This window comes from Lathyrus oleraceus, chromosome 6, assembly GCF_024323335.1.
Source record: "Lathyrus oleraceus cultivar Zhongwan6 chromosome 6, CAAS_Psat_ZW6_1.0, whole genome shotgun sequence".
In the NCBI taxonomy this organism is placed as follows: Eukaryota; Viridiplantae; Streptophyta; class Magnoliopsida; order Fabales; family Fabaceae; genus Lathyrus; species Lathyrus oleraceus.
In genome coordinates this window covers 21,621,281-21,765,459 of record NC_066584.1, presented here as the reverse complement: position 1 = coordinate 21,765,459, position 144,179 = coordinate 21,621,281, and the positions used below count along the sequence as shown (strand labels likewise).

The window sequence follows — 144,179 nt, the reverse complement described above, 5'->3', positions numbered from 1 at the left end:
AAGGTCTGGAAATATTTGCAAATACGACCTTAGTTCCTTGAAATTTTATTTTCTATGATGAATGTTATGATGCGCATGTATGCATGAATGCAACAATCACACACAAGGGATCACGCACAAGGCAAACACAAACAAAGGTAAAGGGATGAATCAAGTTATCATCAAGATCAATCATCCATTTTTGTGGATTATGGTTTTCACCTTATCAACACCCAAATTCCATTGATATTGACGATAACTGATCGAATCAACCGAGAATCAAAGGGTTTATTGTGAGTCACGAGCGTGGAGTCAGGTTAAGAACCATCTTAAAGGAGTGTACTAAGGATAAAAACATGTAGATCATGTTCAAAAAAGTTCCCATAGTCGTGATCCCATCTATCGGATGCTATAGGTTAGAATGAATGACTCATCAACCCATAGTATTCTCAAGAGAAACTCGTTTGAGTGTAGTATCGCGTAACAACTATTATCAAGTATACACTTGAACAGTCTCTGTACTACGTCCTAAATAGGCCAAGTTGGATTAAATGTTTTACGGTCCTTAGCTTCTCTGACTCCCGGGTCAGAAAAAGTAATGTATATCCACGACTTACTCGTGTGACATCAGTGATTCCAAAGGGGTCTTCACTGAGTAGATGGATCCCAACCCAACTCGTTAAGGACTACTCCACACGAGTCGAACATAACTATACCATCCTCATATCTTAATTGCACTCAAGTTCGGGTTAGAACTTATCTCACCATACAGAGATCACCAAGCATAACAGACAGAAAGTATCACACATATAATATATACAAATATGAAAACATCAATAATCAACAAATAAAATACACATAAAAAGTAGGCTAAACCCACTGAGGACTACTTTCCAGCAGAGTCACCATTTTTTTTCTGTAGCGATAAATTCATGACCACTGAGCTATTGGTTAGCTCAACGTCAATAAAACCAGAGTCGCCACCATACTTTTATTGTTTCCAAAGGAAAAGGGAAAAAATACAAACAAAACCCAAAGATAAGAAGTTTTCAAATCAAAACTAATAAAATGTCAGAGATTACAAGTAATGGGGTTGGTTACACAGAGGGAAGGTATTAGCACCCAAATTGTCCTAGGTACTCCTAGGGAGCCCTTTTTCTGTGTAAGTGTTTTAGTTGAAAAAAGATGTTTGCTAAAAAAAATAGAATGAGGGGATAATAAACGAATTCATTATTTACAATTTTGTATTTGACAAGACCTTCGGTCATATGCCTACGTACCAACATAAAAATGAGGGATCAAAACCTCGTAGTTCATGGTAAAAATTTCAAAGATGGGTGGATTGATTTTAATAAAAGCTTAAAGATCTTTTGTTATCAATTGGAGAATACTCAACCAAACATCCACCGATAATGAGGGCTTTACAACATTTAAGAAGGAGGGCTCCAACTTTAAGAATGGGGGCTCCAAATTGGATTCAATCAACAAGTATGCCACTAACCCCTAATAAATGGAAAGTATTACAATCAATATATCATGGAATGGGAGAATTATATATCAACCAAATATAACTCAAATCTAAATGCTCTCTTTTGAAAAAGTTTAAAAGTAAAAGGCATAAAGTGGCCAAAATTATTAGATGAGGTCATTAGTTCTTTTTGTCTTTTTTAAAATAAGGTCAATATGATTAAGTTTATTCACAAGTTTGATTAAGAAAATATTTTGAAAATCAATGGCATAAGGCCAAGGTTTATACTTGTTAAAACAAGTCTAAGTTGAAAAGCACATGAAAATAAATTTTAAAAATAAGAGAGAGGTTTTGAAATTAAAGGAGGAGGAGGAGATGAAGGGACTATCCTAGACAAGATTTAAAAGTTTAGAGTTGAAAAGATCAAATAAATGGGAAGCATCCACAAGAGAAGCGTGTCAGATAGAAACCCATTTCCTTTGGATTGTTAAGCAGGCAAAAGAGCATAATCATCTAAGTAATTAATAAGAAGACCAATGGTATCAAATAAAGACAACCAAACATCCAAGTAATCACTCCAAAAGCAAGTAGTCTTAAATGTCTTTTAGATGTATCAGATGAAAGGTCCCTTGAAACATACTCACAGAGACAAGCATCAAATGATAACAATAAGATCAAAATAACAATTCAGACAAAAGAGAATGAATATAATAGATAAACCAAAGGATTCTCTCAAGGCTTATATCAGATGAATAACATTGGCCAAGAAATGGTCTCAAATTAATGGCATTGGCCAAGTCCTTCCATAGCTCAGGGACGTTGTCTACTCTAAGTCCAAGGATCCAAACCAAGTCACAGATAGAGGTCCAACAGTCCACCAATGTATTTTTTAGGTTTTTTTATTAAGTATTTTAAGGTCCCAATACCACAAACAAAACAAAATCACAAACACAAAATATATCACAAGCACAAATATGGCTCAAGTGAACAAAGTGAAAATGACTGAAACATAAACAAATTTCATGAATGTAAATGACAATGAATGATAAAGTGCAGGAATTTAAATTGCATTAAAGTAAATGACATTAAAAATAAAGTCAATGCAAAGAAATGTTAGTTAATGTTAGTGGAAGAAGAAATTGTTTAAGTCATTTTTTGGAGAACACTCGACCATTTACTCATAAGCATGAATATATGAACCTATACATCATTCATGAGAAGGGATTCAACTTGGATGAAATCAACAAGTATGCCAATAGCTCTCACAAATGGAAAAGAGGTAAAATCTTCACACAATACCATGAGGAATGGGAGACTTACAATCTCACTTACAAAAATGTTATGCCTTTTTGGACAAATTTAGCGCTATGTTAAGTAATTGTAATTGGACTTATGTAGAAGTCACAACTATCTGAGATCGGACAAAAATAATATTGGTGTTAATGCATGCTAGAGACAAGGTATCAAGACCAAGCTCCTAAAGCATACCACAAAAAAAAAGAGAGGATAAACCTATATCAATCAAGCTCATGTTGATTCATCTGACACAAGGTCATTGATGAATCAATTAGCATTTTGATCTATGAGAAATCATTGGAAAATGAGAGATTGGGGAAGAAATGAGATGAAGATGAGAAGATGAAGTGAAAAGGAAACCCCAAATTGATTAAGGGATGAACCTCACTTGATCAATACCATCCATTCATTTTGAGGGATGAAGTTCAAACTTCATCAACCCCCTAAATTCAATGGTATTGATCAAATTAAAGTCCAATTCAACTAAGATCAAGGCCAAATAGAAGTTGAGTCAACACAAGGTCAAAGTAAAAGCTCAACAAAATATTAAAGCAATTAAACAATTTAAATCCAAATTTTAAATGAAGAAAAATACATTTTAAAAGGGGGAAAACCTCAAATTCCTTCAAATCACCAAAGAAATGGCCAAGGGATTTATCATAGGTCAAACAAGGTCAAAGGACCATTGACTAATTTTTTTTGGTATTTTTTGAAAGTCAGAAGTATTTAAAATTAATTAAAAACAAGTAAAAAATCACAAAATTCACTACAAATATCAAACTCAATCCAAAAATTAACTTTAATTCAGAAATGGGAAGAGGGAATTATTTGTGAAATTTTGGTGAAAGTCCCATATTTTTTGAATTAAAATTGAAATTATAGTGAATTAAATGAGAAACTGATATTTAAAAAATTAAATTGGAAGATTAATTAAATCAGAAAAACAAGGGCCATTAGATCTCCCTCATTAATTGAGGTGGCAAATCTGATGGCCAACCGTGCTATCCACCATAGTCCACAGTCAACGCGCATGCATAAGTGGTAATCACAACCAAGGGATGAGATTAGAACGTGGCAAATGGATCAAATGATCTGGACATTGTCAGCACACCACCGGAGCCCTAGCTCGGGCCATATTCTACGGCAAGGTCACCGGACTGGTCAGGATCAAAGTGTCACCAAAATAAATGGATCATACACTATTTTGAAGAGAAAATCGCGAGGATTCTAAATATGACCTCCAATTTTTCCAACTCTCACTCTATAATGAGAAATATGGAGTTGAAAATTGAGGTTCCAAAACTGAGTTGCTTGGATTCAACCTCAAAGCAACACAATATCAATGCCTACATTGGTAGGACTTCAGCCAACCACAAACCAAGCAAAAATATTAAGAAATGAATGAAAATTGAAGAGTCAAAATTTGTGAAAATTCACCTTCAAGTAGTGACTTTAAAGCTGGATCTTGATGCAATTTCACCTGGCCTTACTTCCTCTTGTTTGCAGGAGATGATTAAGATCAAAAGGGTTGTGAATCCTTGGAGTTCTAGTTCACAAACATAAGTTGAACTAGAAGATCGATTTCAATAAAATCCTTAAAGTATTCTTTCAATGGTGGCTATGGGATTGCTGTACAGAGCTTAGGCAATGGTCCTCCTCGAATTTGAGGCAATGGAGTTCAATTTATAGGCAATGCAATATGATTTCTGCACCTTTCAAATTTGAATCCAAAAATAGTAATTGATGTGCATAGGTGCATGGTCATGTGTTGAAGCCAAAATGATCATGTAATCCACTCCAAATTCGTGCACAAAAGATGATGGGATCATAACATGGAACCATGCAAAGTAGTTTAACATTTGAGTTCAAAAGTTGCCAAATTAGGCCATACAAAGAAACTATGCGCAACCCCTTCAATTCTTGTCCAACTGGAATGATCTTAGACTCTTTGGAAATCTATCATCATGGGGAAAAACTTCAATGTTAGGACTTTTTCCACTTGAATCTTGGAATATGATGAATTTTGGCCTTGAAGTAGGAGGAATCAAACATACTTGAAAATTTTCTAAGTTAAAAGTCAAAGGACCTCATTTTTCCATTTTTAATAACTTTGTATATGAGCTTCAAATGACTTTGGCTCCTTCTTAAACATTGCATATATTTCAATTATCTTAAATTTGGTCACAAATTTGACACCATTTGGATCTAGCATGATAGAGTTATGGATTTTAGAAGTTGAGGAAAATTGTTTGTTCAATGATGAGGACCCAAATGCACATATAATGTTTCCTCATGTAACATGCCCTTTAAAGTGGAATTTGACCTTTCTAAAAGAATAAAAGTTGAAGAATACATCTTTAATTTAATCATGCAACTTGGATAATATTCATATCATAAAAATTGTGGAAGTTATGGTTCTTGGAAGTTGACCTTCTATCTAGGGCACAGACAAAATGACCTATAACCTTTCACCATAAAACATGAATTTCCAAGAAAAATTAGCTCTTGGTACCAACATTAAAGTTGTTTTCAATGTCACAAAGTGTAACTTTTCTCTTGTAATCATTTTCATATGACAAAAATTGTAGGAGATAGGGTCTAGGGAACCCTAGATTTGACTATTTGACTTTTCTGGTCAACCTCCTTGAACCAAATTGCAAACTTGAAGTTCCTTGCTCTTAGAGGCTCATGGAGGATCATATATGCTTATGATGATGTAAAATAGAGTATCCCCTTGATGTATTTGGCCAAATGTTGAAGAAACTTGTTGAGGAAGGCACACAAGATACCCAAATGAATTAGGATTTCCTGGACAAACAAGCTTCAAACTCTTGATGAATTCTTGATCAAAATGTAGAATAAAGAGCACGGGGAACCATATATGATGCTTTTAACCAATGTGGACCTTTTATAACTTGATCCCTTGCATTGAGAGTCTCAAACCCTAGTTGTGAGATTGATGAGGCACAGGTGGATACACACACCACCTACAAAAGAAACAAAGTTAGACTAGACATATTTTTGGTATTTTGGTTAGTAAACAAAGAAAATAAAGTATGATACAATCACAAAATGCTTGGTGATCTCTCCCAATGCAAACCCAATGAATGATAGGTGAGGAGGATACCAATGTATGATCCCAATGCAAATGCCAAGTTATGAGATGGCATGAGGGATCTTAGGGGTCAAAATTGGGGTCTTAGACCATCTTATTTACGGTGTAAAGGAAGTAAAAAATGATGTGTGGGCCTAAGGTGTAATTTTCTCCTTGATGGATGAGATTGACTATATTGAGCAAGTTTATAGTGACAAGCAAAAATTGTTGCAAAAAGTGTGAGTCAACATCTAGTTAAGAAAGAAATAATTATGTTCTCGATAATTTTTCTTAAACCTTTTTTCTCATTGTAAGTAGCAACAATGATTCAAGTCCGTTATTTGATTATTTTCATAATGTTTGATCTTGTTGAGTCAAACATTAAAATATATTTACACATATAATTATTATATTAACTACCCATTCTTCCTAAAGTTGGACAAGCTAATATCACAATGATCAGATAGTAAGGACAAATTAAATCAAGAAGAGAAATACCTTTAGAAAACACCGTGACCATAATGGAATCAATTAAAATCTCGTTCGCATGAAAATAAAGTTGAAAGAGAAAAGTAACATCTTTATTGATATTCTAAAACATATTTGTTTTGAAAAGTTGATATGTCATGGATTATAAACTTACCAATGTGATTCGTTTGATTGAGGAATTCTTCCAAGCCTAACTAAGTACATGACATAGGAATCAGTTTGGGGTAAGAAAATTTGCGAACACGAAGGTCCAAAGGACACTCTTCCTTATGCATAAGTATTGTAGAGAATGGTTGGAAGAAAGGAAAAAGTATAACCCTTATTACTCTTTCGATAATTGGAAAATATAGTCTGTTAACACAAGTGACACCAGAAAGTTAGGCAATCAAAGTCGGCAAAAAAGAGTGTGGTTTCTATTAACAAAATGTTGAAATCTTACTTTGTTGTGATAAAAAAGTACAGAAAAACAAATGGAAAAAGAAAGCAAATTTATCATCGTGCGTGATATTTGATGACAGTGATACATGAGTGAGACGAGACCCATAAGTGATATGGTGATACTTGTGACTATGTAAAATATGCTAAATGATTTAAAAATAGTGTTCAACTAAAGTTGAAGAAACCATATCAGGCCACAAGCATTTTTTTTATAGTTTTGTATATTTTTTTTACCATCTCATTTGTGGTGTAAAAGAAGTCAACAATGATGTATTGACCTAAGATCTAATTTTCTCTTTGATGGATGAGATTGACCATATTGAGCATGTTTATAGTGAAGCAAAAAGTGTGAGCCGACAGCCGACAGCTAGTTAAGAAATAAATAATCATGTTCTCGATGTAGCGGGGTATTCGTTACCATTAAAGATATTGACTAAATCCAAGGTAAATCATACAAGTCGAGTCGCCACCGCACTTCTATTTATCCAAAGGAATGGTTAGAAAGCGAACAAAAACCTAAAAGTTTTATCGAATCAAAAATTAGTAAAAATGTCAGAGAACTGGGTAAGGGGGTTGGTTATGCAATGGGAAGGTATTAGGCACCCAAAGCATCCTAGGTACTCCTAGGGAGCCCTTTTCACATTTGTTGCAAAGGTTGTTGTTTTTTTTGTTGAAAATTTATTTGTGCAAACATGATTGAAGGGATGAGAAAATCGTGTATGTTTATCTAATGTACTACTTACTAAAAGAAGGGTCAAAAGAAAATGACTCGCACGGACGTCGCATCCACTGCATACGTATCTCATCTGAATCTGAGAATCAGAGTCTTCGTAGCTCGGCTACCTATGGGTTAAAGAGGAGTGTGCTCGCTAAGACATCGCGTCTTATGCCTACGTATCTCATTTGGGATGAAAATTAGAGCAAAACGTAGTTCGACCACCTATGGGGTAAGGGTTGTGTTTTGGGGTGAACGACGTTACTACGCAATCTACCGGATGCTCGACCTTTGGAGACTTACTCGCCTGTAGTAGAAGGAGATAACGTGTTCTTAGGAGAAGAAAAATCAATGAGTTTGGGGTGTTTAGGGACGCTCATGCAAAAAGGCAGTCCTAGATGAAGGAACCGCGTTACCTTAAATGACATGCCACGAGAGGCTATACGAAACCTAAGAAATCGGTAACATGCGGGAAAAGTAAAGGGATCGAGAGATCTACCATACGGATAAAGATTCGAAGTAACAGCAATTAGATAAATAAGAAACCCAAAGACTCTTCCAAGCTAAACACCATCAAAGAAAGTGAGTCAGTACAGGTAATCGGAATAGACCTCCAGGTGGTACCCCACAAATAAAGTGGAACACCAAGCAAGCTATCCCTGCAAGAGTATGTGAGCCCTCACAAAACAAAACTCAACAAACAGGTTAGAGAAACAAGATAGGGTAATCAAGAGTTTCCCCCAAATCAAAATGTAACCACATGAATCATGCCATTAAAATTCACAAAAAGCAACCAAGGGTAGGAGGCATAAACCTCTTGTCAAACACATGCATCAAAAGGGTATCCAATTCACCCATAATACCTCATACATTTAGAGCATTCAAATTAAAAGCATAAAGTAATTGGAATAAGGAAAACCTGACTAGAGAGATCGAATGAAATTGAATTGCCCGATTGGGTTTGCAAAGCACTCTTAGGGTTTATATGAGAGGGAATTGGTTCTTTGCCGATGAGTTCCCTTCAGTCTCTGGAGGTTGCTCTGAACTTTGTTAGCTCTTATCTCACTATCTTTTTCCTGCCAGGGTAATAGGACTAGAATTGTCTTTTGTTTCACTGAAACTCTGAATTTATAACCTGATTTTTGCGGACCTGTGGGCTCAAATGAGAGAGGCCCAAGTCCAAAATTTTTCTGTTATATTTTATTTATTTATTTATTCTTTTTTTCGTTTTTTTTAAACACGTGGGCTTCGCCTAGCGAGCATGACAGTTCAAGAAATTCCTTTGAGCGTAGGTGATTCTGGTGGCTTTTCTTGGGACTCGCTAGGCGACCCATTCTGCTCGCCTAGCGAGTATGACAGCTCATGAACAAACTTTTGCTCCTTCAAGATTAACATTTTGACTAACGAATAGACCCCATTTGAACCTGTTGGAAGTATCTCAAGCCATTCCCTTGTGTTGACTGATTATCTAAATAGAACCCACAAAGTGTCTTGGATGATACTCGAGCTTCAAACAAAAGATGTTAGTGACACATTTTTGTGCTTTTGGTTAGTAAACAAAAGTAAGAGAAACAATGATGTATAATTCAAGCATGCTTGGTGATCTCAAACCAATCACAAGGAGTCCCACCCAAAGGCAAAGGGAACCAAGATGCTAAAGATCTTTAAGGCAATGCAAATGCAATATTATGATGCCATGAGGGATCTTAGGGTCAAATTTGGGGTCTTACAGATGCCCCTATTTAAGGTCATTCTAGCCGGAGAAGTGAAGGTTAAAATCTTCGTCTCGACGGGGTAGAATGGGCTTAAATAATAACAAAGAGACACATTTTGGTCCCTAAGAGACCTCATGATGCAAATGTAGGTATGAAAAATGGTAGAACTCTGTGGAGATATGTGTCCACAAAAGCAAAGAAAACAGAAGCCACTGATAATCCATATGAGCAATTCACTCCATGGGACCAAGACCCTGGGAACTCTCCTGGGGATAGAAAAGGGATAAAAATGCAGGAGCAGGTCACGACTCAAAGCGTGGGGAACAGAACTCCAAAGGGAAAAGATCCAATGGAAAGACTCAAGCTGACTCGAACATGTATTAGGGAATATGCCAATACAGCAAAAAACTATCCACAGCGGATACTTCGGATAAAATCTGGATGAAAACAATCCACTAAGGGACTTCGCTGGGGATGTCCACAAGGACACTCCTGGGGAAGCAGCGGGACGAGGTATTACCGGTTACTGGGTAATAAGCTCAAGGAGACATGTGATCTGAACGCCAGGTATGAGGGTGAGAGATACAACATGCTCAGGAAGAGATGAATATCCAAGACCGGTATAAGGGTGAGAGATATCAAAACTTCAAAATGTCTGAGGAAAACCTAAAAGGTATACTTCAACTCAGGGATTCTGGCCCCACAGGGGACAAAAAGTTATAATAGGGAGCAGAGAGGAAGGAACACCAGGGATACCGGTTACTGGGCATATAATAGGTGACCAACCAAGGCGTGAATTGGGGAATATTCCCAAAACACTCATCATCCAAAAGAGGGCTAAAAGCAAACTCGATTACAGAATGGATATTCGACTCCACAAAGGGGATACGAATCTTACTCAACTAGGGAAGAACAAAAGGCTTCAGACCCGAGAGTGCATGAGATATACTATCTATTACCGTCAGAACATAGATAATATACTCACATGGACGATTATCCACAACCGGTTACTGGGTTAATAAAGGATAAATCGACCGAAAAGAAAAGGCATCGGGATACCGAAACTAGGTATATAATGATGACCAATTCAGGGGAGAAACAATTGTTACCAACAACAACAAGGTAGACGAGAGATGACCCGCTGGGGATAAATTATATAATCAGGGCAATTATCCAAACAGATGAGGGGATATCATCACCGAATATTGGATGAAGATAACTGTCACCAATTAAAGATGAGCAAAAATAGTTACTCTGCAAAAAGGGAAGAAATAGGGTTTACAACTACCGGGATGAGGGTAGAGAAACACAGACTCCGTCGGGGATAATAATTACTAATTATTGAGCAATTATTCATTTACCACGGGGAAACAGGAAAATAGTCTCAAGAGACCGATCTAGGATCAAACTAGATAGGCACACCAAATCAAGACTTGTCCCGGTGAGGATATAACTCAATGGGGAAAACCATCCCAGTATATGTGTTAGGAAGGAACAAAAACAATCAACATCCACGAGGATATAACCCGGTGGGGAATATGGAAGAAAGGATAGACGCTTTCTGCCTATGGAGCTGACTCTATATGGAGAGATCAGACACACCCGTCTGCTCGGGGAAGTATATCACCAAATAGCAGGAGACAACAAACAACGATATATGGCAAAGAATGCAACATGAATATCTGAATGTTATAATTATACATGTATGTGCATGGTTTATGTATGATGTATGTTGACAAACAGACATATTTAACACAACCAGGTCCAGGAATCAACCACCCGGTACTACATCTCAAGAGAGAAAGCCAAGTTCACCGGAGAGTATCCAATCTGCTGAGGATCAGAGATACCAGGAAGCAAAGAACTCTGCAGGGGATGAATAATCAATCATTCCAGCTGGGGACGAGGGTTATCACAGACAAGGTCCACCACACCAACAACTCTACTGGGGAATCTATCCGAGGAGATAAAGGATTTGTCGGGATCAACCACCAAATACCGCTCTTGCCTAAAGAGATCCAAGCTGCTGAGGAAGAAAGATTGCTACTCTGCTGAAGGGAAGAGAGGTGACTCTCAACAAGCAATCCACTTGGTAGGATAAACCACAAGGGGTTCCGAAGGGAGGAGATACAGTCATGCCAGGAATATGGACAAAAATCTTACCCTGTTGGAGATCGTACCACCCTTGGGAGAGCACTGAGGATCTTCTAAGTATCCTTTCGTCATTGTGAATGTTCACTTTGTTTAAAACAATGATATTTTCTTAATCAAAACATGCAAAACATTTGTTGAATAGAAACAGATAAGAATGCCAATAACTGGATAAGAAGGCTCAAATTTATTTGATAGAATGGTAGTCTGCGAATGGCAAGACTCCATAGATCTTTACAAATTTGAAATTGGTGATATATATTGGAAAAGGGCTACATTGAACATAATGACCATTTCTCCACCAATTCTGAATCCGATGTATTTAAAGCTTTGGTTGATAATGAGCAAGAATCTCTAACGAACGACAGTTGTAGAACAAAGTCTTGTCAGGATGCAGTTACTTGCCAAATCCCTAATTTTTGCCTAGATTTCCCCAGGATGAGGTACTCAATCTAGCGGGATACATATATCATTATTATATATTTTTTGTGTCTCTAACTTTTGCCTGGATCGCCCTTTCGGGTTTTCAATCCACCGAGACGCTCATTTTTGCCTAAGCCGCCCTTTCGGGTTTTCAACTTAGCGAGCTATTTAGTTTTTATTTTTTTAGGCGAAGTATTTCTTGACTGCATCTGAATTCACAGGACGAGTGAAATCCTCCTCATCCATAGTTGTAAGTATTAAAGCACCGCCTGAAAAGGCTCTCTTAACAACATACGGACCCTCGTAGTTCGGAGTGCACTTGCCCCTGGAATCGGGCGCGAAAGACAAAACTTTCTCGAGCACAAGGTCACCTTCTCGGAACACACGAGGCTTGACCTTCTTATCAAAAGCTTTCTTCATCCTCTGCTGATATAACTGACCGTGGCACATTGCAGTCAATCTCTTTTCTTCTATCAAGTTCAGCTGGTTATAACGACTCTGAACCAATTCAGCATCAGTCAACTTGGCCTCCATCAAGACTCTCATTGATGGGATCTCCACCTCTACTGGGAGTACCGCCTCCATGCCATAAAGAGGAGAGAAAGGGGTTGCCCCTGTTGAAGTGCGGACAGATGTACGATAGCCATGCAAAGCGAATGGCAACATCTCATGCCAACCTTTGTACGTAACAACCATCTTCTGGATAATTTTCTTGATATTCTTGTTAGCAGCTTCAACAGCCCCATTCATCTTGGGTCTGTAAGGAGAAGAGTTATGATGCGTGATCTTGAACTCACTACACAATTCTTTCATCATCTTGTTATTCAAGTTAGATCCATTATCAGTAATGATCTTATCTGGAACACCATATCGGCATATGAGTTGATTCTTGATAAACTTCACGACCACCTGCCTGGTCACATTTGCATACGACACCGCTTCAACCCACTTGGTGAAGTAATCAATTACTACGAGAATAAATCTGTGTCCATTGGACGCTTTCGGCTCTATCATGCCAATCATGTCAATTCCCCACATGGAGAAAGGCCATGGTGATGAGATCACATTCAAAAGTGTCGGGGGAATATGAATCTTATCAGCATAAATCTGACACTTGTGGCATTTCTTCGCAAATTTGCAGTAGTCAGACTCCATTGTCAGCCAATAGTAGCCTGCTCTCAACATCTTTCTAGCCATGACATGTCCATTAGAATGAGTACCAAATGAACCCTCATGGACCTCAGTCATCAACAGGTCTGCTTCGTGTCTATCCACGCATCTGAGCAGAACCATGTCAAAATTTCTTTTGTAAAGCACTTCGCCATTGAGGTAGAAACTGCCTGACAATCTCCTCAAAGTCTTCCTATCTTTTATAGATGCCCCAGGCGGGTAAATCTGGCTCTGAAGGAAACACTTTATATCATAATACCACGGCTTATCATCTTTTACTTCTTCTACTGCAAATACATGAGCTGGTCTGTCCAAGCGCATCACGGTGATATTGGGGACTTCATTCCACAATTTAACCACAATCATTGAAGCAAACGTAGCAAGAGCATCTGCCATCCGATTCTCATCTCGAGAAATATGATGGAAATCAACCTCAGTAAAGAACGTTGAAATCCTCCTCGCATAATCTCTATATGGAATGAGGCTAAGCTGATTCGTTTCCCATTCACCCTTAATCTGATTAACAACGAGGGCCGAATCACCATATACATCAAGATGCTTGATCCTTAGATCAATACATTCCTCCAATCCTATAATACAGGCCTCATACTCAGCCATATTATTCGTGCATTTGAAAGTTAGCCTTGCTGTAAAAGGAATATGCGCGTCCTGAGGAGTAATAATCACGGCCCCAATACCATTTCCATACTGATTTACAGCACCATCAAACACCATACTCCATCTGGAACCAGGCTCTGGCCCTCCATAAAGTGTAGGCTCATCGCAATCCTTTACTTTCAAATACAGAATTTCCTCATCCGGGAAGTCATACTGAACTGACTCATAATCTTCAATAGGCTGATGTGCCAAATGGTCAGCCAAGATACTACCTTTAATAGCCTTCTGAGCTCGATACTCAATATCATACTCAGATAACAACATCTGCCAACGGGCAATTCTCCCTGTTAAAGCAGGCTTCTCAAAGATGTACTTGATTGGATCCATTATGGATATCAACCAAGTTGTATGATTTATCATATACTGGCGTAAGCGCTTAGCAACCCAAGCCAAAGCACAACATGTCTTTTCAAGCAATGAGTATCGAGACTCATAATCAGTGAACTTCTAACTCAAGTAATAGATAACATACTCCTTCTTCCCTGATTCATCTTGCTGACCAAGGACACAACCCATAGAATCTTCAAGAACAGTCAGATACATGATCAAAGGTCTTCCCTCTACAGGCGGAGACAGAATTGGAGGCTCAGACAGATATTCTTTAATACTGTCGAAAGCTTTCTGGCAATCCTCGGTCCAATCATGGGACTGATCTTTCCGGAGGAGCTTGAATATAGGCGCACATTATGGCAGTCATGTGGGATATGAATCTGGAGATATAATTCAAGCGGCCAAGAAAACCTCGGACTTGCTTCTCAGTTTTGGGCGCAGGCATCTCTTGTATTATTTTGACCTTTGCAGGATCAACCTCAATACCTCTTTCACTAACAATGAAGCCCAATAACTTGCCAGAACGGACTCCAAATGTACACTTGTTGGGACTCAGACGAAGCTTATATTTCCTCAAACGCTGGAAAAGCTTCAACAAATACTCTACATGTTCAACTTCCGTTCTTGACATAGCAATCATATCGTCAACATATACCTCAATCTCCTTGTGCATCATATCATGAAACAAGGTGGTCATAGCTCGTTGATACGTGGCTCCGGCGTTCTTCAAACTGAAGGGCATCACTCGATAACAGAATGTTCCCCAGGGTGTGATGAATGTTGTCTTCTCCATATCCTCGGGTGCCATTTTAATCTGATTATATCCGGAAAATCCATCCATAAACGAGAAGACTTTGAATTTAGCTGTATTGTCTACCAACATATCAAAATGTGGTAGAGGAAAATCATCTTTCGGACTAGCTTTATTCAAGTCTCTATAGTCCACACACATCCGGACTTTTCCATCTTTCTTAGGCACGGGCACAATATTGGCCACCCATTGAGGATATATAGAAGTAACCAGGAACCCCGCATCAATTTACTTTTGAACTTCCTCTTTGATCTTCACTGCCATATCAGGATGAGTTCTTATGAGTTTCTGCTTCACAGGCACGCACTCAGGTTTTAGAGGTAGGAAATGTTGCACAATATCAGTATCTAGACCATGCATGTCTTCATATGACCAGGCAAAGACGTCAACATATTCTCGTAGCAACTTAATCAACCCCTTCTTAACAGATTCTTCCAGAAGTGCCCCAATCTTTACCTCTCGCACACAATCTTCAGACCCCAAGTTGACTGTTTCCAGATTCTCAAGATGCGGCTGAATGATCTTCTCTTCATGCTCAATTAGCCGGGTGATCTCATCAGGAATCTCTTCAACATCATCTTCCTCTGCCTCAAATACAGGGAATTCAAAATTGGGAGATGGTGTCGGGTCATTATGTTCAATGGGTTTAGAAATCAACCTGCATAATTATTTTGGATATGAAAAGATTTAGAATTCAAATAAGGCAAATCATTATGCAGATGAAAAGATTGATTTTATTCCATTTTGAGGTTTTATGTGATCACCAATTTCATGCAAAAACAAAAAGGGAAAATAAATGGGAAAAACAAACATTTAACATGAATTTATTGAATGAAAATATCATTGTATTTATGTTGCCAACAATGTTATCACTCCTCCTTTTGGCATGGGAGAAGGGTTTTTAAACAAAGTGATCATTACGTTGACTTATGGACAACTGTTGGAATATCCATAGCGACCCAATTGTTGCAGACCCCTCAAGGGATGATGAAATTGCCAGAATCCTCTGTATCTTCTTCTAAAACGGCAACAGCCTCCTCATCTAGACCAGTGTGGATGAAACCTCCACTCTTGAATAACCCTTGCTTGTTGAAAGTACCAGAAGAAAAACCTATGCCAGCCCGGGACTCGTTGTCTTCTAACTCAATCATTTTTCCTAAACCAGTGGTTGCACCACGCTCAATGGCCAGCTTTGCATCTTTGTAGGAAGCAAATGAATGAGCTCTTTTCTCAATAGGCTCAACAATAGATAAAGCTTGGAAAGGAGTTCCAATTTCAACCTCAGCATCTATATAAGAAAAAGAAGACAAATGGCTAACCAGGAGAGCCCTTTCTCCCCCTACCACCACCAGCTTCTTGTTTTTCACGAATTTCAATTTCTGGTGTAGGGTGGACGTCACGGCGCCTGCCTCGTGAATCCATGGTCTGCCTCTTGCTCTAAATGATCCATCAGTCTTGAAATGTTGGCTCTAGTGTAGTACCGGTGAGTCAGCTTGTCTTCAAAATAAAAGAAGGACATAGAGTTAGACCACAGGGCAAGGGACCGGAAATAAAACCTGCTTATGCATATGATGCATGCAATGCTTGTGCATATGATTTTGTTTTTTTATTTCAAAGGAACTTTAGAGTTTTATTTGCAAATTTTGGAAATATTAAGCATTTTATCACATATGGAAATATCTCATCAAATAATATCAGGGAAAATAAGTGCAGCATCGTCAATCATATACAAGAGAAAAGGAAAATAATCGTCTTATGGATCCCTAGAAACAATCATCTAAAGCTCGGGACACAAGAAGATAAGATGCGCGAAGCCTTTTCACCTCCCTTTCGTAGGCTGCCTCCATATCGGCCTTCTCTTTGGCGAGTCGATCATACCTCCTCTTCCAGAACTTAGAAGACTGAGGAAGTAGAGAAGTCCATACATCATCAGGGTCATCAATAACCTGATGCTCAAGAAACTCAATCAACGCATCCTTCTCCTTAATCTGCTGAAGCAACTCTTCACGTTCACGGATCCAGGCACGTGAACGGTCTTCGTCTCTCAACTCCTCTACTCCTTGATTAGGGAGGGTTGAAGGCCCAACCATAATTATAGGTGTAGGTCTAGGATACTCGTAAGGCATGAGGTACTTAGACGCCCTCTTCCTAACCCAAACAGTGTAAGGCTCCAAAGCGATGCAATTCTTAGGACCCAACTCTTTCCTTCCTTTCCTATGAATCTTGCGCCAAGAGCGGACCATCCTAGCTTTCAAGCCTTGGGGATATTTACCATCCTGAAAGAATACACCCTCTAATAAAATGTTATTGGGTTTATCCTTTAGGGGGAACCCAAGCTGCCGACGTGCCAAAATAGGATTGTAGTTAATCCCACTACATGTACCAAGAAGAGGTACATTGGAAAATTCACCACAAGAGTCAATAATCTGCACACCATCATACACACGGTTATACCAAGAGATATCATCATTAGTGAGAGAGATAAGTCTCGTGGACCACCGTAGACATTCCTTGTTCTCCTTGAAAGCGACCGTCTGAGGTAAGTGAGAAATAAACCACTTATACAACAGAGGCAAACAACACACAATGACGCCACCACCCTTTGCATTCCTCATATGCAAAGAGAAGTAGGTATTGCCCAACAGAGTCGGAACGGGATTAAGAGTAGAGAAGATCCTAATAGCGTTCACATCCACAAACTTGTCGATGTTGGGGAATAACACTAACCCATAGATGAGAAGTACAAATATGGTTTCAAATGCATCCTCACTCATGGCCTTCCCATACATAGTAGCTTGAGCAATGAGGAACTCAGAAGGGAGACCTTGAATTCCACCTTTGGTAGTCATATGAGCCCCAACGAGAGATTCATCTATGTGTAACATGTCAGCTATCTCTTGAGAAGTAGGAATACTCTCCAAGCCACTGAACGACAACTGGTCTAGAATAGGTATACCCACAAGGTAAGCATACTCCTCAAGGGTAGGCAAAAGCTAGAAATCCGAAAACGTGAAGCAACGGTACAAGGGATCATAAAACTTCACCAATACACTCACCAATCCTTCATCCACCTGAGTAGTCAGAAGAGGAAGAAGCTTCCCAAAACGAGCTTTGAAACCCAAAGGATCTAATACATAGGATGTCAGATTCCTTAACTCTTTCAAATCTGGTTGCCTGAAGCTGTACTTCTTTGTATTCCTTCTTTGTCTTTCCATGTCTGAAAATTTTGCAAATAAACCTCTTAAGTTCCTTGAAAATTTTCTTATTATTTTGATGATATGAATGCAAATGGGTGCATGAATGCATGAATGCAACAATCACACTCAAGGATCAAGAAAAACACACCAAACAAAGGTCATGGGATGGATCATGTTATCCTTAATATCAACCATCCATTTTGGTGGATTATGGTTTACACCTTATCAACACCCAAGTTCCATTGATATTAAGGATTCATGAACAGATCAACCATGAATCAAGGGTTTGTTGTAAGTCACGAGCATGGAGTTAGGTTAAGAACCACCCAAAAGGGAGTGTACTAGGGTTTAAACCTGCCAAACATGTTCTACAAGAGGTTCCCATAGTCATCATCCCATCTTTCGGATATTATTGGAGAAACGACTACTTGTATTCCGAAAATATTCTCAAGAGAGATTCTTATGAGTGTAGTATCGCATAACAATCGTATCAAATCTTACACTTGAATGACTTTCGCACTACATCCTAAGAATAGGCCAAGATGGGCTTGGTAAACTAAGGTCCTTGGCTTCTAAGGTCTATATTGGAAAGAGTAATGTCTAACCACAACTTACTTGTGTGACATTATTGATCCCAACATAACCTCCACCAAGTGAATGGACTTGCAAGTCAACTTGCTAAGGAATAACTCCACACAAGTCGACAAGACTATGTCATTCTCCTATCCTAAGTGCACTCGAGTCCGGGTATAGAACTCATCTCACAAGGATCACCAAGCATACAAGGAATTAATATTCAAACAATTCAATCATTACATATAATACAGTAATCCCAAATTGCACAAAAATATGTCACAAAAAAAAATACAATACAATAAATATGAAAAGTAGGCAAAACCCACTAGGATATTTCGATCCCCAGCAGAGTCGCCATTTTTCTGTAGCGGGGTATTCGTCACCATTATAGATATTGACTAAATCCAAGGTAAATCATACAAGTCGAGTCGCCACCACACTTCTATTTATCACAAGGAATGGTTAGAAAGCGAACAAAAACCTAAAAGTTTTATCGAATCAAAAACTAGTAAAAATGTCATAGATCTGGGTAAGGGGGTTGGTTATGCAATGGGAAGGTATTAGGCACCCAAAGCATCCTAGGTACTCCTATGGAGCCCTTTTCACATTTGTTGCAAAGGTTGTTGTTTTTTTTTTGAAAATTTATTTGTGCAAACATGATTGAAGGGATGAGAAAAGCGTGTATGTTTATCTAATGTACTACTTACTAAAAGAAGGGTCAAAAGAAAATGACTCGCACGGACGTCGCATCCACTGCATACGTATCTCATTTGAATCTGAGAATCAGAGTCTTCGTAGCTCGGCTACCTATGGGTTAAAGAGGAGTGTGCTCGCTAAGACATCGCGTCTTATGCCTACGTATCTCATCTAGGATGAAAATCAGAGCAAAACGTAGTTCGACCACCTATGGGGTAAGGGTTGTGTTTTGGGGTGAACGACGTTACTACGCAATCTACCGGATGCTCGACCTTTGGAGACTTACTCGCCTGTAGTAGAAGGAGATAACGTGTTCTTATGAGAAGAAAAATCAATGAGTTTGGGGTGTTTAGGGATGCTCATGCAAAAAGGCAGTCCTAGATGAAGGAACCGCGTTACCTTAAATGACATGCCACGAGAGGCTATACGAAACCTAAGAAATCGGTAACATGCGGGAAAAGTAAAGGGATCGAGAGATCTACCGTACGGATAAAGATACGAAGTAACAACAATTAGATAAATAAGAAACTCAAAGACTCTTCCAAGCTAAACACCATCAAAGAAAGTGAGTCAATACAGGTAATCGAAATAGACCTCCAGGTGGTACCCCACAAATAAAGTGGAACACCAAGCAAGCTATCCCTGCAAGAGTATGTGAGCCCTTACAAAACAAAACTCAACAAACATGTTAGAGAAACAAGATAGGGTAATCAAGAGTTGCCCCCAAATCAAAATGTAACCACATGAATCATGCCATTAAAATTCACAAAAAGCTCACAAAAAGCAACCAAGGGTAGGAGGCCTAAACCTCTTGTCAAACACATGCATCAAAAGGGTATCCAATTCACCCATAATACCTCATACATTTAGAGCATTCAAATTAAAAGCATAAAGTAATGGGAATAAGGCAAACCTGACTGGAGAGATCGAATGAAATTGAATTGCCCGGTTGGGTTTGCAAAGCACTCTTAGGGTTTATATGAGAGGGAATTGGTTCTTTGCCGATGAGTTCCCTTCAGTCTCTGGAGATTGCTCTGAACTCTGTTAGCTCTTCTCTCACTATCTTTTTCCTGCCAGGGTAATAGGAATAAAATTGTCTTTTGTTTCAATGAAACTCTGAATTTATAACCTGATTTTTGTGGACCTGTGGGCTCAAATGAGAGAGGCCCAAGTCCAAAAATTGTCTGTTATATTTTATTTATTTATTTTTTCGTTCTTTTTTTTAACACGTGGGCTTCGCCTAGCGAGCATGACAGTTCAAGAAATTCCTCTGAGCGTAGGTGATTCTGGTGGCTTTTCTTGGGACTCGCTAGGCGATCCATTCTGCTCGCCTAGCGAGCATGACAACTCATGAACAAACTTTTGCTCCTTCAAGATTAACGTTTTGACTGACGAATAGACCCCATTTGAACCTGTTCGAAGTATCTCAAGCCATTCCCTTGTGTTGACTAATTATCTAAATAGAACCCACAAAGTGTCTTGGATGATACTCGAGCTTCAAACAAAAGATGTTAGTGACACATTTTTGTGCTTTTGGTTAGTAAACAAAAGTAAGAGAAACAATGATGTATAATTCAAGCATGCTTGGTGATCTCAAACCAATCACAAGGAGTCCCATCCAAAGGCAAAGGGAACTAAGATGCTAAAGATCTTTGAGGCAATGCAAATGCAATGTTATGATGCCATGAGGGATCTTAGGGTCAAAATTGGGGTCTTACACTCAATAAAAATCTACCTTTCCTCTCATTGTAAGTGGCGAAAAATAGAGAAACCATTGAAATGTATCTCTTATACATGTGAATCACATTGTTCGACTCTATCGAGTCAATCCTCATAGACAACTATTGCATTATACTGAGACATCCTCACTATATGTATTTTTTTATTATAAATAAAGTGTTATAAGAAGACTTCACAGCAAGAACTCTTCACCGGCAAAGGAAGAATACTAATGTTTATACCCTTGAGAGACATCCCAAGACCAAAGTAAGGCCAAAGGAAAGATGCAATAAGAAACTTAGTTTTGAAAGGAACGAGAATGATTACCTAATTCAACAAGTTAACATTGGTCAACATCTTATTGTCAAATAGAGTAACATTAAAGAAAATGAGACTTTATGAGTCTGAGAGAGAGAGAGAGGAAAATTAAAGTTTAAAGACAATCTTTATATAATTTACATTTAAAAGTGTCAATGATGCATCTAATAGTCTCTAAGTTTCCACAAAATAGACAATCATTACACTATTAAAACATATGGCTAAAAAGACGCGATATTTGATGAGATTCATAACACGTGGAATACATATAAATAAAATATTGACAAGCGCTATAAGTTTGACAAGAATCATAAATTTCAACAAAATGTGTGACAATCAATCACATCGGATCATTAAAAAAATTAGAGAATATTGACAAGCGACATAAATTTGACAACTATACACGGACAAATACAAAGTTAGGTCATTTCATAGTGTTTTTTTTTCTTCTGAAGCTAGTTCAATAAAAATAATTGCCACAAACATCATATGTAATAATGACATCTGCTTAGTATAATTCATCTTAAATAATAACTATCACAAGAAAACAAAAGTTGAAAAGTCGAATATTCAATCCTTGTTTGATTTGGTTTTGTAAAATTGTTTTTTAATTTTTAAATTTTGAAAATTATAAAATTTGTTTGATAGTCTAGTTTTACAAAACTGGTTTTGAAAATTATTCTTTATTTGAGAGTTTTAAAAATTAAAAAATTAAAATAGATTTTGGAGGTTTTTGGTTTTCATTTTTAATTTTGGAAGAGAAAAAAAAAGGAAAATGATATTAATGACAAATTTATGATATTTGTTCAATTTTAAAAAAATAGATTATAAACTTTTTTTTCATTTATTTTTTTAAGTTTATTTATAAAATAGTTTTTAAAAATTAAAAATTAAAACTCATTTGAGCCCTTAATTTTTTAAATATATTTATAAACTATAAACGTATTCAAGCTTCCAAAAACTTTAAACATGTCTTTCATATCTTTTAATTTCGTCTCGACATTTCAATTTTAATCTTTCTCATTTGTTTAATTTTAATTCTAAATTTTAATTGCAAATCTTTTTTACTTTCTACATTTTATTTCACACTACTTAAGATACTTTATTTTCGAGTAAATTTAAGTTCAATATTCTTTTCAAATTTAAATTATTTACTCTAAATTAAAAACCACCTTTCTTACACATACATTGAGCTAACTTTACATTATCCTTTAAAAAACATTACCAAATTCTATATTAGTTAAAAATAGAATACATAATATAGAGTGACATCCCTCATCTTATATGTCGGTTTTTAAATCGATTTTGTAGGAATAAATTATGTTAAACTCTAACTCTATAATTGTACCACAAAACTATCGATTTGGGGCACTCACCATTTATATGTGCACCAAGGTCAATAGTGTTGGCCGCAAGGAGTGTATTGGAAAAACCAAGTCCACATATCAATAGTTTGGTCATCCAACCGTTTATACTCACACACCAAGCACAATAGTGTTGGATGTGAGAGACTGTTGATATGTCTGCAAGTATACAAAAATATTGGTTATAGTATAAAAAAATGTTAAATCCACGTAGACCAATATCAACTACCGTTATCTATCGCCACTTTGTGTATCTAAGGCAATGAAAATATATTTTTGTTTGCAAAAGAGAAAAAATAAATTGTTTTTGTAATTAATAAGAATAGGAGACCCGAATGTGATTCACGTGTACCTATTGGGCTCGTTAACTTTTGTTTTATAATTATAACAGGAGAATATTTTCTTGCACAAAAGAATTAAATTAAAGGTGTATCCCACTTTCGTGTGCAAGACATCGAATTTCGACTCTATAATCTATTCAACCGATTTCGCAAATGCGTATTACAGTTTCAAAATCCTTTTTGAAAAATTAATTAATTTTTACTTGAAAAGTTATATTTAAGTAGAACTTTTAATATAAAGGTTCCGTCAGCTTTCAAGTATTCATGATCGTATTTTAAAATTATAGACACTCGCTTTCGTGTTTCAGTTTATAAATTTAAAATAGCTTTTTGAAAAGTTATAATTCTTAAATTAATTGAAAAAGCGCTTTCACTGTATTTTAAAATCAATTTTCAAATTTTCCACAGACATACAACTTCTCCTCTTTCAAGGAGAAATTGGTATATGCATTGTTTCAGCTTTCATTCTAAACTTTTATCACTAAAACTAGAAAATTCAGATTTAAAAATAATTTCTGTTATTTTTATAAATGTTACTACTTAACGGAGCACCGTCGGTACGACAACCCTTATATTTCAGACTCAACAAATTTAGTCTGACATGTTAAAATTGCTAAATTTACAATATTTAATTATAAAGTTGCTATAATAATACTAAAATATAGCTTTCGTAATGAAGAATAAATTATGATTAAAATAAGAATATGCTCCATACAACGGCTTTATCCGATACAGAATATAAACAAATGAACGTTGATAATAAAATTCCGGCATGATTAATATTAAGTAGCAGCTAAAATGTTGCAGAGAAATTAATTCCAAGCTCTAAACTTAACTTTAAAAGATGCAATATTTCTCAATGTGACACAATAACTGTTTTACAATCAATGTTTTTTAAAATAAATAAATTATGATTCTCACAATAAGCTTTTATGTCAAACTATCCTAAAAATGACTATTTATAATGTCAAATAAGTGTTGCTAATTGATAAAAACATGCACAAGTAGTGGAGATAATGGAGGAAACAACAACTGAACTCCTTAAAACAGGCGAAAAAACTGGGTCGACCCAGCATGACAAAGGTCATGCTGGTGATGACCCAACATTTCACGAGGCTGAGACCCATGACGAGCGTAATGAGGCTGACGACCAATCTGACATGCTTTTGAACTTAACTGACAGTCGTCATGACCCTGATGACCAGCCTGTCATGCTTCTTAAGTGCATTTTCCTTCCTTTTTATTGACTTTTAAATGACGGAATGACCACCTGGAGGGGTGATAACCGTTATGGCTCTGCAGATGTTGTCATGACAGCGGGGTGCTTATATTTTTCTTCTGTTTTCGTTGTTTTTCACTATTTCTTTACACAAAAGCTTCCATTAAAAATTACCTAAAACATGAACATAATACCAGTATAACACTACAAAATTCTATAAAATCAAGAACAAAATGCACGCGAGTCAAGTCAAAAACACGATACACTTCTAAATTATCAATTGTATTGAAAAACACTCAAGTCCCTCATTCATTAAAGATGGAGTCCTTAAAATGTTTATATAGATTGACACCTTTTATCGTACAAACCAATTTTCAAACTGATTTTATAAGAATGAGTTTAATCAAATTCTAATTTTATAATAATTCATGTATTTGATATAACTTAATTGGAAACATGTGTAGTTGTTTTTACTGTATAAATATTAATCTCTTGCTATAGAAACTTTATATGATGGAGTATTATTCTCAATTTTAGAGGTGTTTATTTCTTTGGGAATAAATCTAATTTATTTCATGAGTTTAATAAGTATGTCAATGTAAGATTTTTTATATGGTTAATCTTATCATTTATGTTTATTTTTTTAGTAGATATGATAAAGAGTTTTGTTATACTTTTATTTAGTTTAAGAAATTAGTTGTTTTGTTATCTAATTCTATATTAGTTTTTGCAGTTGTGTTTCTAGAATATTTAATTTTAAAAAAGAACATTTTGAATTTATCTAATAATATTATAATTAATTGATGGGATAAAAATATTTAATACCATATTATATATTTAAAAAATTGTTATAAATTTAATATTGTTTTGGTTAATTGATATGCATTGATGTTGTAAAAATATTTTTATTCATACATTCTGTAAAATCATATCACAATATAATTTTTTATGGGTCTGAATTAAAAAAGAAATTTAATAAAAATACGTTAATCTGACACGTTGAATATTATTAAAAAATTGACTTTTATCTTAACTATTTTTAAAGTAATACAAATAATGTAAATCTTTTTATATTTATAATGTATATTAATTAATCTTTTAAAAAATGTCTATAAATGTCTGTTTCTTTATAGTTTTTGATGGTACAACCAAGGAAACTTGAAAAAATCGATGAAGAATTAAAGACTATTCTCACACACATAATCACTATTCCATATTGGAAAAAAAATAGATAATAGGTAAATGACATCCACTGCTGTAAGGCTTTTGATTATATTCATTATCACTATAGAAGATTGTATACACTATTGGAATTTGGCATCTATGTGTTTTTGTTTGTTTATATATATATATATATATATATATATATATATATATATATATATATATATATATATATATATATATATATATATATATATATATATATATATATATATATATATATATATGATTTAATGGTGATGCGCTGACAGTGTAAAATAGTTTTACACTATCATTCAATAAAAATATATCATTTATTTTAAAATTTTCAGTCTGATTTGACGGGATGTATGATCGTCATTGATTAATAGTGTAAAATAAATTTACACGATCAGTGCATCACCATTTTTCTTATATATATATATATATATATATATATATATATATATATATATATATATATATATATATATATATATATATATATATAAAAGTAATTTTATATTCTCCATTATATATAAATTAAATCTCTTCATTTATTCCTTTACATATATTCTTGTATTACATTTCTAGTACGGTGCATTGCAAATGATTGATTTTCATAATAATCCTTTGTCAATTTATTATATATTTATCCAAAACTCATTGGAAAACAAATGACAATTTTTCATTTTTGTATTAGAAATCCTATATTGAATAAAAGACACTTCAAGGATTGTTTGAACAATAATAGACCCAATAAATAAATAAATAAATAATATAAAAACTCATTATCACCAATAAAAAATGATAAATAGTTGGGACAAAGAGAGAGAGGAAAGGGACAGAGAGAGGGGAAATTGAATAAAATTAAATTGAAAGGTAAATGAAATTGATTTCCTTATTAAAAAATTGTAATTTTTCAATTATCGTCCACTTCTTATTTATATTTTTTATACCGAAGTGTTAATAACTAGATTTAAAAGAAAAAGTGAAAGTCCAATCATCATATTATTATACTAAAAGAATCAACATAACTATGAAATTTCACATAAATTTAAAATAAAGAATTAAATATAATAATAATAATAATAACTTTTTCTTTTATGAATTAAAGATTACAGAATATCTCCATTTTTATATATTATGTAAATAAAAGATTCTTTTTAATAACATAATAAATATACTTTTTTATAACATTCAATCATATCTTATCACATTGTTATGATATGTCACATTATACTAACAATCATCTAATAATTAGAATGTATTTTTTTTAAATAAGAAAACTTAATAATTACAATGCAATAATGTATAATTTATAAAAAAAATATTATAGTGATATATTTGTAAAAGATCAGGAAGGGGGAGCTTTGCAGCTTCAAGAAAGGGTGACGATCATGTGTCGTCCTTCAGGAGGTATCGCCTCGTTCTAATGTCTTCCGCTCGTTTAGATAGGAAAAGTATGAGAAAAAACAATTTTTAGGTAGAGAGAAGTCAGTATCAATATCTGGTCCACGACTCTCTATGAAATATGGATTCAACGGTCCATCATTAATTGAGTTAGCAATGATCCTTCCCAAAGAAACTTTAGGCTCAAAGACCTCAATAAATACTACTCCCTAATGAAAGAGGACAAATGATAACTTGCATAGAATACCATAAGCACTACACTAATATATGGAATCTCTCACCTCATGTGAAAAATGTCCTCTAAAACCACTCTAACATCACCATACAAGACTTCTCATTGTCGTGGGTCAATCCTAACCATCTTAAATTGTTATAAACCTACTAAAATTTATGAGTATCACATACCCTTATAAAGATACCATGAACACTTGTACTTCTTGACTTAATACATAAAGTATTATTTTGATAACTCAGATTCAAATTAGTTTTTGCAAGTTATACAAAATATTTAAATCTTATAAAAAGATTAATTACTAATAATTAAATTGAATTCATATTTTTCTTCCTCCTTGTATACTAGAGTCAAAATATATAATGTTTGGGTTTGTAAAATTAATTTTGAGATAATCGATTATATAAAATTGAGTCTCGTTAATATTGAGTTGAAAATAAGTGATTTATGTTTAGATAAACTCATGCAAAACTAAATTAAAAACAACTTCTAGTGTAAAAATCACGTCTATATTCAAAAATTAAAGATTCTAATTTTAAGTAAAATTAATTCAAAAAATATAATTAATTCAATTTAAGAGCAACCAAACATGTCAAAAATCAACTCTATATGTTCCGAGTCAACTCTAAATGCTTCAATCATTAAAACAAACATACACTTATAACATGAATGGTTTGATGTTTTATTTGACATTCTCGTGTTCCAATACAATATTCACGATATTTTAAGAAGTTGCAAGTATATATTTTTTTTTGCCTATACACACACGTATAAAGATTATTCAACACGAAAACAAACAATTACTAAATATATGTTTATATGACATTTTTTATATTAAACACACACCTGCAACAATATTTTGATAATGATGATGTGTTATCACACAAAAGCTAAATATAGTGTTGGGTCATCAATTCTTGAGGGTCATCACGAGATAGTCTTTTTATATTGGGGTATTTTTTATAAGCAACACACCTTATAAAAGATACACAATATATTCACCAAAAACTTTAAGAAAAAAAGGTGGATGAGTTCTTTCACTTGTATATGTTCAAGTCTCCACTTTTCGAATCAACGCGGGACTTCCCCACATTTTGTTTCTCAACACTCTCCATCAAATGTAAGTTTATCCAAAATATTTTTTCTCAAGCGGAAGCTCTTTCGTCCACATACACTTGTATCGTTCTTAACACTTTTTTTAACGGGACACTTTTCCCACCACCACCATGTGAGGAGGACTTTCGATACAAGGGAGTTGATCCTTCACTCGAATCAGACTTTGATACCAATGTTGGATTATCAATTCTTGGGGATCATCAAGAGGGGACATTTTTACATTGAGGTCTTTCTTTATGAGCAACACATCTTTTGAGAGACACACCACATATTCACCAAAAATCTTAAGGATGATGGGAGTATGAGCTCTCTCGCTTATAAATGCTAAAGTATTCGTTTTTTTAATAAATGTGAGACTTCCCCGCACTTTGTTTATCAACCTTTCCAACTCATTTTTGTTTTTCTCAACATGTAGTACTATTTAACAAACATACTTACATATTATATTATTATTTAACAAATTGATTGAATCACTTATTGGATGAATATATTGATGAACTATGAATATATGAATAGAATAGTAAATGAATTCTATAATTGTATTATTGCGGATGAACAATTACAAAGAAATAACGACAAAATGAAAATAACAAATTGATAGTGGAAAACTCCCCTAATCAAGATGGTGATCCTTAATCCTAACAGAATACATATATACCTTATTTCCTCTCTTTCTTTCCTATTTTATAGTCACAAACTTAGATAATTATTCTCTCTCTTCCTTCTCTTCCTTCCCTATTTTACATTAACAAACTCATATAATTATAATAACAAATTCATCAGATAATTATTCACTCTCCCCCTTACCCATTTTATAGTAACAAGTCACGTACCATTCTACCAACCACATTTCTATCAACTCCCACCTCCATAGAAACAAACTTGTCCTCAAGTCCAAAATCAGGAAACTTACCTCACAGAAAGTCATTCTCTTCCCATGTTACAACGTTAATAGACTTATTCCATTGGATTAAACTCTAGTGAACTACAATACCTTCCTTCATAGTGATCCTTGAGTCCAACACATTGTTTTGATACACATATGCAACTTCTGTAACCTCTAATTCTCTAGGTAATTTCCATTGTCCTTGTAGCAACACTACTCTCTCCTTATGCCAGAACTGCATAGTTAAGGCCGTCCAGTCCATCACCATCCGACTTAGTGTTGACAACCAAGACACTCCCAGGACCACATATAGACCTCCCAACTCAAGAATCATAACATCCATAATCGCCACACACGATCCCAGGTTAATTATGACCCCTTTACACACTCTCAATGACCTTATGTCCATCGCCCAACTTGATGTTCCTAGTAGCAATAGGAGTGACTTATAGACCTAGCAACTGAGTGCAAAAGTGAAGGAAAGAACAAATATGAGAGGATTCAAATCTATCAACTAACAACTCAACAAGTATTAAAATTATTCCGATACATAAAAAAAACATTCATTGTTTGAGAATCGAAACAATATGTAAATTATATATCACACAAAAATAATTCATTGTTTGAGAATCGAATCAATATATAGTTTAAATATCACATCTACACTCTTCAATTTAACAATATTAATCTTTTAAAAAATAAAGTCAGGACGATTCCCACACTTAAAAAATAAATTACTTCATAGATAAAGTAGTCAATGAATTTGAAGTTGATGAAATATAATCATATTAAAAGTTGAATGAATTTGAAGTTGATGAAATATAATCATATTAAAAGTTGAACTCATGTTTTTAGGATGATATCTAATAATAATTAAAACTCATTTTCTTTAATTTCATGAGTTGCATAAAAATATCAAAGATATAGTATAAAACAATAATGTAACATAACCATATATCATAACTAGTTACACTAGTTAGTGAGAGTGTCTTTATACTAGTATGTCCCATTTCCCCACAAACTCTCACAGATAATGGCATAGCAAAACTGCAAAGATAGTGACATCTGAGAATCAAAAGTTAAATCCAATGACACACCACACCTCACTGTACACTCATATTTACTACTCTCATCTGAATCACAATCTCATAGCACCACTAGCATATGCATATAACAGTTTAGAGAGAGAAAAAAAACCAAAATGTAAAAAAGAAAGAGAGAGAGAGAGAAAGAGGTATTGCTGCAGAGTTGCAGGTTTTTAGCAGAAATGGTGGCAGATGGTTTTTTAACTTTACATGTGAAATTATTTTTCTCTCTTATTAGTATTATCTCTATTCTCTTTCTTTCTTCTTCTTGTGTGGTTTCCTAGCTGCTATGAGAGACTAGTGCTGTTTCTGTCACAGAAACTACGATGTGATTGAACATCTAAAGCTTTCTTCAGTTATTATTATTTTTATTACAACACATTGCTTCATTCTGAAACGTTGAAAATCCAACTCTTTTTTCATATTCACACAAAAAGCTAAAATATATGGAGATACACAGAAGAATACTTTCAATGGAGCCTAGTGAGTGCTACTTTTGAACAACTAGCATAGCATTTGTGCATCTTTTTCTCTTCTTGTGGCTCCTGGTGTAAGAACAAGAGGTTTTAGAAAGAAAGAGCTTGTTGGGTTGGTTCATCTTTTGTTGAAGCTATGGCATTTCAATTTGGAGTACTCTTTCTTCTTGTTTTTTCCATTTGTTTCAATGTCAAATCAGTGGATTCAGATGATGGTGAGTTTCTAGTTTTTACTTTTTTTGTTGTATTTTGGAATGAAGATAACTTAACAGTATCCAAAGATGAAACTTTGCCTACAAGTTGTGACTTTTTTGAATTGCGTTTTTGTCATTGTTTCAAAGCTAAATCTTCCATGTGGCTTTTTCTTTATTTTTGGTGAAGGGTATTGGACAAAACACTTAAAGCTTGAATTTTTAATTTGGTTTCTTTATCCCCAACCAAATGGGTTATTCCTTATCCATTTTCTAATAGTCCCAATTTTTTATTTGTGAAAAAGTCAGCACCTTTTTCTTTTTCTTTGTAGAATATCACTTAACTTGTTTATGGTTTGGATCTTGTAAATTTTCTTTCAATACTGTTTGCAACTTCAACTATGCTGTCATAGATTGTCGTGCTTGTGCTATTTGTTAAAAAGTTTCATTTGATTGAAGGGTCAACATTGTTGGATATAAAGAAGTCATTCAGGGATGTGGATAATGTTCTATATGATTGGACTGACTCATCAACATCAGATTATTGTGCTTGGAGAGGAATTTCATGTGATAATGTCACCTTCAATGTTGTTGCACTGTGAGTTTTTTGGACATTGTTTTATATTCTAAACTAATTTTCTTTGCCTTTTTATGTCTGTGAATAACAATGCATTTCTATTATTGTTGCAGCAATCTTTCTGGGCTGAATCTTGACGGTGAAATCTCGCCTTCTATAGGGAACCTTAAGAGCTTGGTCTCTATGTAAGTATTGCTATCTTTTTAGATTTGTTCTTATTCATTCATTGCAGTTTAGCTTATCCTTTTTGTTACATGTTTAATACAGTGATTTAAAAGAAAACCGGTTATCAGGTCAGATACCAGATGAGATTGGTGACTGTTCTTTGTTGCAGGACTTGTATGTCTCTCATAACAACCAGATAAACTGAATTCAGTAAATTGTTTTCGACCTCATTGTGACTTTCTTCGTACTTAATTCTTTCATTGTGTTCTCAGGGATTTGTCATTTAATGAAATTCGGGGGGATATACCATATTCAATTTCTAAGCTGAAACAATTGGAGAATCTGTGAGTGTTTGTTTTGTTTGTTAGCATAGAAATCTCGGTTTTCCTAGGACTAGTTTGTGACAGATCTTTTGTCTTTTGTTTTTTAGGATTTTGAAGAATAATCAATTGATTGGACCAATTCCTTCAACATTGTCTCAGATTCCTAATTTGAAGAACCTGTAAGTTACTTTTAGTATTTTTCATTACTTTCCTCACAGGACTATACATTCCGCGACAAACATTCTTATTTTCTTGAGTATAAATTTTAGGGACCTGGCACAAAATAATCTTAGTGGTGAAATTCCAAGGCTTATATACTGGAATGAAGTTTTGCAATATCTGTAAGTATAATCAATACGTATGAAACTATCATTATCACTTGGGTGGAGTGTTAATTCATGTTACTATCATAAACAATAGTGGCTTGCGAGGGAACAACTTGGTCGGTTCATTATCTCCGGACATGTGCCAGTTGACTGCCTTGTGGTACTTGTGAGTAACACAATCAAATTTCTTTTCAATACAACTCCAAAAAAATGTGTAATTCGTAAAGAATACGGTGATGATTTCTTTGATATATTATGCAGTGATGTGAGAAACAATAGCCTAACAGGAAGTATTCCCGAAAACATAGGCAATTGTACTTCCTTCCAAGTCTTGTATGTATTCTATTCGATCCTATGACTCAATTTTTGATTCATTGGTTTATTTTCTTGTTACATTTTTGACATCTTATGTTATTCCAGGGATTTATCTTACAACCAGTTGACCGGAGAAGTTCCATTCAATATCGGGTTTCTACAAATCGCAACCTTGTATGTATTCTATATTTATATAGTCCTTTTTATTCACTTCCTTATATGGGAATTATTTTATGAATTTTTTTTAAACTTGTAGGTCATTGCAAGGGAATAAACTCTCCGGGCATATTCCATCGGTGCTTGGTCTCATGCAAGCACTTGCTGTGTTGTAAGCACTTTTTTCTTAATAGATTCTGAAATGTATATAATTTTGGTCATTGGTTTGATTTTATCTGAATTTCCTATCCAGAGACTTGAGCTGTAACATGTTAACTGGATCAATTCCTCCTATTTTGGGTAATTTGACTTACACTGAAAAATTGTAAGTATCCATAATTTGTGTCTAATAGCATCAACATTTTCCCAAAAAATATCTAGATTTTCATACTTTGAAGTGTTGATATATGAAATGTTTGCAGGTACTTGCATGGAAATAAGCTGACTGGTTTCATCCCTCCGGAGCTTGGAAATATGTCAAAGCTTCATTATTTGTAAGATGCTTAAGCTAGAAGTTACCTGGAATTCTCAAATAGTTTATTATGCAAGTGACATTGCGATGTTTGTTTTGCTTTGGTTCCTGCTAATCATCTTGTGTATTAAAATCCATAAATATCAACTTATGCTATCTTTTGTAGGGAGTTGAATGATAATAATCTAAGTGGACATATCCCACCGGAGCTTGGAAAGCTTACAGATCTATTTGACTTGTAAGTGTTGTTTCTTTGAAAATTCTTTTTTAATTCTTTTTGTTGTCGTTTATCGAGTCATACCTTTTCTTTCATGCAGAAATGTTGCTAACAACAACCTTGAGGGGCCAATTCCCGGTAACATTAGCTCGTGTAAAAACCTTAACAGCCTGTAAGCAATTAAAACTTAAACCTTTTAATTTGTTGCAAGGTCTTTTAGAATATTCACTAATGTGATGGTTTTTTCTACTCTCTTAGAAATGTGCATGGGAATAAGCTGAATGGAACAATACCCTCTACTTTCCAGAGCTTGGAGAGTATGACCTCTTTGTAAGTTCCTAGACATTTGTTTGAATATTATATCAGTTTTATCATTCATGAAGCCTGACCTTGTTTGGTTAAACAATCTAAATAAGGGCTAATGCATAAGCCATTTTTTGCAAAATATGCATACGCCATTTTTCTGCTTTAGTATAAGCTTCAAGTTCAAACAATTAACCTTTTCTATAATTCGATCAATTGCTTATTGTACTGATAATCTTCAGGAATCTTTCGTCAAACAACCTTCAAGGCTCCATTCCAATTGAACTGTCACGGATCGGGAATTTGGATACATTGTAAGTATGAATTATTTCTTAATTTTTTTATCTCCAGAAACCTATATTCCCGTCACTAAATTATCTTTTTCCAGGGATATTTCAAACAATGAATTAATCGGACCAATTCCTCCTTCCCTTGGTGATTTGGAACATCTTCTGAAGCTGTGAGTTACCTGCAAGATAGAAGCTGTGGTTATCTTAGAATCTGAACTGTTTTCTGTTACTAACCGCTTCTATCGTTTTTGTTAGGAATCTGAGCAGAAACGGTTTAACAGGACCTATTCCTGCAGAGTTTGGTAATCTCAAAAGTGTTATGGATATGTAAGTCAATTATTATTTTCTGATGAAAACTAACAAACAGTTAATCCAATTTCTTCCCCTCTAATTAGTCTATTTGCTTATATCTTGCAGTGATCTTTCCCATAACCAGCTCTCCGATTTTATTCCTGTAGAACTTAGTCAGCTTCAGAACATAGGATCATTGTAAGCTGCTTTTATATCTTTAAGTGTTTATTCTAAGTCATTATTGAATTTTCTTTTCTTGTTCTAATTTTCTTGGTTTGAAATAATACATAGGAGGCTTGAATACAATGACTTAACGGGGGATGTGGCATCGCTTGTAAATTGTCTCAGTCTTTCTCTTCTGTAAGTTTAGTTCTTTTTAAAACTAATTTAGCCATGAAATTTTCTTAAATATCGCGTCAACTTTACCTAATAAGTTAAAATTTCAATTGTAAATTTTTCAGTAATGTGTCCTATAACAACCTAGTTGGTCTTATTCCCACAAACAACAACTTTACCAGATTTTCACCGGATAGGTGAGGTGTATTCATTGTATTAGTATTGTCATTATCGCAATTAAGTTACGAAAAAATGTGATTAAGTCGGTTATAAATGTGTTATACGGTTATACCTAATTAGTTGGTTGATACAACCTTTAATTTGCAGTTTCATTGGAAATTCCGGTCTATGTGGTAATTGGCTGAATTATCCATGTCAAGGTTCTCACCCTACGGACCGAGGTATGCTGAACTTTCAATGGGAACTATGCTTGAAAGGCGTGTGGTATTTTGAGATGTGTCTTATTAATTTATATATTTTATCATGCAGTTACGTTATCTAAGGCGGCTATTCTAGGAATTACACTCGGTGCCCTTGTCATTCTTCTGATGATACTTCTGGCTGCTTGCCGACCACACCATCCAGCTCCATATCCTGATGGATCACTCGAAAAACCAGGTGACAAAACATGTAATTCTTCTTATCCTTGTTTCATCCTTAAACGGCTTTTTACATCATTATTTTTATCAACATTGCTATTTATAAGTTTCTGACTACATGAACTTGAAAATTGACAGTTACATTCTCACCTCCAAAACTAGTGATTCTTCATATGAACATGGCACTTCATGTCTATGATGATATCATGAGGATGACTGAAAACCTAAGTGAGAAGTATATTATTGGAAGCGGTGCATCGAGTACGGTTTATAAATGTGTTCTTAAAAATTGCAAGCCAGTTGCCATAAAGAGGCTCTATTCTCACTATCCACAATACTTGAAGGAATTTGAGACGGAACTTGGAACGGTCGGCAGCATTAAGCACCGGAATCTGGTTAGTCTCCAAGGCTACTCTTTGTCCCCTTATGGTCACCTTCTCTTCTATGACTACATGGAAAATGGCAGTTTATGGGATCTTCTTCATGGTAAGTACACCGTTTTTGAATGTTGAACAACACATTCATTTATAGTCTATTTAGAGGCGTTATTCTTATTCTGTATAGCACTGACTCAGATATCTAACACAACACTGACACTATTTTACATCTTGTGATTGTTGACTCTGCTATTTACCTTACGTTCAGGACAAAGTAAGAAGAAAAAACTTGACTGGAATCTGCGTCTAAAAATAGCGCTCGGAGCGGCACAAGGACTTGCATATTTACACCATGATTGCAGTCCTCGCATCATCCATAGAGACGTGAAATCGTCAAATATTTTACTAGATGCAGATTTTGAGCCTCATCTAACTGATTTTGGCATTGCCAAAAGTCTCTGCCCTACAAAGTCTCATACTTCTACTTACATAATGGGCACAATTGGCTACATAGACCCCGAATATGCCCGAACTTCCCGTCTCACTGAGAAATCCGATGTCTACAGCTATGGCATTGTTTTACTTGAACTGCTAACCGGGAGAAAAGCCGTTGACAATGAATCCAACCTCCATCATCTAGTAAGTTTTTCTACTCTATCAGGATATTCTTACTTTTGGAGACTGTTGCGTATTTATTGTCTTGCTCCTACATTGTCTGCCTGATTCCATTATCACATAAATTTGATATTGACTATCTTAAATTTACACAGATTTTGTCCAAGACAGCTAGCAATGCAGTAATGGAAACGGTTGATCCCGACATAACTGCCACATGCAAGGACCTAGGAGCAGTTAAGAAAGTTTTTCAGCTTGCTCTACTATGCTCAAAGAGACAGCCAGCCGACCGGCCAACAATGCACGAAGTATCACGTGTATTAGGAAGTCTCGTCCCTTCAGTCACACCACCGAAACAACTAAACCCTCCCCAAGTTGCATCTAACCCGTCAGCCAAAGTTCCGTGTTACATGGACGAGTATGCAAATCTCAAGACACCACACTTGGTGAACTGTCCTTCCATGAGCACCTCAGATGCTCAACTCTTCCTCAAGTTCGGCGAAGTAATCTCTCAGAACAGCGAGTGACGATTTTGAAAGAATCAGTTATCAGATTCATGAGTTACTAATTATTAGCTACAAGTTATCAGATTCATGAGTCATGTATATTAAAATTCCCAAAATGAAAAATGGGATATAAAATTTGATGAAGCATTGAAAAATGTGTATAAAATTTTTAGTATTTTAGTGATGATGTTATGTAGGAACAACTTACAAGAATTTGAAAGGTGCAAGTAACCAAGTATGTTGTACTTTTATGTTTGGTAGCACACAAGGTTGAAGTAATGAAGTTAAGGTTATGGGACCATTGAGCAGAGTGGGGTAGATAGTGTTAATGGTATTAGTGCATGATGTGTGAACAGCAATAATGCACTGAATTTTTAGCTGGCTTGAATCAGTCTTCTGTCTGATTGCTAGAAATATTTCAGAAAGGGTATCTTTTTACCTTGATGCTTATTTTCATATGTAGGTGCTATGTGTAATTTGGCATCAAATTTTGGATCCCACTAGATTTTATTACTATGCCATTGGTTTTTGTGCCTTGTTGACTGAAAAGTGTGTATTGAAGAGTGTGAGTTGAAGTAATAGCAAGTAAATAGTGAAAGGGTTAAAATGTTTGCATTATTTGTGAAAGAAAAATGAAGCATATTTAGAAATTACAAGCCATAAGCTATAGTAGTAAATAATTTCAGATTGTCCTATTCTAGATATTTCATGCCATCAAAGTATAAAAGCTTGGTTTGAGGGCAACCTCTTGAAGAAGTTCCCGGCGCTCCAAGTTCCGCCGCTTCGATATCTTGGATGTCTTAGGTAAAACATGATCCAGATGAATATGATGACTTGCAAAGGAAGAAACATTGTAACAACAAATCCAGCAAAACAGAATGACAAAAATGATTTTGTAGCTCTTGGATCTCTCCAGCTACATAGAGATTGTAGCTTTTCTCCAATGGTGGCCGAATGAGAAACCTTTCTGTGTGCATTCCTTGCAATGATTCGCAACCTGTCATACCGTCTTCTCAAATGTTCACCTCTGATTTGAGTTGGAAAGAAATCGAGTTCTTCTTCCAAATCTTCGGCATTTGTTGTATCCGCGCCGGATAATGTTTCGTCTATGTGACATGGATGTTTAGGCCTATTGAAATAATTCTTCAAACCAATCCAAAGGAAATAGAAAATCACTAATGATAACATTGGCTGTGGATGTAAAACTACAAGAATGCAAAGAAAATGAAAAAGCAATGTTGCAATCGGATTCTTCCATTTCTTTATGTCTTCTAACCATTTCCAAAACACAACAAAATCACCTAAAAAACTCATGATCCTGTTATAATTTGCTATTCCTTTTCTCATACTCCATAAATCCGATCTCATATCGAGCATATACGATACAACCTCTTTCCCAAGTGGTGGTTCTGCTTTGCTTAAACTCCTTGCTATAACATGAGCAGCTTGATTTCGTAAATTATCAAGCTGTGAAGACGACAATGGTAATAAATAATGTACTTCGTTAAACAAAGGTGCTTTGTAAATTCGATACATCGACCAAAACGACCAAGAAAACCTCACTGCTAAATGGATTTCTCCCATCTTGTTCATACCAGAAGGTTGCAAACCTATAAGAGGGTATGAATGTGTATAGACTTTACCACGTTCAAGCGTCGATAATCGAATCCTTATCTTAGCCATTATTGTATCTCTTACACCTCTACTTCTACTCTCAGCAACTAACTGATTGTTATCAAACACTGCAATGGTAACGACTGTGAATGGCTCATAAACTTCCCAAACATATTGCTCGTTCCAATTTGGCGAGAGACTATCAACGATCGTTCTCGTCCTCACCCATTTTGGTCCATATTTCGCCACACAATATGCATCGGTTCTCCCTCCAATCTTCATCGGCATTAAACTAGTCGCCTTTAGAATTCCGAGCTCCAAAACACCAATGCTTGATTTCCAAAGTTGTTTCGATGAAGGCCTAAAGTCACTACTATATTCAAGAGGCTCATCCATCACATGATAAGCACCGTCCAACGAAATTCTCGCATTCAACTTACTAGCAAACTTTACCTCCTTTGCGGTCTCTATAACTCCGGGCCTATTAAGGTCATACCAAAAACTTGTTACCGGTATAGGTTCCAATCTCTTTTCCACATCTTTCAAATTAATCATACATGTTCCTAAACTCACATGATCAGCTAATGTTCCTTGCTCAACACTCAAGAAAATTGTTTCGTCGAATGGCTCGTGTGCAACAAACATCAAATCCTCATTCCAAAATGGTTTCTCACTCTTAATCTTGGAAAAACTAGTTCTCAAACGCAAACTCCCTAAATCAACTTGGACAAAAATATCCGAACTTTTAGGATCAAATCTCAATAACAAATCATGTGCTTGAATCACATTAACCCTAAGATACCAAAGACTAGGAGACATATATACCTTAGAACGAGTATAACCAACCGCATCACCACTTATTCTCGTCGAATCCGAACACCACGCCTGCGAAAAACACTCATCCGCTTGTGTTCCAATCCACAAAGACAACATGATAGCCCCTCTAGCAAGATTCACACCATTTTGATCCTCTAGTCTATACCATTGAGGCGCCAACATAGATTCCGGCGGGACTCTTTTCGGAATATCACCAACATCGAACTGAACACGGCCGATAAACTCGTATGACATATCTATAACCTCTCTCTTGTCCTTCACCATAACATCTACTTTGACACAATGAATCTTGTCTTTTTCAAAAGCAAACACTTGGTTCAAAAGTAAATTGTTGTCTAAGAAAAGAGTTGTTGCTTTCATGTTTCCAAGTTTAACTTCTACATAAAGGTTAGGGTTATAAGGAAAGTCTCTAACCCTAACAACCCTTACATATAAGAACTTCATCTCTTCAACAAGATCATATCTCTTTGTAAGCTTGTCACCTTCTGGTGCAGCAACATTGTTAAGACCAGTTTCTTTTGGTGCAGATTCATTATTCTCCATTTTCTTAACCTGCATTGTACAAAGAACACATAAATAAAAATATGTTATATAAATATTTATTAAATAAATTCTTAATTTGAGAAACATACCTATAAATAATTACTTGTAAACGTTCTTGTTGCTCTTATTCTCTATGATCTTCGTAGAAAAATTAATTCTGTAAAAAATAATACACTGTATAAATTGATTGTGAAATCAATCACCTTATTAGAATCAAAATAATACACATAAACTAAAATATGTTACATTAATTTGTTAAAGTCTCTCAGTGAAAGAGAGCGTTGATTATGGGTTGAATTTCATATTTTAATTGTATTTTTTCTGTGAATTTTTTATTTATAAAAATTCTAAAACAATATTTAAAGTATTGAATTTTGGGAAAATTGTTACTTCGTGATCTAAAATATTATATAATTTATTTCAAATATGTTCTACAATATTTGAAAGAGATTAATTGAAATATAATGACACGGTAAAAGAATTTTATACTGTCAGTTAACCATAAACATCGAATATTAAAAGAAATTTGATTTTTATTTTAAAAATCTATAAAGTAATACAAACGGAAGATGATAATGAATCGACGGTGTAAATTTTTTTACACTCGGTGTATAGTAATTAATCTCTATTTAAAATGAGTTTTTAACATAAAATAGATTTACAATTTGATTGAAAATTAAAAGAAATATTAATGATATTTAAATATTAATATGTCTACCATTATTTTTAATATTTAAAAAAAAGTTATACAATTTTGTGATAAAAAATATAGGTAAAAAATACTTTACGTTTTAGGTAACAAAGGAAAAAGAGGTATGAAATGATTGAGAAATCAATCATGTTACTAGAATCAAAACAATACATAAATAAAAATATGCTAAATATATTTATTAAATCAATTCAGATGTTTTTTATAAATAAAGTCTCTCAATGAATAAGAGCGCTAATTATGTGTTTGAATTTATATTATATTAATTTCCTTTTTCTATATAAAAATTATAATAATACTTAAATTCTTAAATTAAATTACAATAAAATTGTTAAGTAACTTTTTTTGGTAGTCCATTTCATGCTCTTCAATAGGATGTTTGTAGTACAAATATCACTTGTATCTTAATGAGATTCTTATATAATAATTTAAATTATTATGTAATTTATTTTTAATACAGTTCTACTTAAATATTATATTTGAAAGTAAAAAGTTTAATATTAATTAAATTTCAAATTTTGAAAATTAACCGACATTAAGGATATTTAAATATTAATATTTTAAACTATTTTTTTATATTTACAATAAATCTTATACAATTTTATGAAAAAAAATATAAATATAGAATTTTGAAGATGTGGTTAACAAAAAAGAAAAAGGTATAATTTGATGGTAGGATTGATGTCAAATTTTATTTATATTTATCTGATAATATAAAAAATTTATTAATATTTATAAATTAACAACATTAAAAAACTATATTAAATGAAATCTTTGACATAAATTAAAATTTACAACTCGGCTGAAAGACACATTAATGACATTTAAATGTTAATATTTTAACATTGCTAATACTTACGATAAATCTTATATAATATTTATATAATTTTTTGAAGGGTAGGTAACAAAAGAAAAAAAAGTTATAAATTGATACTGAAATCAATCACGTTAATACAATCAAAATAATACCCATAAATAAAAATATATAATTTTTTTATTAAATAAGTTTAAAAGATATTTGTAAATAAAATCTCTCACAGGAGAGCGTTGATTATGATATATTTTTTTAAAATAATTATTATTTTCAAATTTAATTCTTAAATAATCAATTTTTCTTAAAAAAATCAAAATAATCATTATTCTTAACTGATTCGTCAATTGAATTGACGCATCCAATTAAGCATCAAAGGAGGCGTCAGGTCTCTTGACGCATGCATGCAATGTTGTAGCATTTAGGTGTCATGCCTCTTGGCGCATGTATGCTTTGTTGTCACATGTATTAGTGCATGCATACACTAAATAGTGTATGCGTCAATGCATGTGGCGCAATGCACCTTTAATTTTTTTTAATTTAAATATTAATTTTATAAATAAAAAAAATTACTGAAAACAAAAATTATATATATGTTATAATAAAAAATTACATGAAATTAACAAGAATTTCAATGACTCGCCTGATTGAAACGCCTCCATGTTCCACATTCAGGTGCATTAGTCTGTCTTCGAGGTCTCCCACGATTTTCCTGAGGTGTTTGGGGTCTTTGAGTGCTGACATGATCCAATGGTGGCTGGTGTGAAGGTCCGGTGGAATGTCCAACGGTATTTGATAAATGTGTCGTCATTTGTTCCCAATAGTTGAGGGGGTTCTCACCAACGACACTTCCGTAATTGAGTTCGGTGTCCATGTTGTCGTAGTTGGGTCAATGTGGTAGGGTCAATTGCGGATGGTATGGTTGCCCTAATTGGGACATTGAATCGGTTTGGAAACGAATCAGTGGTTTCTGGGATGTACTATAGTTAAACAATGGTTGGGTGTTGTGGTGATGGGATGTTTGGGTGGTCATTGGTGGGGGCTACGATGACATGAATTATATGAATCATCTGGGCTATAGACTGTTGTGTTGGCTGCGTATGGTTGTTGGTGGGTATGGTTTGATTCTTGGTTTTGAGGTTGGGTGTGTGGCATGAATGAGTTGCGAAGTTGAGTGTTTGGTTGTAGGGTGTATATGGTAGAGTGATGGTGTGAGGTTGGTCTTTGGGTTTGAGTGGGTTTACATTGTTCTTGGATGGGGATTTGTTGTTGAGTGTATGATGACGAAGCTAGCTGACGTAGATCAATCAAATACCTTAGCTCAGACACAAATTGTGGCGTTGTAACCGACCTAAACCATGTCATATATTGTTGAGTTGGTCTAACGCCTTATATGAATGGTTTGTTTAAGATGTGTTGTCGTCGATTCCTTCAATGACAACACATCTCTTTTGCGAAGTCTCTCCAGTCGGAATAATCCCATTGTGCATCGACTCTTTTTTGATCCCAATCACCCAAACACGTCGGAGGTTCTAGAATTTGTTGCTGCATGTCGAACTGCAGTTTTACCCGGCCACTCTGGTGCATCTCCATAGTAGTGAACCAGATAATTTGTGTTTTTGCTATCAAAACTGCATCATCATCATCATCATGGTTAACATGATGGTCAAGACCCAGATATGGCATCTAGATAAATTGTACAAGAATACAACATGATTAGATGATAAATAATTTGATAATTATTTTGAAATCAAAATATAGTTGTGTGGGAGAAAAATAGGTTTTATGTGTTGAGTATTATTTTAGGCGAATAACGAATGCTCAGTGAGAACGAGACGTGATCCTCAGTACTAATTATTCAGGATTCCACTGGAATTCTAGACTTCAATGGTCCTTTTTTCATTCAAGGTATTTAAGAAATTTGTTTGATGGACAACGAACGCTTGGTAAGAAATGAGAAGTGTGCCTTGGAATCGATTGTTTAAGGGTTCCACTGGAATGCTAGACTTCAATGGTCATTTTTTGTCCTAGTTTGTATTAAGTGTTTTGGAAATGAAAGGAAGAATAAGTGGATAGCCAAGACGTATGTCTCGAGACCGACCATTAGAGGGTTTCATTGGAATGTTACACTCCAACGGTTCTCTTCTTTCGCATTTGTTAAGATATTTCTTTTTGACGTTATGCTTAATCAGGAAAGGATTTGAATTGTGTTTATATGAAATTAATCGGGTTTGAAAATGGTCATTTGGTGTTGGATCAAGATTTTGATTATTGTTGCATAGCGAAGTGTGAAAATTATTTTGAAATGATTTGAAATTGATGAAGGAGTGACGAAATGCTTTGAAAATTACTTGATGTTGGTGAATCGTTTTATTTGGAAGATATTGACTTTTAATCGTCGTTTATCTTCTTGTATTAACAATCATGCATTAGCTAAAGAAACAATAAAGTAAAAAAAATAAAAGAAAGAGAGATACACTATCAATACATAATGTGCGAGCAATTAAAGGAAATAAAAGAAAATACGAAGAAAAAAAATAAAGCATAAAAAAATAAAAGGGATGGGGTTGCACTATCAACACATGAGTAAGAATAAATGACATAAAAATAGAGGAAGATGCATTATCAATACAGGAGTAAAATAAAACATAAAAGAAATAATAAAAAGGAAAATATGCAATTAATTACTTAATTGAATAAAATAAAAACATTTTTTTGGATCTTTTAATATATGAACAATTGAAATTAACAAGTGTGTGTGACAAAAAAATAAAATCGAGATCAAAAAATAAAATGACAAAGCATTTTTTTTTTTTTTGAAAAACGAGTGTTGGGCCAAACAAATTGCAAAGAGTACAGGAAAATAGTGGCATAATGCCAAATGGGCGTTGGGTCCATCAACTACCAAACAAAAGAAAAGCTGGGAAAAAGACAAAGAAGAAGTATGATAAAATAGATGGCCAAGATTTAATCTGAGTATGTCTTCAAGAACAACAACATTCATACTTATTTCACCCATAACTTCTCAACTTTTCATTGAATTAAGTAAATGAATAATGAAAATCCATCTACTTGATCTAACTAACATTATAGAAAGTTCATAATTAAAAAATAAGTCACAAAAAAAAACGAAAAATTAAATCACATTTTATCACTTTTGCTCGTGGAGGTTCAAGAACACTTTAAACTCTTGATTTTGAATTAATAGAGTTTCCATACAAAATGGTGATGATTAATATATTAATTAAGTGTAGTAAGAATAATAATGAAAAGAAAAATAAATAAACAATAAACATTAAAAGTCTACCTAAATAAAGAAAAATAAAAAGTGACTTGAAAATTGAAGAGAAATTTGTGCAAAGTTTTGGCTTCTTCCTGTGAGCGATTTTAGGTGAGATTTGAATAAAGTGTTTTTATTTATATGCTCTAAAAAAAGTAGTTTAGGAATTATGAAAAGGATGTGAGAGTGGTGTGATTGTCTTCTAGAAACTTAACTAAATAAATAGTGAATTATGATGTAATATTTGCATGAAATAATGATGTAATACATGAGAGAGATTTTGGGTCTTCTAGAAACATTAATTTTTATTTTATGATGCATGAAAATGATTAATAAAATTTAAATGAATATTACGATGATAAATGAAATGATCATGAATTTATTCCTTTTATTTTTATTTTTAAAATGCATGATAAAAAATGCAAATGTGGTCAAACTTTTCAATATGTGAAATGTTGACTCTCCTTTGACTTTTATTATGATGCATGGATTTTTAGTCAAATTTCATAATACGTTAATTGTTGACTTTTGGTTGACATTATTTGATGATGAAAATGCATATGGATAAAAAATAAAAAAACTTGACAACTTTGCATGTATCAGATGAATCAATTAAAAAACAGACAAAATTGGGTTATAACAGTGATGTTAGTAATTTGAAGATCCTCACTTGAATTAATAATTTTGTTTCTCAAAAGAAATCAAATAAAAATAAACTTAAAAACCCATCATCCAATGTTATTGTTGTTGCTGCTTCTACTACCATTTGATTCGATTATGATTATGTATGTCCATCTGATACCACTTCTCAAATATCTAATATTGTAGAGAAGCTCTAAAAGATTCTTGTCATTCAACCACGTGCCATGTCTACCTTCTCTATTAAAGATTTGAATTCTTATAGTCTATCAGGTATGTCTTCCTCCATATGGATCTTTGATTCTGGAGCATCACATCATATGTCATATGATAATAAATTCTTAGTGTCTTTAAATAATTCTTCAACTTTATTAGTTATGATTGTTGATGGTACACCTATGTCATTAGCAAGTATTGGTTCTTCCTCTACAACTAATACGCCACTTTCTGATGTTTATTATACTCCTAGTCTTATTTTGAGTCTTGCTTTTGTTAGTCAATTGTGTGATTCTGATTATTTTGTTATATTTTTTCCATTTTTTGTTGTGTGTAAGATCCACATTCCAGAAGGCTAACTGGGACAAGCCGTAAACAAATGGGGCTTTATGTTTTGGATGAGTTAAAAGTCTTAGATACTGCATCCTTAACTTCTACTTCCTCTACTGGCTTATAAGATTCTTTTCATTTGAATTCTTCGTCTTCGAGTTTTTAATTATGGAATTCCTGTCAAGGACATATGTCTTCTTCTAGATTAAAATACTTAGCTTCTACTTGAGCTTTAGGAAAGTCTCAAACCAGTGATATTTCAGATTATTATGGTTGTAAACTTGCAAAATTTCCAGCTTTACCTTTTAATAAAATTGTTTCTATTTCATATGTCCCATTTGACTTGGTTCACTCTGATGTATGGTGTCCATCACCGGTCATTACCAAAGATGGATCTAGATATTATGTTTTGTTTATTGATGACTATACTCGTTATCGTTGGGCTTACCTTATGAAAAATTGTTATGAATTTTTTGATATTTATCATGTATTTCGTGCAATGGTTAAAACACAACATAATATTGTTATAAAGTGCTTCTGTTGTGATTTAGGTGGTGAATATACCTCTAATAAATTCTCTAAATTACTTGCATATGATTCACCAGACATCTTGTATTGATACTCCTCAATAGAATAAAACTGCTAAAAGAAAACATTGTCACGTTGTTGAGACTGCAGGTTTCCTTTTATTGACTATTTTAATTCCTAGTGAGTTTTAAGGTGAATCATATCTTATTGTTGTTAATGCTATTAATAAAATCCCATCGTGTGTAACGTCAGGTTTGTCTCCTTTCGAAAAATTGTTTGATTTTATTCCTAATTCTTCTTCTTTGAAAGTCTTTGACTCTACCTGCTCTGTTCTTCATCCACATGTAGAACGTAGTAAGTTATCTCATCGTTCTGCCATATGTGTTTTTATTGGTTATGGGGATGGTTAAAAAGGATATCGTTTTTATGATCATCAATCAAGAAAACTTTATGTTTTTTATCATGTTGTATTTCTTGAACACAATCATTTTTTCTCTATTTCTTTTGATTCTCATATTACTAGTATTTTAGAATTCACCTATATTGATCCTTATGGTCTTGATGATAACATTTCTAGTGGTTGTAATTTTGAGAACTTCAGGTCTGATACTAATGTTAACCCTCAACAGCCCTATTTTTCCTACGGCTATCCAACAACCTCTCACAATTGTTGGTCATCCTTCTCCTCCTCATTGTTATCCATCTCGTGATCGTAAGTCTAGTTAGTTACTTTATTTTGTCTATTCCACTTACTCTTCTTCTTTTTCTTATTTTTTAACCTCTATTCATTATTTGTTTGAAACCTCTTCTTATAAAAAGGTTATACTTGACCCTATTTGGCAGAAGAATATGACATAAGAACTTTCTGCTCTACATAAGACAAATACTTGGGAGTTAGTAAAGTTTACCCCCTGAAAAACATGATTTTGAATCTCGTTAATGTTTACTGTAACACCCTAAAAATCTGTGCGTAATTATTAAAGAATTTAATTAACGAAATACAATCACTTATGATATCACTCACAATAATCATAACCTTCTGCGTAACATGGGTTACAACAAAACATTTTTTGCGTACATTTACACTTAGAATGTTTACACGACATTCAACTCATCTGGATACCTTCGCAGCAAAAACATAATAAGAAAAACATATCAATTTAAAATCTCAATTTAATTTTCATAACAAAATTAAAAGCACCGACTCATGAGTCTTCTCCAAGTGCTGTCACACTAAAACATAAAATAAACACGAGAGCATGCACGACCTCTTAGGAAATTTCAACACAAAATAAATAATTCTCTCCCTAGTGTTACATATCAGAGCACAACCAAAACTAACACGGATAACCTAAAAGAAATAGCTCAAGGAGCTAACTTCCACTCACAACAGCGTCTCTACTCTTTAGTATCTGCATGATGCCCATGTAAAGGCAACATTCAAACAGAAGGGATGAGAATTCATTTCAATAATAACAATATAGAATGCAAAATAGAGTACAACATCTACATAATCATGCATAATAACTTATCACATTCTCACACCCAAATTATCATCAATATCACATACAACAACACCATCATCACACATATTCATATTTCACACATATACTTTATTCATGCTATGTGACTCACGACAATGACAACGTCTCATATGCATGTGGTACCAATTTAACATTTGGTTTTTCTTACGAACCCAATTCTCCCTTCGGAATCTCAAATTTCTCCTTCGAAGTTTCGCATAAGTTTAACATTCCCCTTCGAACTTAGACTTATCTCCACCAACTTAATAATTTATGAATGCATGGAATGAAAAAAATGCAACTGACACACTTGTCATTATTCATGTCGTGATCAACAATCGATCATACAACTACGAACTTCGGTATGATTCATTCTAACACACGTAAATATTATAATATATCATGGTCCACCATTGATAACTCAATACACATATCTAATACGTAGTCCATCCTTATGGACTACCACTAACTTCATTAATACACATACCAATCATTCATGATACAACGATTAAATTACCGATACAAACTTTATTCATATCCATCATATTTTTACACTTCCTTCCACCTACTGTAACCCTCTGATAAATCCATTAAAATGATTTTTCCCCTAAATAAAAATTATAACACTCTATTTCATCTATCCAATTCTTTGAACCTTATCCCAAAATTATTTATGAGTTAAAAATTATTATCAAAATCGTGCACTAAGGCAATACCAAAAAATTGTTGTTTTTTGAAATTTTCAGCACGATTTTCATCTCCTCCAATCCCAAAAGCGACCATGAAATCATCACCAAAAATATTTTACATCTCAAACAAAGTTAAATTCCTTTATTTCAGCTATCCAACGCTTCAAATCCTGTCCCAAAATAATTTGCAAGTTGAAAATTATGATCAAAATCGTGCACAAAAGCATTACCAAAATGTTGCTGTTTTTCTGAAATTTTCAGCACGATTTCCATCTTTTCCAACCCCAAAAACGTCCATGAAATCATCACCAAAAATATTTTATGATTTGAAATTTAGTTATAAATATACATATATCAATCACTACTTATGTTCATATAATCATTGATCTATTATATACTATATCAATTCCTAAGAATTTTAAACATCATAAATGATAAACATACATTAACACTTTAGAACATAAATTTCATTCAACAAATATCAACATTCATCATCAATCAAAAAATAATTAAACCTTCCTCTACCCTTTCATTCATATCCTAATTATTGAACCAAACTCCCACCCTTACCTTGTAATTTCAGAAAAACTCAAGCTTTTGGTTATGACTTCTCTTCTCTAGAGCTATCATTAGTAGACAACACTATACTAAAAGAGATGGTCAAAGTCATGTTGACATGTATTTGGAAGAGCAGACGTTGGATCTTGATTACACATAACATTTGGATGTACTACAATGGTGGAAGAACACTAAACAAAGATTTCACGAGCTTTTAATAATGGCTCGGGACTTGTCAAGCATTCATATTATCATTGATGCATTAGGATCGTCCTTTCGTATTGGTTATAGAGGGCTTAACAAGTATAGAAATCATCTATTATCTGAAAATATTAAAGCATTGCTTTGTTCTTGCAATTTGCTGCACGCCTGTGATGATGATTTTTTTTAATATGAATATAATCATCTATTATTTTTTTAATATATATTTTACTAACCATTGAATTTATTTAATTATTTTATAATGTAGATGGAAATGGCGATGACAATGTAGATGAAAAAAAGGGTCCAATTTATTTTAAGGGTGCATCTAATATTGTTGATCTTGAAGATTATAATTTAGAATGCTTCACTATTTTTTTTGTTAGATAATATTATGTAATTTGAATCACTAAACTTTGGTTTTGTACTTAATACTTATTTTAGTTTTTTTGTTCTTAAAAATATTTATTTTGGATGCTTGACGTTAAACTTAATCATCAAATATTTAAAATACTTATTTTGGTTGACTAAAGGTTAATACTTGAATCATAGTTTTGAAACCTTCGTGGATGATTCTATTATAGATGAAATTTCTTGATAGTTTTAATTAATTCTAATAATTACAAATTTTGATGGTTTTATTTTATATATTTATTTATGAATATATAAAATATTTTTTAAAGTAAAATTTGTTAAAAGTACTTTATAAAAATTTGTTAGAAGATCCAACCTATTTTTATTTGATGGACCGCTCGGTCTTCAAGTTAGATGGAACAATGCTGATGATCCGTATTGACATCTTTATTAAAAATATATACAAAACAAGATGAATTTTGTGAATCCAATCCATCTATACTAAAGACAAAATCCATTTCAAATTTGATGTAATTAAAAAAAAGCAAATGTTATATATATAAAAGTCATCTATAACAACTTATGTTTTTAAGTTTTATCTTTAGAGATTAATTACTATCCACTATCAATGTAAAATATTTTATACAATCGATTCATCACCATCATCCATTTGCATTACTTTATAGATTTTAAAATAAAAATCAAACTTGTTTCAATATCCAACGACTATGATTAGTGTAAAATTCTTTTATACTGTCATTGTAATTCAATTAAATCCATATCTTTAATATACACCTTTTATCAAAATATCATTTATTTCTATCTTAATTTTTGTTCACTTCATTGTAAATATTTGTGTACGTTATTTACGTCATTTATATAAAAGTAATTTTTTATCCTTTTTAATCAAAGTAATAAATACTTAATTTTACAATTCAACTAACAATCATTAACGGCCACGTTAGTCCGTACAAATAGCTTAACAATTTAACAATTATCACAACACGTTAACTGGTGCAGATGCAAGGCTTCTAGTATTTACTAAAAATATGTTTTGTTCAATGTGTATTGTCTCTTAAAAGTATTTTGTCCGAAAATAAAAATAAAAAGCTACGTTTAGTTTTAGAATTCAAATTTTATTCTTCCTTGCCGATTTGAAAGACAAAGTAATAATAAACTTTTTTTCGATGATAAAATGTCAAAAATAATAATATTATAAAATGCTGACGTGGCGTTGTTTGTGTGTGCCAAAATTTGCCATCTACACAAAAAGTATCTGAATACCGACATCTGTTTATATAACATGGCAAGGCTTAGTGCTAGTTTTTTTATTTAATGTTGGAATCTCATGTTAGAATTCAGTGATGATTATGTAATCTCTATTCTTTATTTTGGCATATACTGCACAAGTATTGTATAATATTTGTCTTTAATAAAAAAATATTTATTTTGCTTATAAGCTATTTTGTATTGTAATTTTGAATATTTTATTATCATTTTCAATTCATTTTGGGCTGGACTAAGATATTTTTAAATTTTTATAAAATAATTTATTATATTGTATTAATTGTTTTTGGTAGCTGAGAATTATACCGCTGAATGTTTCTTTCTTTTTTTGAAGATTTATATAATCCATGGCTGCTGAATTTCGGACGGTACAAAAACAAACATAACACAGAAAATAAAATTTGAAAATCAGACGAAAAAAAGCGAAAAAGTCGAAAACCGAACTCAGACACAGAGTGACGTGTTGCTGATATAAATATTCCGAACATCGCCATTTTTGATTTTTCTTTTACTTTCAAATCAATTTCAACTCTACAACACACTTGTCAGGGCGGGAACTATAAACTTCAACTCTTCATCTATCTGTTTAGGGTTTCAATTTCAATTTCAAATTCGTTTCACAATTCTCACCAACCATGAATGTGCGCAAGGGATCCATGGTTTGGGTCCCGGACAAGGAATTGGCTTGGGTAGCTGCTGAAGTTGTTGGTTCCGATGGAAATTCTGTTCAACTTGTAACTGATTCCGGCAAGAAGGTGAGTTTTATTGCTCAAGTGCTTGATTATGATGATAATTTGTTATAGGTTGTTGTTTTGGTGGTAATTGTTGAGATTTTGAGTTTTGGTTTTTTTGAGGTGTGGTGGTGTAGGTTTTTGTTTCTCCGGAGAAATTGTGTCAGAGGGATGTGGATGAAGAAGAGATTGGAGGATTTGAAGATATGACGAGGTTGACTTACTTGAATGAACCGGGAGTGTTGTATAATATTCGCAGGAGATATGCGCTCAATGATATCTATGTGAGTGAGTGTGTTAATTGATTCCTAATTGATCAATTGAGATTAGCTATTAGTTCATGTATGAGTGTTTATAGGTATAATTTTCAATGTAGCTCTTTATTATTGGAAACTATGTTTGAATACTCTACCTTTGCTATTTGGCGACTTCGGTATTAAATAGATTATTTAGATGAGTTCATGTATGAGTGTGTATATGTATGTAATTTTCAATGTAGCTCTTTATTATTGGAAATTGGCGTTTTCGATGTGAACTACCGGTTTTGATTCTCTACCTTTACTGTTCGGCGACTTCGGTATGAAATAAATTATTTAGATGAGTTCATGTATGGGTGTGTATGTGTATGCAATTTTCAATGTAGCTCTTTATTATTGGAAACTGGCGTTTTCGATGTGAACTACCGTTTTGATTCTCTACCTTTACTATTCGGCGAATTCGTATTAAATATATTATTTAGATGAGAGAGAATGATTGATTTAAGAGAGAAAAAGAGACAAAATTACCAAAGGTAGATGATTCTAAGGTAGAAATCCTAGTTTGCGAGTTTCCATGTTAATTGTGCGACAGTTGGTATGTGCTTATCTTGGCAGTTTCTGTATGATATTGTTTTATGACTTTTCATTTATGAGGCTTGTTACTGAAGATTAGGAAGATCATACAGAAGAATAGTTTTCAAATGCAACAATTAATTGAGTCAAAAAGCAAAAAACATCAATTAATTGAGTAAAAAAATGTATCAATTAATTAAAGAAAATAATATATAAGCAGTAGCTTTTAAATTTCCCCTCTTGACTATTTCACTTTATGAACTTCACGTGGTTTTAATGTGTGGCTGCTGCTTATATAAATTATGAACAGTTTTTGTTTTCTATCTGGATTGTCATTTTCTGCCTTTTGCTTGACTTATTTTGTCTTTGCGACAGACATATACAGGGAGCATTTTAATTGCCGTTAATCCCTTCACAAAGCTTCCTCATTTGTATGATAACCATATGATGGAGCAATATAAGGGAGCTCCATTGGGTGAGCTTAGCCCACATGTTTTTGCTGTTGCTGATGCATCTTATAGGTTAGTATGCATTAAATGCATTTGCGTGCTATTTATATTTTTTATTGATATTTTCTGTTTGCTATTTTATATTGCGTATTAGTGAGCCCTTATTGGTTATGATTTAGAGCAATGATGAATGAAGGTAAAAGTCAATCTATCTTGGTAAGTGGTGAAAGTGGCGCTGGAAAAACTGAGACTACAAAATTGATTATGCAATATCTTACTTTTGTTGGTGGTCGTGCCTGTGGTGATGATAGAACAGTTGAACAACAAGTTCTTGAAGTAAGATATTCTTGAACTCAAGCAACCATGGGTTTAGGCACCAACTTAGTGCTAAGTTTCAATTTTTAGCATCAATATGGGGTGCTAATTTCACTTTTACTTGTTTCAGTCAAATCCACTTTTAGAGGCATTTGGCAATGCAAGGACTGTTAGGAATGACAATTCAAGGTGAATTTGTTTTTTTGTTTGTTTGTTTATCTTGTTTCTTACTCTACCACTTGCCTTTTCTCATAGATTCTATCTTTTGCAATTTTCAATGCATTTGCTCTTCCAATATTTTTTTTTCAAAGTTGATACATAGTGTTTTGGCTATAATCATATCTAGTCCACCATTTGTATCTATGGAAAGCATACTAAGTGGTAATGGGACTGTTAAAGTTTCATATTTAATGAGATATGACATAAAAATGTGTTTATAAGTTATAAGCATCCTCCACTTTACAAGTTGGGTTGGTAAGATTGAGTTCGACCTAACTCAAATTTTAAGTTGATATCAGAGCCTATGCAAGATTCTTTTGGTCATCGCTAGAGGACCATTTGGTCACACTCACACTCCATTATCTCTAGTCCTAGGCGTGATGGAGGTGTGTGAAGAGAGACATGACTTGAAAACATGCTTATAAATAAGACATTTTTCACTTTACAAGTTGGTTTGGTTGGACTGAGTTAGGGCCTAACCCAAATTTTAACGGGAACTTTTATGGAAAGAAGGTCTCGAATACACGTTCTATTTGTGAACTTGAATTTTTAGCCAGTATCATGATTAAAGAAGATTGATTGGAGAGGAGTTCTCAAGTTGTTATTTAATGTTTTTCTTTTAGATATTTGCATAATATGCAATCCTTTATCTGTACCATGGATGCTTAAATTTTCAATATGGGAAGAACATTCTTCTAGTTTGTAAGAAACCACACCTTTGTAGATTTTAGGGGATTCAGATTCAAAAGCCAATATAGGCACACATCTGATTGTTTTGTGCGATATATTTTTTGTGCAAACTGTTTTTATGGTATAGGAGTGTCAAATACTCTTACATTGAAATTATAATTGTTCATAGCCTATTATTATGTTTTTTTGGCTGCAGTCGTTTTGGGAAGTTTGTTGAAATTCAGTTTGATAGAAATGGTAGAATATCCGGTGCTGCAATCAGAACTTACTTATTAGAAAGATCACGAGTTGTGCAGATAACAGATCCAGAAAGAAATTATCACTGCTTCTATCAGTTATGCGCCTCTGAAAGGGTATTCAATTTGTTTGAAGGCTTTTATTTGATTTTTATTTTAGGGGTTACATTGCAGCATAATGCAACAATTTGCATTGTGCATGTGTAGGTTATGGTTTTCATAATGTCATTGTCTAAGTATTAGTTGTTTCACTTTGTGATTGGAATGCCTCATTTAGGATGCAGAGGAGTATAAATTAGGACATCCAAGTCATTTCCACTATTTAAATCAAAGTAAAGTCTATGAACTAAATGGTGTAAGCAATGCTGAAGAATACATGAAGACGAGGAGGGCAATGGATATTGTTGGCATCAGTCACGAAGATCAGGTGTAATATTGTTTTCATCAATGTGCTCTTGCTTTCTTACATGTTTTAGTCATTCAGTGAGTAGTTTATTTTTGGGGCCCTCTGTTATAGCTTTCCTTTCTTTCTCCCATCAGGAAGCCATATTTCGTGTCTTAGCTGCAATTTTGCACTTGGGAAATGTTGAATTTTCTCCTGGAAAAGAGCACGACTCATCAGTAATAAAGGATGAAAAATCAAGATTTCACATGGAGACGGCTGCTGATCTTTTCATGTATGTAATTTATATTATGTCTTGAATCTTAATTTCTTAAAGTGACCTGTAATTTTTAACCATTTCTCTCATCAGCATTTGCTGCCATACTTTCTGTTAGTTTGACCTTGTAGAGTATATAGACAGCGTATACAACTAAAATCTGCTAAAAGAAAGGGGCTAGAAAATGTTCTATATGCAGCAACAAACAACTAAGAAGTGACAACTAAGAAGTGACGTGGATGCATACTTAACTAGTATTGAGCTTATTCGTCAACAGGCGATGCCTACTGTTTCTGTTGTTTCATAGAAACATAACAATCTTAATGAATAGGATTATTGGTTGTTTCTCCTTTTAGATGTAATGGCTAGACATAATATTATAGACTTGTCCTTTGCTAAAGTTAATGACTTAGTTTTTTTACTTCACTAGGTGTGATGTCGACCTACTGCTGGCAACATTGTGTACTCGATCAATACAAACTCGAGAAGGAAATATTATCAAGGCCCTTGATTGTAATGCTGCAGTTGCTGGTCGGGATACTTTGGCAAAAACAGTTTATGCTCGTTTATTTGATTGGTATATATGTGGTCAATGTATAATTAGCAAAAATGTATTTTTTTTAGAGCTGTGCTATGGCAACACAGTTTTGAGACATGGTAGCTAAACACCGTATAACATACGGAGAGTATGAGTGTGTGGCCAGTTCGAAAAATAATAAAAATGCACAAACAGTATATCGGTGTTGGTTGCCATTACCGTGTTTCCAAAACATTTCCCTTTTTACTATGCATTGTTGGCTAATAGTTATATTTGCTTTTGCTGCTCTAACAGGCTTGTTGATAAGATCAATAGATCTGTTGGACAAGATATCAATTCCCAGATGCAAATTGGAGTTTTGGATATTTATGGTTTTGAGTGCTTTAAGAATAATAGGTAAGCTGGTTTCAGTTTTTTGGTTGTTCACAAAAGCTGGTTTCAATGTATTTTTTTTTTTTGTAAACACGTTTGTCAATTATGGAGAGTAGAAGTAAGTTCACTGCGTATTTTACATTATGGAACAAAACAATGCATAGGCAGGCCGTTTTTTTTTTGTCTGTGCTAGTCCCTTCTCGGGTGTTCTTCTTTATGTATTGTAGGCTTGTACTTTCACTAGTAGAAAATGCTCAATGCTCAGTCTTTTCTTTAGTATCATCTATGATCTATGTGTTACTTTTGCTTGTATTCCATTTCTATAATTAGATTTTGGTTTATCTACTATGGTTATTTATTCATGTTAGTTATGTTTTTCATTATGATTATTATGCTTAATCCAAAATATTCACTTCCTACAGTTTTGAGCAATTCTGTATCAATTTTGCAAATGAAAAGCTTCAGCAACATTTTAATGAGGTATCCACATGTTAATATGGATTTACCAAGTTAACGCCTTGTTGTCTTAACTTGGATATGCTGATGTTTCTTCACCTTTCATTTTCTGTAACTTCTGTCTTGTCATTTCTTCCAGCATGTATTCAAAATGGAGCAAGAGGAGTATGGCAAAGAAGAAATTAACTGGAGTTACATTGAATTTGTGGACAACCAAGATGTTCTAGATTTGATCGAGAAGGTTTATATTTATTGTTTTATTTTCAATTTTTATTTGGCTTTTAGGCGCATGGTTGTAAATTATAATGGACACCTTGTACTTGAATTGTGTTTTAATAAATTATTTGATACTAATAAAAAGGCATTACCTGCTTATTCTAGGATTCATATAATCATAATTCTTGAAATTATGGTTTTAGATAAAATGAAGAGATGGATAATAACTTCTAATATTATTAATAATAACTTGATAAGTTGATACTGACTTGATGCAAAAGACTAAACACTAATCCCTATTTTTAAAGGTACAAGACTTATCCTAAATAAATAGAGAAACCAGGAAACAAATCATGACAATAACTAAAAATATGAAAACTAATCCTAGAAGATACTCTGAGATTAAAAACTGATTATAGAAGATATACCAAGATGTTCTGAAATATTATGAGATGTTATATCATATAAGTTACTAACAATAATCATGACGATAAAAAACAATATAGTTTCATTTAGGTTAGGGGTGCATTGCTAAGATATGAATCTTACAAATGTGTACGTCATTGGTTTCTCTTGATTTCAATTTATATGCATGACTGTAATTTTCGGTTTCTTATTATTGCTTTCTTTTGCAGAAACCCATTGGTGTCATTGCTCTGTTGGATGAAGCTTGGTATCATTTTAATTCTTTAATATTAATTGGTGTGTATTTGTTGATACTTGTTGTAAGCTTAGCTTATTCATGCATTCCTTCTTCTTGCAGCATGTTTCCAAAATCAACACATGAAACATTCTCTACTAAGTTGTTTCAGCATTTCCGGTCTCACCCTAGGTTGGAAAAGGAAAAGTTTTCACAAACAGATTTTATAGTTTCTCATTATGCTGGAAAGGTGAGTATACGTTCCTTTACTTTCTCTTAATTTTGACATGCAATTTTGTGATATAATTTTACAAATTTTAAAGAGAGCTTCATGCAGGTCACATATCATACAGATGCCTTTTTGGACAAAAATCGTGATTATATTGTTGTGGAACATTGTAATCTATTATCTTCTTCAAGTTGCCCTTTTGTGTCCGGTCTTTTCCCTTTGCTACCAGAGGAATCTTCAAGATCATCGTACAAATTTTCTTCAGTAGCTACAAGATTTAAGGTGTGAGAATCTACAACCTTTCATATTGTACTGGTGATTAGGAAATGCATTACAATGATCAAATTGTATAGAAACTATAGATGACTAAATTATTTCAACATCAGTTTTATGTTGCTGATTATTTTGGGATGGGGTGGTTACTGTCTGTCTGTATTCCCAGCAACAACTTCAAGCACTCATGGAGACCCTCAAGTCAACAGAGCCTCATTACATACGATGCGTGAAGCCAAATTCATTGAACCAACCACAAATGTTTGAGAATGCAAGCATTATACATCAATTACGCTGCGGGGTTAGTAGCTTATATAGATCTTGTTAATATTTGTAAATACATAGTGTTAGAATATTTGTATATAGAATGGTCCCACATCTCCTAATTCAATAGATCTCTTTAATTGAAGCTGCCAACAGAGAAACTTAATTGCTAACATTGTTATTTAGTAACCTTTGTTTACTTAGCTGTTATCTTAATTATTACATTAGTTATATGGAAATTTTGTTCACCCAATTATAACACTGCTGCGTTCTGCAGACAAAGATTTGATGTGGTACAAGTACAACTTTTAATATAATTTGGTCGTCAGTGCCAGTATAATTTTATTTTCCCATCTATTCCTATATTTGTCATTTTTAACCCGTAAATTCCAAAACAATTTTGTAGGTTCATTCAAGTTTTCATGCAAATAAAGTAGCCATGATTCACATGCTGTCTTCTTAATTCACTTTCTAGCAGATTTCATTTCAGTTTTATTTATAATCTCTATTTTATTCAGGGTGTCCTTGAAGCTATTCGGATAAGTTTGGCAGGTTACCCCACCCGGAGAACGTATTCAGAGTTTGTTGATCGCTATGGATTAATAAGCCCTGAGTTTTTTGATGGAAGGTGAGTTATTTTAAGGCAGTTTTCAAATTACGGACTTTTTTTGACATATCGATACTGTTGGGGGAGTTTTTCAAAAGGGAGCGTTGAACATTGTGAGACTTCTTCTTTTAGAGCAACACATATTCACCCAAAATCTTAAAGTGATAGGTGAGTGAATTCTCTCACTTATAAATGCTTAAGTCTCCACATTTCCAACCAATGTGGGACTATTATCAACACTACTCACACTTGATACATTCTCAACACTCCCCCTCAAGTGTGAGTCCACAATGCTGCCCCTCAAGTGAAAACTCTTCTTACTTCCACAAACTCTTGTACCGCACGGAACGTTTCTTATTCACCACACTGGTGCCGTTGACTTTCGATACAAGTAAGCCGGACTTGAAATCTTTCCCATAGTTTGTAAGGTGTGTTTTGTTGGGCTAACATATTTAAAAGACATGTTTCCTACAAACAATGGGAAAGGTTGAGAAGGAGCCATGCATACCTTTGAGATTCTTCTGCATGTTCTTTCCCGTAATTAGGGAAATTGTTCGATATATTTTCTACCAGGTTGCTAACATAGTCCGATTTAGATGGCTTACATTTATTAACCAATTTGACAAAAAGTAGTTCTAAAGGATCATAAATCTTTACTGGTTCACTCTAGATATGATCTTGCCAATTTATTCTGATTTTAAAAATTGATTACCATTAATGTAATTTTTTTGGTGGTTGTAATTAGCTGAACAAAAAAAAAGAGAGGGACAGAATATTCAAGTTGGTTGTACATTTGCTTATTTTAATTTATCATTAAAATATTAATCTTTGTAACAGAGAATCATGGTTACTGGGACAATTTAATCATTTTAGGGCATGGATTGCATTATCTTCTCATTGACGACAACTTCTTTTTCTTTAACGAATATATGCAACAGTATGAGCTTTTTATTTGATAAAAAATGCACTGTTTGCTTTAATAGTTATGATGATAAAGCTGCAACCGAGAAAATTTTACATAAGCTCAAGCTTGGGAATTTTCAGGTATGCTCTTTATGAACCATACATGAAGCTGTTTTTCATACACAAACTAGGAATATAGAAGTGCGAGTGCATCTTTAGTGATTATATTCCTTGTTTTGTTTTTCTTTCATGGTCAGTTGGGCAAGACCAAAGTATTTCTCAGGGCTGGTCAAATTGGTGTTTTGGACTCCAAGCGTGCTGAAGTTTTGGACAACGCTGCTAAGCATATTCAGCGCCAACTGAAGACATTTATTACACACAAGCATTTCATTTCAGTAAGAGCAGCTGCAGTTTCTCTTCAGGCATGCTGCAGGGGTTAGTTTTCTTAAATTTTTGTTATATTTTGACTGTCTAACGAGAGGGGCTTACTGATATATTGTTCCTGCCATGATGGGATTCAAAGAATATTAGCAGTATAATATAACACTTCCTTGTAATCAGAGTTGGGCTCAAGCCCAACACTCTAACCCTCTCCCATTCAGAATTCAGTTAGAATTCTGTTTTAGGTAGTTAGTACAGCTCATTCACTTAAGAATTAGTTACGGCTTGTTATACTATAAATACAGCACTGTAATATCAATTCAATATGATTCTAAAATACAACATACTAAAACTGAAAACTCAGTATCATTCTCTCACTTTTTTTCACTATCCCTCGTTTCCTTTCAAATCTCAAACTCTAACAAGGAAGGGTCAGGCGTACCACGCTCTACTGTATGCAGCCTTACTCTGCATTAGCTAGAGGTCGATTGCATGACTTTAATTTGTTATCTCCCTTCTTAGAGGATAAATTTCAGCAATTGTTTCAATGCTCCTTTTAACTTACAACTTTACACTGCTCTTGGAAAAATAATAGGCTTACCTTTTATACTCCTATCACATGGTCATCTGTCTTGAGGCCTTATGATTAATTTTAATTACAAATTGTGGGGATGAAGTTTTGAATTTGGTTTGGATTAATGTTGTTAAGGTTAAACTGAATTAACTTATTTCCATAATGACAAGATCAGAAACATGTCAGTTCATCATGCCTTGTTTCTGTGAGCACTCAAAATATACCTAATTAGGGATTGCTAGCTCTATATTCACATGAGCCTGGCCTCATAAGTTTTTGTAATTGTAGGATACATTGCCCAAAAGATGTATGCAGTTAAAAGGGAAACAGCAGCAGCTATCTCCATTCAAAAGAATATACGTATGTGGCTAACAAGGCATGCATATATGAAACTATATTCCTCTTCCATTATCATTCAATCCATTGCTCGGGGTTTTATTACTCTTCAAAGATTCTTGCATGAAAAAGAACGGAGAGCTGCTATATCTATTCAGGTGATTTTATCATGAGATTGTTGTATATGGTAGAACTTTGAAAATGTCAAGATCATGGCATTTTCTTGTTAATCACTTCAGTGAACTTTGATTTTATTTTGCATTTATAATTTTAATCATGGTTCTCAATGCATTCATTGCGTTGGATATAATTGCTATTGCATTGACTTTCAATATCTTTCCATTTATGGTTGGTTACTTGTGGATGATGGGATTTTTATATTATTTTATTGATCATATTTAACATTGTTACTATAGGCCTGTTGGAGGATGTACAATGTTAGATTGGCTTTCCAGCGACATCTTACTTCAATTGTGGCAGTACAATGTTTATGGCGCTGTAGACAAGCAAAAAGGGAGTTTCGTAGACTTAAACAAGTGAGTTTTCTCCCTTCATTTGGTGTGAGATCCAATGTAACATGAGTTGTTCTATTTATCTTTTTTCTATGTTCACTTTTTCTAGGAGGCTAATGAATCTGGGGCCCTCCGTCTGGCTAAAACTAAACTTGAGAAGCAAATGGAAGAGCTCACATGGCGTTTGCATCTAGAAAAGAAAATAAGGGTATTGCTTTTAGAGTAAAAGATGTTATGGATGGTTGCATACTTGTACATTTTAATTCTTCTGGGTAGAAAGTCTTCCTGCGTCAAATGTGTTTTGGGATGTGATCTGTTGTTGCTGCTTCACTTCAACATTCTCTTATACGTTTAGCACTTGCTGTGCTAGCATTTTTAATTTTTACCATGGGTCTCAAATGATTTAAATGACAAGATGGTGACATGAGGTTATTTAGTATAACAATTTCATCTTATGCGAATATGCACCATTACCATTTTCTTAAAAAAATTCATATTTCAAGTTATTTATTACCTACTTTTGTAAAATTTAACAGTGTTAGACCTGTCCATCAGTTAATTAGCTGGTGCAGAGGCATTTGTGATGTTGAGTTTGATCTTAAAAAAGTTTCATAACTTTAATACAGGTTGGTATATAGAATTCTTTATCATGATTTTGCGTTGTTGTGCAGGTTTCTAATGAAGAGGCCAAGCAAAGAGAGATTTCCTCGCTTCGAAAAATGTTAGAAGCTCTGAATCTTGAATTAGATACGGCCAAACTGGCTTCAATTAATGAGTGTAACAAGAATGCTGTTCTGCAAAATCAATTGGAATTGTCAGCCAAAGAGAAATCTGCATTAAAGAGAGAGCTAGTTACAGTGCATGAATTACGAACGGAAAATGCTATGCTAAAGGTGCTTCATTAGTTGCTTGAGTGTTTTCATGATTGATAAATTTTTCATTCTCACCTATTAATCCATTGGAATGATTTTGGATCTTGATTTTATGGCATGGTGTAAAAATTGAAGTACTGCACAATGTTACGAACTATTTCACATTCCTGATTGTGTTATGATATAAACTTACCTTTTTATTTTCATAAATTATCCGAGAGAGATTTATTGGAATAAGATGAAAACAACTTAGAGGCATTGTCATAAGATGTTTTAATAAGCTCTTCCAAACATGTTGATAAGTGCTTACGCCAACAGATAAATCCAAATAAGGTTTTCATGAGCCAATGCAAACACAGTCTTAGTTACTGATTTATTTGTTTATTTTCTTTTCTGAATTTATACATTGTTTTCCTTTGTCTTATATTTCCAGGTTTCACTGGATGCCTTTGAGAAGAAGTGCACATCTTTAGAGGCCGAGCATATAAATGCTCAAAAAGGCCAAGACAAAACCATTGAGAAATTGAGGGAATTTGAACAGAAGTGCTCTCAGCTCGAGCAAAATGTAAAAAGGTGCTTTATCTGTTCCCCTTTTTTCTCCCTTACAGAAATGATTGAGTCACTTAATGGTGTTACATGTATTTTTCTGTAACCTCATTCTCTGCTCTTTGTTGTTTGTGCTTGTTAGGGTTGTATTTTAGCTTTGCTATAATTTTTATGATTTGTCTTTCTAATTTAAAATTATTTTCTGTTTTTATTTTAATTTTATAATTAATCTTTCTTATACTTATATATTGTAGCCTTGAGGAAAAGCTATTAAGTTCGGAGAATGAAAATCACTTGCTTCGTCAAAAAGCCTTAAGTGCTCCTCGTAAGAGTAACCGCTTAGGTCTTGCAAAGTCTTTTTCAGAAGTAAGTTGCTTCATTGACAAGAATGTGTATTAATTTGTCATCTTTGCGTGTTAGAGATACTTTTAGTTAAGGCTTGCCAGCTGGCGCATATGCTAGCTGGCATGCAGTTAGTTTCTGTTATAACAGCATGCTGTAAGTTTATGTTCTAGCAGTATGCAGTTAGATATTGTTATAACAGCTCTCCTTGAGTTCAGGAACTGTTTCCTTGATTTAAGGGAGTTAGTTAGAAGTTAGTTTAGCCTAACTACAACTCTATAAATAGAGTTGAATCTATTGTATTCTGCAAATATGAAATAATAATAATAATAATAATAATAATAATAATAATAATAATAATAATAATAATAATAATAATAATAATAATAATAATAATAATAATAATAATAATAATAATAATAATAATAATAATAATAATAATAATAATAATAATAATAATAATAATAATAATAATAATAATAATAATAATAATAATAATAATAATAATAATAATAATAATAATAATAATAATAATAATAATAATAATAATAATAATAATAATAATAATAATAATAATAATAATAATAATAATAATAATAATAATAATAATAATAATAATAATAATAATAATAATAATAATAATAATAATAATAATAATAATAATAATAATAATAATAATAATAATAATAATAATAATAATAATAATAATAATAATAATAATAATAATAATAATAATAATAATAATAATAATAATAATAATAATAATAATAATAATAATAATAATAATAATAATAATAATAATAATAATAATAATAATAATAATAATAATAATAATCTCATGCTAACGAGTGCCCCGGGGGCACTCTTTAAGGTTTTTAAATAAAGAAAATATTATTCAGAAAAGTCAATTATTTCAATTTCCAATGCATTGAATACACACATTTCTAAAAGAACTTACTTTCTTAAGCCCTTAAAGAGTGCCCCAGGCCCTTGGGGCACTTGTTAGCATTTCCCTAATAATAATTATAGATTCTGAAGTTTCAATATTGCATTTCATGTTCCCATACAAATAAGGTCTTTAACAACTGTGTCTTCCTTATGTTTACAATTGCATTGTAGTGATGTTATTAGTTACTTTACTTTTCTTTCTGCTACAGAAATACTCAACTCCAATAGCCTCCCGCACTGAGCGAAAGCCCGTATTTGTAAGTTTCTACTTTATTGTTTTCCTCATGAAAATAATTGCTAAACACGATTACAATAATTTTCCTGTGCTCTGATTTGATGCAGGAGACACCCACGCCCACAAAACTTGCTGTCCCTTTTACGCTAGCCATGTCAGACTCTCATCGATCGAAGTCAACAGCAGAAAGGCACCAGGTGGATCTCATTTCACTTCTGTCTTAAATTGTACATATCTGGTTTCGGTACCCTCTCCAGTCCATGTTCCATTCCAGCAAAACTTTAAAGGATAACCGATTTTTTAATATCACCAGCTTTGTTTTTGGAGCCAAATATTTAAATTTATTATGAAGTTTTGAAATGATAGAAATATAGGGGAACAAAAGCAATAGAATTTTTTATCTTCATGATTGAAGACCAGTAGGATGTTACATGTAGATTTCTTGAATCAAAAGACTATTTAGAAATACATTACTAACATCTGATTGCCTCAGATTGTGTTGGAAGCACAGTTGGCATTAGTCTTGGTTTGACTATCCCTGATTTTGATCTAGTTGGTATGGGATGCACATTATGAGGATGATTAACTTGGGATGAAGTAGGGATATGATACAACATTGAATGTTTGGAATTTCAGGGGAGACATTGGGAATGTTGAATACGCTAGAGGAAATTGCAGAATTTTGAGAGCTAACCTGAAAGCTATGATTTCATTGTAGGAATAATTGGAAATTGATTGTAACAAGGAAATATGATTTCATTGAAAACTATGAGATTTCTCCAAAATTTATTGTAGTAGAAGCCTATGGTTAGAACTACAAGCTCTTGATACCATGAGAATAAAGGAAGTCTGAGAAAAGTAAGAAGGAGAAATAATAGTTCTGCATTGAATGATTGAAACTTGTAGAATTCCCAACTTTGTAGTTTTTTAGGAAGGAGTTCCTTTTTTTCCCACAAAATTGATGCAAAGGACAATTTTTTCCGTTCTCTTCAGACAGAAGTCTTTTAACTAAAAAAATATTGAAATTTGTAGAATACAAGAGAACCTACTTATATAGTGGGTGAAGGGCCACACCTGAAACTAGCTAACGAGCAAAACAGTTATAACTGCTAACTGAAGCCAATGCTGTCAAATAGCGGCAATGTTGGAACTATAGTGCTATAGCATAGCAGAATTTTGAACAAATCCGATATTGTTCTGCAATACTTTATTTAGTAAACAGTGTTGTGAAATAATGGAACATAGTGGAATCTGACTAACCAATATTTTCCGCAATATGTGATTGACAACGCCTGGTGAAACGTAATCTAATAAAAGAGCCGGTGGTGTGCGTTCACTCTACAACAGTACTTTTCACAACCCTGAAGTCTGAAACCTTATGGTAATGCATAGTCGTTGTAATTGAAGAGGAGCAGAAACTGTCAATGTGATGGATGTGGATACCACATCCAAAAGAATTTAGACTCATCCAACTTCACAAAATGACTGTGGTTCAGGGTTGTGTATGAAGATATATCGTTTGTCGTTAAATATACTGTGTTCCTGCCATCATTTTAACAAAATCATGGCTGGGGCATGTTATCTATGTTCGAAAAAATGATTGAAGTCCATTGACTTGTGTATGAACAGGAGAATATAGTCAACATTTGATCCAAAGCAAGGATACAAGTCTTTATTAACTTCAAAATGCAACAAACTTATTTTATTAACCAGAAGCTAGGATTGCCTGTATCCTGTCATTTTGCCATGTAATGATACACTCTAAGCTGATAGTCATCATATGTTTTGCAGGACAATTATGAATTCCTCTCTAGGTGCATCAAAGAGAATTTGGGATTCAAAAATGGTAAACCTATTGCAGCTCGTATCATATACAAATGTCTTCTTCAGTGGCATGCTTTTGAATCTGAGCGCACAGCCATTTTCGATTACATTATTGAAGGCATAAATGACGTTCTAAAGGTAAATGTCATGCTCTCAGTTTTAAACCTCTACTTTTTATTATTATTGTTGTTGCTTGTATTATATTTATAATTTAAAATTATAATTGAGTTTTGACAATTTTCTTTGGCAAAGTTTATCTTATATAGTTCTGTATCTAAGTGAATAGTAGGATGTTCGTATAATTTTGAGATTTATTCATTGGAGTTAATCTGCTTCAGGTTAGGGAAGATGACATTGTCTGGCCATATTGGTTGTCGAATACTTCTGCTCTTCTATGCCTCTTACAGAGAAACTTACGTTCAAATGGCTTTTTAACTGCCAATGCTCAACGTTATACTGGATCATCTGGCTTGACCGGCAGAACTGGGCATGTGAGTTATCTATTTGAACACTTGCATTATCACGTGTGTGAATTTGTGTGTGTATCGATAGTTCCATTATGTTAGTAGTATATGTGAGTATGCAGTTGATAATCAGCTTAATCTATGTTGCATTTAGTTCTGTCTAAAATGAAGGCTGTTATCAATTGATAAAAAATGGCCTAGTAAAATTGATGAACTGTAAGACACCTGACGTTCAACTTGGAACAATATATGCAAGTCTTGTTTGACTTTTTTTAAGTATTTGGTTTCGTGAACACATGATAAGGTAGAATCTGAACACAACTCAGCAAAAACACATGGAAGAGTAACATGGCCAAGAAAAGAAACAAAAATAACAGAACTTACTATAGAGAGAAAACAATTGAACAAAAAGTCAGAAACAACAGACCACAAAGGAAAAGAGAAAGTGGAGGACAATGAGAGAATAATAGCATCCTGCTGGACAGTGAGAAGAAAAAGAAAAACAACAGGCACTTGCGTGGAGTTTACGATGGAGAGTGCGTTTGCAAGCAAACGTCAAGTGCTAACCGCAAAACACCATTTTATGGGTATAAATTCCTCAGAGTAATGGGTCAAATGGGGCTATGCAATAACAGAGAGATGGGGTTGCCATTCAGAAATGAGCAAGAGGCACATATTCTTCTTTAAACCCTGTTTTCCACCCAAAAACCCTAAAATACCCCAAACTTACTTTTGTAAGGTTGAGTTAGGCCTAATCACAATTCTACTCTTAACACTTATGTATGGATTTTTAGATGAATTGGCCGTCAGAGGATGAGCCTTGGTGCAACAGTAAGGTTGTTGCCTTGTGACCACGAGGTCACACATGTTAAAATCCTAAAAATAGCCTCTCTGTTTGCAGAGGTATGACTGCGTATATCCACACTAATCATTTGTGTTTGTTTACTATCTATAGAAAACTGTATAAATGCATTTGGTGCACTTTTGATAGTAAGAGAAGTATTAAATTACAATGAATGCATTTGATGCACGTTTGGGAGTAAGAAAAGTATAAAATTACAATACAAATAGTTATACTTTGCCTTTGGGGACAAGTAAAGTAAAACAGTTCAATACAAGTAGTTGAATTGTAACACAAATAATCTTGTCTAGTGTTTGGTGATAGATGCACAAATGTAATGTGGATCTCAACCCCAAAAATTAGCTCAAACTAGCTCAAAGGGTGAGGTTGCCCTCATATATTTATACATTCAACAACAGGGAACTTAAGCAACGTGAGACTTCAAACAAACTCCAACAACTCAAATACATATTCAACACCCACCCTCACGTCTAACGTGGGTCTGAGTCAGCTGCCCACATTTTAGTCCTTAGTCCGACTCTGATATCATGTTAAATATGCTTGGATCTCAACCCCAAAAGTTAGCTCAAAGGGTGAAGTTGCCCTCACATATTTATAAATTCAACAACCGGGAACTTAAGCAATGTGAGACTTCAAACAAACTCCAACAACTCAAATACATATTCAACAGAGACTTAGGCTTAACTCATCCCCAGAAGCTAGTTCACAAAGTGATGATTGTCCGAGTCTTATAAAAAAAATACTTTGGTCATATCTCTAGTCGATCTGGGATCTCAACATACCTCCTCATGGGATCATGGCCAGGATTGCACATGAAGCATGGACAAATGCGGGTAGCCTGCACTTAGGATTGGACATATGGAGTGTGAACAAATGTGGACGACTGTATAATAACATCCCATGTGCCTAGGACTAGTCATCTAGATTCTAGAGCCTGGCTAAATACTAGTGATTGATCCAATAACAGATCTGAGCTGTGCTTTGATTCCATGTTCAGAGAGAAAAACGGCTAAATACTAGTGGATATATATATTAATGCTACCCTGTTTATTATATTTATATGATACCATCAACCACAATTACTTACATAAATCATTTCTAACACACATAATGGACCCATGATACCCTAACAGGAAGAATTAAGGTATGGTATGTTCTCCAGTTTTCGATGTTGAAAAAAGTGGAGAACAATCATATTTATTTCTCTGTTTTTCTACGCAAAGAAATCAGCGACAAAGATAGTGGAGGTCACTTTTAGCAATACAGATCATTTTTGAGGTCTCCTTAAATGTATCTACCACATTGTTAGGTGTATTGATTTATTTGTGTTTTCGGAGTTTATTTTTTGAATATACTTTTATAGATTTACATTGGCCGAGACATTGGTTTCCCCTCCATGTATTATATCTTCCTCCTAATTGTAGTCTTGGTATTACTTTCAGGGACCAAAATCTCCATTTAAGTTTATTGGATATGATGATGGTATGTCTCATGTGGAGGCAAGATATCCAGCTATACTTTTCAAGCAACAACTAACTGCATGTGTTGAGAAAATTTTTGGGCTTCTACGCGATAATTTGAAAAAAGAACTTTCTCCACTTCTGCAACTATGTATTCAGGTAACATTTTGTACTCCTAGTTGATACTCCGGAGATGTTATTTGTTGCTAACTTACCATGTCAATTGCTCAAACTGTGGTTCACTTCTTGGCTCCATTGTAATCACGAGATTATAATGCACAAGGGAAGACCTATCTTGAAGTGAATCAGTCTTAGGTGGAATTTCTAAAATACTATTCTGTTTTTACGCTGAGAGGGATTAATTAAGTCAGACTTAATCCACTATTTCCAAAACCAGTTTGAATTGCTTTGACTTTTATTGAATGTATTAATATCAGTGTAGCACATACTTTCAATAAAACAATTTCTTCCATGGAACATTGTTATAAGGTGGATGTTGCATGAGTTGAACTTTAGTTTCACAATGAGGTGTTTTGAAAGAGGAAAGCGGGTATAACTTACTCCCTCCGTATCAATTTATAAGCAAAAAACACTCATTTTGCCTGTAACAAATTATAAGGAAAAAACATTAGTTTTATTTTAAAAAATTCATCTTTTCCAAACCAAAATTAAATGCAAATTGCATTTAATTTGGTTTCTCTCTCATTTTTTCTATAAACAACAACCAATCAAAATTGTTTTTACATCTTCCCATAAAACATATTTCAAAAAAGACACAAATTTAAACTTCCTTAATAAGTGTGAAGTATTCATCTTTTGCTTATAAATTGGTACGGAGGGAGTATTGGAGAATCTGCATGTTTGAATTACACACTAGAGGATATTATATACATATAGATCCATTTACAACTACCCTAATTACGTAAATTCAATCCATAAGTACCATAAAATGTAAATAACTGGCAGTTATGTTAACTTTAAGATTCTATACCCTGTTTCGATAATTTACATTTAAAAATTAAATTTTTTTATTTGTTTTTTACCTTTGTGCATTGGCATAAGCATTATTTCTAATTCATTATATACCTGTCTTGTTAGACACCCAAAGCAGGAAGAGTGCATGGTGGAAAATCATCTAGATCTCCTGTTGGGCTTTCTCAACAATCATCTGGTAGTCAATGGGACAATATTGTCAAATTTTTGGATTCACTAATGAGCAAACTTCGTGGAAATCATGTATGTTCCTGAATATTTCAATATTCTCTTTGTTATTGGGTTGATCAGCTCTTCACATATTTTTGTCCATTTTCATTATGATCTAGTGATCTGTTTATCCATACACCAAGCGTTTAATTCACTGTATATTTATCGTGCACACTTCATACTTTTTTGGACATGGAAACCTTTCTTTCCACTTTTCCTTTCATGCAAGGCTGTCAAACTCGAGAGTCTATTTAAACTCATGGAACCTACGTAGACTTGACTCATAAACTCATACGAGTTTACCTAGTATTAAAATAGCCTATGACACATCGATAATATGATGCCATTCCATAGGTAAAATATTTAATGCAATTTACTTTCTTGATTTTTCTGGTCCAATCTACACTGAATTAACCATCTCCATCGGACCTGAAATCATTATATGTTGTTAAAAGGGAATCCCAAAGTTTTCTGGTCCAATTCCACACTGAATTACCCATTTGCAAGTTCAGTTTGGTCAAACATGTAAGATCAAAGCGACCCTGTTTAAATACTTGTCTGGTATATTTTTTTGAAAGACATGTGGATTCCTGCATCCTAGTAAAGGGAGTGAAAGGTGAATGGAATGAAATGATGGGAAGTTTGGAACACTTGTTAATCGAATTGTTTGCTTAAAGTGAGTGATTACAATGGTTTCTTGCTTGTTCAATTGAAGCTTCGATGAATAAGATGGACTTTCATGTCCTAAGATTGTATTATTCAGGTGGTAAACTATGAAATTGCATACCTCTTTGCTGTCTATGGGATCAGAGGCATTGTTCTTTATTACTTGTAGTTTGAATGATTTGGTAAAAGTAATCATTAATTTTGGAGATCAAATAAACAATGATAATTTATCGACTGTGGATTTACAAATTCAACCATTAACCGTGATCTATTTTTCACCCTTGTTTTCTTACCAAAAATTGTACATGTTCAGGTGCCACCCTTCTTCATTCGTAAACTAGTTACCCAAGTTTTTTCCTTCATCAATATCACACTCTTCAACAGGTAAAATGCCAAGATTACATGGATGGATTTTTTGGCTACAAATCATCAATTTACTTTGTTGTATAGTTGATTTCCATATGTTTAGTTTTCAATTTTAGTTTAATCTTCTCATCGTTTTTTGTAGTCTTCTTTTACGTCGTGAATGTTGCACATTCTCCAATGGTGAATATATGAAATCTGGTCTCGCAGAACTAGAGAAATGGATAGCCAATGCAAAGGAGATGGTAAACTGAGCTTGCTAATGTTTCTTCATGTTTTTTTTTTTTTTGCATTTTATGGGTTTGACTAAGTGCTTGTGAAATGTAGTATGCAGGAACGGCTTGGCATGAACTGAATTATATAAGGCAAGCTGTTGGGTTCTTGGTATAAATACTGCCTTTTTTTGGTTGAACAACTAGTAGTGTCAAACAAAGTTGCTATCTCCTAATTATGTTTTCCTTTGTTTGAACGTACAGGTAATACATCAGAAGAGGAAAAAATCATTGGAAGAAATTCGACAGGATCTTTGTCCGGTATGATTATTGTTATTATATTATGTTGGACTTTCCGCCTTAATTGCGGCACTTTGGCTTGCCTCATTGCAGCCCCTAACACCTTCATTGTGTTAGCTTTGAAGGGGTGGATTTAGTCCCACATTGCTTAGAGATATGGCCTGCGTTGTGTTTATAAGTGGGGGCAATCCTCACCTTACAAGCCGGTTTTGTAGGGATGAGTTAGACCCATCCAAATTCTGAGATAATAATAGAATGAAATGTCATACTGGCATGCATTAAACTGCCTGAATCATGGGCCATGAATGTTTGATTCTAGATTTTGTATATAATATATATGTAGTTAATATGTTACCAGTGTCATATATGATTGTTCAGATTCACTATGGAGATCTTCCCTTTACTCCATGTGTTACCTCTCTTATAGTGTATGTTTGATGTTACTTGCATTTTGTTTAGCATGGATTTTGGTTGTCCTCCAAAGAAAATAGTTATGTTACTCAGCATTGTATTTTCGATATTCATGATATACCATTTGTCTGAGCATATAAGAAAGGAAAGAAGACTTAAAGTTTTTCTTTCAACAGGCGCTGACTGTCAGACAAATTTATCGTATCAGTACTATGTACTGGGATGACAAGTATGGAACTCAGAGTGTGTCCAATGAGGCAAGTTGTGTTTTTAATTGACTCAGGTTTGAGAATGCAATTACAATGGTAGTTTTTTCGAGTTCTAAACCATATGTGGTGAACAGGTAGTTAGTGTAATGCGGGAAATGGTTAACAAGGACAATCATAATATGACCTCAAATTCTTTCCTATTGGATGATGATCTGAGGTACAACACTTTTTCCCATCCAAATTCTTATAACTTGATTGCAGGTGTACCAATCAATGTGAATATTTGCCCTCTGATTGCTGATAATAACAATATGCATTGATTCTTGTTGCAGCATTCCTTTCTCTGCGGAAGATGTAGATACCGCAATCCCTCCTATAGATTTGGACGAGATTGATCTCCCATTATTCGTGTCGGATTATTCTTGTGCACAGTTTCTTAATTCAAAACAGGAGTAGTTAGTCAAGATCAGAAGTAGTTGACCTACAATTTCTTGGTCGTCACGTCGCTGAAGCTTGACATTTAGATTCATACTTCAACTCTGGATTTGCTGCTATGATTATGAGCACGTTCCATTCATGCTGTCAAAGGTAGAAAAGTGATGATCTTGGTTTGTTTGTAATTTACCTATAAATTATAAGTTTAACCGGCATAATCCAGAAATCTAAGTATAGAAGACAGTGTAAAGCTTGACATCTTTGGTGTATTTATATCAGTTTTTTCAGTTCTTATTGTACATAGGTAATGCAGTTGTAACTAGTAGAGATGAAATTTCATTCATTGATGTAAATACTATTTTTACTGAATTTCACTCGGGCAAAGTTGAAATTATTGATTTTAGAGTTTGTAGTTAATGTTGAATATTTTTTTACAGCAAAATGGAAATCAGCGTAATACTTAAAGACAATAATGACATGAAGTTTATATAAAATGATTTTGCTAAAGGTATAAGATTCTTTAAACAGCTCAATTCACAAATATGATATTTATTAGTTAAGAAAACTATACATTAAAGACATAATACTCTTAACCATATAGGTACAAGGTTTCAAAATAGAGTGCTTAGACTATCTTTGGGAGTTGATTTTTGACGGGTTGTAGATGGAAAGGTTTTGGAGGGTGGCTATATCTTAAAACAATATGATTTTATATATTTGATATTTTTAAGAAGTTTAAAAAAATAATATGATTTTATATATTAATGTAGTATATTATTTTTAAATTTTTTAAAAATATAACATGCATTTTAAAATATTGACGCAATCCTCCCGACAATCAATTTTCTAAGATTCCAAGATTCTCTAGGTATGTATGTATTTTCTCAGTTCTTCACAAAGCTTGAGCCTTACTTTTTGAAATAAAACTAAATCTATGCGACAACCATAACACATTTGAGTAAAATATCAGTGGAATACCTTAATAGCCAACAAGATATAATTTTAGATTTTCAATAACACATTTTAATAAAACTAAATCGATACAACAACCATAACACGTTCGTGGAATTTCTGTGTCAATAGTTCCTTTCAAGCTCCTCCATATAATTTCACCGATAATAATCATTATAACTTATGCATTAACATTACTATTTAAATACTATCCGATTCTTAATTATTAAAAGGAAAACTTTAGTATATTATGAGTCCGTTTGTTTTGATTTTTTTTAAAAATGATTTTTATAATGTAATATATTTTGATGTAAAAAAAATTTATAAAGAAATTTTTTACAAAAATTTCAAATAAGAATTTGGTTTGAATATTTATTCTTAAAATGTTATTTTAGGTATTTCATCATTTTATCAAATTTATTTTTGGTATCAAAATTTTAAAAAATCACTTAATTTTGAAGCTATTTCAAATAGCTTTTCGTAAGATCATTTTTGAATTTTTTTTGTTGAAAAAGCTGTGATTTTGTTTGAGTATACTTTGATCTTCAATAATGTAGATTTATGTCATAGTATATCAAAATTAGTCTTTTAATTTATAAAAAACAAATTTAGAAAAACTTGTAATATTTTAAAAAACATTTTTATAAAATCCATTTCCAAAAATATAAAGAAAAAATTCATTTTTTTAAAACTAAAACAAACTGACCCTATATTAAATAACTTAAAATTGCAAGTGTTAATCTAATCTAATTTTTATTGAGATAACTTGTAACACATGATAACGTACACAAAGAAGAAGAATATATGAAATTAGAGAGTTAGAATGAAGTTAGAGTGAATAGAGAGCTTATTAAAATTGATCTAACAAAGTCACAAAAATCGAAGAGAGTATTTATAGTTAGAAAGCAAATTAACTTTGAAAATTCTCACGTAGTGACAATTTGCTTGTGTTGCAAGTCACTCTCTTGCAACGCCAATCAAATTGCCACTAAACTGAATTACAACAATACTCTTCCTAATTCATGTTAACTAGTCTTGTCATTTTCATCAATTTCTTTAAACCACGAAGTCGTGCTCTCTTCAATGGATTGGTTAGAATATTTGTAGGTTGCAACTTTGTCTTGCAATATTCAATCTCCAATCTATTTTTACTTACTTGACCTCTAAAATAATATCACTTTCTTTCAATATGTTTACTTGTCCCATGGCTCATTAGATGATTGACTAACTTTATTGCTGATTTGTTGTCCACCAACAACTTAATCTTCACAGTTTCACTGAATTTCAATTCTTTTAACATCATCCCCATCGATAAAGTTTGACAAGCTGCATATGAGGCTGCAACATACTCTGCTTCATAAGATTGAAAAACCTACTTTTCCTTGTTTCTTTAAGTTCCATGAAATTGAAGCTTTTCAATCATGAACGAGTAACTAATTATACTTTTCTTGTCATCTTGATCTCCTATGCAATTTGAATCAGAATATCCATATGCATATTCTAGAGATTTTTCGATTTGACATGAGTACTCAAAGGTCTACCGTGCCTTTAATGTATAAGAGGATCCTTTTAGCTTCTAGGAGGTGTCTTGATCTTGACTTCTCCATGGATCTTATCATCAAGTCAATAATTTGTCAAATGTCAAAATGTTTCATATGTATCTTAGCGATCCTATGATTTATTTGTACAGAGTTGCATCTACAAGCTCATCAAATTTATGTCCTTCTTCAATATGTTTTTTCCCAAGATTTATTTGTACATAGTTGCATCTACAAGCTTATCAGATTTGTCTCCTTCTTCAATATGTTTTTTTTTCATATTTCTTTCGATGCAAGAAAACACCAAACATCGTGTTCACAAATTCCATTTTTAGAAAATAGGCCAAGTTCCCTAGATCTGTCATTTCAAATTCATTCTCCATGGCGTGGCTTTGAACTTTGTTAATTCAATCTCATTTGATTCCGTGACTAATAGATCATCCACATAGAGACATATTATGATTTGATCCTTCTCATTTGGAACCTTTCACATACACTCCATGTTCTAATATACATTTGTTGCTTCCTAGCTTAATTAGAAAACTACCAATTCTTTTGTTCCATGCTTTAGGTGATTATTTCAATTCATACAATTCCTTTCTCAGTGTGTAAACATTCTCTTTTTTCCATTTGATCTCAAAACCTGATGGTTACTTGACATAGACCTCCTTCTCTAGTGGTCCATTAAGAAAAGTAGACTTCACATCCAATTGATGCATCTTTTACCATTTGTATGTTTCATGGTTTCAAGTCGTGCAACTAATGCATGTACCTCATTGAAGTCAATTTCAAGCATTTGAAGAAATTCATTTGCAACTAGCCTTGCATTGTACTTGACAATCTCACCATTTGACACGAGCTTCAGATTGTAAGCACACTTTACATCTATATCCATGAGTGTATGACCAATTCTCAAGTATGTCTCTTATCAATTACCTTGAGTTCGTCCATCATAGTTTCTTACCAATTCTCATCTTTCTTGGCTTGATTGTGATGAATTGGTTCTAAGTCAACCATCCTTGTTTCCTCTATAAGATCATGATCTTTATCTATTGATTGATCATGGAATTTTTCATAATCAATTAGTCTGGATGGTTGAGTTCTGGCTCTAGTTCACCTTCTTACCTTCTATTCTTGCACAACCTCATCTACTTGATCTTCTTGTAATATTTCTCTATTATTGTTTGAGTTTGCATCATTCTGCAATGGATCATTTATAACTTTCACCTAACTCCATCCTTTGCTCTCATCAAACTGCACATCTCTACTTATTACCACTTTATTCATATTATCTGAGAAGAATTTATATACACCTGTTGAGTGGCAGCTCACGAGAATCATAGTCCGACCCTTATCATCCAACTTCTTTCTTAATTGTTCAAGTAAATACTTAGAGCAAAGTGAACCAAAATTCTTAAATGAGCAAAACTCGGCTTCACATGTGTCCATACTTCATATAGTGTCCTGTTCATTAACTTCTTTGTTGGCCATTGATTACTTGCATTGTAGTTGAGGTCACCACTCCCTAGAAATGCTTTGGAATTGTCTTGCTTTCAACATGCCTCTTGCTATGTTCAATATGATTCTATTTCTCCTTTTAGCAATGCCATTGTGCTGATGTGTGTAGGAAGTTATTATCTCATGCTCAATTTCTTATTTCTCACATAATATTGAAAACTCAATTGAAGTGTATTCACAATCTCCATCAGTTCTCAATCAGTTTGATTTGTAAAAACTGAAGACATTTATGTGTTGGAGATGACGAAGAATTGAACCTTTGTTGAGTTGAATGAAGATTTTGATTTGAGTGACGAACATGGAAAAGGATGATGAAGAACTTAAGATATTTTTTTTTGAATTTTAGTGACCAATTTTTTTAAATTAGAGAATAAATTTAAGTTATCTATATTAATAATTAATAATAATAGTAGTAATTATGTTACATAATATTTATTTTTAATTTTTTAAAATGATACATCATCACTCAATCAAATTATTTTTTAATGTAGCATGCCAAATCATCCTCTATTAGTTAAAGTTAATTTGAGAGATTAATATTATAGATATAAAACTTTAGAAGGAACACTATTGTTTGAGAACATTTTTTGAGAGACTAAAATCGTTATTTGATATGTAAAGAGATCATAAACTTATTTAACTTTTATTATTTTCATAGTTTTTTTAATAATTTTTTTTGTTAATTATCTCTTAAAATCAAAATTATAAAATAAAATAAGCATCCAATGATTTATCACGCTAATATGCACTTAATGCGAGAAAAAATCTAATTCAAATAGTTTTAGTTTTTCATCATCCTTGCAATAACTTTGTTTGTTTTTCTTAAAGTTGGAAAAACTATCTAGGTTAAAAAGCCCGAAAAAATGAAGGGTTTGGATAAGAAAATTAGAATCCATTTAACATTTGAATTATTTTGAGGCTTACTTTTTCCACTTTCACATGTGTATATCACACTTGTGAAAATCCGAATTTGTCTTTCATGCGTCTGTAGATGTATCTCCAGATGCATTAAAAATAACGCCAACCTTCTCTTTTCTGAGTTTCACCCCAATTTAAAAAAATTATGTTTGAAGATTTATCTCAATATGATATTTGGGTGTATTCGGAGATGCATCTCCAAAATATCCTCCGCACTCATTTATGAGATTTTGTTATTCACACAAATGATTCAAATAACCACTCAGTGATATTTTCGGAGATGCGTCTCCGAAAATACCCAGAGGGAAAGTTGACAAAATATCACCTTGCATGAGCTTCTTCTTCATGCTAAAACAAGAAACCATTCCAAAACCCATGAAAAAATTTCTCTCATTCTCAATCAACTTTTCAACACCAAAATATCATTCTTGTATTTCATCACTTTAAAGGAGGAAAATCAAGCTGAAATTGCAGGTAAAGATCATTCATTTATCACTCATCATTGCATTTCTCTTAGTTTCCTGGTGAAAAATGAATCTTGAGTCCGAAGATTCATTTTTGGACGAAGTTAGGTGAGTTCCGGATGTGCATCTTCAGATTGTCCTGATAATTTGAAATGTTACACTGCTTTTTTTTTGTGATAATAGATAGGGTGCATCCAAATATGTTTCTCAAAACTATTGTGAGTATGTTAAATCAGTCAAAGTGAAGCATGATGTTAAATCAAATGAAGTGAATGATGATGTTCAGCTGGATGAAGCGAATGATGATGTTCAACCGGATGCTCGACCGGTTGTTGTCGAGGTAGATGTTCGTGCACAATTTATAAATAAAGAAGTGCATATTTTTCATGAACATATGCTAAAATGGGTCCGTAGGGAGACTGGAAAATTGGGGGCTGGCGTTGTAATCGGAAGGTCCAATAATGGTTCAGATAGAAGACACGCATTTGTAACAATAATATGCAAAAGAAGTGGCATGTACCAACTAAGGATTAGGAACTTGAAACGAGATGACACATGATCGAGGAAATATGAGTGTTTGTTTAAATTGTGCGGATATCGTATGGCGAATGAGACATGAAAATTTAATGTGATTTCCTATATACATAATCATGTCTTGCATAACAAGCTAGCCGTTCATCCCGTTGTATGTCGCCTTGTTTCAAAGAAGAGAGAACTTGTTTCAGACATGACATTAAATATGGTGGCACCGAAAAATATACTCGCATTACATCTTTGAAACAGAAAGACCTCTAAATGTTTCAAATATCAATATGGTCTCCCTGAAATGGAAAAAACAAAGGGTGCCTCTAAAAAGGTCAAAGTGACAACTCTATGAGATGATCTCCTTCATACTTTGAACATGTTAACTCACATTTCCCTGATTCTCCGACTCCTAAATCCCAAAAAAGTTTTTCAAGGATGCTCGCATTAGCAAATCGTATACTCCACCACCATTACCAAAAATCAAATTCATTGAAGAGATGGTGCAACTACTACAAATAACACATGTCATGTCGGACGCGAAATGGATTTCACCTTGGTTACAATGCCGATGTAACAAAGGGTGACATGAAAAGTGATAACTTTACCCCTCGGTGTTTATAAAGCCAAGGTTAAAATGCAAAAGATCAAGGATTTTACCCCTAACAACAACATATTTTTATTTTCAAAACTAACTAGCGTGCGCAACATACCTCTCAGTTTTATTAAATTATCGAGATAATAAGATATGTACGTCGATTTTTGACTTTAACTGATGGGCTTAATCAATTTTAATGATACATAAATTTGTTTTGATTCTCATTTTACTGGCAGACCTATATCATTTTGTGCACACGCACAAACTATAAAATTGTTACAAAAAAATTTAACACATAATACAAAATCAAAAACAGATAACAAAATTGGTATTTCTTTTTTTATACATAATTATAAATTTACATTATGGCAAAACCAAATGTACAAATTTAAATTATTGTCATCAACACATGAAAATTTCAAAAGCTCTATATGAACAAATTCAATTTATAACAAAAGAAAAACTATTGTTAAATTTCACGACAAGATGATAAGAAGACATCAATCCAAATTGATCGGACATCATCTATCTCTTCTTATGAGAATGGTGTATTATCGTTAAACTCCTATAATTAGAATAAAATTTTAATTATGGTAAGCTAACAACAACAACATTAACTTAAGAAATATACATAAGTCACTTGTATATGGATTAAGCTAATACCTTACGCTTGGTCCATCCATTTGTAATGTCTCCGGTGACAATATCATGCATATGTTTCATAACATAATATCCACAAGAATAGCGGTCGAGTTATCTTCTCGAATACAAATGATATTCATATAGTTACTATATAGTACACACAAATAAAAGAATATCAAAAAGCACAAGGAATACTTACTTTTGGGATAAGGATCCTTGGCCTTTTACCAATGAAATTACGTTTCATTGCATTCCATACCTCCATCGTTCTACATACACATGTCAGTAAAAATTAAACACACATATAAACTATTCAAAACTAAAGGTCAAACTTTAATAAAAACTAATACCACTTACCCACACAAAGTGTTTAACATAATTTATTAAGGGGATTGTTCATAGAGCAAAGCATAACTAAAGTATTTTTCCTCGGGCATATAATAATTAGTTGACAATGATTACTGCATAAACATTTAGAATAATTAATAATATGTATAAAATTGATTTATAAATGAAAACACAAATTAATATATACTTACGCGTGGGAAAACGGGACCAAATAACATTCTTTGTTCTCTTCTATCAATTTGTCTTGTAAGTAAACCTTGATATTGTTTGCTACCGTACCATCATGAAGGTTAATGGGATTTGGATCTATGATAAAATACTTTCTTAAACCCCTTTCAACACACATCTCATGCAAGTACCTGCAAGAGTCAAATGTTTATTGCTAAAGTATGAGAACATATGAATATAAATAGAAATGATTAACGTAAAAATTATACTTAAGAGCGCCATAATTGTAATATGGTAATGTCTCGCCATTCACCCCCTTTAAAAGATCCTTAATAGTAGACTTAGGAAGTACGTAATACTGATCTGGAACATGACTTAATTGATTATTCTCACAAATATCTAAAAGACTCTCTACTATCATTTTTAGTCTTTGAATTTTATCTATTTGTTATGGTGCAGTTTCAATATTGTCCTGGTAGGAAAAAACTTTCTTTTGTGCTTGTACCATCCATTACTTTCTCTTGAATATCCAACTGATTTGAATTTGTTTGGTTGAGTAAACCCAATGAACTCAATCTCTAGATCATAAAAACAACATGAATACAATACAAAAATTAAAATGCAAAGAATAATAACAACAACATACGCCAATTTTTTTTATACTTATACCTCAAGCACATCACGGGTAAATTTCATAGATAACCTCTCATTCTCCTCATCATTCGCCTTCTCTCTCTCTCTCTCTCTCTCTCTCTCTCTCTCCTCTTGGACCCGTTCCTGTACCTGCTACAACAACCTCTCTTCCACCTCTTACAACATCCTCTCCCACTCCTCTGTTTGCGCCCTCTAACGTTCCTCCTGATTCCACTTCTCCGTTTCTTCCACCAACTTAACAACAACTATCTATTCAATATCTTCCTTAATGTGTATTACTCTAGTTGATTGAGATCGTCCAAGAAAACTCTTGAAGTAAATGCCTCTTCCAAGACCACAAACACGCCCATGATGCTCTTTGGTTCTAATCGCTTCAACCAAGATGTCATGATGATCTTCTGGAACAAAAAGGCCAACTTTGGATTGTTCAACCAATAAATGCTAAACACATATAAGATTTCATCTTTACCAAGTTGATTTAACCAAAATAAATAATATTGTTGAAAAAAATTATCTAGTTACAATCTTTTTAACAATTTCACGTGTAGTCTCTAGTGTGAACTCACCGTCTTCTCTTTGATGTTCCCTCTTCTATTTCTCATGGCATGATGATGGAGATGAAGTGCGATCAAGGCTTATAAAATCACCCAGCTCTTATTCCCTTTGTTTTCTTTTTTCTTTAATCATCATCTTTTCAAGTTTATCATATCCTCCATGAGACAATCTATGTGAATAGAGATTTCTAGATCTATTAAACTTTCCTTTTTTGCTCTTAGCCAAAAATTCGGGAGTGGTGCGAGACTTTACAAATTCCTCCCAACAATCCTGATCAATATATGAATACATATGGTATGGAGGCTGTTGGATGAGTGATATAATAATGGGTGAGTTGTATCTTAAAGCCCCTCTAACGCTCACCAATATATGTAAGCACCTTCTTTTTAACCTTACTATCATTCGGACTAACATTAAACACTTCATATATTTACACAATAGAGTTGTTATTAGTATTAAACAAAAAATTAAATGATTATACATACTTGTAAAACATATCATAAAATTCAATATTATTACCGCAATATCGGTCCATAAGCTGTTTTTCAAATTATTGTCAATGTCGTGCCAACTATCCAACAAAATACTCACTTTACTTCTATCTTGTAACGCAACGTAACCCATAAAATCCTCAGCATGTTTACCATAAGTCTTGTCGGTCGCAACGTCGACTCTAACCGGGTAGCGAATGCCATTTTCATGTGTTTTTTTCACCTTGGTATACATCATGGCACCTCTAGTTTTTCTTTTATGTTTTATATTTATAGATGTAGTTGTATGAGCCGTGGAGGTTGAATTCGTCGAGACAACAACATCTTTCGGGGGAGTAGTTGATGTTGTATAGGTGTTGTTTATCATATTTGCCATTTCAGTGATAGTAACAATAATGCAAGTGAAAAACTAATGAAGTTAGACCATGACTGATGAGATATAAACAAAATAAAAAATAATGATCAAGAGAAACCGTTTCAGTGATACTAAACCATTTTAGTGATACTAAACCATTATATATATATATATATATATATATATATATATATATGAATTAAAATCATTTTAGTAATATAAACAAAAACGTGATAAAGAAGTACCTCAAACGTGATGACAAAGATTCAATTAAGGTTGAAAATAGAGATAATGTTCATGTTTTAATGAGAGTGACGATGAAAGCCGCCAACAATTGGAAGAGTTTTGATGAGAGAGTGACGATGAAAATCGCCTAACGTTTCTGCGCAAAGAATGACGATGAAGTTAGAGCATTGATAGGTAAACGAAAAGTTAGAGACTAATTCTTTGAAGTATTTCATGCAAAACAATCTCATGTCAGTTTTTTTGAGAAAACCAAAGTGTATTAATTAATTAAAAAGAAATTAAAAAGAAAAAGCGCTATAACACCATATTCTGGGAACTAAATTAAAAGATCTTTCTCGTCGATTTTCAAGAAAAAATGAGGTATATGAATTCATAAAATGAAAAATAAAAGAAGATTTTGAAAAAAGTAAATAATAAATATTGACACAATATATTACCTCTCTTTTGGTACATGTAACCTTATAGAAATAAAATATTAAATAAACCATAGAAAATAAAGGGTAGCTGAAAATGTGTCAAGTAAAAAATACTAAATAAACCATAGAAAATAAAAATAACATACAATTGAAAAAGGGTTTTAGTAAAATCCAGAGAAAAAGGTTTTTACTAAAATAAAACATAACGCTCTCATGACATATTCCCTCGGTTTATGAATGTTCGAGGTGAAAGTTTTGTCATAAAAAGTCTTATTTCTAGTAGTGCGCTTTATATGCACAACACATCGAGCCGATTGTAAATGTTGAAAGTGACGACAACGGTGGTTTTCGAGTTATTTCAGGTTTACTTGGTAAAGGAAAGGATGACCACAATTTTGTCCGCCGTCATCTTATACTTATATAAGAGATGACGACACACAAGGAATCATACACAAAGCTAAATGGGAGCAAAGAAAATTATGATATAATTCTCAATGCTCTTATTCCTTGTCTTAATGCTCCGACTCCGTGGATCTGCTTTCTAGAAATGAGACGTCTTATAACAAGTGCTTATGATATTGCGTACATTGATTTAACACAATATGGTTTTTCGGAATTATTCTTTCCACTTCGGAGTAAGCTACCTTAAAATCTATCCGAACGCATCATGTGTATTGGTTGGCTATCAAAAAAATACTATTTTGTTCAACTTTATTTGAAACCGGAATGTCCAATACCAAAGACATCATCAGAGTGGATGAAATATTTCACACAAGATGCTAAAATATTGTCGAATCACTTTTTCAAAAGGATGGAAGAGTTCACCAAGTCGAGCGATATTAAACGAGAAGCAAATAAGGAAATATCGAAGAATAAGCCACTAATAGTATAGGTAGTGACATTTATTTTGATGCGTTTTAATTGTAATCTAACAATGTAACACGTTTTTTTTGTAAGTAACGCACTACATAATGTTATAAAGTTGAGTGGTATTTTTTGGATAATTTTTATTTTTGAAATTCTACTATGCATAATCAACCGATTCTGTTCTGCATTATTTTGGGTGGTTCCGGAGATGCATCTCCGAACACACCTTCTAATTATTATTAAAAACAAAACATGAGATAATTCGGAGATACCCTAATTTATTTGAAAAAAAAAGAGGCGGATCCTGATATGTATCTTCGAAGTCTTGCATGCAGATATGATCATGTTTGTAAGATTCTTATTACTTCTATAAATAGGGTCCCGTTCCATTTTCTTTACACAAACCAGAATGACTACATATCCTAATCTCGCATTTGTGTATTTCAATATCGCAAAACCCCATTTCAAATTCGGATATGCGATGACATACTTCTCGTTGATATGAAAACCAAATTGAATATCTTCTACGATATATAAAAAATCAGAGAGTTATCAAACTCGAGTACCGTTCACACTCGATAGACAATAAAGGGAAGATACAGTTCACCATGCTTGAACTGAAGACAGATAATGATTTAAAGATTATGTGGAGTATCTTTTACCGTTACTCAAGAAAGTGTTTGATTGAAGTGGATGCGATGATTCAAAGATCAATCGAAGATATTATAAGAATGTTGCAACGTCCTAAATCATCTATTTTTAATGACATGTAATGTTAAATTTATGTAATATTTATTTTATCGTTGATTTATATTGGTTTTTCATTCGGCTATTGTTTCTTAATATTTCTGTTTTGAACTGACAGAGTATATTTCGGAGATTCATCTCCGAAGCCTCACAGACTAATGAACTAAGAGTGTTACGAGATGTATCTCTAAATCGATTCAAATTTTTTGTATGAAGGATCAAATTTAAACAATCAAATTCTAATATATTTATAAATTGTAGCCCAACACGCAAGGGAAGAAGATAAAGAAAATCAAAAAAAAAAAATTATTAAACTTTAATATTTTAATTCATGAATAAAATAAATAATTAATATATTAAAAAATTTATTTATAAAATATATAACATCATAAATATTAGTTAATAATATTATCATTTTGATCATACTTATTAGGTCATATTTGCAAAAATAGGAGTCAGAAATTATTTAAAAGAGATGTCGACCCATTATTTAAAAGAGAGTCAGAAATTATTTAAAAGAGATGTCGACACTGCAGAAAAAAGAGACATTATAGTGCAAAAACAATGTGGCGAACTTCAAAGGATAGATGAGTATCATACCAGTTATTTAGGATATTAGTACCCATTATTATTTCCATATGGTGAGGATGGATATAGACCTAATGTGAGGCACCGTAATAAAGGGACAAATATTCGCCACTTCACAGACATAACACAGTCAGAACAGAACAATAAAGATATTCCTTGGGAAGAAGCAACAAAGCGAAATCGACTTACAATAAGAGAGTGGTTGGCCTTTAGAATTCAATCAAGATCTAATGAAGCACAAACATTGTTGCGATCAAGGAGACTTTATCAACAATTTTTGGTAGATGGTTTTACAATGATGGAATTAGAAAGACTTAGGTGGCTTCGAAAGAATCAGTCAAAACTGAGGGTTGGCAAGTATCACAATTTGAATGAATATAATTCAAATGGAGAAACGCACGGGTCAAACACAGGTAAGAGGGTTGTGCTACCTTCTTCATACGTTGGTAGTCGTAGATATATGGATCAACTATACTTTGACGGAATGGCAATATGCAGCTATGTCGGATTTCCAGATCTTTTCATTACATTCACATGTAACCCCAACTGGCCTGAAATTCAGCGTTTGCTTGGTTCTGTTCATCTAAAAGCATCAGATCGTCCTGACATCATTTCAAGAGTCTTTAAAATAAAATTTGATGAGCTTTTGTCTGATCTCACAAAGAAAAGTCTATTGGGGAAAGTTCTTGCATGTGAGTAACTTATTCCATATTCAATTAATCGTATTGTTATTTTCAAATTTATCATTCGTGTGCTAACTATTGTATATATTTTATATATTTATTTTTATAGATATGTATACAATTGAGTTTCAAAAGAGAGGATTACCACATGCTCACATCTTAATTTTCCTCCATCCATCTAACAAATATCCAACTCCAAGTGATATTGATCGCATTATTTCAGCTGAAATACCTGACCAAGATACCAATGAAGAGTTGTATAATTTGGTTAAAACTCACATGATTCATTCACCGTGCATGAAAGATGGAAAATGTTCTAAATATTTTCCAAAACAGTTTCAGCCCGAAACAATTGTTGATCAAGATGGGTTTCCGGTATATAGAAGAAGGGACAATGGACATACAGTTCTTAAGAATGGAATTCAAGTCGATAATCGGAATGTTGTTCCATACAATGCAAAGTTGTTGACAAAGTACCAAGCTCACATAAACATGGAATGGTGCAATCAAAGTACATCGATTAAGTACTTATTCAAGTACATCAACAAAGGTTACGACAGAATCACCGCTGCCATTGTACCGAATGATTATGGAACTTCCAACCAGCCGAAGAATGTTGATGAGATCAAACAGTATATTGATTGTTGGTACGTTTCTAATATATCACTTGAAATATGATGTCATGCAATTTATCTATTTCAACTAAAAGTGTGCAATTTTTCTTTACATGCATGGTGTAGAAAATTTTATATGTACACTGTTTTGACTATATGTGTTATAATAAAATTTATATATTCTGTCTACAATAATCATTCTATTAATTTTAAATCCATTGCCTTTCATTATATTGTTTGTAGGTACGTTTCTCCGAGTGAAGCATCTTGGAGGATATTCTCCTTTCCAATCCATGGTAGAAAACCAGCTGTTGAGAGACTGTACTTTCATTGTGAAGATCAAAATTCGGTATATTACACTGATTTTGATCGTATCAATACAGTTCTGGAAAAACCAAGTGTAACTTAATCGATGTTTACATCATGGTTCGAAGCAAATTGCAAGTATCCTGAAGCACAAAATTTAACTTACAGCAAATTTGTTTCAAAATTTGTTTATGTTAAGAAAAAAAGAGAATGGAAACCCCGTCAAAAAGGTTACACAATTGGTAGGCTTATATGGGTTCCTCCAACAACTGGCGAATTGTACTATCTTAGATTGATGCTCACACATGTCAAAGGCCCTCGCAGTTATAATGATATAAAAACAGTAAATAACGTAAAATATGATACTTTCCGGGATGCCTGTTTTGCTATGGGTTTTATCGGCGATGATAGAGAATTCATTGCAGCTATTAAAGAGGCAAATCATTGGGGTTCAGGTCAGTATTTGAGATTACTATTTGTTCACATGTTATTATCAGGCAGCATTAACAGCCCAAGACATGTATGGAGTAAAACATGTCATCTCTTAGCTGATGGAATACTATATGCTCAACAGTGAATTGCAAACAATAGAGGTATTATTTTTCCTATATTGTGAATTTTTATTATATTTATTTGTTTGATTCTTAAAAGTAAATTTGTTTTATAGTTTACACTTATAATTACTATTGTATAAAGGTTTGAGGTTGTCGGATGAAGAGATAATGAATTTAACATTAATTGAGATTGAACGAAATCTTCAAAGGAAGAGCCGAAGTCTAAAGGAATTTGCTGGAATGCCTTATCCAAGTGGATATGTGGTTGAGCAGTTGGGAAATAAGCTCATATACGAAGAGCGGAGTTACAATCCAGCCGAACAATTGCAAGAATACAATAATTTGTTCTTAAATCTTACAGGTAAATATGTTAAATGTTTGTAAGTTTTGTCATAATTTTATAAAGTTAACTTTTAAAGTATGATTTTATCTTACAATTTTTTTTAATGTATAATTAATTTATTCACTGCATGTTTGCTATGTATTTTTTTTAAATTAGATGAGCAAAGAGGTGTATTCAAGCGAATAATGGAAGCAGTAAACAATCAACAAGGAGGCGTATTTTTTTTGTATGGATACGGTGGCACAGGGAAAACCTACATGTGGAGAACTCTAGCTTCCTACATAAGATCAAAGAAACAAATTTGTTTAACTGTTGCTTCATCGGACATAGCTTCACTACTACTTCCAGGAGGTCAAACGGCTTATTCAATGTTCAAGATTCCAATACCTACAATTGAGTCTTCTACATGTAATATCGACAAAGGTAGTGATCGTGCAGAGCTACTAAAAATGGCAAAGTTGATAATTTGGGATGAAGCTCCAATGACACACAGATTTTGTTTTGAAGCGTTTGATAAAACCCTTAAAGACATAATGGGGCGTTCCAATTGTTCTGACAAATTATTCGGAGGGAAAGTAATTGTATTTGGTGGAGATTTTCGGCAAATATTACCAGTTGTACCAAGGGGCAGCCGTTCAGATATAATACATTCTACAATAAATTCATCATACATCTGGGATCATTGTGTTGTGCTGAAGCTTACAAAGAACATGTGACTCCAACAAGCCGGCAATACTTCAAGTACATCTGAATTAGAATTGTTTTCTAATTGGATATTAAAAGTTGGCGATGGGAAATTGGAAGAACCTAACGATGGTTACACGGATATTCCTATTCCAAATGATTTCTTAATTTCTAACTATGATGATCCACTAGAAGCCATTGTTAGTGAAACATATCCGAATTTTCTTAACAATTACAAGAATCCAAATTTTTTGCAATCAAGAGCTATATTGGCAGGAACAATTGAAACGGTTGACATCATAAATCAATACGTTTTGGGATTCATACTAGGTATGCGTTATCCATTGTAAACATATTTATAGATATATTCATATATTTATATGTACTAACATAGATTTATAATAATAAAATTTCAAAATTTTTCCCAAAAGTGAAGAAAAGGAATATTTAAGTTCAGATTCTGTAGACACTTTTGACGGTGAAGGAAATGAAGCTTTTGATGTTTTGACCCCGGAATTTTTGAATACACTTACAACTTCCGGTCTACCTAACCACAAGATTAAATTAAAGATTGGGACCCCTATTATGTTGCTTCGAAACATTGATCAACCTGAAGGTCTCTGCAATGGAACAAGGCTTATAGTTACAAGATTGGCAAACCACGTTATCGAGGCAAAGATTATATCTGGAAAGAATATTGGAGGGGTTATCTATATTCCAAGAATGGATATGACTCCAACACAATCTCCGTGGCCATTCAAAATGACTAGAAGGCAATTTCTCATAACTATATGTTATGCTATGACAATTAACAAATCTCAAGGTCAGTCATTGGATTATGTTGGATTGTATTTGCCTAGAAGTGTATTTAGTCATGGTCAACTATATGTTGCAATATCAAGGGTCAAAAGCAAAAAAGGGCTTAAGATATTAATCCATGACAAGGATAACCATCCATTGAATTCTACAACAAACGTCGTGTTCAAAGAAGTTTTTGAAAACTTATAGAACGTAAGTTTTTCATTAGTTATATTATATCAAGAAATGTCGTTGTTTATTATTAGAATTTTATTGAATGAGTTGTATAAAATATACATTATGTTTTAACATTTGTTTATATGGATGTAATTGTTTTTTACAGGGTAATGAATCATCACTTCCTAAAAGGTTGCGGACAGGTTTTGTATAAACCCAGTTTTTTAAGGACCAAAGAATTGTACGAAGTTAAATCATTTTTGTTGCTGGACTTATTTCTCACAATTTTAACTAAAATTGTGAACCTTTTGTTTCAATATCTTTTGTTGCATTAAACCTTACTGTATCAATTGCAATTAATTTCAACATTTGGTAGTATTCATTACTATATTTTAAAACAAATGAGGTTCTGGTATTTCTTTTACATGGTTTATGTATTTTGGTTAAATAATCATTTATTATGAAGGTTAATATTTGCGCTTTTATACCTCAAATTAGTAACAGATCGGAAAATTTCATCCATTACTAAATAAATATATTTTTATTTCTTATGTCCAAAATCTCAATGATAAATGAAATGTTTATTCATAACATTAACAATGGAATGTTTATTATATATCAATATACCAATAAATTGTAAAAATATTTTTGTATTATATTTTTTGATTATTTCCTTAATATAGTATACAAAAAAATTAAGCAAATTATATTACTATAAATTAATAATGTTTTACTTTATTATGTCCCAAACTGAAAAAAGTTATTTGTGGAAATTTTTTGAACCCATTTATTGATCATTTAACATCCATTACATTAAAAAAAACTCTTATGCAATAAATTTGTGTACGTTGATCCAACTATATATATATATATATATATATATATATATATATATATATATATATATATATATATATATATATATATATATATATATATATATATATATATATATAAATAAAAAATATATTATATTTTAATTTTTTAAAATAAATTATTGCGCAACCCGTGCGAACGCACGGCTCCTTTACTAGTATATTTATAAATTGTAGCCCAACATGCAAGGGAAGAAGATAAAGAAAATCAAAAAAAAAAAATTATTAAACTTTAATATTTTAATTCATGAATAAAATAAATAATTAATATATTAAATAATTTATTTATAAAATATATAACATCATAAATATTAGTTAATAATATTATCATTTTGATCATACTTATTAGGTCATATTTGCAAAAATAGGAGTCAGAAATTATTTAAAAATAATTATAAAAAGATATAAGTTTAAATTTTAAAATTAAAAAATAATATTTTATTGAAATTAGTATATAAGAACAAAATTACATTTTAGCAAAAAAAAAACTTAAAAAATGAGCCAAAAGATTAAGGAAGCTACTAGAAAAGAATGTTTAGAAAGGCACGTGTCAAATTCTAGTAAATGTTTCTATTTATTGTTTACAAAAAGAAAGTAGTAGATCGTTGTTGATTTATGTAGAACCTTCGAGCTTCTTCTTCCACCTACATTTATCACCCTTTTAAATACTCCAATATTCACCATCTCTGTTTCAACACAAAACAAATTTAACAACGCTTTCAGATTATCAGAATATTGAATATCACTTCATCCGATCCGAGAAAGAAAGAACGATAATGGATTTCAGATTGATGGGTTTGGATGCTCCAGTGCTGCATGCTTTGCACCAAATGATGGACCTTTCAGACGACAACTCTTCCGACAAGTCATCATCACATAATGCTCCCACACGGTCGTACGTTAGAGATGCGAAGGCGATGGCTGCAACACCGGCGGACGTGAAGGAATATCCAAATTCATACGTGTTCTTGATCGACATGCCGGGGTTGAAATCCGGTGATATACAGGTTCAGGTTGAAGATGAGAATGTGCTAGTGATAAGTGGTGAGAGGAAGAGGGAAGAAGAGAAAGAAGGTGCTAAGTATTTGAGAATGGAGAGAAGAGTTGGGAAATTTATGCGCAAGTTTGTTCTTCCTGAGAATGCTAATACTGATGCTGTTTCGGCTGTGTGTCAAGATGGGGTGTTGACTGTTACGGTTGAGAAATTGCCTCCTCCTCAACCAAAGAAACCTAAGACTATTGAGGTTAAGGTCGCTTGAAATTGAAACCTTGTTTGAATTAGGATGATCTTTGGGGCAGAGGGTAACAGTGTCTTTCTTTAAGGTTGTTCTTTTTTATGTTTTGTTTTGATGATCATTGTTGTTGATTTGTAATGCAATGAAATGCAGTGGTTCTGTTTCTGTGGTTGTGATTCATTCTGTAATGCTATGACTTCTTTGGCCTTGTCTTAAAAGATTGTAAGAATTCTCTATAGTTTTGAAAATTTAGAAAGCGTGACAAAACTTACTAAAATCGCAAATATAATCAGTATAATATATTCTTTTAATAGAATTATAAAAGGAAGACCAAAAAGGAGTATAAGATAAGATAAAAGGATTTTTTTTGAATAAGGTTAAAATATATATAAAAAATATATCACAAAAATAGAGGGAATCCAGATACAAATTTAAAGGAGAGTAAATTAATATAATTAATTTATCTATTTTTAATCGGCCAAAATATACTATACTGAGGAAACTTTTACCACCGCTCCCACAGATTGAGATTTTCGAAGGGGATGTGGAGGCTCTATTACAATTTAACTTCATCCAATCTCTAGAAGGGGCTGTCAAAAGACATGACTCTCGTGAGCTGGATAATAACCATAAATCTTTTAAGATCATAAAATCATGCACAACATCCATATAATAAAAGAAATAGAAGAAGAAATAGGAATTAAAGTATCATTATATCTAATCAAGCTTTGAGCCTTTCAAATCGAATTGAAAGTGAAAATAATGGTTAGATATTGAGCATGTTCTCCAACCAACTCCAAAGCTTCGATGCATAACTCATTTAGAAGGGAACAAGAAACTTCTTCATTGGTCATAGGTAACTTATTATGAAGAAATCTCCATACCATGAAAGAATTAGTCGGAGAAATTGACTTGTTCCAAATCCATCTCTACCACTATTTTTGAGTACCTTTATCGTAAGCAAACGTAAGAGATAAATAACCATTAGTTGTGAGGTTTCTATATATCTTGTCAGGATGAAGATCGAAAGGGATGTGACAGTTGCTAATACGCACTTAAAAGAGATGGAAACGATGGTAGAAGACTTGGAAACATCCCAAGTACCATTGATAATAATTTTGTTGATCATTTGATCTTCAATTAAAGCAAGAGCATCACCATAGATAGAAAGGAGAATCACACCAATTATCGATCCATAAATTAATGGATTCAACAATTTTAAAACACCAAGAAGAATTATCAATATCGTTTTTCAGCTCTTGCTTAACACTAGACCAAATGGAAGAGAAAACATGATTGATGAACTTATTAGTTCGAGTAAATCTTTTTCTAAGAAGTGTAGCCCAACTGTCAGAATAATTAAGAAGATCTCAAGCAAGCTTCAAGTTTGAAGCTTCGCTTAACTTGGTTCACGGTCTAAGCCCAGGCCAACCTTCCTCAAGAGGCTTACAAATATTATTCCATGCCAATGTAACAACCTTAATTTTTTAGGTTTCCCCACTCCAAATGAATCTCCTCAGATCATAAATAAGAGACATCGGCCAAGCATAGATAGTCATGCTATGAGTTATCATCTCTTGAATGGTGAATTTAACCAACTCTACCATACCAACAAAAGATAACAACAAACCTTTCCACGAAATTAACTTATTGATAACTTTGTCAGTAATAGGTTGCAAGAAAATTTTCTTTGATTTGCTTTTGAAATATTTTCTTTGGTTTGCCTTTGAAAAGTGGAACTCCCATATAGTTGAAAGAGGTGAGCCTTTATTGAACCCAGAAAAATCAGCAAGAATATTGAGGCAGGAGACCGACATAGCACCACCATAAATGAAAGATTTCCTACCGTTGACCACTTGCCCAGAAACATCCACATAGTCTTTGAAAGTAGAAATGAGATTCTTGATGTTGGAAATTTTACCTTTGCAACAAATTAGGACATCATCAGCATAAAGAATATGAGAGGGAACAATGATACTCTTCAACCTGACAATAAGATCCAACAAGTTAAAAGACACTAACTGAAAAATCCTTTTGCTCATTATTAGAAGTAATTCATATTTATTAGTTGTACTATTTTCTTAGCCCCTAAGTTTGTTAGAGGGTATTTTAGTATTTTATCCTATTCTAGTAACCCTAGTTTTAGCTTATAAATAGAGTGACAATCATTGTAATTTTTATCATGTTTTTTATAGCCGTCATTCTCTTAATAGAATATTTCCGTTCATCATTTATTCTACCTTTGCACCAACAATTGGTATCTAGAGCTCCGGTTCGGATTCATTGGTGTCATACCCCAAAAATTATCCATCATTTTTCCTAAAAAAAAAAAAAAAAAAAAAAAAAAAAAAAAAAAAAAAAAAAAAAAAAAAAAGAATTTTTTTTTTAATTAATTAATTAATTAATTAATTAATTAATTAAATAATTAAAATAAATAAATAAATAAAATATAACAAATTATTTTGGACTTGGGTCTCCCTCAGTCCAAGCCCATTACCCACGAAATTAGTCTATAAATACTGAAGTTTTAGTAGGGGGAGTGAGACTTGGAGTTACACTTGGGAGATTCACTGGAGAAAGAAGGAAGAGAAGCAAAACACTCTGAGGTTTCCTTGGAACAAAACCTTGAGAAAAAAGAAAGAAAGAGAACAGAGAAGGACGGATAGAAACTTTGGCATAGGAACCCTGCCTACTCGGAGAATTCAGAGTAAAGAAACCCTGAAGGCAGCCCATCTGCACCGAAGCCATCGCCGTCCAATTCCCGCTGCCTAACTTATTCCGATACTACAAGTGGTCAATCCCTTCAACCTTGAATTGGCAAACAGGTTTTGCGTATCTCTATTGTTTATACTTTCAATTGGCCATATCTACATATATAATGCATCATGATTAAATGTTGATATATAATTTGCTTTCGTATGGGAATTTAAATATGCCTGAATACCCCGAATGTTTGACCATGTTATTCCTGTGATAAAATGCCATAAAATTCAAAGTTCCTAACATGGGGCTGTTTTCAAATTCAAAATCCGTGGCCTTCGCTAGGCGAGGCAGAGGCGAACGAGACAGTAGCTGACTTTTCTATTCTGTTTTTTTTTTATGTTTTATCATAGCCATGCATTATTCATCCTATCCTATTTATTGTTGTGATATTTCTCCGGTGTAATCTTCGATTGCACCCTGATTTGGTGTTCTGACATGTTTCTTTTTTTGAGTTTCGTAAAGGTTCACATATCCCAGGAAAAGGTTATTGGCTAGGTATTCCACTTTATTTGTGGGATACCCTTGTGGAGTTTCATCCTAAATTAACTTTTAATGTATTAATTTCTAATGTATTAATTTTTTAATATATTATTTTTAATAATTTTAATGTGGAGTTTCATCCTAATTATATAATTAATTGTAAAACTTTGCCTTTGAATAAGTGATCTTGGACCTCTCTTTGTTGCCTTACGATTACGATATTACGGTCATGTCCCGCGAACGTGGGGATACCCTTAGCAAAGACCCTTCGGTTAAATCATCATAAAATAAATTATAGTCCCTCGGATGTTGCCTTCGAATATACAACTTTGTCCCTCGATGACCCTCCGATGTTGCCTACGGTTAAAAGATGATAGTCCCTTCGAATGCTAAGGTATCCTCGTAACTGATGCCTTCAATGACCAATCGATGACCCTACGATGACCCTTTTACATCCAAAGGATAAAACTACTTATTTCTCAATAATAAGGACAGTTTTACCCTCATAAGGATAGGAAATACTCATAAAGACCTTGGGTCGGTATAACTCTTAATTGCTGGCTCACAACCTAAAACATTTTTTCACACCTCACACCTTTCAAAATACCTTCAGAAAATCACCACTTGGTATACATTCATACTAGAATCATTACCGAGTTATATTTTTCTAAACAATTTTCAAAACTAAACGAGATAATCACTTTGTATACATTCATACAAGAATCATTACAAAGTTAAATTCTCTTTTCAAAACAATTTTTCTAAACAATTCACAAACACTTTTTTTTAGACAAAAATAATATAAGTGATCGAGCAATTAAGAGCCCATGGATAACCATGGATACAAAGGGTGCTAACACCTTCCCTTTGTATAATGTACCTCCCGAACCCAAAATCTAAATTAAGGTTTTTCCTGTTCTTTTCCACCTTTCCTTATTGGATAAAAGAAAAGTCGGTGGCGACTCTTGCTAACCGCGACATTGCGATTAAAACCACAAAAAAGTCCAGTTCACCGTATGACAGAACTGGCGACTCTGCTGGGGACCTTAAAAAGAGAGGTTACCTTAAAAACAAGATCACTTATTCAATTTGTCTGATTTATTTTTAAGGGATTGCTTGGGTATGTTATGCTTGAGTGAAAGATCCTACACCCGGATCTAGTGTACCTTAGGTAAGTAGCAAGAGATCATCGCGACTGTCCGGCGTATACTGGAATGGTCAAAATGATGGCTACGGTTAATGTGGCACTTTGGATGTCCTGATGTTCCTCATGTTAGTTGAGGAAATATTTGGCATTCGCGTGGTGTCATAAAAGCATTAACCAGACCTTTAGAACCCTAATTGACTCATCCTGGCCATTAGAAAGTAGTGAGATAACTGGCTTCGGTTCCGACTGGAGTTGGTTGAGACTCGATACTACACTCTTTGAGATTGGACTTTAGGGAAGCTTCGGTCAACCACTTGGTGTTGCACTGAAGTGGACTTAAGGAAAGGTCAATGATTTGAGATCCTTCTAGAACCCGGTTACTATTCTAAGACAGGTTGAACCAACCAAACTTCAGTGGGGAGGGTATTTACCTATGGAACTCACGCAAGCCTTAAAACCTAGGAATGATTGTTGTGTGACTTGCTTGTGCTTGTTATTTATCTAACAACATGACATCATAACAACATAACATCATAACATCATGGCATTGTACTAACCATTTCAAGGATTTAGGGATTTAACTCTGCTAAAAAAAAAACAAAAAACAAAAACAAAAGCAAAAAAAAAAGAGAAAAGAAAAAAAAAGCTCTTTTTGTTAGTTTATGCAAAGTTAAATCCCGAAAGTCCTTGAAAACATTTCATACATTGCATTGCATCGCATAACAGGTATTCTAAAGGATCAGTGTTCTCACGATTTTCCTATCAAACAGATTCCAGCAGATTCAAACAGATTGAACAATGGCTCTCGAACAAACTGTCAAAGATCTCCAGGCCCAGAATGCTCAATTCCAGGAAATGATGCTGAGCTTATCTAAGGGGCAGGAAGAACTGAAAGCTCTTTTGATGGAGAAGAAGAAGGACCAGAAACCTGTGGGTTACATCAACCCGGGGAGAAGGCTTAAGGGACAGGTTACAGGAGTCAAGATTAGAATTCCGAAGGATTCAGAAGAAGAGACCGAGAATGATTCGGAAGATGAGAATCCTAATCTCGTCAATTCTGAGGACGACGATGAAGATTATGAACATGAACAGTACTCTCCGAAGGATGATAAGTACAAGTTGCTGGAAGAACGTATGCTAGCTATGGAGGGGCAGAAAGTGCCCGGTCTGGATTTCGAAAACTTGGGTCTGGTCTCTGATGTGGTCATTCCCCGCAAATTCAAGGTTCCCATTTTCACTAAGTATGATGGTGCCTCTTGTCCTCAGATGCATCTAAGGGCTTATGTGAGAAAGATTCAGCCGCACACTACTGATAAGAAACTGTGGATCCATTTCTTCCAAGAGAGTCTGTCTGACACACAGTTAGAGTGGTATTATCAGCTTGAGAGCTCTAACATCCGCACATGGACTGATTTAGCAACAACTTTCTACAAGCACTACCAGTATAATTCTGAGTTAGCGCCTACTCGGCTACAGCTACAAAATATGACTATGGGCTCTAAAGAAAGTTTCAAAGAATATGCTCAAAAGTGGAGAGATTTGGCTGGCAGAGTCAAACCCCCTATGACTGATCGAGAGTTAGTGGACATGTTCATGGGTACACTGACTGGCCCATTCTACAGCCATCTACTGGGAAGTTCCTCGTCAGGTTTCACTGAACTTATCTTGACAGGTGAACGGGTTGAAAGCGGCATTCGAAGTGGAAAGATACAGGCAGCTACTTCTGCAAGCACCAAAAAGTCCTATCAGGGAAAGAGTGAATCAAATGCTGTGTACAGTGAGAGGAAGCATAACAAGAAGAATCGTGACCATACTGTTGGGGCAGTTACAATTGCCGCACCGCCATCTCAGAACTTCCAACACAGACAAGACAGGTCGAGAAGACAGTTTACCAAGATCAATATGACTTTAACCCAAGCACTGCAGAGTATGTTAAAGGCCAATTTGATTACCCTCAGAGGCCCTCCTGCAAATCCCAACACTACTTCTCCTCGTTATAATCCCAACGCCAGGTGTGCCTATCACTCCGATAGCCCCGGGCATGATACGAATGATTGCTGGTTGTTGAAGAACAAGATTCAGGATATGATCGACGCTGGAGAAATTGAATTTGATCCTCCGGCGACCCCCAATGTCATCACAGCACCTATGCCTAATCATGACCAGAATGTTAATGTTGTGGACGACAATTCTCACGTTACTGACGTTGCTGATTTAGCATCTCCTCTCCTGATCGTTAAGAAGAATTTATTGCAAGCTGGTTTATTTCCAGGTTGTGCTGAAGATTGCGATCTCTGTGTACTCCGACCCAATGATTGTTTGAAGTTGAAGAACGGCATTCAACGGCTGATGGATGATCGTACAATTCTATTTGAAAGGGTTCCTAAGGTGGACAACTCTATTGAAGAGGTATCTGTGATTGCTAGGTCCAAAGCTCCAGTGAAGATTACCGCTACTAGAGTGCCTGTGAAGATTACCGCTGAGCCCAAAGTGGCTCCCCTGATTATTACCGCACCTGGCCCCGTGCCATATTCCTCCAGCAAAGCTATTCCGTGGAACTATGGAGGCGACGTTTACATCCATGGCATAAAGCAGGTTGGTAGTTCTGCTAATCCTAATGATATTGTGGGGACTAGTAAAGTTACTCGAAGTGGAAGGATCTACTCCCCAGAAATCTCACCTCCCGCTCCCGAAATTCGAGGAAAAAGACCAGTCAATCCTCCTCAGTCAGAGACATCGGTCGAAGTTACTTCTGAAGATGTTGCCAAACAGGAAATGGAAGAGATGCTGAAAATCATCCGTAAGAGCGATTTTGATGTAGTGGAACAATTGGGGCATACTCCGTCTAAAATCTCAATGTTGTCCTTGTTATTATCCTCTGAATCCCATGCCAATGCATTGATGAAATTCTTGAAGACCGCTCATGTGCCTCAAGAAACATCCGTCGATCAATTCGAACATTATGTTGCTAATTTGACTGTTGACAATGGCCTAGGCTTTTCCGATGCTGACCTGACACCAGCAGGAAAGAATCACAATAAAGCTCTGTATATCTCCATCGAGTGTGAGGGGATCACCCTGGCTCACGTGTTGATCGACAACGGCTCTTCCTTGAATGTGCTCCCGAAAGCTGTACTCGATAAATTTGACTACAAAGGCATTGAACTGAAACCTAGTGATGTTGTGGTGCGTGCTTACGATGGTGCGAAGAGTGTTGTCTATGGTGAAGTGGTTCTCCCTATCAAGATAGGACCTCAAGTCTTCAACACTACCTTTCACGTGATGGACATTCGTCCCGCCTACTCCTGCTTGTTGGGGCGCCCTTGGATCCATGGGGCAGGTGCGGTAGCTTCGTCGCTTCATCAAAAGCTGAAGTATCCAATAGCAGGCATGGTTGTCACTGTATGTGGAGAAGAAGAGTATATTGTCAGTAGTGTGCAAGCCTTCAAATACGTCGAGATGGATGGTGAATTCTTTGAGACTCCTTCTCAGTCATTTGAAGTGGTTCCTCCACCCAGTCCGGTCCTTAAGCCAACTCCCCTTGTGCCCAAGGTTGTTCGTGCTCCCCCTGTCATGATCTCTCTGAAAGATGCTCAAACCGCGATTGAAAATGGTGATCGTGCTGGTTGGGGTCAACTGATCAATGTACCGTACAAGTCTGATAAAGCTGGCCTGGGGTTTAACTCTGGAAAGATAGTCAAAAATCAGATTAATGCTATGGAAGATGCTGATAGTGATTGCGACTTGGATAGCTGGATTTTCCCAACAATTGGTGACGGACTCAACAATTGGAAGACTGAAGACATTATCCCGATTTCCTTTAGTCAGGAGTAATTGTTATTGTTTATTCTAGAATTGCAAATTTTAATTTTCTTTTACAATCAAACTTCTTAAAGCATTGTGTCTATGCCCGAGGCACAATGGCTAATTTGTTAGGGGTTTGTCATTTTCATAAGCATATTCATATTCAATAGATCAATGGACTTTTTGTATTCAAATATTGCGCTCTTTATCTTTCCTGTCATTTTTCAAACAAGCTATGTTTCTTGCACACACTCACGTAACAATTTGCCGATCCATATCCACTCTGGATCCTGTTGGTAATGACTCTGCTACTGTTCATTATGACTTTGAAAATCCGATCTACCAAGCCGAGGATGGAAGCGAGGAAGATTGTGAAGTCCCTGGAGAACTTGCCCGACTACTGCGAGAAGAAAAGACTATACAGCCGCATGAGGAATCAATTGAAATTGTAAATCTGGGTACTGAAATAAACAAGAAAGAAGTCAGAGGTTTCTTAGGGCACTCGAATTACATTGCCCGATTCATTCCACACTTGACTGCTACCTGCAAACCCATCTTCAAATTACTGAGACAAAATCAAGAGATGGTATGGAATGATGAATGCCAAGAAGCTTATGACAAAATCAGGAAATATCGCCAAGAACCTCCAGTTCCGATGCCACCAGTTGAAGGAAGACCTTTAATTACGTATTTGACCGTGTTAGAAAATTCAATGAGGTGTGTTGGGGCAACATGACGAGTCTGGTCGAAAAGAGCATGCCATATACTGCCTTAGCAAAAGGTACCGACTGTGAAACAAGATACTCACAGCCCGAGAAAGCTTGATGTGCTTTGGCCTGGGCTGCTCGCCGACTAAGACAGTATATGTTGAATCATACCACCTTATTGACTTCTAAGATGGATTCTATCAAATACCTATTTGAGAAACCTGCTGTCTCCTGAAAGAGTTATCACTGACAATGGTACTAATTTGAACAACAAGATGATTACTGAACTCTGCACGCAGTTCAAAATAAAACACCATAACTCTTCTCCGTACCGGCCAAAGATGAACGGCGCCGTGGGGACTGCTAACAATATCAAGAAGGTCATGCAAGAAATGACAGTAACATACAAAGACTGGCATGAGATGTTACCCTTTACTCTTTACGGTTATCGCACTTCAGTGCGCACTACGACAGGGGCAACTCCGTTCTCTTTAGTCTATGGAATGGAAGCCATCTTACTAGTGGAAGTTCAGATTCCCTCTCTAAGAATCATGAAAGAGGCGGGCTTAGATGAAGATGAATGGATTCAGACTCGACTCGATCAGATAAATCTGATTGATGAGAAGAGACTTGCGACTGTTTGTCATGGGCAGATATATCAGAAATGCATGACCCAGACATTTAACAAAAGAGTTAAGAGACAGGTTTACCAACTTGGCGACTTGGTGATCAAGCGTATCATTCTACCACAAGGTGATCCCAGAGGCAAATGGACTCCCACATACGAAGGGCCATTTGTAGTTAAGAAGGTATTCTCAGGTGGAGCCATGATACTCGCTACAATGGATGGTGAAGACTTCCCACATCCCGTGAACGCGGACATAGTTAAAAAATACTACGCATAAAAGAGACCCGCTAGATCGACGTATCTAGGCAAAAGTAAGGGCATCCCGGCGAACCAAAAGGGTTCGGGCAAAAATTAGGGATATATAAAAAAAATGTACACCCGGCAAGTCGAAAACCTGAAAAGGCGGCTTGGGCAAAAAAGGGTATCCTGGTGGACTGAAAACCTGAAAAGGCGGTCCAGGCAAAAATTAGGGATTAAAGCGTATGACTATGTCCCGTTCTCAGTCAACTTTCATCCAAGTTCGAGGGACTGACCAAGCCAATCACTTCTATCCGACAGCAAGGGATGAGATGCTCGAAGACATAATGACAGTAGTAGGCTTAAAATCAATAGGACTTCTTCCACATAGCTTTCTCTTTGTTTTCGACAATTTCCTCTTACTAGGATTTCTGTCTCCTTGTACACAAATTGCCTGTTTATAGGCCTCCTTTCAAAATCAATACAACCCTCTTTCAAAAAAAAGATGCTTTTGTTTTTACTTTTCTGTTTTGGTTGCGTAAATGTCCATTGATTTAATTTGAATTAATATGTGCATTTGAATATGACTGATGTTTACCAAAAATACATGCATAGAATAGCAATAGCAATTACTACCCGACTTCAGGATCGAGGATAAGGTCTAACCATGCTTCCAATGAATCCGCTACCAATTCTCTCCCCCAGCAAGTCTGTTATTCCTCAGAAGAAATTAGCAGTATTCCCCGGCACAGCCAGTTACTCCCCAACAGAGGTCGGCGTCACCAGACAGATTGATCATCTCATCCATCCCCAGCCAGGCTCTGTTGAATATTTCCACCATCAGACAGAAATCAAGCATCCCCAGCCGAGAAAGGGTCATCGACACAAATGTCTCAAATCAGTAGATGGGGATTTATTTTCCCCAGTAGAGTCCCCAAGCAGAACTTCTCATACGCATAACTCATTCATTACATCATTTCACAGCATACGCATGCATACAACATTCGCATTTATTTTAGCATAACACGAAACATCTCATACATCATGACATAGCATGAAGCTAACTTTTCTTTGCAGGTTAATTATCCTCCTGATATAGTCAAAGTAGAAGGTTCATTCAGACAGACACCTTTATCAATCATATTCAAGATTCAGATACATATTTCAAATACAGTTCATAGGAACATTCATTCTGACAACACTTCGATATCCTCCTAACGATGACATCTCTAAGCCCATCCCAGACATTTATTGCAAGTACAACATATACAGGTTATCAGATACAGCCTAACGTACGGTTCATTCTGATTCAGCCCAACATATGACTTCTTCAGCAACTCCAATGCGGTCTAACGTACGACCCATTTGGACCTTCAAATCCTCAGATGCTGCCTAGCGTACGGTACATTCAGGGGTGTAGTCTAGCGTACGACTACTTTCTTTTTCAGATGCAGCCTAACGGACGGCTCATTCTACAACTCGGATACGATCTAACGTACGATCCATTCTGAACTTCAACAACCCCAACGCGGTCTAACGTACGACCCGTTTGGATCTTACAACCCTCAGATGCTACCTAACGTACGGTACATTTCTGAAGTGTAGTCTGGCGTACGACTACCGCTTTCATCATCAGATGCGGCCTAACAGACGACTCATTCTGCGACGGTCTAACGTACGACCCGTTCGGATGTCCATCCCCTCAGATGCTACCTAACATACGGTACATTTCTGAAGTGTAGTCTAACGTACGACTACCCCTTTCGTCATCAGATTCAGCCTAACGTACGGCTCATTCTGCAACTCAGATACGATCTAGCGTGTGATCCATTCTGATCCTTTATCCCCAACAGCATATGACACACTCCGACTCCCCCAGCGAAGTCGGCAGCCTAATGGATGACTCATTATACGGTCTAACGTACGACCCAGTGTGGCACCCATGTCTTCAAATTGGCCTAATATACGGCGCGATCTGAAGCTTTCGTCATCAAACCTCCCGGATGGCATCTTTAAGCCCATCTCCATCAAGACCAACTGTCGATTCTCAAGTGCAAATTTTTGGGGCATTCTAGTGTTCAATAATCTTCCACCTCCAGACCACGAATGGCATACACGCCATCCTAACTCTCTCGGTTCAAGAATATTGAACAGGGGCAGCTGTCATACCCCAAAAATTACCCATCATTTTTCCTAAAAAATAAAAAAAAAAAAAAAATAAAAAAAAAAAAAAAAACGAAAAAAAAAAAAGAAAAAAAAAAGAAATTTTTTTTAATTAATTAATTAATTAATTAATTAATTAATTAATTAATTAATTAAATAATTAAAATAAATAAATAAATAAAATATAACAAATTATTTTGGACTTGGGTCTCCCTCAGTCCAAGCCCATTACCCACGAAATTAGTCTATAAATACTGAAGTTTCAGTAGGGGGAGTGAGACTTGGAGTTACACTGGGAGATTCACTGGAGAAAGAAGGAAGAGAAGCAAAACACTCTGAGGTTTCCTTGGAACAAAACCTTGAGAAAAAAGAAAGAAAGAGAACAGAGAAGGACGGATAGAAACTTTGGCATAGGAACCCTGCCTACTCGGAGAATTCAGAGTAAAGAAACCCTGAAGGCAGCCCATCTGCACCGAAGCCATCGTCGTCCAATTCCCGCTGCCTAACTTATTCCGATACTACAAGTGGTCAATCCCTTCAACCTTGAATTGGCAAACAGGTTTTGCGTATCTCTATTGTTTATACTTTCAATTGGCCATATCTACATATATAATGCATCATGATTAAATGTTGATATATAATTTGCTTTCGTATGGGAATTTAAATATGCCTGAATACCCTGAATGTTTGACCATGTTATTCCTGTGATAAAATGCCATAAAATTCAAAGTTCCTAACATGGGGCTGTTTTCAAATTCAAAATCCGTGGCCTTCGCTAGGCGAGGCAGAGGCGAACGAGACAGTAGCTGACTTTTCTATTCTGTTTTTTTTTTATGTTTTATCATAGCCATGCATTATTCATCCTATCCTATTTATTGTTGTGATATTTCTCCGGTGTAATCTTCGATTGCACCCTGATTTGGTGTTCTGACATGTTTCTTTTTTTGAGTTTCGTAAAGGTTCACATATCCCAGGAAAAGGTTATTGGCTAGGTATTCCACTTTATTTGTGGGATACCCTTGTGGAGTTTCATCCTAAATTAACTTTTAATGTATTAATTTCTAATGTATTAATTTTTTAATATATTATTTTTAATAATTTTAATGTGGAGTTTCATCCTAATTATATAATTAATTGTAAAACTTTGCCTTTGAATAAGTGATCTTGGACCTCTCTTTGTTGCCTTACGATTACGATATTACGGTCATGTCCCGCGAACGTGGGGATACCCTTAGCAAAGACCCTTCGGTTAAATCATCATAAAATAAATTATAGTCCCTCGGATGTTGCCTTCGAATATACAACTTTGTCCCTCGATGACCCTCCGATGTTGCCTACGGTTAAAAGATGATAGTCCCTTCGAATGCTAAGGTATCCTCGTAACTGATGCCTTCAATGACCAATCGATGACCCTACGATGACCCTTTTACATCCAAAGGATAAAACTACTTATTTCTCAATAATAAGGACAGTTTTACCCTCATAAGGATAGGAAATACTCATAAAGACCTTGGGTCGGTATAACTCTTAATTGCTGGCTCACAACCTAAAACATTTTTTCACACCTCACACCTTTCAAAATACCTTCAGAAAATCACCACTTGGTATACATTCATACTAGAATCATTACCGAGTTATATTTTTCTAAACAATTTTCAAAACTAAACGAGATAATCACTTTGTATACATTCATACAAGAATCATTACAAAGTTAAATTCTCTTTTCAAAACAATTTTTCTAAACAATTCACAAACACTTTTTTTTAGACAAAAATAATATAAGTGATCGAGCAATTAAGAGCCCATGGATAACCATGGATACAAAGGGTGCTAACACCTTCCCTTTGTATAATGTACCTCCCGAACCCAAAATCTAAATTAAGGTTTTTCCTGTTCTTTTCCACCTTTCCTTATTGGATAAAAGAAAAGTCGGTGGCGACTCTTGCTAACCGCGACATTGCGATTAAAACCACAAAAAAGTCCAGTTCACCGTATGACAATTGGGAAACACGGGAAACACGAGTGAACGTGAGGTCTTGTGTGTTTGATTTTGATTCTTAGATTCGTGTTGAATCTTGAACAAAATCTGATCAGAATTTTAATTCTGTGGGTTGGGAAACACTGTGAGAAATCTGACTGTACTGTGCAAGGTAGAAAGATGAACGGAAACGGCAACATGAACACCAAACTTCCAGTATTTGACGGTAAAAACTGGAATCATTGGATGATCCAAATGCGTGTACTGTTCGATGCTCAAGATGTTCTAGATCTTGTCACTGATGGTTATGTTCCGGTAGCAGCAGATGCGACGGATGAACAGAAAAACACGCAGAAGGAAGTAAGGAAGAAGGATCATAAAGCATTGTTCTTCATTCATCAATGTGTTGATGTAAATGTGTTTGAGAAGATTACAGATTCAACAACAACAAAGGCTGCGTGGGACACACTGGTTAGATGTTATGGTGGTGACGCATTAGTGAAGAAGGTGAAACTTCAGTCCTTGAGAAAGCAATATGAGAATCTCAACATGAAGAATAATGAGAAAGTTTCTGAATACATCTCCAGAGTGATTCTGATCACTAATGAGATGAAAGCGTGTGGAGAAACTCTTTCTGAAGAAACAATCATGGAGAAGGTATTGAGATCCCTTACCTCTCAATTTGATTACATTGTGGTAGCAATAGAACATTCCAAAGATCTGAGCACCATGAGAATTGAAGAGCTGCAGATCATTCTAAAAGCGCAAGAGTTGCGTTTGACTGAGAGAACTTCTGAAAGGGAAGTAGAGCAGCAGGCTCTGAAAGCAACTTCTGATAGGAGGTATCAGAAGCAGTCAGAAGCCAGGAGAAGATCTGATGGTGGTCAGAAGTCAGAAAGTTCAACCTCTGATAGACAAAAGAATGCTCAGAAGGGAAAAGAGAAGTATGACAAGAAGAAGATCCAATGTTACTGTTGTAAGAAGTTTGGTCACTTTGCTAGAGACTGTTGGTCAAACAAGGAGAGAAAATCAGAAGAAGCAAATATAGCCAGAAGTTTTGATGACGAATCTGTGCTATTGATGGCCTCTGAATCTGATGATATGGATCTGATAGACTGGTGGTATATGGACACTGGCTGTTCAAATCATCTTACTGGAAACAAGAAATGGCTGGTTGACTTTGACTCTGAAAAGAGGACAAAGATCAGATGTGCTGATGACAAATATCTTAATGCAGAAGGTATGGGAAATGTCAGAGTGATTTTGAACAATGGGAAAACAACATTGATTCAGAACGTGTGGTATGTACCTGGCATCAGAAGCAATCTGATGAGTGTGGGACAATTAATTGAGAAAGGTTTTTCAGTTACCATGAAGGACAATCTTCTGAAGCTGTATGACTGCAATAAGAAGTTGATTATGGAGTCAGAACAGGGAAGGAATAGAACATTCAAGGTGAATGTCAGAACTGCAGACTCAGAATGTCTTAGTGCAACAAGTGCTGAGAAGGAGAGTGAGCTGTGGCACAGAAGATTTGGTCATTTGAATTTTAGAAGCTTAAAACATCTGAATTCAAAGAAGTTGGTACACGGAATTCCTGCAATTAAGAAGCCTGAAAAGTCATGCAAAGTTTGCATGGAAGGAAAACAACCACGATTGCCATTTGCGTCAGAAACTGCTCCAAGAGCAAAACATGCCTTGGGAGTTGTACATTCTGATGTGTGTGGTCCATTTCCAGTAGTATCGATTGGAGGGAATAAATACTTTGTGTTATTTGTTGATGAATTCACAAGAATGACATGGGTATCCCTTATTAAGTTTAAACACTAGGTGTTTGATGAATTCAAGAAGTTCAGAATAAAGGCTGAGAATCAGAGTGGTCAGAAGTTGAAGATTCTTAGAACTGACGGTGGAGGTGAGTATAACTCCAAAGAGTTCCAGAAGTTCTGTGAGGAGAATGGAATTGAGCATGAGGTTACTGCTCCTTATACCCCTCAACACAATGGTCTTGCTGAAAGAAGAAACCGCACTTTGCTTGATATGGTGAGAAGCATGCTAAAGGAGAAGAAGCTTCCTCAGAAGCTTTGGGGAGAAGCTGTTGCCACTGCAACGTATGTACTCAACCGATGTCCTACGAAGAATTTGAAGGAAATAGTTCCAATACATAAGTGGACTGGAGATAAGCAAAGTGTTAGTCATCTGAAGGTGTTTGGTTCTGTTTGCTATAAACATGTTCCAGAAGCCAGAAGACAGAAGCTGGATGATAGAAGCAAAGTGATGATTCTGATAGGGTACCACAGTACAGGTGCATACAAGCTCTATTGTCCAGAAACCAACAAAATTGAATTCAGCAGAGATGTGATTGTGAAGGAATCAGAATTGTGGAATTGGGATAAGTCTCAATCTGATTCTGATGTTAGAACTTCTGAAGAAAGGTCAGAGTTAAGAATTTTTGAAGTTGGAGTAAACTCTGACGTTGATTCTGATTCTGATAGTGATTCTGACTCTGGAGAAGACTCAGAAGATGAAGGTGACTCTGATGACCCAGACTCTGATGGTAATCCAGATTCTGGTGGCAATTCAGACTCTGGAAATATGCCAGCCCCTGAAGATGGTCAAAGCTCTAGAGGAAGTCAACCATCTGAAGCTAGAAACTCTGAAGCTCAAGACTCTGAACAAGTTCAGAGACCACAAAGAATCAGAAACATCCCCAGAAGATATGCAGAATTTGACATGCTGAAAGACACTGAAGTAGACTCTGAAGGAGAAGTTATTCAGTGTGCCATGTTAGTAGACTCTAAACCCATAAGTACAGAAGAGGCTCTTAAGCAGAAGCTCTGGCTGAAGGCCATGAAAGAAGAACTTGATGCTATAGAGAGAAACAAGACTTGGAAGTTGACAGAACTTCCAAAAGACAAGAAAGCCATCAGCGTCAGATGGGTTTTCAAGCAGAAGTTAAAGCCAGATGGTTCAATTGGCAACCATAAAGCAAGGTTGGTAGCCAGAGGATTTCTACAGAAACCTGGGCTGTATTACTCTGAAGTGTTTGCACCTGTAGCAAGACATGAAACAATCAGAATGGTGATTGCAATAGCTGCTAACAGGAATTGGCCTCTGATTCATTTAGATGTAAAATCTGCATTTCTGAACGGTCCATTAGAAGAAGAAGTTTACGTGTCACAACCTCCTGGATTTGTGACAAAGAATCAGGAAGGGATGGTGTACAGATTATACAAAACTCTATATGGATTGAAACAAGCGCCCAGAGCTTGGAATCAGAAGATTGATTCATTTTTTAAGAAGCAAGGCTTTCAGAAATGTGAGATGGAGTACGGTGTCTATGTTCAGCATACTTCTGAAGGACATACATCATCGGTTATTTATTGTTAGAGTTGAAATTCTCGTCTTATATAATTATATAATTGTTTTTATATCAAAATTATACATGCATGTTTTAATTCTCTTAACGATTTAATTAATATATGATCATGTCAATTAATATATAATTATTTTAATTTTAAGACAAAACGACAACACATATTTATATATTTAGTATTAAATGCAAATATCATCTGCAAAATTATGTTTAATCGATTATTATTTTCAAAAAGCATTGAACATTTTATTTGTTACAATATAATGTGAACTGAATATTGGTGATGAGTACAGAATTAAAAAAAAGATAGAAATATTAAAAAGAAAATGGAATAAAAAAATATTGATAAGATAAACAAAGAAAATAAAAAATGAATAAAAGTGAAAAAGAAAAAGAAAAACAGAAGAAAGGTTCTGGAAGCTACTAAAAATAGAAAGAATGGTTAATCTAACTTGAAACCACTAGAAGGTTCAAGTAACATCGTGTTTCTCTGTGTTTTTTCATTTCTCTTGAACCTTCCGGTTTCTTCTTCCTTTCCACCTTTTAAATACTCCAATTCACCATCTCTGTCATCACACAAAACATCTAAAATTATTTCTTCAAAGTAGATAAAAAATACAGAGGAAGTGTGCGAATATGGATTTCAGATTGATGGGTTTGGATGCTCCAGTATTGCATGCTCTACACCAAATGATGGATCTTTCAGACGACAATTCTGTGGACAAGTCATCACACAATGCTCCGACACGGTCATACGTTAGAGATGCAAAGGCGATGGCTGCAACTCCGGCGGACGTGAAGGAAAATCCAAATTCATACGTGTTTGTTATCGACATGCCAGGGTTGAAATCTGGTGATATAAAGGTTCAGGTGGAAGATGAGAATGTGCTTGTGATAAGCGGTGAGAGGAAGAGGGAAGAAGAGAAAGAAGGTGCAAAGTATTTGAGAATGGAGAGAAGAGTTGGAAAATTGATGCGAAAGTTTGTTCTTCCTGAGAATGCTAATACAGATGCTGTTTCGGCTGTGTGTCAAGATGGGGTTCTCAGTGTTAATGTTGAAAAATTGCCTCCGCCTCAGCCTAAGAAACCTAGAACTATTGAGGTTAAGATTGCTTGAAATTCAAACCTTGTTTTGAATTATACGATGATCTTTGGGGCAGAGGAGTACGATGTGGTTTTCTTTAAGGTGTTTCTTTTTATGGTTTGTTTTGGTAATCATCAGTATTAACTTTGATTTGTAGTGCAGTGGTTATGTTTCTATCAATGGTTGTGGTTTTATGATATATTATATTTTTGTTTATGCAATGCTCATTGTCTCCTTTTCTACTACACTATTTTGTTATTCTTGAATAAGTTAAGAACATGATTACTTTCTTTTTTTTTAAAAGCTAAAGAATTCAAAGAATGATTATTACTCTGTCTTGCTAGTTGCTGCTCACTATGGATCCTTTCCAAAGAATGAACTTTGGTAGAAATAGTTTGCCAAATGAGTTAATATTTTTTTCTATTAATAGACATCTTAAAAAGGCTTCTCATTTTAAAAGAGTTGACTGAACTTCTTTCTTTTTATTGAACTAAATAAAATGCTTATAAAATAGGTTTTAGGAGTTTTCTTTTTGAAATTTTATTTTCTACTCCATACAATTTTTAAAATTTTCTTAAATGACAATTATACTTTTCAAAATGTTTTCAAAATCTTGAGTGTTTTTGTAATCTTTGAATTTAAAAACCAAATCAATATATCTATTTCCACTTTTCTTTTCTTTCAAAAGTTAAAATGTGATTCAAATGACAATTATATTCATCATCAATAAATCAAACGCGGACGTAATCGGTTACATACTAGTGTTTTTTTAACTATTATGATGTAACCTATTACTATTACTTTTTTTTAACTATTATGATGTAATCAATTACTGTAAATTACTGTATTTTGGTAAACAGTTAGTACTTAATTGTTTTTGTTTTGTAGAAAAAGCTATTTAGATAGACAATTTTCAGTTTTTCTTTTTGTTATTTTGAGTTTGTTGCTTGTGTTACAATATAATTTAATTGTATATATATTTTAGAGATATCAATGAATGAAATACATAACACTACTCTCACTATCTAATTTTCTCTCTCTCTTTCTATCGATCTATCTCTATACAATTATTCCATAGTTACTAACCTTGTGCTTCCAAGTTCTAACATTTGACATAAGACGCAACAGATACATAAAGAGTACCGCATATGAAAAAAGAAAAAAGATTTCAAGGCATTATTTTCAATTCATCATTGTGTTGATATGGATAACTTTAAGAAAGTTGGTGATTGTAAATCATCGAAGTAAGCATGAGAAATTTTGAAGAAGACGTATGCAGGGGTTGACAGGGCAAAGCTTCTGAGATTACAAACTCCAAACATCAACTTGAGTTGATTCAAAGGAGGAAGAGACTATCAACGATTTGACGATAAGAATTACTCGATTGGTGAACCAGATAAAGGCGTGTGGAGAAACTGTTATAGAATAATATCTTGTGGCAATTGTATTCTTTAACGGCAAAATTCGATAACCTAATCATAGCGATTGAGAAATCGAAGGATCTTAAGACCATGAATAAGGCTCTCTTGAGGCACATGAACAAAAGATGAGGGAGAGAAAATGTGATAAAAGAAATGTGGAGATCATTTTGCAAGCTCGTTTGAATGTGAAAGAAAAGAAATCGAAGGAAAAATGATCCATGAAGAGTAAAGGTAATTTTCAAAATTTTGGTGGAAGTGAATTCTAAAACTCCAGGAATCCAGCTTGTCAAAAGGGTGAGAAAAGTTGCAACAAAAATGGTGGTCAGGGAATCTTCAGAGGTGAAAGAAGAAGGATAGACAAGAGCAATATGTAATGCTTTGTTTGTCAAAAATTCGGTCATTTTGCAAGAGAGCGCAATGAGAACAAGAATGAGCCTGAAGTGGATGAAGTCAAGGTTGCAAGACAAGAGTTTGATGAGGAAAACACATTCTTGGTCATAATCACAGATGGGGGATATTGCAGCAATAGGTTGCGGAACAGCTGCAACAACAACTTTGGAAACGATGCAGAACCATGTTGTAACCGATTAAGTAAATATTGTAACAGGTAACATGCATAAGAAAATTCAATTATGACTTTGATAGAAGTGTTGTAATCAATCGTGCCATGAAGAACAAATGAAGTTCGCGGATGACACCACTTTAGCGGCCGATGGGATCGATGATGTTTTTATCATATGAAGCGATGGTGGACATTCCTTGATCAAATGTGTGATGTACATTCTAGGAATCAAGTGTAACCTTCTAATTATTGACCAAATGATTAAGAAGGGTTATAAGATTCATATGAAGAACAAGACGATATACGTTATGTATGCAAATGGGGTTTTAGTCCTTAAAGCTCATATGGCTTCCAATAGAACTTTCAAGGTTGATTTGAAGATTATGAAGCATGGGTGTCTTGCTACATCAGCTAGTCGAGAAGAGTGGATATGGCATTATAGGCTTTGACATCTCAACTTTAGAGATCTCAATGTCTTGTAAAAGAATATAATGGTAACAGGGTTGTCATTAATCAACATATCGCCTAAAATTTGTGAAGAATGTTTGCAAGAGAAGTAACATAAGGATAAATTCAGCAAGGATGCATGTTATATAACCAAGCATCACCTTGAGGTGGTGTATTCGGATGCGTGTGCACCGATGCAAGTTGATTCAATTTTGGAAATAGATATTCCGTCATATTCATGAATGATCATAATAGAAAGCTATGGACATACCCAATCAAGATAAAGGATGGGGTATTTGAAGTTTTTAATAAGTTCAAGTCCATAGCTGAGAGGCAAAGCGGTCACAAGCTCAAAGTTCTCAAAACGGATGGTGGAGGTGAATATGTCTCAAATGACTTTGGTAGGATTTGTGATCATGAGTGGATAATATATGAGGTAGTACCAACTTATACACCGCAGCAAAATGGTGTTTTCGAAAGGAAGAATCGATCGATTATGAACATTGTGAGAAGCATGTTGAAGGGGAAGAACTTGTTGAAAGAGTTATTGGGAGAAACGGTGTCCACAACTACCTATTTGTTGAATAGGTTTCCAACAAAGAAGCTTGAGAAGATAACACCAGAGGAAGCATGACTTGGATTTAAGCCGAATCTAAATAGTTTAAGAAATTTTTGGTTTGTTAGCGTATCGACATGTTCCGGGGAAGCTTAGAAAGAAGCAGGATGATAAGGGAGAATTGATGATACTTTGTGGGTATCACTCTACTGGTAGCTACAAGTTGTATGATGCAACATACAGAAGGTTGTGATTAGCGGAAACATCACTTTTGAAAAAATCAAAGAGTTGTCGAAGCTTATAATTGGTTACCAAAAAGCATGTAACCGATTACAACAGTGAAAAATCAATTTATGCATAAATGGAAAGAGCATAAATAGCCCCCGTCAAAGCCCGGATGGAAGAAAATATAAGAAGATCAACTAGGAAAAGAGTTTTTCGTCCAAGACTCCAAGATTGTGAGTTATTCAAAGATAACGAAGTCATTGATGATGGTGATTTCGTTCATTTTGCACTTATGGCCGAAATTGAATCGGTTAAAATGGAAGAGGACTTGAGTGATCTAAAATCGATTTATGTTATGAAGGAGGAGATGAAATTGATTGAGAAGAACAAGATTTGGGAGTTGGTTGATCTATTATAAGGAAAGAAGTCAATTGGTGTAAGACGGGTGTTCAAAGTGAAGGCAAATCCCAATGGTGAAATAGCCAAGCATAAGACTTGATTCGTTGCAAAGGTATTTTTGTAAAGAGAATGCATAAACTTTTAAAGGTATTTGCACCAGTTGCTAGAATTAAAACCATTAAACTAGTTGTTGGTGTTGCGAATAAAAACAATTGGTATCCATCTAGCAAATGGATTTTAAATCTGCATTTTTGAACTGACCACTAGAAGAGGAATTTTATGTAGAGAAGCCTCATGGTTTTGTTGTGAGAAACCAAGAGTCAAAGTTCTGCAAGTTGAAGAAAGCGTTGTAAAGTTTAAAACAAGCTCTCAGAGCTTGGAACAAGAGGGTAAATGGTTTATTAAAGGAGTTTGGCTTTAAGAAGTGTGTATCCGAATATGGTGTGTATGTGAAGAAAGATACAAATGAATGAGTGATAATCCTTTGTCTATCCGAACATGGTGTGTATGTCTCACTCTGAACCATTCGCTTCATCAATCATATACTAAGCATGTATAATTATTAGTCAACTATACATATGACACACAATAAGTATTCACACGTTGAATATACATTTATATATAAATTATCTCACAATGTACTACCATGAGGTAACTCTATGCGTTAGTTTTCTAAAGCTTCAAAGTGTGCCTCCATTGGAGTCAAGTAGCTCAAGTTGTGGCAAAAATAACAAGTGAAACAATCAATTGACACATAGGACCAATCGATTGACACAAGGGACCAATCGATTATCCTCAACTCCTTGACTCTTTTTTTTCCAGTTTTTAAGGGGAACCAATCAATTGTTTCCCCAGGACAATCAATTCTTCCAAAGTTGTTGTTCAAATTTTTATGTGTTATAAAAGAACCAAGCGATTTCCCCTCTAGGACCAATCGATTGGCCAAAGAATTTTTTTTAGAAAAATCAATTTTCACAATATTGCTCGTATTCCTCATCTCTTATCTTTATCTCCTTTAACTAGTTCCAATTGGAACAATCAAACCACAACAAATTCACATTCTAATAGTACAAACGCATTAAGTATCCCCTTAATAACATTGAATCATCATTTTTATCTTAAATTGATTTATCATAGTCATGCCTTAAAATCCCAAACTTCAACACAGCTCCATCTTATTTGATTCATGAACACACAACAACACAACAAAATAACCAATTTTATCACATTTGTTCATGCTAAACAGAATTATAACATCCATTCACCATATTTATCATCAAGCAATAGAGAAAAACAAAACCTATTAGAGGTTAAAGAAAATCTCTATATCCTTTCATGATATAAGCACCCTTACATGAAGAATCTCCCACCCCTTGTAATCTCCTGTAAAATCAGTAAAAGCAAGCAGCTCCTATGGATTCTTCCCCTCAAGCCCTAATTCCCCCTTCCAATGCTCTTGTTCTTTAAATTTCTTGTTTTCACACAATGACACAAAAAGGCTCTAAAAACCTAATTTCTCTAATTTTTGAATATATAATAATTTACTTCTTTCTCATAATTATGATTTTTGCCCAACTAACACTCTACTTCTCTCCACTCACTACTAAACTCTCTCAATTTACAAAACTGACACAATTCTTCACATTCTCTCCATTCCTAATTATTTAATTAGTTAAATTTTTACTAGCTAATTAAATTAGCACAAAATACCACAAATGCCAACACCAATCAAATATGTCATAATTAAAATAAAATAATCATTTAAATAAATCATTCATTTAACTCAAATAAATGATTAAATAACTATTAATTAAAACGGGGTGTTACATATATCGTATTGATTTTTTGTCTACATTTTATTTAGTTTATTTTATTTCATGTGATAAGTCTTCTGCTGAAATGCGAAAGAGAGGGTAAATATCAATAATATGATCAAACGATAAATACAAAGATCATCTTTAAAATGTGAGTCTCCAATTCAAATGAAATTTTAATTTTGAGTTGTGGTATATGAAGTATTAGCATTGTGAATGGGAAATACAATCATAAGTCGGCAAATAAATTGAAGGTCATAAATATACTGACATGTAAAATAACATGGTCCTTTCAAGAAATGCTTTAATGAAGTTGAAGAAAAGAAATGGTAGCAAATTAATTATTATCAAACATATTTATTATTCTGGACCGGCTAAAGGTCCAAATAACTAAGATCTAATTCATCTCAAATCCATTTCAGTCGACTCAAGGTATAATGGTTAGTCCACACAGAAAATAAAGTATATTCTTTGATCTCCACTTTTGACTATACTCTTCTTGAATCTTGAACAGACTTGGGTGTTGGAGTTCTAACCATGAAGGTCCACCATGTGCCCCTGTAATGGAGATAAGAACCATCGATTTAAGAAATTCAATTCACCAGTTGCATCCATTTTTGGTTCCATAACAGAACAGTGGCGCTGTCTGTGGGAAGCGAATTCTGATTCCTACGATTTCCATGATTTCAGATCCAATCTTTGACTTACCAGTTCCTAATCTCCTCAGGACACTGAATCAAGAGCATTTATATACGTCCGGGTGCAAATACGATCGAAGAATGAGAACATTAAACAAACTAGAGGCACATAATGCTCGGTAAATGTAATAGTTTCCACTAAGGCCATAATATGTACGAGGTAACTCATCAACAACGTTCTTTGAGCTTCATCGCCTTGTTCGATGTAGCCGAACTACCAAATTCCCATGGTCGGGCCGATAAAATAACACAGATCTGCTGAATGTGCTCGGCGGAACAATACCCCAAACTCGGATAACAAGGAAACCATGTCACCTCCAAAGACACTTCTGGTCGTCAGTTATCTTTGGTCTCTCTCCCGACATCATCGCTCTTTAGAAATATTACCAGAAGAAAAGAGCGGGATAAGCTTCTTCCGTAAAGATCGGGAAGACGGGGCCCTCAAGGAAAGTCACCTTCGTTCAACCATTCTCTTTGCCTAAGGGGAATTTGACCACAAGCCTAGATCGCATATAAGTAGATATTCAGTCGTGTTTCGATTGGCTAGGGCGGATATCCACACCAAAGTAAGAGGGGAGCAAGAATGTTTTCGTCCTAATGGTCGTAAGGAGGCACGCCGGAATATTCGACCAAGACAACTCTGTGGCCCTAAGGTTTCAGCGGTCATCCTCGAAATACAGTCTCGACAAAGCCGACCATCCAGTGGTACACAAGATGCCTCGTCCGACTGAAGGAGATACCGTAAGAAAGAGGAACATACTTCTCGGAACCCCCCAAAGGAGTACATGTACTAAAGACTTGGAACATATCGTCAATCTGAAGTGGTGTTACTGTTAAAGGTTTATCTATCTAATCATTCCATTGTTTCAATGTAACAAATATACTTCATTATGAAAATAAATATTTGTCTATCTTTTCTTATTTTTCTCTCGTGCATGCCTTCTAGTCTTTCTAATTTTTTAGAGTGCTAAAGGTAGGGAAGATCAAGAGTACACGTACAACAAATTACAAACAACCAAAGTTACAACATAGCAACAACAATAAAATAGAGATAGGTAAAAATACTTTATAAATATCAATTTTTACATCCAAGGCATAATAGGCCAGAAATTATTACACGGTTTCAACTCTTCAACAGGAATCATAACACTGGGAAAAACCTCTTTGTCTGTTCCACAACCTGATCGCAGATCGCAAACACGGTTTGCATAATCCATGGGAGGAAATCATGAAGTGTCGCCTTCATATTAGTGTTTCTGATTCCATTATTGTTGGATTTTCTGGTGTCAGGTTTGTTATTTGAGCAAGCACAATTTTGAGAGTGAAAGTGATTTAAGTTTTGTTGTTCTGACTTATAGAGATTACTAGTTGGTTCGTTGGAAGCTTAGTAACAATTTGTAGAATGATTGTCTTCTTTAACTCTATCTATGAATTACAAAATTTTGTATATTTACTTGAAATACTTGTACTGTGTTCAACTATCTATTAAAAAGGATGGTTCTGCATTTCCAAATCAACTTTTAAAAAACACATTGATTATGTACAATCATTATAAATATAGCTATTGTGAAGAGATGTTATGCGGAAGAAAAGAAAAACTAAGCTATGATTTTATTCTACAACCTCTTTCTTGCTCAAACAAATAGAACTAGAGCAAGATACTCACTCATCCAAAAGAGAATTTTAAAAAAAGTTAATAAACACTGTATTTCAGTTATCATAAGGTTTTGTACACTATGATGGATGATAGGCTTTTTCATTTTCAATTGAGGAACTTGACATGTTCATTGTTGCAGCAATGGCACAATTATGCAGATCAGCCAAGGAAAAGAAATTCCTTTGCAAAGGAGATGCTAAAGAAGACACTCTATTCCGCGGATAAAGAGGTGGAAGTGATGAAGAATTTGAGGTTGAAGAAGCTGAATCATCACTTGTAATACTAGAACTGCTATCAGAATTGGTCATTGCAACTGCAAGAGCTAAAGCACTTCTACTTAAGCTCATTGTTCTCTTTGAAATTCCACCACCATGGCTTCTCAAAGGGTAATTTTTGTTCTTGTCCCAAACATGGTTATACGCCATCAAATTCCTGCGTCTCCTTGTGTATGCATTCTCTGGTTTCACTATGTCTTTTACAGATGGTGTTGTAACAACATCAGCTAGGCTTGTGAAGGATTTGGACTTGCCATTATAGAAGCTTGAAATACCTCTCCTGCATTATCATAAAAGTTTGGATTAGCCTCTAAACAAAGTCGACACAAAGCCGTGTCTGGTGTCCAATATATTTATTGTCTGTATCGTGTGTCATAGCCGGTGTCTCATAGCCGGTGATGTATCTACATCCGTGCTTCATAGGTGTAAGTGTTCCATAGATAGCTAACTTAAGAGTTTCAACAAAAATACAGTGCAGTCGTGATTTCGTGAAACGCCGCAATTATAAACATGCATCAAGCTAAGTTTAAATTTGCAAATATTATCAAGCAAAAGTAAGAAGGGCCATATTCAAAATTTAGTTTCCAATCCAATTCAAAAGGTTATCCAAAACCATGTTCTTTCATACAAAACCAAATTTTCTTGTATCTAAAACTTGATCGAAGATTATAAAATGGTTTTCCAAAACATGCTTAATTCATTGGTTGAATTGAACCAATAACAGATCAACAAACTCTTACTATATTTAGCAAAAATCCACTCAGTACAATACATAGCTGAATTAATGCAACAAAGGGAATACAGACAAAATCTAAAGATCACATCATCAAACATACCCTACAATCACCCAATTTCATTTCTCAAACTTTTAATTATTCATCAAAAAATTAAATTCATGAAATTAATCCAACATTTATTACCCTAGTTTAGCTAAATTCTACATCAAAATACAACCTTTGCAACTTTAAAACCCTAAAAAAATTAAGTTAAATCAATACTCAATTAAATTAAGATCATACCAAAAAAAAAAGATAAAACTCACGGATCTATTATCAAATTAAATAAATAAAAAATAGAAAAAAAATTTAATCGTTACCTAATAGGAAGAACCTCTTCCAAAGCTTCCATGTCGTGTAAAGCACCACCATTATAAGCACTCTCCGCTTCATTTTCGTTCTCAACGGTTGATCTCTCCGACGACACGTCATCGTCACTATTCCTTCCGATCGACGAAGACGACGTCGTACTGCAAACCTCGTCAACCTCCTTTCTAACATCAAAATCCCCCGGCGCGTCGAATAACACGGAAGTGCGTGACGCCACGCGGGGAAACGACACCGTTTCAATCCCCATGTTTAATGAACGCAACAAACACAGCAAAGAAAGAAACTATAAAGAGAGAAGAAAAAAAGAGATAGAAACGAGTTATGAAACGGTAATAGCGTTATTTATGGATTTGTTTGAATATTTATAATTTTGGCAAAGAAAACAAAAATAATAATTATTACATGTGTTTTTTATTGTTAAAAAGTTTGGGTGGATAAGTATCTATCATCAACATAGTACTATTATTATTTTGGTCTTATCCTCTTTCAATTTTTTTGTTTGGTTACGTTATCCTTTCTGCTTCATTGGATGCTAAAAAAAGAGGGTTTTTTTTTTAAATAATAAAAATGAGCTGTGATCTAGTGTTTGTTCAACCACTTGATAAGCTTTGCTTTTTCTTCTGGTATAATATAACAGACTAGACTAGTTCAATCTTCTTTAAAAAGTTCATTTATTTTTGTAAACAATATTTTTTATTTTTTGACATAATTTAAATTCAATTCTCTGTCATTATTAGGTGAGTTAGATAAACATAATTTGTTATTAATTTCATTATTAAATCTAATAGTTAAATTAAACTTCAAAACATGTATCTTGTAGAGATCATATTTGTTTGTCTTTAATTTTATTTTACTTTTTACCTTTCAGAATGAAGAAAATATTAATTATTATTATATTGGAAGATGTAAGAATTGTTATTATATTTTTAAAAATAGTTGATTTAAATAACTTATTTATCTTAATAAATTCATAAAAGAGTTAAATTCACCGTCCTTATAAATATTTTAAATTTTATTTTAAAAAAAATTAAATATTTTTTAAAGAGTGATTCTTTAAAAAGTTTCATCACATTTTTTGTCATTAATACTGAAATTATCATTAAAATTATAACTAATTCAATAGTTAGATAATCAATTGTTGTTAAAATCTTCCCTAATTTATAAGAGATGCCAAAAATATGGATGTAAAATTTTAAAAAAACAATTAAAACAAAAGATATGATCATACACATATTTAATCTTAATAAAATATGAATTTAATTAATATATACTGACAGTGTAAAATGATTTTATACAGTCAGTTAATCATAGACGTTGGATATTGAAACCGTTTGACTTTTATTTTAAAAACCTATAAAGTAATGCAAACGGGTGATGGTGATGAATCGACAGTGTAAAACTTTTTACATCGACAGTGTATAATAATTATTCTCATAAAATATATATTAAACAATTATTACATAATTATTAAATAAATATTAATTTTTTTATTTTTGACAGATGAAATAGTAATACAATTGAAAATTTAGATACCCATTTGTAAAATTCTATATTCAAATATTAATATTCCACTTAATAACATCAATATTAATTGAACTTGCATTAATATTAAACATATGAAATAAATTGATATAAAGGTTAATTTATTACAATAATCTGTTTGTATTATTTTATGTATGATTATAATAAAAATCAATTTTTTTAACAAATAAGTAGTTATAATTAATTGATAGAGTTTGATTCCTCTATTAACTCTCTCCTATAAATTCGATTCATTCTCAATTTTAGATTTGACTTTATTTATTCATCATGCTCTTCACGCTTTCACTCATTCAAAACTCAGAGATTCACATAGCTTCCTTCACCTCAATTCAACTAATAGCTTTCACACTTCATTATCACGATTTCTCAATCTTAGATTTAGACTCGAGCACAAAAGTCGAAAGAATAAAAAGAAGATCAAAGAGGAAAGAGATTTGAAGAAGAAGGTTCAGAAGAGCTTACCTGATTTCGGTGACCTCTACGTCTGTTCCAGTGAGTGTCATCCATTTCCTTAAACGGTTTGCTCCGTTTTTGTTACCGATATGTGAGGTTCAATTAGGGGAATCAAATCCTTAACCTCTAGGGATTTTATTCTGAAGCATCGTGATTTAATTTCTCATCTTGTGCTTCTAGGGTTCATGTATACTTTGTTTCGATTTGAATATTTGGTTAAGGATTGCTATATTTGGATATGAAATTTGGATTCAGGGGAGGGAGAAGAAGATGGTGATGTGCTTTGTTTAGAGATTAGGGTTTTGCCTCCGCTAAAGGCGACCTCCGACGCGGAGGATGAGAGGCTATCAGGTGGAGGGAAAAGAACTAGTTTGAAACTTTTGGTTTAACATGATAAAAACGTGGTTTCCAACAGTGCCATTGTCTTTTAGTACAAGTTATGCTTTTTCATCACTTCTATCAACTCTTTCTTTCTTCTTTCGACTCAGTTTTGTGAACTACAGAGCTCTGACTTTTTCATTGCACAATGAGAATACGTAGGCACAATGGTTTGAATCCTTGGCGAACACATATTTATTCATTCTCCTTTATCCTTTCATTCACCTTCCATCATTCATCATTCAATACCAAGCAATCATTCACCCCATGTGATATACTTTCTCTTTGAACCAAATACAACCTTTCATTGTATTCCATACATACCTTTGGGCCAATAACCAATGCCTACCTCTGAATCAATATCCGTTTTGTTTGTCTTGTTAGTCCTCTTGTTGCTTAGAAAAACATCTCCTTACTTACCTTAGAATCCCTTCTATAGGAAAAACCCTTTATTTTATGGTCAATATGACAGTTTACCTTTTCTCATTAGTTCAGACATACCTATCATATGAGTTCAAACAACATTATCATTTGGTTCAACCCACACCTCTATCACAACTTCTTTCATCTCCCACCATTAGTTCTATAAGCTACGGATGTCTGAATTCCTTATTGCACTATAAGGATATGTAGGCATGATGGCCTTAATCCTCATCGAGCACTCTATTTATTTATTTCCTTTTCCCTTTGGGACATTGAACTGTGGACGGTATAGTTGCTCGAAATGGGATATTGAATCGTTTTGGAAACGAAACAATGGTTCTTGGGGTGCACTATAGTTAAACAATGGTTGGATGTTGTGGTGATGGGATGTTTGGGTGGTCATTGGTGGGGGGCTACGATGACCTGAATTGTATGAATCATCTGGGCTATAGACTGTTGTGGTGGTTGTGTATGGTTATTGGTGGGTAGGGTTTGATTCTTGGTTTTGAGGTTGGGTGTGTGGCATGAATGGGTTGCGAGGTTAGGTGTTTAGTTGTTGGGTGTATGTGGTAAGGTGATGATGTGAGCTTTGTCGTTGGGTTTGGGTGGTTTGGCATTGTTCTTGGACGGGGACTTATTATTTGGGCGTATGATGACGAAGCTAGTTGGTGTGGATCAATCAAATACCTTGGCTCAAACACAAATTGTTGTGTTGTAACCGACCTAAACCATGCCATATACTGTTGAGTTGGTCTAGCACCCTGTATGACTGGTTCGTTTAAGATGTATTATCGTCGATTCCTCCAATGACGACACATCTCTTTTGCGAAGTCTCTCCAGTCGGAATAATCCCATTGGGCATCGACTCTTTTTTTATGTCAATCTCCCAAACACGTCGGATGTTCTGGAATTTGTTGTTGCATGCCGAACTGCAATTTTACCCAGTCACTCTGGTGCATCTCCATAGTAGTGAATTCATGTTTTTTTTGTCCAAACTGCATCATCATCATGGTTAACCTGATTATCAAGACCCGGATATGGCCTCTAGATAAACTGTACAACAATACGACATGATTAGATGATAAATAATTTGATAATTATTTTTAAATCAAAATAGAGTTGTGTAGGAGTATTACATCGTTTGGTCCAATAGATTGCGATAGACTACTATAGCGTGTTTCAGACACCTATTGTACTTCATCCCTCTAACTGACCACCTAGATAAAAAAACAATTGAAAAATATTATTTACAGTTAATTGTAATATAAAATCTAATTAATTATATTGTAAAGTTTTAAACTTACTTTGTTGTAAAAGGGAATATGAATGGTTTCTTGTTTACAGGGCGAGTGACGACATTCTTGACCAATCTCATGCTTGTAGCAAATATGCGCATGAATAAAACGTATAAGTATTTTTTGGCATTTTTCCACATCGCACTATATAGATGGGCCAAAACAGCTAAACCCCCAACTATATGTGCTTACCTTATTTATGTTTTGTAACAACGGTAAATACATAATATTTACCGTATTACCAATATTTTTGGGAAATAAAAAATTACCAAATAAAATCATAATATAACACCGAGCTTTAATTATTTTTTCATACTCGATAGATTCTTCGGTCAATGTTATACTCGCATAATATTGTTTGAGATATCTTAAATTAATACCTTGCCCCCAAGCTTGACCAGATGTCTCTCCCGCAGCTTGGTCGTCACACAAAGGGGCACCCAATAATTCATTGCAAATAGAGTTATCCTGGTTAACTCTACCATTTACAGTCTTACCATCGATACATAGACCCAACAACATGTAGACGTCCTCAAGTGTGATGGTACACTCGAGGTGAAATGTGTGGGTCTCGGGTCTCCATCTCTCTAACAAAGCAAGCATAAATTTATAGTCAACCGAGTACGAGATTATGTTGAGGAGATTACCAAAATCGCATCCTCGAATATATGGTTCTGCCAAAGGATCGTGGGGGTACATATTCATGTACATGACATCGAAATCTTTTTGGGTCCTAATAAAACATAAGTAAGAAATAAAATAAGAAGAAGTAATATACAATAAAAACATAAGTAAGAAATAAATATGAAATAAGTAAAAAGAAGTAATAACATACAAATGTCGAGATATTGTTGATTGTTCCTCGATGTTCATCACCCATAGTCAATAGAGACATAATGTTGCAGATGTTGAATGTTGCAGAGGTTGAGTGTGGTAAAGGCGGAGTGTTGCAGAGATTGATTGTTATTGTTGCAGATGTTGAGTGATGTGAGTTGATGCCTTATTTATAGATGAGTAAGTGTTTCAGAGGTTGAATAGGTATGCAACATGTGAAGCATTAGATAGGGTGCATGCACGTGAGATAGGTGTAGGCGCCTAAGGCTAGGGCGCATGCCTTGCTTTATGACATGCATGGTCACATGTGCCAAGGCTAGTGGCGCATGCATGTATTTTTATGCATGCAAGGAAGGGGCACCTAAGGCTAGGGCGCATGCCTTGCTTTATGCACCATTGGAATGGGGGTCTGCCTTAGATTATTAGGGAAAATATTCCTTGTGTGCAGGCACATGCTTGTAGTGTTAGGGCAAAGATTCTTTGTTTGCAGATATTTCTTGCAGGCGCATGCATTATATTATATTATCTTTGGATGGATTCTTTGCATTGCATTGTCTTGTCTTTGTAGATGAATTACGTGATCGTTGTATACACCGTCTACCCTATTTAATAGCATGCAAATAACAGATCAATGCATTCACCATCAGTACCCATACAAATCAGTAGAAACACTAAAGTTACATCTAAAAAAATGTCTTTCTCACCACATTACATGATCAGTGCCCATACCGAGGGTGAAATATTTGAGCATCAATTATTTGATTTTTGGTTTTGCAACACAAAAGTAACTCGGTTTACAATAAATCGACGATCAAAATTTTCACATCTAAACACAAAGAATAGAAAAGAAATTGCAGTGTAGTCATGTGGGTAAAATCATCTATAAAAATTCGGTGTGGTTTGCAGACAACCAGGTAAAGTTTTATCAGTTGAAGATTCGAGATGATGGCGATGTTCATCATATGTTTGTCAGTCATGAACAATCTGGGTATAGCGATATAGACTTGTATATAATACCACAACAACAACAAGTGTCTCAGTTCATTGATTAGTCACAAGTGTTTTATGAAACTGATGACGACGAACAAGCTGAGATCAATGTTGTAGATGAGGAAGAAGAAGAATTCGAGTTATTGGTTGGTTCAATGGTGAACAATAATGAAGAAGAAGAGGAAGAGGCATTATCAGCTAGTCATGTATATTGTCCACCTCAACACATGACAAGCTTGAATTTGGGTGCCGATGAACCTTCATCAGATATATTTTACAATCCTTATGTGCAAATTCAAGGATCATTGAAAGAAAGAGACATATTTCGCAAAAAAGAAGATTGTGTAAAAGTTATTAAAAAGTTTCACATGGAACTATCAGCTGATTACAGAGTTGATAGAACTAATGCAACGAGGTACAAGATTTATTGTTGAAATGAGCATTGCCTTTTCAAGTTGTCATCTTCGTACCGAAAGAAGAGTGATTCTTGGGAGATTGGATCCATGGGTCCAGTTCATACATGCATGCTCACGAACCTAATGCAAGACCATCGGAAACTTAGCTCTTAGTTAATGCGATGAAATTTTGTCTGTCATTAGTGACAATTCATCGTTAAAGGTGAGTACAATAATCCCGCATATTGTAGCACAATACAACTATACTTCATCATACATGAATACTTAGATAGCTAAGACAAAGGCGGTTGAAAAAGTGTATGGCAATTAGGAGGAGTCTTATAAACAACTTCCAAAATACTTTGTGGCTCTTAAACAGTATGCTCCAGAGACTATTGTCAAGTTGAAAACGATGTTGGCGTATACCCCAGATGGGACTTGTGCTATTGGAAATGGAATATTCCACTGTCTCTTCTGGGCGTATCAACCATGCATCAAAGGTTTTGCTTTCTGTAAACCTATTATACAAATTGATGGTATATGGTTATACGGGAAATATAAAGGAACGTTATTGATGACAGTGACATAAGATGGCAACAACAACATTTTTCCAATCGCCTTTGCCCTAGTTGAAGGAGAGACTGCTGAGGGATGGAGTTTTTTCCTAATAAATCTCCGAATGCACGTTGCTCCTCAACCTAACTTATGTTTGATCTCTGACCAACACCCTTTAATAGTCAGTGCATACAAAAACATTGATAATGGCTGGCAGGATCCTCCATCGATGCATGTCTTCTGCATTAGACATATCGCTCAGAATTTTATGCGGGAGATCAAAGACCAAACGTTGCAGAAGAAGGTTGTCAATGCAGGTTATGCATTATCAGAACCTTCTTTCAAACACTACCGCGAAGACATCAGATTGTCAAATGTAGATGCAGTACGGTGGATCGATAGTATTCCATTGGAGAAGTGGATTAGGGCATAGGAAAGCGGTCAACATTGGGGCCACATGACAATAAATATTGTGGAATCAAAGAACTCTGTCTTCAAAGGCATCTGAAACCTACCTATAACCTCTTTAGTGCAGGCAACATATTTCAGGCTTGGGGCGTTGTTTGAGACCAGACGTTCCAAATGGAGTTCAGTGTTGCAATTTGGGCAGTTGTTCAATGATGCTTCAATGAAATTCATTAGACACGAAGCTGCCAAAGCAAACACACACGTGGTCACGGTGTTTGACCGTACTAAAGGTTGGTACAGTGTTGTTGAGTCCATGGATCATAATGAAGGCATGTCGATGGGACAATACATAGTGGAACTAGATAAAGGTTAGTGTGACTGCGGAAAGTTCCAAGCCTTTCGTACGCCCTTCTCCCATGTCATTGTGACATGTTAAAAGGTTCAAAGGGATCCATCTTACTTACTATCTGATGTTTACAAAGTCATAAGTCTATCCAATGTTTACAAAATTAGTTTTTCAGCAGTTGCAAAAGAGGATTACTGGCCAGAATATCAAGGGGACACTCTCTGGCACAATGAAGTTATGCGAAGAAAGAAAAAGGGTCACCCAAAGAGCATTCGTATTCGAACCGAAATGGAGACGGCGAACAAAATGATTCGATTATGTAGTTCATGTCGTTAGTCAGGTCACAGTCGTACTAATTGTCCTAGTGTTGGAACAAGAACAACAAGATAATTTTACATGTACTTCTTTTGCAATATATAAAAAACAAAATTTATTTGATATGATAACTTTATGAGAAAATACCATCACAAACAAATACAACACATTCAACACACAAGTAACACATAAATAACAACACAAACAACTACAACAATTAAAATACCATTACTATAACTAAACGATTGCAACCATCAAAACAATTTTAAACATATTATGCACAATCTTGCGAACGTCTCTGTCAGTCTTAATATCTACTCATTCACGTACTTCTCCATTTTGGTTGAACGTGAACTCAAGCTATTGAATCCTTCTAATCCTTTCACCATCTGCAATTTCTCCTTCTAACCAACGTCCGATTAAGACGTTCTAAAGAATCTATATTCCAAAGTCGAATCTTTATCGGCGGTGCGACTGCTGAAAAGATTAAATCCGCATTTTTCTTGTGAATGTATTCAGACATGATTAAAGAAAACAAAATTGAAGGTGATTGAAGTATAACGAAAGAAAATGGGGTTGAATGATAAGAAGTAATGTGCAAAATATGAGAGATGCGGATGTTATTTATAGATGAACCATGAAATATATGCGCCAAAGCCCTTGCGCCACACACATAAACACATGCATGCGCCAGATGGAACTAACACCTCCTTTTAGGATTTATTTGATGCGTCAGTTCAATTGACGCATCTGTTAAAGATGTTGGTTATTTTGATATTTATTTGTTAAAGATGTTGGTTATTTTGATATTTATTTTGAAAAATTGATTATATTAATAATTAAATTGAAAAACAGAGTTATTTTAAAAAAAAAATCAAATGCTGTTCCATTCCATTGACTAAACATAATGTTGAAATTCGAAAATTGTAAGAAAGTTGTTACTTGGGAAGCATGTTAGAAAATGTTGCCTCATACTATATCTTTTAGTAATTTGGTATATGTCACATCTTTAATCTTAGTACGTTGGATGCGGATGACGTGGCAATGAGGATATGTGTAACATGTGTGGTGGCTGTCTGGTGAAGCTTATCCACAAGAGAAAAAGTAGAAGATGGGGCCTACTCTAAAAAACAAACATTCAATGCCAACCTTCTTATCCTATGACATTATCTTTGTTAATTTTATCCACACACCATAGTTTCTTGTTTCAACTTTGAACTTAGACTTTAAATTCAACCTCACAAATCTGATCCAAATAAATAAATTATTGAAATGAAAAATATATATATTTTTTAAAGCGTAATGATTAGAGTAATTGAAGACTATTTTGGTCTAAATCTTTCTGCTCCCTTATCTCCTACTCTTGAATCATGTCACATCTCCAATTGGAATCCAATAAGTGTTTGCCTTTGGAGATACACGTATTCGGTGACGAAAATTAATTTTGTACATTGATTTATCAAAATAGTTCAGATTAAACAGAGTTATCACTATTATAAACAATATAATTTTTTTTTAAATTTATTAAAAATATGAATAATGCTAAACAGTGCGAAGGTTTAGTTTGAAGAAATGCAAGAATGTGTATATGTCTTAATGTGATTGATGGGTCAATAAATAAATTTCTATTTATACTGAATTATGGGTGGTGGTATTATATCTCCATGTTATATTAAATTCTTGCTTTTCGTTTCTCTCTTTTCGTACTAAAAAGCATTTTCCTAAAAACATATAACATATTAAATCTTCTTTTTTACGTTATTACTATTATTGATTTATTTTCAAATCTTAATTTATGTTAATAAAATGAGTTTGCTCATTTTTCTTTTCTACTTTTTGTTTATTTCAAACGATTAAAAAATTATATTTATATATTTTAATTATTGACCTTTAATTAATTATTTGGAATATTATATATATATATATATATATATATATATATATATATATATATAAAGAGACAGTTTTCGTTTGTTACTCCATTCTTTATAAGATTCTAAGGATCCTGACAACAGAAAACAACCTTCATATGGTTATATCAATTTTCATAATTCTGTTTCTTCGAAATTGGGAGACTCGCCGAAAAATATTCATTTAGATGATTCAATGCCATCGTTTTTTGCTTCTCACAAATCGCGCAACCAGTGCTCTAGATATTAGAGGTTAGAAATTCACCAAAATCTATGAAAATTTCCACTGCAATTTTGATGAACAAGATTCAATCACACTGATCGAATTCCCTCTTATTCTTCACTCTTCACTATAGTAAATCAATCAAATTTGGTTGCAAGATGATTTTCACTTCAGATAAATTTGGAGAAGAAAGGAATTAAGGTTTAGGCAAAATAGGGGAAGAAGAAAAAAAATTCTACGGACCTTCTTTATACTTCCAAACTATAAGCTATTATAATAATAAAGGTTACTCCCTATGTATAGATTTGAGTTTTGTTTGTTCCTTAAGAAAATATAAAATACATAATTATGCTAACACTATAAAATTAGACCTAAATCGAAATTTCTATCGAAATACACCACTTTGATATTTCGATAATATAATGCGTTTCAATACCTTTCTTACCTTTATCGAACAATCTACTCCGATACAAGAAATTACAATTCAACAAATTTTATATTAATTTAATATTGTTTTATATTTATCCATTAATTTAAACTATAGTTTATCGAATAACTTCAATTTAATTTATTAACTAATGGCTTACTAGTTTATTTGTTATCTCATATTCTTTATCAAAAGACATAGCTTTAAAAAACAATATATACTACAATGCTGAAAAGTAAAACTAACAATTTTAATAATCAAAATAATATTTATACACCATATTATACACTTATACCATATTTAAGTGTTCACTAATATAATAATCAGTGAAATATTATAATAATATTTTTTATATATATATTATTATTTTTTTGTTTTTTATTTTTTATTTTTTATTTTTGATTAAAAAATATCAATATAAAATTATGTAATTAATTAACTTCATAATCTTATTAGACAATATTTTATATTTTATTAATCAATTTTATTTTATTATTAAAAAATATTTTTAATACTTGAACGTTTAATAATCAAGTTCATGACTCTATTAATTAATTTTTTATTTTTCATTAACCAATTTTATTTACTAAAAACTATTTTTAATATCTCTATTTATTAATCAAATTTATTATTTTATTAAATTTTTTTTTACATTTCATTAATTAATTTTGTTTTATTATGAAATGTCATTATTCATACACTATGAGCAGATACTATTCAATGGTATTTTTCACGTACATGTTCACCATATAATATAATGTTCATGCCCTATTCACATACTAGTTGTTCAAGGCAGTGTTTATACCAAGAATCCAACAACTTACCTTTGATTACGTTGAATGGTTGAATTTGTAAGTGCACTGTTTATTTGTTGTCCAAAATAAATTATTACTTTTACCACATTGCTCTAACAATGCATATCATCCCATAGACCATGAAGAGGTATACAATTTCATAGTTTACCACCTGAATAATTCAATCTTAGGACATCTGATCCCATATGCAAAGAGGTATGCAGTTTCAGTAAATATGCGCCACAACTATCACAATTTCTCAGGTTTAGCCTTGGTTTGGCAGAACGGGCTCGGTCCGTAGGGAATGTCCGTTTTACCCGCACTTTTGTGCGGGGCGAGCTAAGGATTTAGGCCCTCACCTTCAAATGTGTCTGCCCCGCTCCGCCCCGTTTTTTTCGCGGGTTTTTGCGGGCACGTGTATTTACCTATATTTTTTCATTTTTAGGCTTAAAGAGTCTAGTGTCCGCGGGCTTTCCCCGCTCCACCCTCACTTTTTTGCGGGGCGGATCTAAGTTTTAGTCTCGCATCCTCAACTATGACCGCCCTGTCCCGTTTTTTTGTGGACTTTTACGGAGCGGGCCTAAACGGGGCGGGCATGCCCATTTGCCACCCCTAGTCCTAATAGTATCACAACAGTTTCACCCGTCAAAAGAAAAAAAATAAGTCAGGTAGATTCAAGACGATATAGATTTAGCTTTAATTGGGTTTTGCATTGGGAAGAGCTGATCAACACAATAAGAAAGCGAATATTGAAATATTAAGAAACATGCCACACACCTTGTGTACAACACCTTCATTTGCTTGTACCACTTGTCGTAGTTCATCTCATCAAGAATGAGTAAATTTGCAGAGATTCTTTCGTTGAAAACTGAATTCATGTTGCATACAAGGTGTTTGTGGATCTGAACCAGATTTTTGATGTCAAATGTTAGAGCAAGCAACCATAAAGTCGGTGAAATAAAGGTAGATAAATTTTGGATGTGGAGAGTGAAATATGAGAATTGAGAGAGAGAGGGGGGGGAGGGGGTTGAGAATGAAGTTTTTCATTAACCAGGATGAGAGTGCACCCTAAGAACTTATATACATGTTACAAAACGATTGGAATGCAGTTTGATCAAGTACAATAATAGAAAATGTAAAAACTCGGGTTTGTAATCGGTTTAACCAAAACATGTAACCGCTTACACCTAACACTGAAAATAAAGCAAATTAATTCAACTTCGGTGATAATTGGTTACATCATTTATGATAACCGGTTACAACTTCGAAAACTTTAAATTTCTACTACTGAAAAACATATCAATCTTAGTTGTAACTAGTTACCAACTCGTGGTAACCGGTTACCGCACTTGAATCACTTCACTTCGACACAAATATCGATTCCAAATATCAGGACAATTGGAAAGGAAAAGAATTGTTTCAGCAACTCCTAATGATATTTGAGATGTTCATGCCAATCTCTTTTTTGGTTTGTTCGCACACAGGGAAATCTCCAATGTACATGTTAAAGAATGCCCCTACCAGTTTTACAAAATTGAATATGTTCAGTTTGATACTATAGGAGTCTACAAGAGAAATAGAGGAATTCAAATTAGTGCAATGCATAAGTTTGAGTATAACTTAAGACACATATCTTTGATGTGGACACTTCCAACATAAATGCCACCAACTGTACAATTAAAACGCAACAAGGCAGATCTTAGCCTTCCAAGGCATAGTAAAAAGCACTTCAGTAAGTCAAATTTTCATGACAAAACGGAGCAAAGAAGAATCACAACAACTTGGTGATAGTCACTCTCATCAAATTGCGGCGTCATGGCAATGGCAAATATCACCCGCTATTGCGTATTTTTCTGCCATAATCCACAATAACAGCGCCGCAAAGTTGTTGGTATGGCGGGATTTTGACTCTTCGCCATCAACAACATTGGTGAGGTTCGTGCTGGAAATAAAAATGGAGAAAAGGGTTACTGCCATAGTTTGTAATGTTGTCTCTAGTATTTTTCATTATTTACAATCGAAATTTTTCTATGCATCATGTTAATTATATGGTGAATTGCAATTTAAATTTTTTATGCATCATGATAATGATATTGTGAACGGTTAAAGTCTTCATCATGCCCCTCTTAAGTCTGGTATTTCATCAGGTTTCAAAGAATAGAATGTCCAGTTTCTTTTTATATTAAATGTAAACTGATATGTAGGCGCCTAACATTTCTTAATATTGTTGAAACGAGTTATTTAAGAAATCAAAATTTATTTTGCTTGGGAATTCGTCTGCACAACAAGCTAGCTTTCAATTTTAACAGTAAATCTCAACCTTTTATAATGGGATGCATGTAATTGAAGAGAAATGTAGATACAACCAATTACAACTGATCTTTATCCTAATGTCATTTTTAGAATTTTCAACTTAAAAAGACTTATTTGATAGTGTCCTACTAATCAACTATATATCTATTATTAAAAGATGATAGTAAACTCACTAAAATGCATTTATTTGTAAAAGAAAAAGACAGTTTAGTAAACAACAGATTTCCCCATTTTATTCACCCTCAATCAATCTAATTCATTTGTGTTCCTTCATTACTTGCTCTATTTTGTATTATATATAAGATTTTTCCATTAAATGCATCAATAAAGAAATTGATAAAGAAATTCAAAAATGAAAACATTATGAAACTTGAAGAAAGTTATAAAAAACAACAAGCCAATGACTGCAATTCATTAAAATAATTGATGAGTGATGAGATGTGCTAATAGTCAACAAGTAGTTGTCTATTTCTTCTAAAAAATTTACCTCTACCAATTAAGTGACTCGCTTTCGACAAATGATGACATGGGATAAACGGTTTGGCTGATAAGTGTTGTTCGACACTTCGACAAAATTGAAGCTTCGACATTTCGACAAGATATCTGCAGATGGAAAGGCACCTTTGACAGACATGGAGGATGTTGTAGTATTTCAACAATTCGACAAAGCCTGGAGAAAGACGTCATTTCGACGTAAAGTGTAAATTTCAAATTCAAAAGAGTTGTGACGTTTGGCAGAAGACGCGTGGGAGCATCTGGCGAAAGGAAGAAAGCCATGTGTCACAGTTTTAGGATTTGGTAGTTAGTAACAGTTATGTTATTTGTATATAAATAGGATAGTTGTTATCGAAAAAGGTGTGAAAAATTTATTTGTACAAAATTCCTGAAAATACTCAAAGTACCCGTGTGAGAGAAAAGAGTCATATTTGGAACATGTATGTGTAAACAAACACCAAATTCCTTCAAAGTTTATTTTATAAAGTTTAAAGTTCTTTACAAATTCCTTTTACGTTTTCCAATCAATTATCTTCCTGCACTTTCTTTTCGACACTTTATGTTTTCGTCAGTTACTTTCTGTCATTTATCTTATCTTGTCAAATTTACATCTGTTTGAACGTTTTAATCAACATCTTTCGACATAAAATATTTAGAGAACCAAAATGAAAGATATGAAAGTTGTTCTAGATATCTTCAAAGTCATTTAGATCTGCACATGTCGTAGGATTTGTGTGGTTGATCCTGCAAGTAACTCAATTCTACAAGTTTTGATAAACCAGAGGTTGTTCGTCAAAATTCACAGCGAACACTCGCATAACTTTTACTCCTATATCGAACATGTATTAGAAGTGATAATGGAAACATGTTCATTTGATCAGAAATCATGTCAACAAAAATGGTGAGTTCATAACTAGCTTCTATAAACATGATGTAGGCAAATACATCAATTGTTCACATTGCAACAAAAACCGTGAGTTCATAGACATTATGTGGGCAAATACACTTACATTTGCCTAGAATCCATCTTCATCCTCATTCATCACACATAATGCAACCCATGTCATGTTTAGCATACATAATTTTTATCAACCTTACTCGTTTCATCTTACAAGAATCTTTGCAACTTCATAACACCTTCAAATCACTATCGAGTCACTACTTTTTAACACACATTAGGTCGATTACTTTGCATATGTAAAAACATGGAGTGATAGCTTTTTTGTCTTGTTAAAATGTTTAAATTTTAATATCACCAATATTATTATAGTAAATATATACTCTTCATGTATGTAGACACGTGAATAACCACTTCCATAAAAATATTGAAAAACTCCAGAAGTGCCCTAAAATAAGATTATACAGCTAACATAGGATAGAGGCATCAAAGAGATGCCTATCAACATCAATAGGAACAGTGAAAAATTCTAACAGTAATCTAACTTGAGCTACCCTAATGATTTCTATGATTCAAAAGAACAAACCTTGAAAAGTAACTCTGGCCAATTTTAAAGCACATTGAAATCAAATTCATGAAACAACTGCTTCTGCTATAGGTTGGGGGATATATTCTATGCCGCCCTCCAATTATCCATTCTAAAAATCAGGACAATTGGAAAGAAAAAGAATTGTTTCAGCAACTCCTAATCATATTTGCGATGTTCATGCCAATCTCTTTCTTGGCTTGTTCGCACACAGGGAGATCTCCAATGTACATGTCAAAGAATGCCCCTACAAGTTTTACAAAATTGAACCTGTTCAGTTTGATACTCTAGAGTCTACAAGAGAAACAGAGGAATTCAAATTAGTGCAATACATAAGTTTGAGTATGACTTACGACACAAATCTTTGCTGTGGACACTTCCAACGTAACTGCCACCAACTGTTGAGTTAAAAAAATAAGACTTTCAGGGGTGAACACTATTTATCAATAATACAAGTTACAGAAAGATAAGCAAACAGTATAGACATAGTTTCATAGGTCAATTTAAATGCTAGCGAAGAATTGCTTACTTTCAGTAATCAGACGCCCATCAACTGTCCGTTTAAACTCAATTACTGTTCCCTGCAACATTGCAATACAGCTAATGTAACTATATGACATGGGTAATTATTTAGTATGATTGCAAGAAACATATTTGTTGATAACTTACCAAAGGTATTGGGATATTCTCTGTAAAGTATGAACCAAATGTCCAAAGGCAATCAAAGTCTGCAGATGGATTTGTCTAACCAAAAGTGGGGTTTGTGAAAAGTTTGAAGTTAGAACTAATCCAGTGTAGAAGCATTAAAAAATAATTTTTCAAGAGGTAAAGTACCTTAACTAGTCGAGCTCTAAGTGATTTCTCAAAAGCACTGCAATGAAGAGAGAAAATATATCAGTTTCCTGCAGGCGATTTTAATTTAATAAAATCAAATATATCAGTTTCCTGCAGACGATTTTAATGTTATAAAATCAAACATATATGCCAAACATCTCTATGCCGAGGCTGGAAATCAAATGTACATGCCAAACATCTCTATGCAAAGGCTGGAAATCAAATGTATATGCCAAACATCTCTATACCATGGCTGCAGCACAGCCGCATTAGAAAAGCAGGAGATAGAGTACTGGGTCAGGATGAGGGTCTTGCTTCTACTAGGCTCAAGGAGTGGAAGGTGTATGTCAGTAGGTAAGAAGAAAAAAATGAGAAAGGCAAGAATGTGGAGCAGTCAAATACTAGTAGTTAGTAGGAAAGAACGTGGTTATAAGGAATGAGGGGAATAATGGATAGTCACTTGCATTTTGTGAACTCTTAGAAAGAGAAATTCCTTTCTCTTACTAGTGGTTGCTCTGGTGTTTGAAAACTAAGTACTAGCCTACTCTTTCATGCTGTTAATTTTCATGCTTTTGCAATTTACGACAAGGAAAGGGTAAAACATAAATATAAAATCAATGAAACATTTATGTAACTTGAGTAAAAATACTTACTTTTTCACGCTGTTAATTTTCATCCCTTTGCAATTTACGACAAGCCTAACAGTCATACTGATATCTTCCCTGCATAAGTAAAAACCCAAAAGTTCCATCAAAATTAATATTTAATACCATAACCACAAGTTCACATATCTCACTACACATTATTCAGCCAAAAATCTGCTTGGGGAGATTTAATCATTGATTCAACCCATTCTTTTATACCACCTAGGAATTTTCATAGAAATCCACAAAGTTCTCTCGGGTATTTTTTTATAATATTACATATAATCGAGTACCATCACCAAGAAAGAGCACTTGCATTCAATAACAATTTAGGCACAACACATAAAAAAAAGTTAGCACAAGATGTTTGAAACCTTAGAAGATCCTGGTAGAAATCATTATGGTCATTCAATTCATCTGCAGAAATTGATGCATATTTTGGGCCCAACTTCTCACAGAGGGAGTTCGGGTGAACATCTGTTGAATAACAACCAAGAGTGATTCAATGAAAAGGGGAACTTTTGCTAATAATACCACAAACAAGAATCCATAATGTTTCTTTTTCTCTTCAAAATAAATGGGAAAATTCAAGTATAGAGAAAAACTTACAAAATCCAAAAGCATAGATCTTTAGTGACTTAATTTTAACAATTGTCATGGTTCTAGATCCCGTTCCAACAAGGACCTGATGCAAATTTAAAAGATGAATTATGTGAAGACGAAGGTAAATATGGAAATTTCAAACATATGATGTAGTGATAGGCAGATGAATAAAGTCAAATACGATATGAATACTAATAGTATAAATTACCAAATAACCACATATTATGCCAGAAACTGAGAAGTAAAGTTACATTTCTCTTCCCGCCTATTAAGTATTAACTATACTGTAAGTCATTTTTCAGTAGCTATTTAGTACTAACGGTTGAGTGGTTAAACTGGTAATTGGTAATTAGTTGGCTGGTGACAGACGAGTTACATGATTATGATTTATTAACTCTTGGCTAATATACAAGTCATTTTGAGACTCAGTAAATTTCAATTCCTTCTCAAATCATTGTTCACTCAATTCCTGTCCACAACAATATCATTTTTTCTAATATAACTGTATCTTATCCCTTTTCTTCTTTACGTATGTTTTTCTTTTCTAGATTTTCAATGCTTCTTTTCTTAGAAAATCAATCCAATATTTACCTTCATTTTTCTCATCTCTTGCTTCAATGTTTCCACTCCAAAACACCAGCTAAGCATATATTTAATCAACTATGTATTAAACCAGAAATAACCACTAGGCAGCAAAAAAGAAAGAATCTAGCAAGAGTATCGAAGTAACACTCAAAAGTCAAAACTAGTGTGTGGTCGATCGAGAAATACATGATTCAACAGCGGAAAGGGCTAGAATAGCCAACAAAGAAGAATAGTAAAACAGATATTAACCTCGGCATCAGAGCGGGAACTCTGCTCTCCCGCTGATAAACTATCCAGAACCACAGGAAATTCAATGCCTGTTTTAGGTTCCATGGTAGAGTTGGCTAGGTTCAACTCAGAAATTGATAGGCGAGGACATCTTTGGCGCTCAACCTCCTTAGGCAGTTGGTCCATGCTTCCATGTATTTGCATATCAGGATCCTGCATTGGCCCAGATAGTAGTTTTGATGACCTAGAAGCAAAATTAAAACACAATAAGAAAAAGGAAAAATCTGTAAAAACATAAACGGACCCTCTCTCTTTCTCTTAAGGGATAAATATATTCCATTTCATCCACTTCCATTCTATTTTACTCATGATCAAATATCCAAACAGAGCCAAAAAAGTTCAATCAACTAAATATTCACATCAATTTTTTTCAAGCTTAACCGCCATAATCTATCACACTACAATCACTTCCATTCTACTCCACTAAAGATAACTCATCCAAATAGTAATACATCCAAAAAAAAAAATCAATCAAATAAGTATCAATATCATTCACTTTCAGGTTACTAACAATTACTACTTCCGTATCTAAACAGCATCAATTAATACTACTACAAACTTTCTTAATTTCCTATATTTTCAGAGGCAGCATTTACTACAAACATATATGATCACATTTCACCATCATAACATTGTTTCAAAAATTAAATCATAATATGTGACATACAAGTTTTGAATTGGCGGCACCAAAGCTGCAGCAAGCGACAAAACAGAGCATGATTGAATCCTTTTAGCTTCTCTCCAAAACAAGCTAACCAAGGAACTCGAAATCTTCCCCAAAGTCACACGTTCAGAAGATTTCCTCTTTGATTTAAAACCAAAAGGAAACCCAAACCCAGCCACATTATTACCAATCACAGGCTTAACCTTCATATTCATATTACCAGAACCGCCTCCAAATCGAAGAGAACCGCCACAGGCATTCGATCCACCACCGGAAACCCAAAACAACACCGCGCCGGCGAATTTCGATACGCGGCCAAAGGTCTCTTCGATTGCCGAAGTTCCTGGAACGTGGAAGGTTCTAGAGTTTTGTATAAAGGATTGTAGGAAATGAGAGCGTAGAAAGTTGTTGATGAATGGTTCTAATGGGAATAAGTCTGGATCTGAATCCATCCATGGTAACCAATCGTTCTTCATTTGTGAAAGTGTTGATTCGATTGGAATGAAATGGGGGAGAAAGCGAAAAGGAAATGAAAGGGAATATTCGTTGGGTGTGATTTATGGAAGGGAAAAGCGCGGTGGAATCAAAAGCAGTTTTATATAAATGCGAATATGAAATGAAAAAGCGCGTTTGGTAATTACTTCTAGTACGAAGGAGGAGTACAATTTAGTCGCAAGTTCGCAACCGGCCTCACATGGGTTTGACTCTGTCCCACAATAAAATAAATAGTGGCGTAATACTTTCATACACTGTACTTTGTTGGAGAGACGTACAAGAGTTTGGGTACAATAATACGTATCGTATCTCCAAATTTTGGAGAGGTATTATTTATGTAGTTTATCTGATGTATTTGAACAACATAACCATTTTTTAACATTTATAAGTTATAAGAAACATAGTAAGCATACAACACATACTACCCGTATTGGAAATACTACTAACGAGAAACCCTAAAGTCTAAAACAGTCAAAGTTTATCTTATATCATTTTTGTGGTAATATACACTATTTAAAAGTCTCTATGCATTAGACATAAAAATGTTTCATCAAACATGTTATCACATGTTAGAAATAATAGAGAGAGCTCTCCATGAAAATTCTCATTGTATTCTTGAGTTAAAGTGATACATGTTAACATTTATATATGCATACAAAAGACAAACACTTAATATAGAAGCTGACATGACTCTAATAGGGGTTTGTAAGAAGTGATTTTGAGTTTGGATATGAGATCTTGAAATCCATGTGTCAAGGGTCTTGGTCAAGGTATACAGGCTGTATAAAATTTTGTATGGACTTAAGCAAGCTCCAAGAGCTTGGAATAAGTAGATAGATAGCTTTTTAAGGAAAAAGGAATTTTTGAACTGCACAACTGAGCATGGAGTATATGTAAGAAGAAGTAATAGTGAATTGCTTATATTATATTTCTATGTTGATGACCTGTTGATAACAGAAAGTTGCAAGAAGGGGATCGAAGATTTCAAACATGACCTAAGTGAGGAGTTTGAAATGTCAGACTTTGAGAAATCTCTCATATTTCCATGTCATTGAATTCTACAAGAGTAGTAGAGTCTTGATGATGCACCAAAGAAGATATACGGGCGAAATACTCAAGATATTTGAGATGCAAGATTGAAACTTAACTCTGACTTCAGCTGAACTCAAATTGCAATTGTCGTAAGACACAGATGAAGATGATGTCGATCCAACGTAGTATAGAAGACTCATTGGATCACTTCGATACCTTTGTCACACAAGGTGTGATCTAGCATACAATGTAGGTATGGTAAGTAGATTCATGCAGAAACCAAAGGTATCACACCTAGCAACGACGAAGAGGATACTAAGATATCTGAAAGGAATTCTCGACTATGGAATTTCGTTTCCTGCAGCTGATGAAGGGAAAGTGAAAATTAGTGGGCTACACCGACTCAAATTGGTGTAGTGATGTTGAGGATAGAAAATCCACAGTTGGTTATGTGTTTATGTTAGGTGGTGCACCAGTTGCTTGGAGTTCAAGAAAGTAATCAGTAGTAGCATTATCATCATGTGAAGCAAAATATATAGCTGATTCTCTTTTTGCATGTCAAGCAACGTAGATGGTGAATTTGGTCAAAGAGATTACAGGGAAGAATCATGGAGCAATTACCATGAAGATCGACAGCATGTCTTATCAATTTGGCGAAGAATCTGATAGTGCATGAAAGAAGCAAGCACAACGAAATGAGGGTCTGTTATCTTCGAGAGCAGGTAGCAGAAGCGAAGCTGAATTTGAAATACTGCAGAAATGAGAATCAGATTGCAGATATCATGACGAAAGGAGTGCAGGTTGAAGTGTTCAAAAAGTTAAAGTCTATGATGAATATAGATAATTTAGACACAATGAATTAGGTGGTGTATTGAATTGTAATTCTTTGTGTCAAAATAGTATTTTTGACAGAGTCTGTTGTCATCGAAATGCCGTGTCGAAATTGTGTGAGTGTCGAAGTCTCGTGGAGTTAGACTGGACATGGATTTGGTCTTAAACCTAATTTTGTAGTGTTGGCAGAATTAGGTATTTTGAATTTTTGTTTTTGGACTTTGCTTAAGGAGCAAGCAAGCAAAACCTATAAATAGGGAGTAACCCCTATTATTGTAAACACCTAAATGTTTGAATTTTACAATTGCAAAAGAATAAAGAATCATAGTTTGTAAACAGAGAGGAACTCTGCAGAAAATTCATCTTCTTCCTTCTCTCGATAAACTCTAACTCTTTCCTTCTCAATTCAATCTTCTTTTCTTGTTTTTCATCACCATTATACAATAATACAATCTTGCAACTAAGATTGGTTAATTCACTCAAGTGAAGAGTGAAGAACAAAGGAGAATTCAGCGATACAATCTTGCAATCAAGATTGGTTAATTCACTCAAGTGAAGAGTGAAGAACAAGGGAGAATTCAATCAGTGCGATTAAATCTTGTTCATCAAGATTGATTCGAAATTACTCAATGTCTTGACTTTTATTCCAACAAAAAATGCTTCTCAAATAAGATAGATAATGTGTATTCTAATATGTGATAACAAAAATTGGTTTAGAATGAATTGATTTTTTAAAATTGATTATGATTAAAAGTGACTTAAATGTAAAGTTATTTATGTTTTTATATATTTATGTAAATAGTGAATTGAACAACTTTCAGTGTAACAATCACATTTAAATTCAAAGCTACAACTTATAGATTCAAGTAAAATCAATTCTAGAGGCGGAATCAATTCTACTTTAAAGAATCCAAACACCTCAAAACCATTCAAAATCAATTCTACATCTCTAGAATTTAGAATCGCTTAACATGCACATCTCATAAATGTTTACCAACTAACCTAGAGTCCACAATGTGGCAAGCGCGTTTCTCAAATAAGATTACCTCCTATTGGAAGAAATAGCTAAATTCACTTAAATACGCTTAGACTTGTGTGCAAAGTAGCATTACTAATAATCATAAATATTAATAGCATATGTGAAATACTTCATATCATTGTTGATTTTCAGTCTATAAAAACATAATCACAAATCATGATATCAAATCTTGAAACAAATTTACCCTTTGAAGATGAGTGTGAAGATCACTATATAAAGGCTTTTCTCCATCCACTCACTCCAACAAGATTTTACTAGAAATAAAATCAACAAATCGATTTAATGTTTAGTATACCCAAAATCTGATCTCACCTCTTCACTATAAAAAACACTTTATCCCTCTTATAAAACATGACTCATTCACTGGTCATAACAAGCCAGCCTCAAAGAGATTTCTTCGTCTCAAAGTCTCGTCAACGAGCTTGAATGTCTTCTTCACAACCTTCTGATCAAGTGCAGTGGTCCTATAGATTTTGAACACGCGGTCTACGCTATCCGGAGCAGTGCTCTGGAAATATGATTCCTCAAATTTTTTCTTCACAAACCTGAAAAAAAAGAGTTTGTTATGAAAAACTATTTCCCTTGAATCTGTAGTAAGTCTTCAACGCCTAAGGCGATAATTAAGTTACTTACTCGTATGCATGCTCGATCTCTTGCTTCCCGGTTGAAACTGGCTGGTAATCTTTGAACCACTCACATACATTAAGTGGGACCTGCATAATACAAAACATTAGACTAAAACAAAAATAGCATCCAACGTTGACAAAATGTACGATGTTAAGAATGAGTCTTACATCCAGGATCTTCTTCTCAAATATGTCGAACTTGTTCAAAAACAACATGAAGGATGTTTTCTGTGAAAAAAGAAAGACATCGTTATCTTCTGAAACAGGAAATTTCCATATAATTGTATTAGATGTTAAAGTGAAGTAATATAAACCTCAAAACATTGTTGCTTCAGGACCCATTCAAAAAGTTCCTTTGTCTCCATCATTCTGTTCTTGTTCTCATCTTCAAAAAGTGTTTGATCGTATCTGCAAGTTATGCGAGATGTTAGCACTTTCTTCAGCTTTACAACTTTTCTAATTAAAAGAGTCAAATGGTGCCATACTCGCTAATCGCAACACAGAATATTACAGCGGAAACTCCTTCAAACAGATGGATCCATTTCCTCCTCTCATTTCTCTGGCCGCCGACATCAAACAGTCTATAGACTTCACCACTTTTCTTGTTTTCTCCAACAGGGCTGTCAAAAGAACAAAGACATGCCGATTAAGTTCTTGAGTTATTCTTGTATGTATGCTATACTATGATAAAGAAAGGGTGAGGAGACGGTATAATGGCAGAATAACAAGATCACGCCCTGCTTCAAATAATAAAGGTGGCTTGAATCACAAATACATTAAGACCAGCATGATTTGTCCTTCATACCAGAATTACTGGCAATGATTATTTGACAAATATATAAAACAATAAGCAAGCATAAGAATAGTATAGTAAACCCCACAAACAATCTTTGTAATAATCTTTTTTAACACTCCTCCAAGATAAGAATAGTATAGTAAACCCGGCAAACAATAAGACTAAGAACACGGCTCAAATCTTGCCAGAGAATTCAGGCAACTAGCACTCCCCTGAATCACACACCCCCGATTCAGTAAAAATCCAGCAACCTTAATCATAAACAGACGAAAAAAACCGGATAAAAATGAAACCACAGTCCATCTTAAGAGGAAGCTTTCAACAAGAAGAGATCAGAAACTAAACAAAATAGCAAATCATGATCCTTTGAAACACAACATAGAAAGAAGCAACACTGGCCCATTCTATTATCGTCAAACGCAAAAGTTGCAAGTAAACTCCTAGAATCATGTATTTTAAACCGAATGTGGAGATATCTAGTTAATTCATAAAGAAACTTCTTTTGAATAGACTGCAGATTATGAGGCATAGACACCGACACAGATACCATACTCAATACTGACACTGACACATCAACTTTGGTGATAATTTGAGAAAAGTGAATGATTGAATATAATCATGTCTCGGTGTCCATGTCGTGTCGAACACTAGAGAAGCCTTCAATCTCAAGTTTCAGTGCTACATAGACTACATCAGCGTTTTGAGGGTTTACTTGCTCTCTTCTTTAGAGAAAGTGAATAAATGCAAGGAAACTAGGTAATACTAAAGGACCAAGAGAGCAAAATGGGGACAGTAATAAGCATTTCTGAGTCATTTCAGCATGGCAAATAAAGTTGATTGTCATGTTTACCTGAACTGGATCTCTACAACACCGGTAGTACGAACTCTGGCAAGTAAGACATCCTCCTGAAGTTGTATAACAGATGGACAAGTTTAGTAGATTCATGACATGACAATCATTTCAAATTTTATGCATAAATGACTACAACATGAAATTAAAAAAATAAAATTGATGAGTTTTCAAGAAATGTTCAGTATTTTGGTCAGCTAAATTGGCAATTCAGCATCAGGTTACTTTTGCAGAATAATGTAAGACAGTAAAGCCATTCAGAACAGACTGACATTCAACTAATTACTCATGAGACAAAACCGCACTTGATAAAAACAAATACAACAATTATGCTTTTTAGTCCCTTATACTCACTTTTTATCAATTACAAAATAGAATAGTCATTTGTTGTAAG

General features: G+C 34.1%; 9 protein-coding genes across 11 annotated transcripts in view; 5 read left to right on the top strand and 4 right to left on the bottom strand.

Moving 5' to 3' along the window:
* The first annotated feature begins 30,125 nt into the window (after positions 1-30,125).
* LOC127091039 (LRR receptor-like serine/threonine-protein kinase ERECTA) lies at positions 30,126-36,937 on the top strand. 2 transcript variants are annotated; one of them, XM_051029548.1, is made up of 27 exons: positions 30,126-30,792; positions 31,228-31,366; positions 31,459-31,530; positions 31,613-31,684; positions 31,783-31,854; positions 31,941-32,012; positions 32,103-32,174; positions 32,254-32,325; positions 32,421-32,492; positions 32,580-32,648; positions 32,731-32,802; positions 32,884-32,955; positions 33,053-33,124; positions 33,269-33,340; positions 33,420-33,491; positions 33,578-33,649; positions 33,865-33,936; positions 34,011-34,082; positions 34,168-34,239; positions 34,330-34,401; positions 34,495-34,563; positions 34,665-34,736; positions 34,867-34,940; positions 35,029-35,157; positions 35,277-35,624; positions 35,784-36,154; positions 36,286-36,937. In XM_051029548.1, the coding sequence occupies exons 1-27, from the start codon at positions 30,714-30,716 to the stop codon at positions 36,655-36,657; spliced, it is 2,946 nt and encodes a 981-aa protein (XP_050885505.1). In that variant the 5' UTR covers positions 30,126-30,713; the 3' UTR covers positions 36,658-36,937. The 2 variants fall into 2 exon arrangements, with proteins under 2 accessions (XP_050885505.1, XP_050885504.1); XM_051029547.1 differs by having other exon boundaries at positions 30,127-30,792; positions 35,029-35,169.
* Positions 36,938-37,324: 387 nt separating this feature from the next.
* On the bottom strand, positions 37,325-39,717 carry LOC127093753 (FT-interacting protein 7-like). Its single transcript, XM_051032659.1, has one exon. It carries the CDS (start codon positions 39,715-39,717, stop codon positions 37,351-37,353), a length of 2,367 nt encoding a protein of 788 aa, XP_050888616.1. The 3' UTR covers positions 37,325-37,350.
* An 11,355-nt stretch (positions 39,718-51,072) lies between these two features.
* On the top strand, positions 51,073-72,940 carry LOC127091422 (myosin-15). Of its 2 annotated transcripts, XM_051030055.1 has the most exons (38): positions 51,073-51,510; positions 51,624-51,770; positions 52,692-52,837; positions 52,945-53,101; positions 53,211-53,269; positions 54,186-54,342; positions 54,503-54,652; positions 54,766-54,902; positions 55,315-55,461; positions 55,717-55,818; positions 56,217-56,274; positions 56,390-56,491; positions 57,102-57,139; positions 57,230-57,356; positions 57,444-57,617; positions 57,778-57,909; positions 58,391-58,500; positions 59,463-59,523; positions 59,640-59,817; positions 60,626-60,831; positions 61,090-61,209; positions 61,295-61,393; positions 61,857-62,078; positions 62,491-62,630; positions 62,858-62,969; positions 64,103-64,150; positions 64,236-64,325; positions 65,920-66,090; positions 66,291-66,443; positions 68,721-68,897; positions 69,837-69,974; positions 70,921-70,991; positions 71,116-71,215; positions 71,298-71,354; positions 71,447-71,503; positions 72,070-72,150; positions 72,237-72,319; positions 72,435-72,940. In XM_051030055.1, the coding sequence occupies exons 1-38, from the start codon at positions 51,391-51,393 to the stop codon at positions 72,556-72,558; spliced, it is 4,551 nt and encodes a 1,516-aa protein (XP_050886012.1). In that variant the 5' UTR covers positions 51,073-51,390; the 3' UTR covers positions 72,559-72,940. The 2 variants fall into 2 exon arrangements, with proteins under 2 accessions (XP_050886012.1, XP_050886013.1); XM_051030056.1 differs by lacking the exon at positions 51,073-51,510 and having other exon boundaries at positions 52,962-53,101.
* A 12,481-nt stretch (positions 72,941-85,421) lies between these two features.
* On the top strand, positions 85,422-89,315 carry LOC127093752 (uncharacterized). The gene is made up of 8 exons (XM_051032658.1): positions 85,422-85,815; positions 85,916-86,453; positions 86,664-86,820; positions 86,926-87,181; positions 87,423-87,641; positions 87,780-88,256; positions 88,350-88,653; positions 88,739-89,315. Exons 1-8 carry the CDS (start codon positions 85,422-85,424, stop codon positions 89,313-89,315), a joined length of 2,922 nt encoding a protein of 973 aa, XP_050888615.1.
* A 1,447-nt stretch (positions 89,316-90,762) lies between these two features.
* Positions 90,763-91,557, top strand: LOC127092227 (17.9 kDa class II heat shock protein). Its single transcript, XM_051031074.1, has one exon. It carries the CDS (start codon positions 90,934-90,936, stop codon positions 91,414-91,416), a length of 483 nt encoding a protein of 160 aa, XP_050887031.1. The 5' UTR covers positions 90,763-90,933; the 3' UTR covers positions 91,417-91,557.
* Positions 91,558-109,152: 17,595 nt separating this feature from the next.
* On the top strand, positions 109,153-109,979 carry LOC127092226 (17.9 kDa class II heat shock protein). The gene has a single exon (XM_051031073.1). The coding sequence runs from the start codon at positions 109,312-109,314 to the stop codon at positions 109,789-109,791; it is 480 nt and encodes a 159-aa protein (XP_050887030.1). The 5' UTR covers positions 109,153-109,311; the 3' UTR covers positions 109,792-109,979.
* Positions 109,980-117,457: 7,478 nt separating this feature from the next.
* On the bottom strand, positions 117,458-119,349 carry LOC127097334 (protein OXIDATIVE STRESS 3 LIKE 1). The gene is made up of 2 exons (XM_051035826.1): positions 118,909-119,349; positions 117,458-118,092 (listed from the first exon to the last, which is right to left on the bottom strand). The coding sequence occupies exons 1-2, from the start codon at positions 119,163-119,165 to the stop codon at positions 117,615-117,617; spliced, it is 735 nt and encodes a 244-aa protein (XP_050891783.1). The 5' UTR covers positions 119,166-119,349; the 3' UTR covers positions 117,458-117,614.
* A 14,958-nt stretch (positions 119,350-134,307) lies between these two features.
* LOC127097332 (fatty-acid-binding protein 2) lies at positions 134,308-138,811 on the bottom strand. The gene is made up of 10 exons (XM_051035825.1): positions 138,120-138,811; positions 137,414-137,636; positions 136,586-136,661; positions 136,351-136,453; positions 135,986-136,054; positions 135,333-135,369; positions 135,168-135,242; positions 135,028-135,079; positions 134,852-134,896; positions 134,308-134,745 (listed from the first exon to the last, which is right to left on the bottom strand). Exons 1-10 carry the CDS (start codon positions 138,590-138,592, stop codon positions 134,648-134,650), a joined length of 1,251 nt encoding a protein of 416 aa, XP_050891782.1. The 5' UTR covers positions 138,593-138,811; the 3' UTR covers positions 134,308-134,647.
* Positions 138,812-141,565: 2,754 nt separating this feature from the next.
* LOC127097331 (guanine nucleotide-binding protein alpha-1 subunit) overlaps positions 141,566-144,179 on the bottom strand; it is a 6,735-nt gene continuing 4,121 nt past the window's right edge. The window contains exons 9-14 of the mRNA NM_001426967.1: positions 143,786-143,841; positions 142,625-142,759; positions 142,454-142,547; positions 142,308-142,367; positions 142,147-142,226; positions 141,566-142,058 (exon numbers count right to left, since the gene is read on the bottom strand). Coding sequence (NP_001413896.1) covers positions 141,881-142,058; positions 142,147-142,226; positions 142,308-142,367; positions 142,454-142,547; positions 142,625-142,759; positions 143,786-143,841 — 603 coding nt within the window. The 3' untranslated portion in view covers positions 141,566-141,880. The remainder of the gene's footprint in view (positions 142,059-142,146; positions 142,227-142,307; positions 142,368-142,453; positions 142,548-142,624; positions 142,760-143,785; positions 143,842-144,179) is intronic.

Coding starts and splice junctions, on each gene's coding strand:
- LOC127091039 (XM_051029547.1), top strand. CDS start 30,714: ATGGCATTTCAATTTGGAGTACTCTTTCTTCTTGTTTTTTCCATTTGT. Junction 31,531..31,612: donor CTTAAGAGCTTGGTCTCTAT/GTAAGTATTGCT, acceptor TGTTTAATACAG/TGATTTAAAAGAAAACCGGT. Junction 32,956..33,052: donor TTGACTTACACTGAAAAATT/GTAAGTATCCAT, acceptor AAATGTTTGCAG/GTACTTGCATGGAAATAAGC.
- LOC127093753 (XM_051032659.1), bottom strand. CDS start 39,717: ATGTTTCTCAAATTAAGAATTTATTTAATAAATATTTATATAACATAT.
- LOC127091422 (XM_051030055.1), top strand. CDS start 51,391: ATGAATGTGCGCAAGGGATCCATGGTTTGGGTCCCGGACAAGGAATTG. Junction 55,462..55,716: donor TATGCTCGTTTATTTGATTG/GTATATATGTGG, acceptor CTGCTCTAACAG/GCTTGTTGATAAGATCAATA. Junction 72,320..72,434: donor CTATTGGATGATGATCTGAG/GTACAACACTTT, acceptor TTCTTGTTGCAG/CATTCCTTTCTCTGCGGAAG.
- LOC127093752 (XM_051032658.1), top strand. CDS start 85,422: ATGGAATTAGAAAGACTTAGGTGGCTTCGAAAGAATCAGTCAAAACTG. Junction 87,182..87,422: donor GGCAAATCATTGGGGTTCAG/GTCAGTATTTGA, acceptor TATTGTATAAAG/GTTTGAGGTTGTCGGATGAA. Junction 88,654..88,738: donor CTAGGTATGCGTTATCCATT/GTAAACATATTT, acceptor TTTTCCCAAAAG/TGAAGAAAAGGAATATTTAA.
- LOC127092227 (XM_051031074.1), top strand. CDS start 90,934: ATGGATTTCAGATTGATGGGTTTGGATGCTCCAGTGCTGCATGCTTTG.
- LOC127092226 (XM_051031073.1), top strand. CDS start 109,312: ATGGATTTCAGATTGATGGGTTTGGATGCTCCAGTATTGCATGCTCTA.
- LOC127097334 (XM_051035826.1), bottom strand. CDS start 119,165: ATGGGGATTGAAACGGTGTCGTTTCCCCGCGTGGCGTCACGCACTTCC. Junction 118,093..118,908: donor GAAGAGGTTCTTCCTATTAG/GTAACGATTAAA, acceptor ATGATAATGCAG/GAGAGGTATTTCAAGCTTCT.
- LOC127097332 (XM_051035825.1), bottom strand. CDS start 138,592: ATGAAGAACGATTGGTTACCATGGATGGATTCAGATCCAGACTTATTC. Junction 136,454..136,585: donor GATCTATGCTTTTGGATTTT/GTAAGTTTTTCT, acceptor GTTATTCAACAG/ATGTTCACCCGAACTCCCTC. Junction 135,080..135,167: donor AGAATATCCCAATACCTTTG/GTAAGTTATCAA, acceptor GCAATGTTGCAG/GGAACAGTAATTGAGTTTAA.